This window comes from Lipophrys pholis, assembly GCF_963383615.2.
Source record: "Lipophrys pholis genome assembly, chromosome: 4".
Taxonomy (NCBI): Eukaryota; Metazoa; Chordata; class Actinopteri; order Blenniiformes; family Blenniidae; genus Lipophrys; species Lipophrys pholis.
This window is the reverse complement of record NC_137637.1, coordinates 3,061,619-3,205,797: the sequence shown is the minus strand read 5'-3', so window position 1 is coordinate 3,205,797 and position 144,179 is coordinate 3,061,619. Positions and strand designations below refer to the sequence as shown.

At 43.0% G+C, this 144,179-nt stretch overlaps 4 protein-coding genes across 7 annotated transcripts; 3 read left to right on the top strand and 1 right to left on the bottom strand.

Moving 5' to 3' along the window:
* The first annotated feature begins 38,772 nt into the window (after positions 1-38,772).
* On the top strand, positions 38,773-51,461 carry apobec2a (apolipoprotein B mRNA editing enzyme, catalytic polypeptide-like 2a). Its single transcript, XM_080461329.1, has 4 exons — positions 38,773-39,217; positions 42,602-42,826; positions 43,598-43,906; positions 49,244-51,461. Exons 1-3 carry the CDS (start codon positions 39,006-39,008, stop codon positions 43,899-43,901), a joined length of 741 nt encoding a protein of 246 aa, XP_080317455.1. The 5' UTR covers positions 38,773-39,005; the 3' UTR covers positions 43,902-43,906; positions 49,244-51,461.
* Positions 51,462-52,600: 1,139 nt separating this feature from the next.
* Positions 52,601-56,869, top strand: elf3 (E74-like factor 3 (ets domain transcription factor, epithelial-specific)). Of its 2 annotated transcripts, none has more exons than XM_080461327.1 (9): positions 52,601-52,836; positions 52,908-53,029; positions 54,170-54,403; positions 54,506-54,613; positions 54,697-54,819; positions 54,901-54,951; positions 55,024-55,140; positions 55,709-55,904; positions 56,057-56,869. In XM_080461327.1, the coding sequence occupies exons 2-9, from the start codon at positions 52,915-52,917 to the stop codon at positions 56,166-56,168; spliced, it is 1,056 nt and encodes a 351-aa protein (XP_080317453.1). In that variant the 5' UTR covers positions 52,601-52,836; positions 52,908-52,914; the 3' UTR covers positions 56,169-56,869. The 2 variants fall into 2 exon arrangements, with proteins under 2 accessions (XP_080317453.1, XP_080317454.1); XM_080461328.1 differs by having other exon boundaries at positions 52,691-52,836; positions 54,509-54,613.
* Positions 56,870-61,569: 4,700 nt separating this feature from the next.
* Positions 61,570-98,500, top strand: LOC308108422 (dihydropyridine-sensitive L-type skeletal muscle calcium channel subunit alpha-1-like). The gene is made up of 42 exons (XM_080461317.1): positions 61,570-61,876; positions 62,032-62,137; positions 63,831-63,970; positions 64,159-64,301; positions 64,581-64,733; positions 66,068-66,273; positions 68,309-68,412; positions 68,680-68,825; positions 70,795-70,876; positions 71,291-71,451; positions 72,426-72,651; positions 73,137-73,344; positions 74,136-74,256; positions 74,407-74,521; positions 77,374-77,476; positions 77,589-77,658; positions 77,741-77,873; positions 78,864-78,993; positions 79,117-79,176; positions 80,150-80,256; positions 80,347-80,434; positions 80,509-80,616; positions 80,962-81,014; positions 81,863-82,009; positions 82,854-83,055; positions 83,568-83,726; positions 85,639-85,749; positions 86,718-86,801; positions 87,517-87,564; positions 88,126-88,152; positions 88,242-88,367; positions 88,446-88,511; positions 88,755-88,846; positions 89,263-89,422; positions 90,196-90,323; positions 90,582-90,678; positions 92,796-92,898; positions 94,700-94,801; positions 95,650-95,780; positions 96,663-96,773; positions 96,920-97,059; positions 98,024-98,500. The coding sequence occupies exons 1-42, from the start codon at positions 61,689-61,691 to the stop codon at positions 98,031-98,033; spliced, it is 4,995 nt and encodes a 1,664-aa protein (XP_080317443.1). The 5' UTR covers positions 61,570-61,688; the 3' UTR covers positions 98,034-98,500.
* Positions 98,501-129,707: 31,207 nt separating this feature from the next.
* On the bottom strand, positions 129,708-139,810 carry LOC308108015 (membrane-spanning 4-domains subfamily A member 15-like). Of its 3 annotated transcripts, none has more exons than XM_080460663.1 (8): positions 139,523-139,790; positions 137,214-137,324; positions 134,566-134,622; positions 133,973-134,077; positions 133,659-133,763; positions 132,876-132,980; positions 130,595-130,699; positions 129,708-130,512 (listed from the first exon to the last, which is right to left on the bottom strand). In XM_080460663.1, exons 1-8 carry the CDS (start codon positions 139,676-139,678, stop codon positions 130,444-130,446), a joined length of 813 nt encoding a protein of 270 aa, XP_080316789.1. In that variant the 5' UTR covers positions 139,679-139,790; the 3' UTR covers positions 129,708-130,443. The 3 variants fall into 3 exon arrangements, with proteins under 3 accessions (XP_080316789.1, XP_080316790.1, XP_080316791.1); XM_080460664.1 differs by having other exon boundaries at positions 130,172-130,512; positions 133,659-133,721; positions 139,523-139,810; XM_080460665.1 differs by lacking the exon at positions 133,973-134,077 and having other exon boundaries at positions 130,172-130,512; positions 139,523-139,694.
* Positions 139,811-144,179: the final 4,369 nt, after the last annotated feature.

Here is a 144,179-nt window from a genome sequence, read left to right as displayed (position 1 = left end):
TACTCAAACAGGGAAAGAAACTGAATGGAGCAAACGTGCAAATAAATGAGCATTTAACAAAAAACAATGCTGACATCGCCAGGCAGGTCCGCTTCCTGAGGAAACACAACAAAATACAATCAACTTCATGAATTGTTTACCAATCAATGAATTGTTGGACACATTCAAAAATTTTAAAATTAAGTTGATCGCTCTATGTGAGACATTGATTGTTAAAGTGAAGGCTATTAACTTGCATATTAATGGTTATGATTTGTACGTCACCAACAGAGATAATAGGAGTGGAGGGGTGTGGCTCTTTATATTGACAATAACTTAAAATGTAGAACAGTGCAGGGTTTAACAGCTGCAATAGATGATCTAACGACGTCTGTCGCCACGGAAACTGAAGTAGAAAGGAGAAACATGGTTGTTGCTTGTGTTTACAGGAAACCAGGATCAAATGCAGAAACCTTCAGGATAGTTAAGATGAAATCAAAATTTGAATGTCCATAAATCACTTTCACGCTGTGGTGATTTTAATATAGATCTTGTAAAGATATGGACACATGAACAAACCTCTGACTTTCTGGACACATTAGACAGTAGGGTAACATTGTTTTGTGCAACATTAAATCAATAATAGCTTTACAACCGTAATGTTAGGTAATGTTTTATATACAACTTACAATTATCACACCGATCCAAACACTTGCCGACCGCTGTTAGAAGGAACCTGAGCAGCACTGTCTGGATATTAACATATTAGCAGATACATAAATCAGCATAGTCGCAACAATAAATACAGAAGTACATGAATATTGACAGTTGAACAAATAATGGCAGAAAACAAGCAACATCAGCAGCAGCACATCTCATTGATGAGGAATGGCAAGTGTGTGTGTGTGTGTGTGTGTGTGTGTGTGTGTGTGTGTGTGTGTGTGTGTGTGTGTGTGTGTGTGTGTGTGTGTGTGTGTGCGTGTGTGTGTGTGTGTGTGTGTCTGTGTGTGTGTGTGTGAGAGGTTTGTCCACTGAGTGTGGTCGGAACTGTTGAGGGGAGACCTGCAGCGACACCCCAGGACCCGAGGCCATCGGGCCCGGACATCACCACTCCGGCATCCAGCGGGCCCCCAGATTCAGGAAGGCTCCAGCGAACCACCTCAGAGAGAGGTACACCCCCAGGCCAGACAGAGCCACGCCCCCCCCCCCCCCCCCCCCTCCCCCCCCAGGCCAGGAAGAAAGAACGCCTGGCCGGGTCCGGTGAGAGGACAGTCAACCTCCCGCCCCCAGAAGCCCTGCATCCCGACCACCCGCGTTCTGGCCCCCTGCCCCCCCACCCACTCCCCCCTGACCCCTCCAAAGAACCCCCACCACTGACATCCCATGCACACATAGCAAACACACACATATCTGCACACCCCCTCTCACTTACTTATCCACACTCACACACAGAAATTATGTTAAAACAGGAGTGAGAAACACAGAACAAATAAATAATGCAAAAGTGTTATTTGGCTCGTTATGACAAACACTGTCCAGTAGTTTGAGGGTAAAACCCTGCATAACAAAGAGCTTACACAATGTATGTAAAGAGAAACACAACCTTTATCGAGACTTCTTAACATCTAGAACGGCGACTGCTGAAAAAACATATAACGTGTACCAAACAAAATTAACTAATATACTGAAAGGTCCAAAAGGAATATTGTAATACAATTCTAAAAGAAATAAAAAACACTTACAAGGGTATACGGAACATTCTCAACAACGCAACAGGCAATAATTCTAGAACAACAGACACACAATCATTTCGGTGAGGTGATTGAAAACATGAATGAAGTGGCAAATTAATTTAAGTATTTTTCTATGTCTATGATCACTAGAATGAAGTGTGCTTTCAAACATTTGTTGAACAGACAGCGCCATCTCGTGGCGAAGCCGCCTATTTCGGGCATGTTTCAGCTCATTGGACCTGAGTTCCAGAGCTTCCTATGAGGTTCATGGTGAGGACGAGGGCACCCTATCAGCTCCAGTTATTATAGGCCAACGTTTATCCTTCATCCGATCACCTGCCACTCGGGATGCACCAATACCGATGCTAGTATTAGTATTGGTTTATACCAGGCATGAGTACTCGTACTCATACTCATAAAACTGCCAACCATACCACGACACCCGATACTGCTTTACAGCAGTGTGCGCTTTACAGCGTTTCGCTGCAAGGCACGGTGCGGAGCGCGCATCGCTATTTTGTTGACTGTCTTTTTGGAAAATTGACAGTCAAAATGACGATTTGAGGCTCGCTGCCTGCAACAGTGGACTGGAATGGAGCCACTGCTACTTAAACTGGCTTTAGAGCCTGTGTTTGGCCTGTTCCACTGAGCACACACACACACGCACACACACACACACACACACACACACACACACACACACACACACACACACACACACACACACACACACACGAGCAGTATACTGTGGGCTGTGGGCCGACACTATGAATTGGCCCCCAAAATACAAAAAAACCACCAAAACCTTATTGTTTTGGTGAAGATTTATTCCAACACAACTTGTGATGACAACTGTGATGTGCGTGTCTGCCTGTCTGTGTGTGTGTGTGTGTGTGTGTGTGTGTGTGTGTGTGTCTGTGTGCTTGAAATAGTTACATTGAATTGAATATACTCACAGCACACACAATCATAAAAAACACACTCTGATAACTAAAGTTTTATTTAATGTTTTCTTGCAGTATATGTGGCAGTGCCATGAAAAAAACCTAATTTTGAATGTCAGAACATCACAACTTAGGAATGTTGTTCAAATAATGTGTGTACTCGGTACTCTGTATTGGTGAGTACTCAAATGCAAGTACTTATACACTACTCATTTTGGAAAAAAGTGGTATTGGTGCATCACTCCCTGCCACCCCTCCCATCACCCAGGCAAAACATTATAGGCAACTTTAAAGCCGCTTTATCAATTACAGTAAAACAATTGCTTAAAATATATTAATATAAATATAAAATTTGATATGATCATTTCCACTCTGGTTGTCATTGTCTCATTCATAGTTATTGTGTTATAATAGTTAATACCACTTTAAAAGCTGTTTAATCATTGTTCCCTAGAAAATGGACCTGTAATTCTTTCACCCTAACAGAAGTACGATACCTCTCATCTCTCATTCCACCACTGAGAAACACTAACAACATCTGACAGTAGATTAGTTTGAAACAAGTTTGGTCACAGTTTCAGCAGCTTTGCTTTATCATCAACAAATATGCATCAAAATAGTTTTGTTGAAGAAAGGTTGTAAGAAATGTGAAGGAGGAAAATAGCAAGGAGGATGAAAATCAGCTTAATCTCTTTTTAAAAATGTTTTTGTGTTGACTCTTTCATATCTTCCATTTTCATTTTGAAGGTTTCCCAAAGACAAAGATTTAGGGAATAAGAGGGGTGGGGCTTTGAGGAAGGAAGATTCACTGCCAGTGAGTCCTCTGGGGTTTGCAGTGAGCATTTTAAACAGGACGATTGTGACAGGACAGGACAAGTTGTCCAACTCAGAGAGAGTGTTATTCTCTCCAGAACCTCCAGAAAAGCTGAAGAGAGCCTGAGTGTCCCTCAGGAGGAGCCAGAAGCTTCAAACTCTCAGCCTCATGATGAGTGTTTCTCTTTCAAACATCATGATGGTCCAAGACGAGTCCTACCTCTCCTGCTTGCTGCCACTCATATTAAGCACACTCACAGAAGACATGTTACACACACACACACACGCACGCGCACGCGCACGCGCACGCGCACGCGCACGCGCACGCACACACACACACACACACACACACACACACACACACACACACACACACACACACACATTTCATGTGACAACACCTAATCCGTCACAAAAAGGAGTGCGTTTACACACTGACAACGATGTAGTTAGTCTGCTGGGCCCTGAGAGGGCGCTGTTGTTTGATTTTGTAATGAAACCACACAGACGTGAAGAGAACAATAAACTATAAACGTGAAGAAAATGGAGAGAACCCAACATCCATATGGACTGATGAGGACTCGGATGCTATCAGGGGTGAGTCTCAACTATAAAACTACTGATATGGACGATAAAACTAGAGTAAGGACCGCGAGTAATACCACTACGGGTCCGCCATGTTTGTTTACAAGTGGATGAGCAGAAGGAAGGGGAGGGAGGGGGAGAGGTATGCCCATGCGCAGTAACAGGCTCCGTCGCCTCCGCCAGTCTCTGCAGGAGGGAATAGCGACCATGAAAGAATCTTTCCACCTTGGGAGCCGGTATAAAAACTTTGTGGATACAGTGGATCTGCACACTGGTGTCGTGTAAACGGACCCCCCAAAAGTGAAGAAAGTTTTGCGGATACAATCGTATTTGCCGTCGCGTAAACGGGACCATAAGCTCTGCCGTTGAAAAGTTAAAATGCTGCTTCACAGATGTGTGCCTGCTGTGAGGGGGCGTGGCCTTTGTGAGGGGGCGTGGCATACGAGTTTGGCAGCTTCTTCACGGAGTATGAACTCTCTAGCTGGTTGATGTCACAGCCCAACTTTTCTTCTTGTTCTCATGGGTTCTTATGGGAGTATGCAGGGGCCTAAATAAGTTAAATTAGTCTCTCCGTTTTACTCTCCGGACCGTAAATGCCTCAAACGTTTGACTTCGCCTACATTCCTAAATGTTAGTGCAATAACCCCTGACTGTGGAGCGGAGTAACGTCGGAGAACCCCGGAGGACCCTGGAGTGCCGAACTTTCTTCTTGTTCTTACGGAGGATGAATCGGCCTTAACGCCACACTTTGCCTGAGCACGTCTCCCACAAACCCAACCCACTCAGTGTTGACTCTGCCGACATTGGGCCACGTTGAGCTCATCAATGGCGCAACCAGGGGCTTCTCGGTCCGTGTACCTTCCGGCCATTCGATTTTCGTTTTGATGTCCCAATATGCGTTTCTTAAACAAAAATCGGGAAATAAAATACGACCGTAATTCTTTATTTCAAGTTTGATTTGCCGGAAAACCCGGAAGTCGACCCTCTTCTTCGTCTGTTGCTACCGCTGCTTTACCATCCAGACTCGTCTGGCTTCCCCCTCGGTGATATTCTTGTATAAATTTAATGATTAAAAACTTAAAAAAATTTCTTTGGACGGTTGCGCCAACGTAATAGTGGACACAGACCCCAACGGCATGACTACGGGTGAAATGAGAGTTTCAGGGAGGAATATCTGAAGATGGAGCTCCACCAGAGCCAGGCTTCTCCACCTACATGATGGAGCATCACCTCCAAGCTGAAGCTGCTTCAGCTGCCGCTGAGGTAAGCAGCGTTGTACGAGATTAATTTATGATATACATTACATCATTAAAATCGCGTCTTTTCATTGATTTGACTGCAGTCTCACAGCGCCCCCTACTGTCAGAAGCAGCACACTTGCAGATTGTCCTCAGAGCTCAGCCATCACATTAAATGAAATATTTCTCAGGAGAGAAAAATCCAAATTGAAAACTAAATAATGATTATAAATGTGAGATTCAGTAGGGTTCATTTTTAGTTACACTATAATATTTACACATTCTAAAAAACAAACCGTTTTGTATTTTGGTTAAAATATAATAATAAAATATAAAAATGTATTATTAGTGTTGTTTTTCTTGATACTATTACTATTAACTACCTGATGCAGCTCTGTATGCAGTTATGTGTCATTTTCATCATCTTACTGATTTATGTGTTGCTTTAATTGATGGTTGAGATGATGACAGGATTGTGTCTTCTAAAGGAAGACGTGCCAGTGAGAGGACAGGATTGTGTCTTCTAAAGGAAGACGTGCCAGTGAAAGGACATGATTGTGTCTTCTAAAGGAAGACATGCCAGTGAAAGGACAGGAGCAGCTTTACAAGTGATTCAACACCACAAAACACATTTTCTGCAGACAGCATCAAAATCGGTAGGTTTTCTTTGTTGCTGTTCTTTTTCTGAGCGGTACTTTGTGAAATTGACGAGCTCTGATAATTAATATTCTGATGATTAAATCTCGATGTTGCTTTGCAGGAATGGTATTGTTAAAAAAATTATGTTTTACTTTATCATGCATTTAAATCTTTTGTTGTTGTTTACATGCACTCAGAGGTTATTTGTGATATGCAAATCCCTTTTCTTTACTTTCAGAACCATCACATTGAAAGGAGTTGGGGGAAGGATTGTATGTTTTTCTTACTGTGAGCCATTAAGTTCGTTGAACTAAAATTGGAATTATATTCAACTGAGCTCCAACAAAATGTAATTGTCATGTTTGCATGTCTTATTTGTTTATTGGAAAGGTTGTACTGTGACATTCTCTTCTTTCAAGAATAATGGAATAAAATGGTCTTAAACTTTGTGTATTCTGTCTCCCTGAGGTTTTCACTAGGAAATTCCCCTGACAACTTTGTAGATGAATATCAACTATAAAATAAAGGGCTGCCTGACTCATTTGCTGGATCAAGAGTTCCTCAGTCTACAAGATGGGGTTGCCAGGTTCTTTGTCTCAAGCCTTGCCTGCCAGGTCACCAGCTTTGGCATCAGCCAGTTTGAGTCCTTACTGCCACCGAGTGCCGACCCTACGTCCTTTCTGGAGGCTCTGCAGCTCCTCATCCGGCTCAGCAGTGAATGAAAAAGCAAAGGAAAAAAGTGCAACATGTGATTTTAACAAAATATTCATTCTTAATGAGAGAATTTGCTCTTTCAATAAAGTTAGTTGAAAAAAGGTGGGATTTCCATTTTGTATTAAAATCTTTTTTTATATTAAATATTAAGACAAGGTTTGTTCATGAATTAAATGAATAAAAAAAAAACATTTAACCAACACCTGGGATATGAAATGATGCTAAATTTATTCCATGCTATTTCAAATAACATAACAAAAGTAAGGTTTTATTTAGTCATTTTTTGTTTAATTTCAAACACAAAAGGGAAAAAACATAGATTGTAGTAGAAAAGCTAACGTGCATGAAAAGGAGTAGGGGTACGCTTAATAAATCCTAGCCCCTCTGTTGTCAATCCATTTGCACCGTGTATTTTTTAATTATTTTTTTATTTAAACTGCAGCAGCCAGATAAACATCTAAATCAACTGGTGGGCGAGTTCGAAGCTCACACAGACAGCCTGAAGAGGGCAGCAACGCGATGCGCCATTGCTTACTCTGATCAAGCGAAGAAGAGGGTCGACTTCCGGGTTTTCCGGCAAATCAAACTAGAAATAAAGAATTACGGTCGTATTTTATTTCCCGATTTTTGTTTGAGGCGGGGACAGTTCTGAGTTATTCCTCCTTCCAGTCAGTCTCTGATGATGTGAGACGACCTCGGATAAGTTCTGGTCAGAGATAGTTCCTAAGGGGGAATGGGTGTGAAGATAAGGGCAAGGTGGGGGCAGAGCCTTTGTTGCGTCTTTATCCTAGGAGAGAATGTAAACAACCTCTGGTTGTCATGGGAATCCAATGAAGATTAGAGATGTTTTGAGGTCAGGGTGTCTTGTTTTGTAGCACTCTGAGTACAAGTCTCTGGTCTCCAGCGAGTTTCAATCCAAATCTGTGGCCATTTCTTTATTTTAGCGTCCCCTCAGGGCGCCCAGCTTCTCCAAGTTGGAATCCATTTCATGCAAACGTCCAGAAGTGACATCCTGCCTGCTTCTGAGTTCATTTATCATATGAGTCTGAGTGTTCAGAGCCCTGTTCAGTCCTTCAGTGATCACTGACAACCTTCCCAATGCAGCTGCCAGCATTTTGTCAACTTTGCGATAGGTTAGGTAGTTGCTCGCTCCAATCAGCAGCAAACCTAATATCATAAATCCAAATATGTAGACGTCTTCCACGTCCTCCACGGAAAAAATCGACAGGCACACTAACCTCCACGTCGACCAGGAGTCGAGAGTGTACCCGGCAAAGTGAGTTCCGTCAGGACATGAGGGCTCTCCTGTGCCCGCTTTTCCAGTGAAGAAGATTTTGTCAATTGCATTCAGAGACCAGCTGATCAAATCCATGGTTGGTTTGGGTTCAGATAGAGATGAGAGAGAGGCTCTTATTAGAGTTGACGAGAGACACACGGGACAGAGAGCAGCAGCAAGCAGCAAGCGAGGAGAGATAAGGGAACGGAGAGGGAGGAAATGCGACCGCCTTCATTGAGAGCCAGAGAAGAATGCGTAAACAAAAAGTTGTGCAAAAATAGGTAAAGGATGGCCTATTCTGGCTCCTGTATAGTTCAGTGCAGCCTGTCTAAACCGGAGTCTAGATATTATTGTTTATTCTCTTCTGTTCCGTCCTGTGCTTCGCATTTCCCCCATCTTCCTTTGTATTGTGTCGTACCACCATCCCAACTTCTCATCCTCCCATTCCTTTCGCCACTTACTCCTCTTTCTTCGATTATACGCTTGATTTATGATTTACTAATGTCGGCTGCCATATCAATTGCCCCGTTGTCTGCTGCCTCCTTCCCTTCCACCTCAATGTGTGCTAGTACGCATAAAAACGCCACTGTGATCCCCATCATTTGAGTTCTGTATAATGGTTGTTGCACCTCTATCAAAATGTCTGGCCTGCTGTTTGAGTGGCCATACTGTAGACTTCTTATTGATGTACTTGAATCAGAACAAATCACCGCCCCTCATGGTCTTGTCTCTTCCACCCACTGTGCCGCCAATAAAACCGCCACCATTTCCCCAGTACACAGAGAGAGAGAGAGAGAGACTATGTGACGTCAGATAGGGCTTTCATGACATAGGGGACATCAGAGTCACAAAGGTCTTTATGAAATCACCAACATTGCCGCTATAAAAGGAAGCATTTCACGCATTCGTTATTCTCATTTGTGAACAGGACTTGCCAATCCTTCACGAGAAGCATTCAAGAAGCATTCACTCTAGTGGTGCCTATTGTTGCCTATTTTTGACCGTTCTTGGCCTATTCTTTGCACATTTGTTGGCTAGTTTTGGCTATTTTTGGCTAATTCTGCCTATTTTTGAGTTTCGTGAGACAACCAACAAACCATGACAACTTCTGCACCCTTCGCGTTCCCTTCCGCCTGGACTGGAAACAGCCACAACCATCAGGTCAGTAAAGTGGATTAAATTTGTCGGATCCGAAGAATTAGATGTGAATTATTGCCTGGAAATAGAACTTATTACGGGTTTATGAGGTCTCGGCAGAACGTACACCGATATTACCGTAATTCCCGGTGTAGCCATCGACTGTCAGCTTCGCCCCGTCACGTTCGACGTCCCCACGGGTGGATGTTGTTGCAGAGAAAAGACAGAAAAGTGTGAATATTGTGGTGATATCAGACATTATAAAGACTAGACGCCGCCGCCATCTTGGTCCGGTTGCCGCTCCGCTCAGTCTGGTGCACTGCACAGATATTTGATAGTTGAAAAGTAATATGAACACATTATAAACTCATGTGTAAGATTATATGTAATTTATTATTATATTTAATATAAATAATATATTTGGTCGGGAGAAATCACACTTCACAGTGGTGCTGCTGTGTTGTGGAGATCCTTTCCTTTCCACATTAAATATCTATTCTTGGTCTTGGATTTGGTGAAATGAGCTTCCAAGTAAATGCAAGTTATGTTGTTTTTCTTCTTCTTTATGACACATTTTTTGACTGATGTGAGGTAAAACTCCACACCAACTTATAGTCTGGAAAATTTTTTATAAATCCTCTAATACTTCAAGCTCCAACATTTAATATATCAAATGTTATAGTCCTTATAATTAGCAGTAAGGTCTGTTAATGCAGAAGAGTATTAGGGCCACTCAAGAAAACAAATACAGAAGGTAAAGAAAATGTCTTCTTGCTCAAAAAAACACATCTCAACATTGTATTTTGAATTTTCTTCTCTGAGCACACGATGCAAAAAACATCTACCGCCCATATTTTTTCCCCCTCATGAGATGTCCTAATACTCTTCTGTACACTTATGTGGAGGAGAGTTCATTATATTATGACTTGAGGAACAAACCAAACATTTACTTGAAATTTGTTTCATTTTCCTTTTTTGTTTTTGCGTACATTCAGTGTGTATTCTGTCTTTCTGTTGCCTCCACAGGGGATGAACAGTGGCAAATTGCGAACTCCTCCCAGGAGGATCATCCTGAACATGTCATCGCAGGATGTTCAGTTAAAGACATCAGCAAATGCGTGGAAGCCCGGTTTGAGGAGGCAGAGCCCTGTGGTCGATCCAAAAGTGCAGAACACAGAGGTATGGGCATAAGTTCACAAGAGAAACACACTACCTGCACCACACTAGTATTCCTGAATAAAATGTGTTTAATGAAAGAATTAATTGATTAATGATCTCAGCTTTTAACCATTTTTCCTAATTGATTTCCCCCCAGGAGCTCCTCAGGAAAGTCCGGAGCCTCCTGAATAAGATGACACCCGAAAAATTCGACCGTCTGATGACCCAGATCACTGATCTGGACATAAACAGCGAAGAGAGGCTGAAAGGTGTGGTCGACCTTGTGTTTGAAAAGGTGATCGCAGAGCCCGTCTTCGCTGTGACCTATGCCAAGATGTGCTGCAGCCTTGCCACCGTGAGCATGATTTATTAATTTTTGGCTGAAGAAATGTGCATGTTCCTGTTGGTCTGCTCGCTTTCTTTGTCCTGTATGAAAGACAAAATACCATTTTAGACCAAGCTCTCTGGAAATCGCCACCTTGGACAAGCTGGGGAAATTAGTGCTTTACGAAATGTGTTAAACTGTGAGGATGAAGCAAATTAATCCATAATGAAAGCCCCGATTGTGTGAATCCGATGTTTTAACCAACCAATGTGAATAATCCTCTCAGAAAAAACTTCTGTAAGAGTACTTTTAAACTGCATTAAGGTGAGAAAGTCTCCTTCTAAAAAAGAAGATGGATGACTGAAACAGTTCTATAAATGTAGAAATGCTTCGGGCCACACTGCAGAGAACGGCCCTCCAGACACCAGTGTGGTGGGGGATTCGATATTACGCCGCTTCTTCTCCTAACCTCAACCTCTGTCTGTGGTTCACAGATGAAAGTCCAAATGGAGGACGATCCGAACAGCACGGTCCCATTCCGCCGCCTGCTTTTGAGGCGCTGCAGAACTGAATTCCAGCGAGAAAAAGAGGGCGATGCTGAGCTGGCGAGGCAGCAGAAGGAGCGAGACTCTGCTGCATCGGTATGCATTAATTCAACTTCTGATTTTTAGTACAACTCTTGCAAAGACGGAATAACTTAACAAGGCTAATATTTAATTAATATTCATTGTTGCTCGTCTTGTTTTCTTTAGTCAACGGAGCGCAAGCGGGTCGAGGAGGAGCTGAAACAAGCTCAGGCCAAGGCCCGGAGGCGCTCTATCGGAAACGTCAACTTTATCGGCGAGCTGTTCCGGCTCAACATGCTGTCAGCGGCCATCATGTTGAGCTGTGTGGAGAGGCTCCTCAACAGCCACGATGAAGAGTCCCTGGAATGTCTCTGCAAGCTGCTGACAACTATAGGCAAGGACATCGACTCTCAGGAAACCAAGGTGAGACCGAAAAAGCTGATTTATGGATTCGGCACAGTTTGCAGAGACATTAGTGAGGGTTTCTGTTGGGAGTCGATCCGCTGTTTGTTGTTATGAAACAGAGAAACCAAACTAAAACTATGTCTGACCTTCTCTGTGTTTTTTTTCCATCAGCCTCAAATGGATAATTTTTACATTCAAATGAAAATGATCATTAAAGAGCGCCAGACATCTTCTCGAATTCGATTCCTTCTCCAGGACGTCTTGGACCTGAGATCGGTGAGTGTTTGGTTTAGATGTTTTCCAAGAGTCTGACGTCCTGCAAAGCTCATGCTTTAACCTACATTGATTCATTTTCTTGATTTCTTTAACTTCCTGAAACACAATATTTGTGAACTACTCACATTTTGACTGTCCATCTACTTGAAGTCTAAGTAATGTTTAATTCATTTTGAGGGAAAAAAAAGTGTGATTGGAGAAAATGCAATGTAAAACAAACAGAAACCCAAACAGTCTTTTTGGGATATTACAATTAGAAATATTGACGAATCTTGAAAAGTTGGGAACATTTTCAGTCATTAGAATACAAATGTATGATTTCAATAGAGCCATCTGTGCTGTGAAATACCTGAAAGCCCCCTTAAGTCCGACCCAACACAAGCTGAATGTGCTTTGGTATCTGAATTGAAACTGCAGAATGCGACACATTGATTCACGTTAATAAAAAAAACCATTTGTTTTTCTCAGCACAACTGGGTCTCTAGGAGAGCCAGCCAGGGTCCTAAAACCATCCAGGAGATCCACATGGCGGCTCGGATGGAAGAGCAAGAGAATGCGAAACAAGTGAACCAGAAGCTGCTCTCCACGGACAGAGAGAGAAAAAGGGAGCAGCAAGTGAGAGGGGAGAAACAGAGAGAGCTGCGAGAGAGAGAACAGCAAGAACGAGAGCAGAGAGAGAGAGAGGAGCAAGAGAGAGCGCAGAAACAGAGAGAGCTGCGAGAGAGAGCGCTGCAAGAGAGAGAGCAGCAAGAAAGAGAGCTAAGAGAGAGAGCGCTGCGAGAGAGAGAGCGGCAAGAACGAGAGCAGAGACAGAGAGAGCTGCAAGAGAGAGAGCAGCAAGAAAGAGAGCTAAGAGAGAGAGCGCTGTGAGAGAGAGAGCGGCAAGAACGAGAGCAGAGGCAGAGAGAAGAGCAAGAGAGAGAGCAAAGAGAGCAGCAAGCGATAGAGCAGAAACAGAGAGAGCTGCGAGAGAGAGAACAGCAAGAACGAGAGCAGAGAGAGAGAGAGAGGAGCAAGAGAGAGCGCAGAAACAGAGAGAGCTGCGAAAGAGTCCATCCAGCCATACATGTTGGAGCCAGAGTCGGACCCGGCGGAGCGAGATGAAAATGACGATGATGCACCTGCAGAACAGCGTCTTCATATGGATGTAACGCAATGGTGTGTTACTATATTTACACTAACTTCTCCATCCATGCCCACTACTACAATACTGCCTGTATTACAACGACTATTTAACACAGAAGTTACATTATAAACAATTAAAGAAAAGCACTAACGTAATAGTGACCTTTTTGTATTACTTTATCGTGTAAAGTTTATATTACTAGTCCAGGGATCAAATTTTAGATGGTTTTTTTTTCTGTTTGTTCTGAACATGCTGAAGACAATCTGTTAACAGTTCAATCAATATTGTAAAGTATAAGGACTATACTACTGTCTTGGCAACTGTTTATGGGTGAACTGCACCGAAGTAGTATACAGACATGTTTTTGAAGCATAAATTAGGTGTTGACGTTCTTGTGTAAAAGTAGCGTGCCGTGATAAAGGAATTATAAAATAAAATGTTGGAGACCCTTGTGCTAGACCAGAATTCTAGTTAGAAATACAGCCCTTTGCTATATCTATGTAATCTTCATTTTTCTATTGTGTATATGCTAAATTCACATCAACATGTGCTTTATTTACTTGTTCCACAAAACTAACGTTTTTGGTTTTGTTTTTATCTTTATTCCAATCATGTGTTCAGGTGTTCTTGTGGTAACTGTGCAACTATGCCAAGTGAAGTTGAAAATCGATGCTGTCGAGAAACTCCTAAGGTCAGTGTGCTTTGTTAGTACATATTACATATTCGTACATATTGAGTATACACAATCCTCAACAAAGTTGCATACTCACTGCAAACACACACAAATTTTTCTAAATACAAAGAAACAAAATATTAAAATGTTTTATTTGTAAACGTAGTAATTTCTCCTCTTTGTGTGTTAGTCGTTACAGATATTGTGCATACAGGTGCTTTGTTTCCTGGTGCTGGGATATCTGGGTCGGAAAGTGCGTGTTGTCCTGCCGTCTTGTGTTGTCTTGAGGATAAGGCGTGAGTTTCCAGACGATGAGGGACAGTATGCGGGCTTCAGACCGGCGGTCCTGGATTGAAGCGGGAGACGTAAGCGGAGACCACTGTTGCCTTGTCTGGTCCTGGATGCTGAGATGAGAGGGTTGGTGGGATGTGGATCTTTTCTACCTCATCTATATACGGAGTTGGGTTCGGGAAAACTTGTTCAAAGACCAGCTCCATAATGTCGTCAACATAATCTGTAATGACAGAAAAGAACTTCCATAACCTATTTTGCTTAAGTTTGTATTTATAGTGGCATTGAAGTTATTTATTTTTGTTGTGTGCCTTTGGTTCAATTGTTTTTTTATGTTATTAAAATGCTGCTACAATAATGATTTAGATTTATTGAAATCAGGTTACCACATTAACACACAGACACATTAATGGTCCCTAAAAGGACTTACTCAAGGTTGCTGGTGTTTTGATGGGCTTAGAGGTTCTTTCTCCCTTCTTGTACTTGGGGCAAGACATTCTGTACATGGGCTCTCCAGATGAGGTGGTAGCTTGCAGACGATGAGAATTTTCATTGTAATGCATTGCCGCCAGGTAAAGCCTAGTAGAATAGAACAGTATATATTTATATATATAGTTAAAAATAAATCTTTCAACACAATACATTTAAAAGTTATATGAAAATTCACACAGTGAATACAAACACTGAACAAACTAAACAAATACAGTGGCCCTCTGGTGTGGGTGTTGTTTAGGACAGTTAGTGCCGGTAGGATTAATTATTTCTTGAAGACCTTTTTCCTTGCATTTGAAACTAATCAGGGTGAAAGTAAGGGTGAAATGTAAGGGGTGGGTGGCATCCTCAGTGATAAGTGATGGTTCACTGAGGGGGTTCTGAGGTTTTAGGGTCATTTTGCTTGCCTAATTTAATATTCTTGAGAGTTTTGTGTTTTAGAGTGAGAAAAAAGTAATTTAAAAAGTGATAGAGCGATTATAACACCTTCGCAATATTTTTTACCTGCACAACATTCCCAGGAAAGGATAGTGATTGATTTTTGGGGCAAAGAGCAGGATGACACTGTGGAAAGCTTCAACGGCTGAAGTCTGCAAGTGGGGACTGAGTTTTTCGACATCCTTCAGAATCCTCTTGGATGTAAGCAAGTTCTCCAGCCGGCAGAATGCAGGTGTAGCTATAACAAATATAGATTAAACTGATTGCCTTCATACATGAAATAGTAGAACGTAATACAATCATCACCTGGTTTGAACCATTTCTTTTTATCCTGTGTAGTTTGCAGTGGATGTAAACACTGGGGGAATGCAGGATCATCATGTGTGTGAATGTCGGTAACATGGTTAAGAATGGAGGTCCACTTTGCTCCTCTTTCCTGTGCGGTCGTTGAGGAAGCAGCTGTCCAGTCGATATGATTCTTTATACTGCGAAGCCATTTGCTTAGTTCTGTGCAATCTTTGTTTTTAGCTACTTTTACCATCTTTTTGGAGAGCCCTAAAGAAAAAAAATTAAAGACAGACAACTAAATTATTTTCAGAGTATAGTTATACATGTTATACAGCTATAATTTCATCAACATTGATTAAATACCTTTTTCTATGTGCCACACATCGTAGTAGTGGGTGATCTTGGCTTCTTCTCTCAAGTATTTTTGCACCTGAGGATGACGGTCTGTGACAATACAGTCCAAAGGTAAATTGTGTGCATTCAAAACACCAAGGCTGCGTTTCAGTCCCTCAAGCTCCATATGATAACTTCCACCCACTTCATTGCTCTGAAAGTACAATAAAAACATGATTCAATGTGGTTTAATCTCAAAGAAAATGCACTGTTATTTTTAATTACTTGAACTAGTTGTAAGTCAATGACTTTCTTGCTCCTCAGATCCATCATTGTGTAACTTCCAAACTTTGCAGTGTGTCCTTTGAGATCCACAAAATGAATATTAGTAATTGCATCAATCCTGGCCTCCAAAGTTGTAACGAAAATGTAAGCATAATAATGAAAGAGGATCCGTACATACCTGGAGAGTCAGCCCTCATGTCACCACCAAGTATGGCATTTTGTGCTTTAAGCGTCTCCATTATACCATCCTGTGTTGACTTCCACTTGTGTATAATAGCTGGCTCTATGTAAAGTCTGGCATGCCGTCTATAGGTGTTGTACTGGAACATTTGCAGCCTCATTGCTCGGAATATCTAAGCAAACACAAACATGTTCTAATATGCAAATATTTACAAATTAACATTGCAACTTTGACGCATTGAGTGTAAAGTTAGAACCTTTTCCACTTTGAAAAATGAGCCACCATTGGAACACACAGCAACTGAAAGCTGTAGATTCCCTGCTGGGGAGCCTCCATGTAGTGGTTGACTCTTCCAATTTCCTACAAAATCACAGTGTGGACATCGCTGCTCTACACATAGAAAAGTCCCAACTGTTCTGGTCCGCACCCTTGTCCCTCGCTGACACACTGGGCACACCTCAAAAGGTTCCAAGAGGCATTTTTCATATACAATATAAGTACGCATTTTGTAGGTCGGTGTAGAAGGGTCCATGCTATAGAAAAAAACAACAACAAGCAAACATAAATATACAGTACAACTAGTTCATGAAATATTTAATGGTATTGTTATGCTTACATGTGTTCAGTATCCTCTGTCAAAGCACTTATTGAGTCTTCAGGGTTGTAGGTTGGATCATGTGGCCTCTGTATCATTGTTGAGCTGCCTTCTAAAGAGTCAACACCCACTTCGGTCTGCTCCAGACAGGGTCTCTTTATTGGTGTGATTTCTTCCTCAATATCAAGCAACGGGCGTCGCTTAACTGGTGTGGAGGACAGAAAAGCATGTGTTCGCACAAAGTTAGGTAGTAGTTGAAGTGCGGACTCCAACATCTGAGCACTTTGGTGTTGCCTGTGTGCCTTTTGAGTAAATAAAAGAAGAGTAGTATTAGCAACACTGTTATATTAGCTTGATTTTGTTTTTGTACTAAAATTTACAGCATGGCAGTTACACCGTTTTGCTAACCTGTGCTTTTGACATGGGGTAGGAGAGTTTTCATAGAAAGCTGTGTCCCAACTGAGCACATCCGGGGTTTTGTTTGACAGCCTTTATCAGCAAATGTTGGTTTATGCCTCGTTGGTTTAGCCATCTAAATGAAGTGAAAGTCGATTATTTCTTTTCTTAAAACAAGCATACTAACAAGACAAACGACTACTGTCTAATCTTACCACTAAAAATTGGAATTGAGAATATGCTACTGTATAAAAAGCATCAGCAACCACAGCAGCTAAATGACCACTGTCATGACACTCAACAACAGTAATACTGCGACAGACATGTACTGCTAAACCATGACCGTTTCTTTTGCTAACGCAAAATATAATTCATATAGTAGCCTACCGAACATCTTAGTTTACAGTGACAACAAATGCTGTGGTTAATCTTTTTGTTAACATTAATGACAATACTTAAACACAATCTACATGTCAGATACCATACATACTACAATAATAATAATGACTAATAATTGTAAACAAGGTTTTCAACCTCGTTAACAAGTGAGCTAACGCTAGCGCCAAGCTAACGTCACGAAATGCATTTTAATACAGTCTTTTCAGAGACAAAAACGGCAAAATGAAATGACTGAGTAAAACTTTAGACTTAAATTAAATCACGTAGGCCAGATCATAGGATCTAAAACGAGCACACAGCACTAACATATGAAGACGGTGCAACTGCTAATGCTAACAAAACAATGACAGGGACGTCTTATCATCACACTTTTTAGCGTTACATACAGCTTACCGAAGTGCTCTGTTCGTCGTCTCCATAGATAGAAGGAACTGACCGCTCAATCAGACGAAGTCTTTCGGCAAATCCTTCTTTGTACTGGCGGAGGTTGCTGAAGCAGTCGTCCTTGAAGTGCTTCGCGCACACAAAAATGACCTTACCCACAGATGTGGGTACATTTCTGTGAAAAATGAAACTCAACCAGGCACTTCGAAAAGGTTCTGATGCTGGGAGACGGTGTAACGAAGCTTGTGGGTTACTACATCCAACAACCGAACGACTTATCCTCTCGTAACTTCGGCATCCTTGAGGTTGGACTACAAAATCGCAGCGAGAAACAAAAATGGCGGATTGCAAGAAAGGGTTGGGCCTGGAGTCGATGTCCTAATTTGGCAGTTCCGCTGCGAATACTGTGACGTCATTGTTCAAAAAACGTAATAGAGAATAGAAAAATTGATCGCAAAATATGACCAAAACAGAATATAAAGATATCAACGGAGCACCTGAAGAGACTACTTTGAACTTTTCTGTACTTCTAAACACTCTAAATATACAACAAAATGCATTTAAAGGGGACATATCATGCTAAATCCACTTTTTTAGCCCTTAAATGCATGTTGTTGTATATTTAGAGTGTTTAGAAGTACAGAAAAGTTCAAAGTAGTCTCTTCAGGTGCTCCGTTGATATCTTTATATTCTGTTTTGGTCATATTTTGCGATCCGTTTCGATTTTTCTATTCTCTATTACGTTTTTTGAACTATTACGTCACAGTATTCCCGGCGGAACTGCCAAATTAGGACATCGGCACTTCGAGCAATCCGCCATTTTTGTTTCTCGCTGCGATTTTGTAGTCCAACCGAAGTTACGAGAGGATAAGTCGAAATGTTCGGTTGTTGGATGTAGTAACCCACAAGCTTCGTTACACCGTCTCCCAGCATCAGAACCTTTTCGAAGTGCCTGGTTGAGTTTTATTTTTCACAGAAATGTACCCACATCTGTGGGTAAGGTCATTTTTGTGTGCGCGAAGCACTTTAAGGACGACTGCTTCAGCAACCTCCGCCAGTATAAAGAAGGATTTGCCGAAAGACTTCGTCTGATTGAGCGGTCAGTTCCTTCTATCTATGGAGACGACGAACAGAGCACTTCAGTAAGCTGTATATAACGCTAAAAAGTGTGATGATAAGACGTCCCTGTCATTGTTTTGTTAGCATTAGCAGTTGCACCGTCTTCATATGTTAGCGCTGTGTGCTCATTTTAGATTATAATGTAACTTCTGTGTTAAATAGTCGTTGTAATACAGGCAGTATTGTAGTAGTGGGCATGGATGGAGAAGTTAGTGTAAATATAGTAACACATCATTGCGTTACATCCATATGAAGACGTTGTTCTTCAGGTGCATCATCGTCATTTTCATCTCGCTCCGCCGGGTCCCACTCTGGCTCGAACATGTATGGCTGGATGGACAAATCTTCCCTTGTTGACATTTTGTAAATAATGTGTGAATATAAAGTTTCTGCGCCGCTAGATAATTGTATCTGTTCTATCAAACTACAAAGATGGCCGAACAGGGTGGCGTTGAACCGAGTGTCACCTCTGCAACCTGGAGAGGAGGCGGGGTATGAAGTGTCTCATTTGCATTTGAAGAGACCGCCCCAAAACGAGTTGCTCTCAGAAGCACATCAGAAAAGGGGTAGAAAAGGGGCCTGTGGAGCTCTAATAATGAGGAATTCAGACCCAAGCATTGCAGTTCCGCTTTATATAGACCACAACTGTATGATTTATATGTAAAAAGGAAGGATTTAAAAGCATGATATGTCTCCTTTAAGAGCTAAAAAAGTGGATTTAGCATGATATGTCCCCTTTAAAGGATGTCTTTACTTACCACTGCTCTTCTTCCTCTCGGCTCTGTTTATCAGGCGAACCTGGACGAAGGTCAGAGGAGGTCGGCGTCCTTCCTGAGGGCTCTGATGACCGCTGTGTGCCGCTCAGCAGTTATAGGTAAGCTCGCTACCGCCTCTTGTGTTCTGCTCTAATAGCAACGCCGATTGAAGTATCTCCACTTTGGAGCCGCTCGGCATGCACTCACTCTTCCTCCTGCTTTGCTGCGCAGCCTTTCACGGCAAGTACTTCCTTGCCATGGAGAAGAGACGGACGGTCCTGCTCCAGTACCTTCACATGGGCAGTGAGCAAGAGCTGCAGGCTCTTTATGCTCTCCAAGCGCTGGACGTCACCCTCGGGCATCCTCCATGTAAGTGCTGCATCCCCGTGTGCTACTTCTAACGACGCGTAGAGAGATAGCTTTCATACACTTTCTTTTTATTTTCTTATTTTTTCCACAAAAATACAGACTAAACAGGAGTTAGAGAAGCAGGGTTTTATTTCCTGCAGTCAAAGCTGGGGGGCACCACATGGTGCTTTCATTTCTCTGGATCATTATATAGAGTTTCACGAGCACCATTGACACTTGCAGTGAATTCACTAAGCAGTTTCTAAATAGTTGTATGATTTAGCTTATACAATATCAAATGTGGGGAGAAATGATTTTCCTCCATTTGTTTACATTTTTTTTTATTTTATTGGAGAATAAGGCGTGATACTTGAGTGGTAAAACTTGGAGTAGAAGGAAGAAGAAAAGCATTTGATTCAGTTTAATCCTGAGTAGTTGCATTATTCTAGCAGTGTTTTGAAGCAGTCATGCTGAACGTGTCAGTGAAATCTTCACCTTGCATTAAAAGGCTCCTACTTTGACGTGAAACCGGCTCGTTAAACTCGATTCCACATAAACAAAAGCATTTTCAGAAGCAACAAACTGACATTGTTCTCCTCTCCAGATCTCCTGCAGTTCTTCTTCGACTGGCTGGCAGAGGAGGCCATGATCTCCGACAACGCCTTCTACAAGTGGCAGGCGGGCAAAGACCCCGCAGAGCAGCAGGGAAGAGATGAGGCCCTCGCGTCCCTCGAGGCCTTCTTCATCTGCCTATGGGAGGCCCGGGAGGAGCTAGAACTCAACTGAGGACGCTCGCCAGGCGACGCGGCGTAGACGGACAGCCTCCTGACATTTTGCAGCCTTTTCGTCCACGGTGTTACCAACACCTCTGTGCTCGTTGCGCTTAATAAAGCTGCGTTAAAAATGCAATCCTTTTTTATTTTAAATTATTTTTTTTAAACATGTTTAATAGCACCTATTTCTCAAGTGTGGATCTGGTATATATTAATATCTGACATGACTGAAATACCCCAAATACTGACTTTCCTTTTTTTAAAAAAACAAGTTTAAGCAACTGTGAGTTATGTTGATTTAAATGTCCACTAGGTGGGATTATTACTGTACCGTTTGGACGCGTTGGGCCTAAAATGAGACGCTCACCACGACGACGCGGCTGATCTGAAAGCTGCACGCTTCAGGCGGGAATGTCTCAATGAGCTGCTGGGAAACGCCGAGCGTTTCTCTTCGGCGGGGCTTTCTCGAACTCGGGCGGACGACGCCACGGCGACCCAGAACCAAAACCAGCCGGAGAAGAAGATCAGGATTTGAACACAAATATTCAACATTTAGTATATGCAAGGAAATGAATACAGGAAGCATTTGATAAATAACACACTTAAGAAGGGGGTTAGGGTTTTTAATTGTCTACTCTTAATTTGGGGTGTTATAAAGAATCTAGTGAGATTGTTCCAAGCCATCTCCATATTGGTGAGCTGGTGGTAGAACATTGAGTCATGCACATTTTGTCCCAATCGTCATCTGAAATGTCAATCTTTAGCTCTAATTCCCATTTATTTTTAAGGTAAAGTGTTGAGCTTTCTCTATTCTCTTCAAATACTTTATAAAAAGCCAAGATACTCCCAGATTTACCCTGATTATATGCATCTACTATAATTTGAATAATCCCATTAAGTTCTGTTTTAGAATCGATTGTTGTCTAATATAATCCCAAATTTGTAAATATCTGAAAAAATCTTGTTGTAATCCAAATTTCTGTTTTATTTCTTGAAAGCTCATACACTTCCCCTGTTTACAGATTGTGCAGAGAGCGGTAATGCCCTTTTCGGTCCATTGTTTAAACCTCGAGTCATCCAGACCTGGTAAAAACTTTGGATCATAGGCCACCCAACTCAATATTTGTCTCTCTCCCTGCAATCCATATTTCCTCATTACCTTTTCCCAAATTTCCAATGTAAAATTTGTTATTGGATCTACTGTCTTCTTTATGATTTCGGTTTGTACTTTCATACCCAACAACTTTGTATTTGTATGCCTGCGACTTCAATTTCGATATCTTTCCACCTTGCTTCATACTCGGACATGCACCAACATACCACAGGCCTCAGCTGTGCCGCATGAAAATATTCCTGCAAACCTGGCAAAGACATTCCACCCCTACTCCTTGCAAGTTGAAGAGTTTTGTATCTAGTTCTGGGTTTTTTGCCATTCCAAATAAACCATGATAAGCTCTTGTCCCAGGAAGTAAATATGTTTTGAGGTATTGATATTTGTAATGATTGAAAGAAGTACAGCAACCTTGGTATAATATTCATCTTGACCACCTTAATCCTGGAGCCAAGATCCAGGGGGATAAGTCGACCATCTCTGTAGGTCTTTTTCAATGTTTTGGTCAATAATGTTGTAATTGGCTTCGTATAATTTGTCTAGTGTGGTGTGCACCTTGAGGGAGGTTCTCCCAAGCAGAATGGAGTGGGTGTGTCGGTGACGTGCGGGGGTGTGTTGGTGATGGGGAGGTGTTAAAAGAGGAAGTGCTGTGACGCACAGGTAATGATGTTTGACAGGTGAACTGTCATGTGGCTGGAGGCAATAAAGAAAGCCGACTCGACTCCTTCGTCCGTCTCATCATTCTCAGCCTCCACATTGGTGACCCTGACATTTGAACATGTCTATTGAAACCAGCAGCGGTGCAATCGCCGGCAGCGCGGGAGCCGGAGCTCCCGCGGTGTACGCCGCTGCTGTCAAACTGCCGGAGTTTTGGCAGCACGATCCGGAGCCGTGGTTCCAGCATATCGAGGCTCAGTTCCATCTACGAGGGGTAACGGTAGACGACACGAAGTACTTCCACGTCGTCGCTGCGCTGGATTCTTCCACCACCCGCAGAGTTATGGGGCTGCTTCGGGACCCGCCGGCTCACGGAAAATACACCGCGCTCAAAATTCAACTCCTCCGGCTGTTCCAGCTGTCCGACGCCGAGCGAGCGGAGCGCCTTCTGTCTCTCAACGGCTTGGGAGACAGCAAACCCACGGAGCTGATGGAGAACATGTTGGCGCTGAGGGGATCAGGTGACGCTGAGTTCCTCTTCATCCAGCTGTTCCTGCGTCAACTACCTGCTCAGGTGCGCACCGCTCTGGCCAGCTCTCCGCTCGTGCGCACTAAAGACTATCGTGGGTTGGCGGAAGAGGCTGACAGGATCCTGCTCGCGTCGCGGTCGTACGGAGTGCAAACAGTTCTACCGGCGCAACTTGGAAACCAGCCGGAGGAGGAAGCGCAGGCTACGATCAGGGCAGTTACGGATCGACTCAAGAAAGACGTCCAGCTGTGTTTCTTCCACCGGCGTTTCGGGAGCAGAGCCCACCGCTGCACGCCACCCTGCTCCTTCTCTGTGCAGGGAAACGCCAGACCCGGAACACCGGGAAGCTGCTGTTTATTAAAGACACTGTATCCGGGAGGCGTTTTCTCGTGGATACCGGAGCGCAGCGGAGCATCATCCCCGCCTCCTTCACCGACGTCGCGAGCGGCGTGAAAGGGCCGCCTCTGGATGCCGCTAACGGGACTCCCATCCGCACCTTTGGCACCAGGTTCGTGACTGTGGGATTCAATGGCCGTCAGTTCGGATGGGATTTTGTCATGGCTGCTGTGTCTGTGCCCATCCTGGGAGCAGATTTCCTGTGCGATCACGGACTATTAGTGGACATGTCGAATCACCGCCTGGTGCACGCCGTCTCGTTCTCCTCTTACTCCTGCACTTTGGGGAAGGGGGAGGCGGTATCCCTCGCCAATATCTTAGCTTCAGGGGATGTGTACCAGCAGCTTCTGGCTGAGTTTCCCGAACTGACGGTCCCTACCTTCTCAGCCTCCATTGTCAAGCATGGAGTGGAACATTATATCCCCACGACTGGGCCGCCGGTGTTTGCTCGCCCTCGCCGGCTGGATGCGGCTAAGCTGGCAATCGCTAAAGAAGAGTTTGCCATTATGGAACGGCTTGGGATTGTGCGGCGCTCTGACAGCCCCTGGGCCTCACCTTTGCACATGGTTCCGAAATCAGATGGAAGATGGAGGCCTTGTGGGGATTTCCGGCGCCTCAACAATATTACCGCACATGATCGGTACCCCGTTCCACACATCCAAGACTTTTCCGTCCATCTGACAGGAAAAGTGGTTTTTTCCAAGGTGGATTTGGTAAGAGGCTACCACCAGGTACCAGTTCACCCGCAGCATGTGCCCAAGACTGCAGTGATCACGCCATTTGGACTTTTTGAGTTTTTGCGGATGCCGTTTGGACTAAAAGGTGCAGCACAAACATTCCAGCGCTTGATGGACTCCGTGTTAAGGGGACTGCCTTTCCTGTTCATATATCTGGATGACATCCTAGTGGCCAGCGCCTCACCTGCAGAGCACCTGTTACACCTGCGGCAGCTCTTTGAGAGACTTAATGAGCATGGGCTGATTGTGAACCCAGCGAAGTGTTGCTTTGGACTATCAGAAATTGAGTTTCTGGGCCACCATGTATCCTCACGGGGAGTGGTGCCCTTACCGGCTAAGGTGGAAGCGATCACTGCCTTTCCACGTCCGAGAACCATAAAGTCACTGCAGGAATTCCTGGGCATGGTGAACTTTTATAACCGCTTCATCGCACACGCAGCTCACCTAATGCGTCCCTTGTATGAAGTTCTGAGGGGCAAGAAGGCCAAGCAGGACGTGGACTGGTCCCCAGAAAGGATCCTGGCTTTCCAGAAGGCCAAGGTTGCGCTCTCCAACACTGCCATGCTCGCCCACCCATCTCCAACCGCACCGGTCGCACTCACCACCGATGCCTCGGACTACGCAGTGGGGGCAGTATGTGAACAGTGGGTGGCTGGAGCCTGGCAGCCTCTGGCATTCTTCAGCAAACAACTGCGTGACAATGAGAGGAAGTACAGCACGTTTGATAGAGAACTCTTGGCTCTTTTCCTCGCCATACGTCACTTTAGGTTTCTGTTGGAAGGCCGGCAGTTTACTGCTTTTGTGGACCATAAGCCCCTCACCTTCGCCATGTCCAAGACCTCGGAGCCCTGGTCTGGGCGGCAGCAGCGCCACCTGTCTGCCATTTCAGAGTTCACCACAGACATTCGGCATGTAGCTGGAAAAAACAATGCTGTGGCCGACTGCCTCTCCCGGGCACACGTGAACTCTGTGCACCTTGGAGTGGACTATGCTGCCATGGCCAGCGACCAGCTGACTGACTGTGACATCCAGGCCTACAGGACAGCCACCACAGGGTTACGGCTGCAGGATGTGGTCTTCCAGGACAGTGGGACCACACTCCTGTGTGACGTGTCTACGGGACAGCCCCGCCCCATGGTACCTGCTGGCTGGCGACGGCAGGTTTTTGATGCGGTTCATGCTCTATCGCATCCGGGTGTAAGAGCATCCGTGAAGCTGGTGGGGGCAAAGTTCGTCTGGCCGGGCCTCAAGAAGGATGTCAGGAGCTGGGCGGCCTCCTGTGTGGCGTGTCAGCGGTCCAAGGTACACCGTCACACCAAGGCTCCCCTGGAGCCATTCCTTATCCCTGAGAGGAGGTTCGATCATGTGCATCTGGACTTGGTGGGTCCACTTCCTCCCTCTCAAGGCTTCACTCACCTCCTCACTATGGTGGACAGGACCACTAGGTGGCCGGAGGTGATTCCTCTGGCATCGACGACGTCTGCGGAGGTGGCACGCGCCTTCATATCCACCTGGGTGGCCCGGTTCGGCACGCCGTTGGACGTCACTTCGGACAGAGGCTCCCAGTTCACCTCAGAGCTGTGGACAGAGGTGGCTAAAGGCCTGGGGGTGCAGCTACACCGGACGACGGCTTTCAACCCTCAAGCCAATGGACTGTGTGAGCGTTTCCATCGCACGATGAAGGCCGCTCTCCGAGCCACCCTCACTGACAGCAACTGGGTCGACCGACTGCCGTGGGTCATGTTGGGCCTGCGATCGGCCCCGAAGGAAGATCTCCACTCGTCATCTGCAGAGCTGGTGTTTGGTCAGCCTCTGCGGGTCCCCGGAGAGTTCCTGCCAGAACCATCAGAACCCTGGTTGGTTACAGCAAGGCGGCCAGTCTTCAAGGAGCCGGCCCGCATGTTCAACCCGGTTCCAGCTCATCACTGTCTGCCCCGGTCCTATTTCCCGAAGAACCTGATGGCAGCCGAATATGTGTTCATTCGACATGACGCTCATCGTTCCCCACTTCAGCCACCATATGACGGCCCGTTTCACGTCCTCGAGGCAGGGCCGAAGAACTTTGTGGTGGACATGGGGGGTAGGCATGTCCGGGTTTCAGTGGACCGTCTGAAACCTGCCCATGTCATGCCAGAGCAGCCAGTGGAGGTGGCGCAACCCCCGAGACGTGGGCGCCCCCCTAAGTCATCAGCTCCTGCAATGTCCCCTGCACCTGCCTTAACCCCGGTGCCGGTACTTGCACCTACTCCATTGGAGGTGCAACGCAGCCGTTTTGGTCGGGTGCTAAGACCTCCCAAAAGGGACTAAAAAAGAGAAAAAACAAGCAAACATTTTTTTTGGTGCGTATTTTTGTTTTTTTGATAGTAGTACCATTCTGATTGTTCGGGGGGGGCCTGTGTGGTGTGCACCTTGAGGGAGGTTCTCCCAAGCAGAATGGAGTGGGTGTGTCGGTGACGTGCGGGGGTGTGTTGGTGATGGGGAGGTGTTAAAAGAGGAAGTGCTGTGACGCACAGGTAATGATGTTTGACAGGTGAACTGTCATGTGGCTGGAGGCAATAAAGAAAGCCGACTCGACTCCTTCGTCCGTCTCATCATTCTCAGCCTCCACACTAGTGATTTTGTTATTGTGACTCCAAGATCTTTCATGGTTTTACAGTTCCAATTTAGGCTATATGTGTCCCCAATGTTTTGCGATGGAGAGTAGTTGAATGTGAGAACCTGAGTTTTTGCAATGTTAACTTTATATCCTGAATAGTGACCATAGGTATTGAGAAATTTCATCAGCAGGGGAAACCCTTTGTCTGGGTTTGGCAAGAACACCACCACATCGTCCGCGAAGAGGCCAATCACATGCTCTTTGTTTTTAATCTCTAGTCCTTCCAGGTTGGTGTTTTGACAAATTGCCTGTGCTGAAGGTTCAATATAAAGGGCAAAGAGTGTGGGACTCAAGCAACAGCCTTGTCTGGTGCCTCGTTCTAATGTTATCCTTTTTGATAGTTGTCCATTTACCTTAATCCTTGCTGTTGGTTCTTGACAGATAGTTTTAATATTCTGGATTAATTTTTAATTTAAGACAATTTTTTTTTAGTACCAAGCATAGAAATTCCCAACTGACACTGTCAAAAACTTTTTCTGCATCTAAACATATTATTGTGGCTTTCGTCCCGATTTTTTGTATTTGATCTATGATGTGTAGTGTTCTAATATTGTCTTGTGTTTGACGGCCTTTAATAAACCCAGTTTGGTCCTCATCGAGGATTTCTGACATGAAGGTCTCGAATCTTCTGCAGAGTATTGAGGTATAAATTTTACAGTCGACATTTAGGATTGAGATTGGTCTATAATTATTGCATTGTTCTATATCTTTGCCTCCCTTTGGAATCAATGATATAAATGCCTCTCGCCACAATGGGGGGGCCCCTTCCCTCTTTCAGAGTCCAATTAAAGGAAGACATGAGTAAAGGTGTTAATTCACTTTGAAATATTCTATACCGTTCCGAAGGAAACCCATCACTACCAGGTGATTTATTAGCCTTTAATCCAGAATATGGAAACATGATAATACAGCGGAATGTGAGAAATGTGGACAACCTGAAACAGTGGAACATGTCATGGTACATTGTGAGGGATACGATACAGCAAGACACAGGTGGTTTATTAAAGGGGACATATCATGCTAAATCCACTTTTTTAGCCCTTAAATGCATTTTGTTGTATATTTAGAGTGTTTAGAAGTACAGAAAAGTTCAAAGTAGTCTCTTCAGGTGCTCCGTTGATATCTTTATATTCTGTTTTGGTCATATTTTGCGATCGGTTTCGATTTTTCTATTCTCTATTACGTTTTGTGAACAATGACGTCACAGTATTCGCAGCGGAACTGCCAAATTAGGACATCGCCCAACCCTTTCTTGCAATCCGCCATTTTTGTTTCTCGCTGCGATTTTGTAGTCCAAACACAAGGATGCCGAAGTTACGAGAGGATAAGTCTAAATGTTCGGTTGTTGGATGTAGTTACCCACAAGCTTCGTTACACCGTCTCCCAGCAACAGAACCTTTTCGAAGTGCCTGGTTGAGTTTTATTTTTCAAAGAAATGTACCCACATCTGTGGGTAAGGTCATTTTTGTGTCCTCAAAGCACTTCAAGAATGACTGTTTCAGCAACCTCCGCCAGTATGAAGAAGGATTTGCCAAAAGACTTGGTCTGATTGAGCGGTCAGTTCCTTCTATCTATGGAGACGACGAACAGAGCACTTCGGTAAGCTGTATATAACGCTAAAAAGTGTGATGATAAGACATCCCTGTCATTGTTTTGTTAGCATTAGCAGTTGCACCGTCTTCATATGTTAGCGCTGTGTGCTCGTTTTGGATCCTATGATCCTATGATATGGCCTACGTGATTTAATTTAAGTCTAAAGTTTTACTCAGTCATTTCATTTTGCCGTTTTTGTCTCTGAAAAGACTGTATTAAAATGCATTTCGTGACGTTAGCTTGGCGCTAGCATTAGCTCACTTGTTAACGAGGTCGAAAACCTTGTTTACAATTATTAGTCATTATTATTATTGTAGTATGTATGGTATCTGACATGTAGATTGTGTTTAAGTTTTGTCATTAATGTTAACAAAAAGATTAACCACAGCATTTGTTGTCACTGTAAACTAAGATGTTCAGTAGGCTACTATATGAATTATATTTTGCGTTAGCAAAAGAAACGGTCATGGTTTAGCAGTACATGTCTGTCGCAGTATTACTGTTGTTGAGTGTCATGACAGTGGTCATTTAGCTGCTGTGGTTGCTGATGCTTTTTATAAAGTAGCATATTCTCAATTCCAATTTTTAGTGGTAAGATTAGACAGTAGTCGTTTGTCTTATTAGTGTGCTTGTTTTAAGAAAAGAAATAATTGACTTTCACTTCATTTAGATGGCTAAACCAACGAGGCATAAACCAACATTTGCTGATAAAGGCTGTCAAACAAAACCCCAGATGTGCTCAGTTGGGACACAGCTTTCTATGAAAACTCTCCTACCCCAAGTTAAAAGCACAGGTTAGCAAAACGGTGTAAATTTTAGTACAAAAACAAAATCAAGCTAATATAACAGTGTTGCTAATACTACTCTTCTTTTATTTACTCAAAAGGCACACAGGCAAGACCAAAGTGCTCAGATGTTGGAGTCCGCACTTCAACTACTACCTTTGTGCGAACACATGCTTTTCTGTCCTCCACACCAGTTAAGCGACGCCCGTTGCTTGATATTGAGGAAGAAATCACGCCAATAAAGAGACCCTGTCTGGAGCAGACCGAAGTGGGTGTTGACTCTTTAGAAGGCAGCTCAACAATGATACAGAGGCCACATGATCCAACCTACAACCCTGAAGACTCAATAAGTGCTTTGACAGAGGATACTGAACACATGTAAGCATAACAATACCATTAAATATTTCATGAACTAGTTGTATTGTATATTTATGTTTGCTTGTTGTTGTTTTTTTCTATAGCATGGACCCTTCTACCCCGACCTACAAAATGCGTACTTATATTGTATATGTAAAATGCCTCTTGGAACTTTTTGAGGTGTGCCCAGTGTGTCAGCGAGGGACAAGGGTGCGGACCAGAACAGTTGGGACTTTTCTATGTGTAGAGCAGCGATGTCCACACTGTGATTTTGTAGGAAATTGGAAGAGTCAACCACTACATGGAGGCTCCCCAGCAGGGAATCTACAGCTTTCAGTTGCTGTGTGTTCCAATGGTGGCTCATTTTTCAAAGTGGAAAAGGTTCTAACTTTACACTCAATGCGTCAAAGTTGCAATGTTAATTTGTAAATATTTGCATATTAGAACATGTTTGTTTTTTGTTGAATAATTATTCAGATATCTCTGTGTGAATTATGCATGCCAACTGAGTTAAAACAATGTATTAAACTCTTAAATGTTTTTTAAAATTGGAATGCAGCGTTGGGCTATCCTAACTGTGTCCACTGTAAATCACACAAGACCAAAAAAAGAAAAAGGGATGATGCCAATAGCTTCACGCCCTAAGAGGCCTCACATAAATCCCACAAGATCCAAAAGGAGATGCGACCTTCGTTGCCTAGAAACGAAGGCACTAGTAGGGTCTAAAAAAAATGACATGATCATATTTACTCAAACGATGATTTGACGAGCAAAAAAAGGGGTCGCACCTTATGCGGGAAGGTGGACCTTAGTCACTGCATATAAGGAGGGAGTCTGAATGACTCAGTGTGTTTTCCGATCGGACCTAGCAATGGTGTCTGTTCGTCGTGTCCGCTGGGATCTAATCGGTGCACCGGGTTTTGGAAATAAAACTTCAGCATTCAGCTCCACTCTCTCAGTCTTTTTTGCACCATTGGAATAACTGAGTACCAGGATAGCTACAACAAGTAGAGTTAAATGTTCGTATGGTCTTTGTCGACGCATCTGGCCCAGGACAACTTCCTACAACAAAGACCACAACAGTTTGCTTAGATATTCCCAGCAATGAGGCTGCAAATGTTCCAGTACAACACCTATAGACGGCATGCCAGACTTTACATAGAGCCAGCTATTATACACAAGTGGAAGTCAACACAGGATGGTATAATGGAGACGCTTAAAGCACAAAATGCCATACTTGGTGGTGACATGAGGGCTGACTCTCCAGGTATGTACGGATCCTCTTTCATTATTATGCTTACATTTTTGTTACAACTTTGGAGGCCAGGATTGATGCAATTACTAATATTCATTTTGTGGATCTCAAAGGACACACTGCAAAGTTTGGAAGTTACACAATGATGGATCTGAGGAGCAAGAAAGTCATTGACTTACAACTAGTTCAAGTAATTAAAAATAACAGTTCATTTTCTTTGAGATTAAACCACATTGAATCATGTTTTTATTGTACTTTCAGAGCAATAAAGTGGGTGGAAGTTATCATATGGAGCTTGAGGGACTGAAACGCAGCCTTGGTGTTTTGAATGCACACAATTTACCTTTGGACTGTATTGTCACAGACCGTCATCCTCAGGTGCAAAAATACTTGAGAGAAGAAGCCAAGATCACCCACTACTACGATGTGTGGCACATAGAAAAAGGTATTTAATCAATGTTGATGAAATTATAGCTGTATAACATGTATAACTATACTCTGAAAATAATTTAGTTGTCTGTCTTTAATTTTTTTTCTTTAGGGCTCTCCAAAAAGATGGTAAAAGTAGCTAAAAACAAAGATTGCACAGAACTAAGCAAATGGCTTCGCAGTATAAAGAATCATATCGACTGGACAGCTGCTTCCTCAACGACCGCCCAGGAAAGAGGAGCAAAGTGGACCTCCATTCTTAACCATGTTACCGACATTAACACACATGATGATCCTGCATTCCCCCAGTGTTTACATCCACTGCAAACTACACAGGATAAAAAGAAATGGTTCAAACCAGGTGATGATTGTATTACGTTCTACTATTTCATTTATGAAGGCAATCAGTTTAATCTATATTTGTTATAGCTACACCTGCATTCTGCCGGCTGGAGAACTTGCTTACATCCAAGAGGATTCTGAAGGATGTCGAAAAACTCAGTCCCCACTTGCAGACTTCAGCCGTTGAAGCTTTCCACAGTGTCATCCTGCTCTTTGCCCCAAAAATCAATCACTATCCTTTCCTGGGAATGTTGTGCAGGTAAAAAATATTGCGAAGGTGTTATAATCGCTCTATCACTTTTTAAATTACTTTTTTCTCACTCTAAAACACAAAACTCTCAAGAATATTAAATTAGGCAAGCAAAATGACCCTAAAACCTCAGAACCCCCTCAGTGAACCATCACTTATCACTGAGGATGCCACCCACCCCTTACATTTCACCCTTACTTTCACCCTGATTAGTTTCAAATGCAAGGAAAAAGGTCTTCAAGAAATAATTAATCCTACCGGCACTAACTGTCCTAAACAACACCCACACCAGAGGGCCACTGTATTTGTTTAGTTTGTTCAGTGTTTGTATTCACTGTGTGAATTTTCATATAACTTTTAAATGTATTGTGTTGAAAGATTTATTTTTAACTATATATATAAATATATACTGTTCTATTCTACTAGGCTTTACCTGGCGGCAATGCATTACAATGAAAATTCTCATCGTCTGCAAGCTACCACCTCATCTGGAGAGCCCATGTACAGAATGTCTTGCCCCAAGTACAAGAAGGGAGAAAGAACCTCTAAGCCCATCAAAACACCAGCAACCTTGAGTAAGTCCTTTTAGGGACCATTAATGTGTCTGTGTGTTAATGTGGTAACCTGATTTCAATAAATCTAAATCATTATTGTAGCAGCATTTTAATAACATAAAAAAACAATTGAACCAAAGGCACACAACAAAAATAAATAACTTCAATGCCACTATAAATACAAACTTAAGCAAAATAGGTTATGGAAGTTCTTTTCTGTCATTACAGATTATGTTGACGACATTATGGAGCTGGTCTTTGAACAAGTTTTCCCGAACCCAACTCCGTATATAGATGAGGTAGAAAAGATCCACATCCCACCAACCCTCTCATCTCAGCATCCAGGACCAGACAAGGCAACAGTGGTCTCCGCTTACGTCTCCCGCTTCAATCCAGGACCGCCGGTCTGAAGCCCGCATACTGTCCCTCATCGTCTGGAAACTCACGTCTTATCCTCAAGACAACACAAGACGGCAGGACAACACGCACTTTCCGACCCAGATATCCCAGCACCAGGAAACAAAGCACCTGTATGCACAATATCTGTAACGACTAACACACAAAGAGGAGAAATTACTACGTTTGCAAATAAAACATTTTAATATTTTGTTTCTTTGTATTTAGAAAAATTTGTGTGTGTTTGCAGTGAGTATGCAACTTTGTAAATTTGTATTTCAATAAATGGACAAAACAAAAATTAACTTACTGTACCATTCCTCTTAGATGTAATGGCCCATACTGTGCTTTGTAAACATTTATTGCATTTTGTAGAGAATATTCATTGAGACACACAGGCTCAAAACCAGGGTGATCCACCATGCATGTCAGCTGACTGGATACTTGCTCCATTCGAGCAGTAACCTGTAATAAATGTTTAATTTATAATGGAGGATTGTGTATACTCAATATGTACGAATATGTAATATGTACTAACAAAGCACACTGACCTTAGGAGTTTCTCGACAGCATCGATTTTCAACTTCACTTGGCATAGTTGCACAGTTACCACAAGAACGCCTGAACACATGATTGGAATAAAGATAAAAACAAAACCAAAAACGTTAGTTTTGTGGAACAAGTAAATAAAGCACATGTTGATGTGAAGTTAGCATATACACAATAGAAAAATGAAGATTACATAGATATATCAAACGGCTGTATTTCTAACTAGAATTCTGATTTGATGCAAAGCACTGGTCTAGCACAAGGGTCTCCAACATTTTATTTTATAATTCCTTTATCACGGCACGCTACTTTTACACAAGAACGTCAACACCTAATTTATGCTTCAAAAACATGTCTGTATACTACTTCGGTGCAGTTCACCCATAAACAGTTGCCAAGACAGCAGTATAGTCCTTATACTTTACAATATTGATTGAACTGTTAACAGATTGTCTTCAGCATGTTCAGAACAAACAGAAAAAAACAACATCTAAAATTTGATCCCTGGACTAGTAATATAAACTTTACACGATAAAGTAATACAAAAAGGTCACGATTACGTTAGTGCTTTTCTTTAATTGTTTATAATGTAACTTCTGTGTTAAATAGTCGTTGTAATACAGGCAGTATTGTAGTAGTGGGCATGGATGGAGAAGTTAGTGTAAATATAGTAACACACCATTGCGTTACATCCATATGAAGACGTTGTTCTTCAGGTGCATCATCGTCATTTTCATCTCGCTCCGCCGGGTCCGACTCTGGCTCCAACATGAATGGCTGGATGGACAAATCTTCCGTTGTTGACATTTTTTAAATAATGTCTGAATATAAATTTTCTGCGCCGCTAGATAATTGTATCTGTTCTACCAAACTACAAAGATGGCCGAACAGGGTGGAGTTGAACCGAGTGTCACCTCTGCAACCTGGAGAGGAGGCGGGGTATGAAGTGTCTCATTTGCATTTGAAGAGACCGCCCCAAAACGAGTTGCTGTCAGAAGCACATCAGAAAAGGGGTAGAAAAGGGGCCTGTGGAGCTCTAATAATGAGGAATTCAGACCCAAGCATTGCAGTTCCGCTTTATATAGACCACAACTGTATGATTTATATGTAAAAAGGAAGGATTTAAAAGCATGATATGTCTCCTTTAAGTTGAGAAATAAAAAGGAACCTTTTAATCTCTACAGCAGCACTCAGGGAGTAAGTGATATCAGTTTGTGTTTGCGTTTCTTCGGAACCACAGGTTAGTGGGGCGGATGTAATATTTAAAAAAAAATTTGAAAGGGAGGGATAAGTTGTTTTGATCCGCACTCCATACCAGTAATGCACCACGTTGTTTCCCAACCGAAGAAGAAGAAGAAGGAGCGAGCGAAGCCGGAAGTAGTAGTGACTGACTGGTTTCGGTTCTCGCGGCGTCCATGGCTCTTTGATGGAGGCAGTACCATTCCGGCCGCAGGGCGTCTCCTGCTCACGGGGAATCAGGAAACACATTCAGTGTGTGTGAGAAATCCCTCCTGTCGCTTCACTCTGGCCGCTGGTGACCAGACGTCCCGTCTGCCTGCCATCAGCCCGGCCGATGGCATGCAGGCCATCAGCCATCGGCCATCCTTTACCTATTTTTGCACAACGTTTTTTTTACGCATTGTACGCAGTTTTCACTTGCCTTGCACTCTTTTCTTTTACATGCTATTTTACTGCTGACATTGTCTCTGGACAGCAGTGACAGACTTTCATTGTACATGAGAAACATGTTTTTCTTGTGTGCATAATGACAATAAACTTGAAATGAATGCCAGTTTGTTTACGTAGTAATTCATGTTATCGTTTTGTTGTTTTTTTTACTCCCCTTGTGTTAACGGGGGAAAGAGTACTGCCTCTGTGTTTGGAAAAAGCCTGAACTATATATGATCACACAAGGGTTAGGCTAAAAGGACAAGGACTGAGAGGTTCGGTCCCCCGTGTAATTAGAAAATATAATAATCAGTAACATCATTGTGTGCGACAAGCTACCTGTGCTGCCGCTCTTATTGTTATTTAATTTTTATTGTTGTCATGATGGCAACTGTGGATTTTTGTTATGAAAGGTTCTGGACACCTTGAATTCTCTTGTGTTCTTTGGCATGTTCCGCCGCTCATTTTCCAGGCGTCCTCTCTTTTATCCATGCAGGTACACTGGACTTTTCTGATACCCACTCGGACATGTCCTATGTCTTCATCAACGACTCGTCGCAGACCAGCGTGCCTCTGCTGCAGTCCTGCATTGATGGAGACCTGCCGTTCGCCAAGAGGCTCCTGGAAACCGGCTGCGACCCCAACATCCCCGACAACCGAGGCCGCACGGGCCTCGACCTAGCCGCCGCACGGGGGAACGTGGAAATATGTCGCCTCCTGCACAAGTTCGGGCCGATCTGTTGGCTACAGATTACCAAGGCAACACGGCGCTGCACCTGTGCGGTCACGTGGATACTATACAGTTTCTGGTCTCCAACGGGCTGAAGATTGACAATTGAAAATCGAAAAACGGAAATCGGACGGTTTCCCGTTTCCCAATATGCGTTTCTTAAACAAAAATCGGGAAATAAAATACGACCGTAATTCTTTATTTCTAGCGGCGCATCGCGTTGCTGCCCTCTTCAGGCTGTCTGTGTGAGCTTCGAACTCGCCCACAAGTTGATTTAGATGTTTATCTGGCTGCTGCAGTTTAAATAAAAAAATAAATAAAAAATACACACGGTGCAAATGGATTGACAACAGAGGGGCTAGGATTTATTAAGCGTACCCCTACTCCTTTTCACGCACGTTAGCTTTTCTACTACAATCTATGTTTTTTCCCTTTTGTGTTTGAAATTAAACAAAAAATGACTAAATAAAACCTTACTTTTGTTATGTTCTTTGAAATAGCATGGAATAAATTTAGCATTATTTCATATCCCAGGTGTTGGTTAAATGTTTTTTTTTTATTCATTTAATTCATGAACAAACCTTGTCTTAATATGTAATATAAAAAAAGATTTAAATACAAAATGGAAATCCCACCTTTTTTCAACTAACTTTATTGAAAGAGCAAATTCTCTCATTAAGAATGAATATTTTGTTAAAATCACATGTTGCACTTTTTTCCTTTGCTTTTTCATTCACTGCTGAGCCGGATGAGGAGCTGCAGAGCCTCCAGAAAGGACGTAGGGTCGGCACTCGGTGGCAGTAAGGACTCAAACTGGCTGATGCCAAAGCTGGTGACCTGGCAGGCAAGGCTTGAGACAAAGAACCTGGCAACCCCATCTTGTAGACTGAGGAACTCTTGATCCAGCAAATGAGTCAGGCAGCCCTTTATTTTATAGTTGATATTCATCTACAAAGTTGTCAGGGGAATTTCCTAGTAAAAACCTCAGGGAGACAGAATACACAAAGTTTAACACCATTTTATTCCATTATTCTTGAAAGAAGAGAATGTCACAGTACAACCTTTCCAATAAACAAATAAGACATGCAAACATGACAATTACATTTTGTTGGAGCTCAGTTGAATATAATTCCAATTTTAGTTCAACGAACTTAATGGCTCACAGTAAGAAAAACATACAATCCTCCCCCCAACTCCTTTCAATGTAATGGTTCTGAAAGTAAAGAAAAGGGATTTGCATATCACAAATAACCTCTGAGTGCATGTAAACAACAACAAAAGATTTAAATACATGATAAAGTAAAACGTAATTTTTTTTAACAATACCATTCCTGCAAAGCAACATCGAGATTTAATCATCAGAATATTAATTATCAGAGCACGTCAATTTCACAAAGTACCGCTCAGAAAAAGAACAGCAACAAAGAAAACCTACCGATTTTGATGCTGTCTGCAGAAAATGTGTTTTGTGGTGTTGAATCACTTGTAAAGCTGCTCCTGTCCTTTCACTGGCATGTCTTCCTTTAGAAGACACAATCCTGTCCTCTCACTGGCACGTCTTCCTTTAGAAGACACAATCCTGTCCTTTCACTGGCACGTCTTCCTTTAGAAGACACAATCCTGTCATCATCTCAACCATCAATTAAAGCAACACATAAATCAGTAAGATGATGAAAATGACACAAAACTGCATACAGAGCTGCATCAGGTAGTTAATAGTAATAGTATCAAGAAAAACAACACTAATAATACATTTTTACATTTTATTATTATATTTTAACCAAAATACAAAACGGTTTGTTTTTTAGAATGTGTAAATATTATAGTGTAACTAAAAATGAACCCTACTGAATCTCACATTTATAATCATTATTTAGTTTTCAATTTGGATTTTTCTCTCCTGAGAAATATTTCATTTAATGTGATGGCTGAGCTCTGAGGACAATCTGCAAGTGTGCTGCTTCTGACAGTAGGGGGCGCTGTGAGACTGCAGTCAAATCAATGAAAAGACGCGATTTTAATGATGTAATGTATATCATAAATTAATCTCGTACAACGCTGCTCACCTCAGCGGCAGCTGAAGCAGCTTCAGCTTGGAGGTGATGCTCCATCATGTAGGTGGAGAAGCCTGGCTCTGCTGGAGATCCATCTTCAGATATTCCTCCCTGAAACTCTCATTTCACCCGTAGTCATGCCGTTGGGGTCCGTGTCCACTATTACGTTGGCGCAACCGTCCAAAGAAATTTTTTTAAGTTTTTAATCATTAAATTTATACAAGAATATCACCGAGGGGGAAGCCAGACGAGTCTGGATGGTAAAGCAGCGGTAGCAACAGACGAAGAAGAGGGTCGACTTCCGGGTTTTCCGGCAAATCAAACTTGAAATAAAGAATCACGGTCGTATTTTATTTCCCGATTTTTGTTTAAGAAACGCATATTGGGAAACGGGAAACCATATGATTTTCGTTTTTCGATTTTCAATTGTAAAACGAAAAACGGGAGATGAGCTGTCTCCCGTTTTTCGTTTCCCGATATCAAATCGAAAAACGAAAATCGGATGGTTTCCGGTTTTTCGTTCTCCGACATCAAAACGAAAATCGAATGGCCGGAAGGTACACGGACCCTTCTCCTTCAGCCTCTATCTCCAAACCAATAGCGCCATCTGGTGGAGTCAGAAAATAAAGACAGTGGTTGATGAAGCCTTATTTGGCTATCATTACCAAATATGAAACGATACGCCTCCAATTGACCATATATGGTTCCCGGGTTTTTTCCAGACTGTTTTCAGACCTTTCTGATCATGCATATGATCAATCAGCTTGAATCCCAGGAGTTGCCTGTCAGTAGTGACACACTCTGCTCCGAGCTGCAGTACATATACACATGCAAGTAAAAATAGACTCTCCGCTGACCGTACAGGTCCCTGTCCTCCTCCACCCGGGCTGGAAATAGCTCTGCTGGGGCTCTGTTCTGCAGCTGCTGCTGGTTGTCTGCCTGTTTCACCAAGACGGGCCCTGGAATGACAGAGCCCTGAAGATCGTTTTACACTTTTCATGATAGGAGTTTCAATTGGTCCCACATGATCCACTCACTGTTTTGTCTGTGGCTGTTAAATAATCGCTGACAAGCAAAAATATATCACACACATAAAAACAAGTGTGTCTGTAATAGTGAAAGTACTCTGGTAACCTGTTTTAACTTACTCTGGTTACTTTTACACACACACACACACACACACACACACACACACACACACACACACACACACACGGCTCCTCCTCTTACTGCTGCTTGGGTGTATCGCTGCTGTTTGAGCTCAGCTGTTGAACTTGAGGACGTTTCTTCAACATGGCTGACAGAAAGTCTGCGATGAGACGGAGAGAAAGGAAGGAGAGAGAAGTTGTTGAAATGAATAAGGATGTGAAAGAGTTGAAGAAGGAGGAGACGCCGGTGGACGATGGAGGAGCACCAGCTGAGCCTGGTGCTGCAGACGCTGACGAGCAGAACGGAGACCTGCAGGTTGAAGCCCTGGAACTGCCTCCTTTTGAAATAATCGCCGGGTAAGTTTGTTTCACTGCTTCATTCCTCATCCTCTTGCTGGCGCTCAGCGCACTGTTCATCTTGAAATGCTGCTCTCACTGTGCAGGAGATCTGCAGTGACAGGCCTCCCCGCTCTCACTGTACAGGAGATCTGCAGTAACAGGCACCCCCGCTCTCACTGTGCAGGAGATATGCAGTAACAGACCTCCCCTGCTCTCACTCTGCAGGAGAACTGCAGTAACAGGCCTCCCCCGCTCTCACTGTGCAGGATATCTGCAGTGACAGCCCCCCCCCCCCCCCCCTGCTCTCACTGTGCAGGCGATCTGCAGTAACAGGCCTCCCCCGCTCTCACTGTGCAGGATATCTGCAGTGACAGCCCCCCCCCCCCCCCCCCCCCCCCCTGCTCTCACTGTGCAGGCGATCTGCAGTAACAGGCGCCCCCGCTCTCACTGTACAGGAGATCTGCAGTGACAGGCCCCCCTGCTCTCACTGTGCAGGAGATCTGCAGTAACAGGCGCACCCGCTCTCACTGTGCAGGAGATATGCAGTAACAGACCTCCCCTGCTCTCAGTGTGCAGGAGAACTGCAGTAACAGGCCTCCCCCGCTCTCACTGTGCAGGATATCTGCAGTGACAGCCCCCCCCCTGCTCTCACTGTGCAGGAGATCTGCAGTAACAGACCCCCCCTACTTCTCTGCTGCCCCCCTGATTACAGTAGTATCTCTTTAGAATCTATAGAATCTCTTCTTGTTTACTTTCATAGTGTTGAACTAGTATTTATATACTCGAGTATTCGTATATTATATAGTATTTATATAATTTAGTATCTATTCTTTTATGAGTTAGAACTATTTGTTATAACTTCCATTCCTCATAAATATGAAGAAGGTTCTGGAGGCTCCTCTGTTGTTTTCCCTCTTCATTACTGAGTACTTTTGTTTTGATTTTCATTCATTCATTCATTCATTCATTCATTCATTCATTCATTCATTCATTCATTCATTCATTCATTCCACTGCAGCATTGAGAGGCTCGGCCAGGGTCCAGGTGCTCATGGTTTCTATAGCCCCGTTTCCACAGTGCCCCTTGGTGTCGGTACGGGTCAGGTCGGAACCGGTTGTTGTGCGTTTCCACTGACTCAGAACCGTTACCAACCGGTACCATTGGTAACCATTTCTCGCTACCCCTCCACTTGGGGTACTAGGCACAATGTGCCGGATCTGAGGGGGAGGAGCTTCAACACTGCCGTCTGCTCATTGGTCCGTGACAACCGCTGTTCTTCCAGCAAGCAGCCATTTCCAATCAGTTCTTCTGCAGCAATCAGGAAACTTTTTTGAAAATGTCCTCCCGTTATGGCGTCACATCCTGCATGATTACACAACCGTTCATAACCCCACCTACATTTCAAACCGTTCCCCGTGTAATGGAAACGCGGCACTGATACGGGTCTGGTTACGGATAGTCAACCCCCACCTGACCGGCACCGGTACCAAGGGGCACTGTGGAAACGGGGCTTTTGACAACAGTTTGTTTGGATTCCTCAGCTCACTGTGAAACATCCGTCTGGTGGCTTAAGAACAAGGTTCTCGAATGTCAGTGACCTGGATGACATGATGGAGCATTGACCTTCACCAGTATGTCTGTCAGCATTCACCAGTCGGTACCCCCCGTATGTCCACCAGTCGGAGGGTGAATCAGTAAGTGAGAGAAGTGTGTGTGGAGAGAAATACAGTCAAACAGTGAATGCATGTTGAAATCAGGAGATGAGTTAGTTGACCTCTGACCTCTGAGCAGCCGGCGGTACGGACCAGCTGACGGAGGTTACGTTGATACTTTGTGATGCGTTCAGGCTCCATTCGGTAAAACTGTGTACTGGGAGATGATAAGTTCTGACAGCGGTTCAGTGTCGTCTTGTGTCAATGTCAGTCATTTTCAACGCCACTGACTTAAACAATCCTCTTCGATGATGGCCCATGAATGTCACGCCATTAGGGGGCGGTGCCATGGATCTGACGGGGTTGGGCCGTACATTTGAGGGGTTGGGCCATGGTCTGAAGGGGCATGACTGTTGATCTAAGGGGGCGGGGCTGTCCATCTGAGGGGGTTGGGTTGTCGATGTGAGGGCCGGACCACCCCTCTGGTTTTCTCTTATCAAGGTAACTTCAGGATTAACTCTGGTTTTCCATACTGCGACACTGGTTCACTTCTTCCGTGATCAATCACCATGGTAACTGACTCTGAATGTCTAACCTGCGCCGGAGCAGGTTATGTTCTGGATAAGATCACAGTGAGTGTAAAGCGCCGCCTCCTGACCAATCAGATCTCTTGGAAAATGACCCGGCCATTCTTAAATGATGGTGATTGGTGCGCAGGTTCAGCGCTGAGCTGGAGAGGAGAGGAGAAAGTATTTAGAACAATCTTTTTGACATAATAAAATAAATCCTGGTCACTGAAGCTTTGAAGGATGTTTTTGTTCTTGACTTATTCCAAGTCTGTTTCGCTCCAGTAATAATGAGCTTCTTAATAATGCTCACGCTGACGGAACTGCAGAAAGAGGAATTTATGGAACGCAGAACTACTCCTGTCGTCACGGTGATGAATTAATATTCCAGCACGAAACACACTCACATGGATGTCAAATGTTAACTAAAGGAAGAGCAGTGAGGAAGCTCTGCCTGAAACGTTTCTACTGTAATAAAGTGAAACTGAGTGACCACAGTGCCGTACGTTTACATTGTCCCATGAATTAATATGGTAAAATCTCACTAAGTCAGCATTAACAAGTCAGGTATCTGATGCCAGGTTTGCACATACTACTACGTTTGCATCCAAAGACAGGAGGCGGAGATTTGAGTCACAGTTCTTGATGTGGGGTTTTTTTCTCATTGGCTATCATGGCTTCATGCTTCTCGTTACACTGCCCCCTACAGGTGTGGCTGCTCATAGCAGCCCTGAGTCAGGTGGATATGCGGGTCTGTGTAAAGGAAGTTTTTTTTTCGAAACGTGGAGGGGAAATAGCCGTTTTTGTAAAATCCTGGGTAGGCGTAAACATGTTCTGAGAAGGTAGGAAGAAACTCCAGCTCACAGGAAAGTGAGCCAACCTGACGTAATCTCTGCTCAGTGGAACAATTTCCAACGGCACAGTGACAACATGGCGGCAGCGGCCAGTCAGACTCCGCCTCATGGTTTTATATCAGGACCGATGACGACCAGTCACCAGTCAGCAGCAGAATGTCTTCCTCTTTGTTAGAAGTCCTTCATCTGCCTGGTAGTAAAACATTCCTGCTGTGTGTGTGTGTGTGTGTGTGTGTGTGTGTGTGTGTGTGTGTGTGTGTGTGTGTGTGTGTGTGTGTGTGTGTGTGTGTGTGTGTGTGTGTGTGTGTGTGTGTGTGTGTGTGCATTCAGAGACCGAATCGATCCTTTCGCCTTCAAGTTCCAGTTCAAGAATGTGGAGTACTCCTCTGGCCGCAACAAGACCTTCCTGTGTTACCTGGTGGACGACGGCGACGCGGCAGCGGGGCTGCAGCGCGGCTACCTGGAGGACGAGCACGCCGGATCGCATGCTGAAGAGGCCTTCTTCACTCAGTGCCTGTCTCACTGCGACCCCGCCCACAAGTACACCGTCACATGGTACGATCCCGCTCGCAAATACACTGTAACATGGTACGATCCCGCTCGCAAGCACACCCTCACATGGTACGATCCCGCTCGCAAGCACACCCTCACATGGTATGATCCCACTCGCAAATACACCATCACATGGTACGATCCCGCTCGCAAATACACTATCACATGGTACGATCCCGCTCACAAGCACACCCTCACATGGTACGATCCCGCTCGCAAATACACTATCACATGGTACGATCCCGCTCACAAGCACACCCTCACATGGTACGATCCCGCTCGCAAATACACTATCACATGGTACGATCCCGCTCACAAGTACATTCCATCTGGTACGAGCCCACTCGCCTGGTAGACCCCGCCCACGAGAACATGTTACCTGGTACGCAAATGCACCATCACTTGTTATGAACCCGCTTGCAAATACACCGTCACCCGGTACGCACCCCGCCCACCTGGCTCGCTTTTTTAAAACAATTGTGCAACAGAGTTTGATCGGCTTGAACCGGCTAAATAAAAAAGCTTGATGGTTGTAATCATGTGTGAAAAACATTTTGACAATGTTTTCCTCATGAACATTTAAATGGAATAAAATGATGATTGAATTGAAAACGTCTCCAATATACAACCAAAGGACGAGAACAGTCCCGTCTTCATCTTCTAACCAAACCATGTCGTCCCTCCATGACGACTGACGCTGCTCCACTTCAACCATCACTGACATGCTTCTTCCACATTGATCTGATCCGATCTGTCTATTGACGACCCGACCAGGTACGTGTCCAGCAGTCCCTGCACAGCCTGCGCTGCCAAGATGGTTGAATTTCTGAGGTCCTGGAAGAACGTCCGGCTGAGCGTCTTCGCGGCTCGGCTGTTTGAGTGGGAGGAGCCAGAGATCCAGGAGGGGCTGAAGGCTCTGCACGCCGCCGGCTGTAAGCTCCGGGTCATGAAGCCTCTGGACTTCTCCTACACCTGGGAGACCTTCGTGGAGAACCAGGAGGAAGCCCTGCAGCTGTGGGAGGACTGCAAGGAAAACTACGAATATTACCACGACAAGCTGTCTGACATCCTGCAATGACCACAGTAAGTACACACTACGAATACTACCACAACAAGAACACACACTATACCTCTTTTAATTGATGGTGTCTCAGCAACAAAGCAGTTTATTCCTCTTTACTGAGCGTGGCAGCTGACATCAGCAGGACGGCTCCGATAAGCCAGCCAGTGCTGGACAGTAATCAGGAGTACACAGGAGTACACAGGGGAGGATTCTTCTTCTAGAGGACCGTTTGCCAGGTTTGCAGTACTTTTAAGATGAGGATAAAGGATGAATCCTCTTCATGGTAATTCTACTACTATATTTGTTTCTTGTTCTTCAGGAGCCTAAAGCAGGACAAGAAGGTTCAGGTCCGACTGGACAAAGTTACAGTGATGAACATTTTACTTTGGATCGAAAATAGATGAAAGATTATGTTTGTCTGATATCAACCGTCAAACTATCAGAAGGAATTCGGTGCGGAGTGACAAGAGCAGGAAGTGACTTGGCCGGTGCAGAGACTTCCTGTGGGCGGAGTTAATGACTGTTGTCTTCCTGTGGGTGGAGGTCAGGACCAGAACCAGAACCAGAAACCAGTGAAGCTGAGTTTGAGGACCCGAACCAGAACAAGAAACCAGTGAAGCATAGTCTGAGGACCAGAACCAAAACCAAAACCAGAACCAGAACCAGAACCAGAACCAGAACCAGTAAGTTCAGTTTGAGGACTAGGACCAGAACCAGAACCAGAACCAGTGAAGCTAAGTTTGAAGACCCGAACCAGAACCAGCTCCAGAAACCAGTGAAGCACAGTCTGATGACCAAAACCAAAACCAAAACCAGAACCAGAACCAGAACCAGTAAAGCTCAGTTTAAGGACCAGAACCAAAACCAGCTCAGCTTTGTCTGAGGACCAGAACCAGAACCGGTGAAGCTCAGTCTGACGAGCAGAACTAGAACCAGTGGAGCGCTACCACAAGACACAATATTATTTTTTAGTGATGATGAGTTAAAGTTGACTTAATTTTATCAAAACCTTGTCAAAAGTCCCAGAGGAGCAGAATTCAGGTAAAAGTTCTGTGTGATTATTTTCTATCAAATGTTCTATCAACACCCTGCTGGCAGTGCAACATCTCACCAGCAGAGGGAGCCACCAGCCGGCACACGTTCTCCTGGAATTAGGTGTTACTAAATTCAGTGCCGACTGATACCATGTGCTATTACAGTCAGTACTTACTGATACCAGGTGCAACTACAGTCAGTACTTACTGATACCAGGTACTACTTCTACCAGTACTTATTGATACCAGGTGCAACTACAGTCAGTACTTACTGATACCAGGTTCAACTACACTCAGTACTTACTCATGCCAGGTTCTACTGCAGTCATTACTTACAGATACCAGGTGCTACTACAGTCAGTACTTACTGATACCAGGTGCTACTACAGCCAGTCAGTACTTACAGATACCAGGTGTTACTACAGTCAGTACCTACTGATACCAGGTGCGACTACAGTCAGTCCTTACTCATGCCAGGTACTACTACAGTCATTACTTACTGATACCAGGTGCTACTACAATCAGTACATACTGATACCAGGTGCTAATACAATCAGTACTGATAGCAGGTTTATTTGTTTTTTATTTATTTAAAAGGATCCCCATGAGCTGACGCCAAAACGAGAGCTAGTCTTCCTGGGGTCCAGACAGTACATGCAAAACAATCATCACATCTCAATTACTCACAATCTCAAATAACAGAAGAAAAAAACAAAACAAAAACAACAACACTAAAAGCTCTTATTAAAATATAGACAATAAAAAATTGAGAAAAGCAACATACCCTTCTTGTATCACATGACAAAACCTCACTCAATCAAATAATCAAGATTGTATAATGAGAACAAAATACATTCTTCGTCTCTTTTTAAAACCAGTTTTTCCTTTAATATCCCGAACTACAACTGGAAGATTGTTCCAAAGCACAGTTGCCCTATAGAATACTGTCCTCTTCACAGAGTTAGACTCAGGTACAGGTAAAGTGATCTGTCGGCTATTCGCCCCTCTAGTGTAATGTGAATGTGCATTTAAGCAGTAAATTATATTATCATAAAGACATTTAGTCTCTGTGTTAATAATTCTGTGAAAGTATATTAATATCTTATCAGATAGTCTATGCTTGACAATCAGCCAAGCAAGACGTTCATGTGTCTCTACAACACTAGTTCTTGCAGAACAACTAAGAACCAGTCTTGCAGCCTTGTTTTGAGCCACTTGTAATTCTCTCAGAAGACGAGCGATGCAGCAGCCCATACAACTGAACAGTAATCTAAATTACATAAAACCAATGTACAAACAACACGAATAAGTAACTGTGAATTAAGAAACGGTGCACATTTATGCATTAAGGCAACAGCTCTACCCATTTTGGCAACAACTTTGTTGATGTGATCAGACCCAGAAGTCCCAGAAACTGTTTTTACTGGCTGTATAGTTTGACCATTTACTTGTATATTCAATTTCGCATTATGTGATAATCTATACTTGGAACCAAATATTATACTCATTGTTTTTGATATATTTAGAATAAGTTTATTTGTTTTGATCCAGTTAAATAATTTGAGTTGAATTATAGGCAAACATAGTCAATGTAGCCTTACTGAGTACGTACGGGATGTCATTAGTGAAAATTGAAATAACAGAAGTCCGAGGCAGCTTCCTTGAGGGACTCCACAGTCCAGGGACTTACTACAAGATAATGCACCATTAAAATAAACTCTTTGCGACCTCTCAGACAGATAGCTCCTAAACCACTTGATAGCAGAAGAAGCAAAACCATGACTAATAAGTTTGGAATTCAAAACGTCATGGTCGATCACATTGAATGCAGCACTGAAGTCAAGTAATATTGTACCCTCGAGTATTGAGTCATCAATTGATGTTAACCAGCTATCTGACATTTGTGTCATTGCAGTGCAGGTGGAATGACCAGACCTATAAGCATGTTGGAACATTGCAGTTAAATCATTGTGAGAAAAGTAATCTTGCACTTGATCATATACAATATTTTCTAATCCTTTACTCAGAATAGGCAGAATGCTAATAGGCCTCCTATTCCAACCACAGAAAGTTGATTTTGTGTCTTTGGGTAAAGGAATGATCTTTACCCTCCTTCCAAAGCGTTGGACACACTCCACTAATCAGACATCTGTTGACTATGTGCCAGATTGGTTTAGAAATATGTACAGCCAATAATTTCAACAGCCTGCTATCCAAGTTGTCTGTACCAGCAGCCCCACCAATAGTCAAAGGTCACAGTATCATTTCCACCTGCACAACATCAACTTGATGAAATTCAGAATTACACAGTTTATCCTTCATAATACATTTTTTTAATCAGCTCATCGGAGTTGGAATCGGCAGTACAATCCATTTTCTCTGTTTTTCAAGTTTGGAAACATTAACGAAATAATCATTGAAATCATTTGCAGTCTGGGATGGCTTAGTCAAATAAACTCCATTCAATTCAACAAAAGAAGTTCAGGTAGATTGTTTCCCCATGATATCATTGAGTACATTCCACATTCTCTTACTATCTGTACCACTATCAGAGATTCTCTTTTGAAAATATTATTTTCTTTTCCACTCTGTTCACCTTGGTCACATGATTCCTTAAAGTACAACAAAGTTTTCTGTCTTCAAGAGAGCCAGAAGGAACAGCAGCCTTTGTTTGGCCTCGTCCCTTTGAGCCATCAAGCTCTTTGATTCAGTATCAACCCACGGAGCACTTTAGGCTTTAACAGTAAATTTCTTTAACGGGGCATGCTTGTTAACAACTCTCATGAAAAGAACCATGAATAAATTAAGGGAGGTATCCACATCACCAATGGCACATGCCAAATCCCATTTAATGTTATCAGGTTCATTTAGAAAATCTTTAAATGCCCTATAAGTTCTTTTGGTCACCCAGCCAGTCTGGCTCTCTGTTTTCCTCAGTCACTTTGTCTAATATATTACATAAACCATTAAATACTCTATCCTGGCACTATGCGGACAATAACAACAGCCAAGAACTATTGGTTTTCAATATGGAAGTTGTACCTGCAACCATAACACTTCAACGTCATCAACCATTAAGTCGTGTCTCATTTTCACAGGATAATAATTACGTATGCAAACGGCCACGCCACCTCCAAACCTGTTTCGAGCACACAGACACACATCCATATACACAGATACTACACTCGCAAAAAAATTCAAAAAGAACTTTGAAGCTAATGATCAGTTTATCATACTTCAAGCTCGCTTTATCACCTCTCTCTCTGGCAGCGTTCAACTTTCCTCCTCAGTTACACAGCATCAGAGAAATCTTCGTTAATGTTGATCTTAGTGCTCTTTAATTTCTTGGCAGAAGAAAGAATCAGCTCTCTGTCCTTCATGCGAGGAAGTTTGACAACAATTTTTCTGTTGCTACTACAATCAGTACTTACTGATACCATGTACTACTACAGCCAGTAGGTACTTTCAGGGACCAGTCGGCTCAGCATTCTCCACACTGTCACCAGTACCGTGGCACCCGAGTAAAACAGTCAGATCCAGGAAATAAAGTTGTTCTCAAAGCAAAAGAAATTAGTGTTTTAAATCAATAGTTATAGTGTACATAGTGTGTATATAGTAATAGTGTACACAGAGTATGTGGATAGTTATAGTGTATACAGAGTATGTAGATAGTTATTGTGTACACAGAGTACGTAGATAGTAATAGTGTACACAGAGTATGTAGATAGTTATGGTGTACACAGAATATGTTGATAGTTATGGTGTACACAGTCACAGTGTGTAAATAGTTATAGTGTACACAGAGTATGTGGATAGTTATAGTGTACACAGAGTATGTAGATAGTTATGGTGTACACAGTCACAGCATGTAGATAGTTATAGTGTACACAGAGTATGTGGATAGTTATAGTGTACACAGAGTATGTAGATAGTTATGGTGTACACATAATATGTTGATAGTTATGGTGTACACAGTCACAGCATGTAGATAGTTATAGTGTACACAGAGTATGTAGATAGTTATAGTGTACACAGAGTATGTAGATAGTTATAGTGTACACAGAGTAAGTGGATAGTTATAGTGTACACAGAGTATGTAGATGGTTATGGTGTACACAGTCACAGCATGTAGATAGTTATAGTGTACACAGAGTATGTAGATAGTTATAGTGTACACAGTCACAGTGTGTAGTTATTTGTATGTGTGTGTAGTTATTTTATGGTAAACTAGTGTTTTTAAATCCTATATTGGTCTGGAACTGTTTTCTCTAACTGTGATGTTTCTGTGTCCTTCTCTTCCTCTTTCTTTCTCTGTCAACACAGGAACCAAATGGAATCCCAGTAGTCGCCCCACCAGTTGCCCAGCAGTCGCCCCAGCAGTCAGAAGTTGCTGCAGCAGTTAGAAGTCTCCCCAGCAGTCTCCCCAGAAGTCTCCCCAGAAGTCTCCCCAGTAGTCTCCCGAGCAGTCAGAAGTCGTCCCAGCAGTGGCTCCAGCATTTAGAAGTTACCCCAGTAGTCAGAAGTCACGCCAGCATTTAGACGTTTCTCCAGCAGTCAGAATTTTCCCCAGTAGTCAGAAGTTGTCCCAGTAGTCAGAAGTCGTGCCATCTTTTCAAAGTTTTTCCAGCAGTCAGAAGCTTCCCCAGCAGTCAGAAGTTGCCCCAGCAGTCAGAAGTCGCCCCCACAGTCAGAAGTTTGGTCAGCAGTTTGGTCCTCTGCCAACATGAATTTGCTGTCAGATGTTTGATTATCATCTGGTCCTTCTGTGTGGATCAATGAGGTGGAATCTCTTGGTGCTCTGCAGCGCCACATGTGGCTGCAGTAAAGATTCCTGTTCAAAGTCTTGCACACAGAACCATTGATGGTACTGATCAATACATTCACAAATTAAAATGATTGGTTTCGTGTAAAAAGGCTTGATTGTCACGGAGGACTCCTAACCAGCGATTGAAAAACCAAACCAGAGTTGTTCAACAGGCTGGAGGTAAACTGTGGAACAGAGACTTGGTGGAGCGGAGCTGCTGGTTGATCTTCTGAGCCGTTGTGAAGGTTTCCATGGTGACAAGCTCCTCGACCAATCAGCAACAGACGCATGAAGAGCCAGTGATGAAGAGGAAGGAGGAGAAGAGGAAGGTCTTCTGGACTGAGCTGGTTCTCTTTGCGTCATGATGAAGCTCAATGTTGTATAGTATTTATACTCTCAATTGTAAATTCTTCATTACAACTCAGCAGTTACTCAGGTACTCAGTTACTCAGATAGTAACTCACTGATAGTCAGATAGTAACTCAGTTACTCAGATAGTAACTCACTTACTCTGATAGTAGCTCACTGATACTCCGGTAGTAACTCAGAAAGTAACCGATACTCACAGTGCAGGTGACATCACGTCTCTCAGGAAGACCCTCCAGCAGAACGTTTCCATCCTGATTCTTCAGCTGCAAGATACTGAAAAACAAACAAGCAGAGGAAGACGACCTCTGACCTTCTGTACCGCAAATCAAAAATTAATAAATGTTCTGCTGCATCAGTCGAGTCGCCGTCCAGGATGATCGATTTCCTGATCAAAGATTCACCGTCACAAGTTACAATGTTTCTTTATTAACACGGCTGCTTCAGGACAACCGATCAATGTGATTGATTACCCTGCTGGGCGTCAGCTGAGGAGAACCATGGTGAGACCAGCAGCAGCCTGCCAGGACAACCGAACAATCATTGGTTCTACTGCAGTAGAGTGTCATTCTACTGCAGTAGAGTGTCATTCTACTGCTGTAGAGTTTCATTGTCCTGCGGTAGAGTTTAGAGCTGCTGTTTGTTCTACTGCAGTAGAACGGAACTCTACATCAGTTTAGTTTCATTCTATTGCAGTAGAGTTTAGAGCTCCAGTAACGAGCGTGGACGTTCACATCGTCTGGTTTTGTTCAGTCAGTTGAAACGTTCAGATTTCCTGGGAGCAGGGTTACCACAGGTACCTTGAAAAAGAAATGTCATTACTGATTACTAGTAACTACATTAAAAAGGTAACTTAGTTACTTTACTGATTGCTTGCTTTTAAAAGTAACTGTTAGATTACAAGTCACTTTTTAGTTACTTTCAGCAGCTGCCGACAACATCCCCCACATCTCAACAATGTCAATATATCTTTTTACAAAATAAAATTACAAAAATAGTGTTTCATCTCTGCAGTGGTTATTGCCGCAATGATTCAGTGATGATGTTTGTTGGTTCCTATGATTTTATGGTACTTGAACGCACCGTCAGAGCGAGGTGGCCTGTCATTGGCTGGTCAAAGTGCCTGTCTAGTAATCAGGAGGTTCTGCGTTCAAATTCCAGCAGTGCCTCATATCATATCATTTGTAAAAGTGACTGTAGGTCTTTATGTGAACACAAGAGATTCAAGTTTAGTATTCTTACCATAGACGCAAATATGTTTTTTGATTTTATATTAGAATGTTTCAGACTTTTCTGAAATGGGAAGAGTTTTTTGTCGTACATTTATTACCCAGGTAATCTGGTATTAAAGACGTAATCAATGAAGCAGTGTGTCGCTGGTCAAAGCTATTTATTTTCATAGAATCCATTTGGTTTATGGATACGATCTGTGCTTTGTTTTGTTTTGACGTCCATCTACATCTTCTCTCTATATTCTCATCCCTTTTTCATCAGCTGACAGGTGCAGACATCAGAAGAAGTGATGGTGGTATAGTGGAGAGCAGAGCTGCCACCCAAGCAGGGGACCCGTGTTTGATTCAGCTGGTTTCTATTTTCTTTCAGGATTCAACAACCTGCTCTAACATCACTTCTTTCTCAATATGTGATCAGCTCTGACTCTTCCTCATAGGGTGAACTGAACAAGTGCAACTCAGGCCTCTTTCTCATGAGCTTACACACACACACACACACACACACACACACACACACACACACACACACACACACACACACACACACACACACACACACACACACACACACACACACACACACACACACACACACACACACACACACACACACAGGGGCCAAAGGCAGGGTCTCTGATCCTGGGTCATGATCATGTTCTCTAGTCCAAATTAATGTTCACATTATGTGTCCATGGCTCTGTTGTTCTTCACATCATGTGTTCTATTGTTCTTTATATCTTGTGTTCTATTGTCTTGTTGTTGTTCACATCGTGTTCGATTGTTCTCATGAAAATTCACAAACAGAACGTTGTTTTCTCAGGATCAGTCACAATCAGAAAGTTGTTTTCTTATGAACAGTCACAAAAAGAAAGTTGTTTTCTTATGAAAATTCACAAACAGAACGTTATTTTCTCATGATCAGTCACAAAAAGAACGTTGTTTTCTCATGATCAGTCACAAACAGAACATTGTTTTCTTATGAACAGTCACAAAAAGAAAGTTGTTTTCTTATGAACAGTCACAAACAGAAAGTTGTTTTCTCATGAACAGTCACAAACAGAATGATGTTTTATCATGAACAGTCACAAGCAGAACGTTTTCTTTCTCATGAACAGTCACAAACAGAATGATGTTTTCTCATGATCAGTCACAAACGAGATGAAAGGTGAACATGAAATGTGTGTTGAACGGAGATGATGAGAAACCCGACCCGGCTGCAGCGTTGGGGAGGCGGGGATAAAACCAAGCAGGACAGGTTTGTTGGGTTGGTTGAGTTCTGTGGAAAGTGGAGGCGGAGGAGAGAGAGAGGTGTGACCAGCTTCACCTGGAATTCCCCTGACTTCACCGATGTCTGGCCCCGCCTCCTCCACAGCATAAAGCCTGCTGCTGCTGGGAGAATGTAACAGGTGCTTATTTACCTGCGAGGAGGAAGGTACAGAGACTGCCAGGATCAAAGTCTGGATCTACTGGATTCTCCCTGTCCTGCAACACACCGTGGCTCCACCTGTAACCAGGTAAAGGACGAACCAGTCACCCGGCGTAGCTCTGGTAGATGTTTGTGTAACGTCTGGAACTGTCCCACCAGCATCTCCATGTCGTCGCCGTGCCTTAGCAGCGTCCTGACGCACGCCAACCTCACTGTGTACCAGACGGGTTTGATGGACATGCCCCAGCCCAGCACCCCTCCAGGCTGCTCCAGGACCAGCGGTAAGGTTTGCAGCCTGTCTGTCGCCGTAGTAACGGCTTCGAGCATAACTACATGTGGTTAACCATTACAGCCGGGCGAGGCAAGGTTTCAGGTGAAGACTAATCGCAGTCAGTGTTGATCTTTCGCTGTCAGAAGCTTCGCTCTGACCTGTTTCTCACCATCAATGATTAACCAGGCAGTCAATGATTGACCAGCAGGAATGTGATGTCATCACACTCTTTTCTGCTGGTCGACCTTTGAGACAGAATGGAAAAAGGGTCAGGATGGGATCAGTCAGGCTGGTCACTGGAGTGCTTTACAGGAAATTACACGCCCATGATATAAAAGAGGTCAGAGTGACATCAGTCAGGCAAGTCTGAGTTCAACTCACTAAAGTATCACTTGTTGAAACAAACATGTTTAAGTGCAAGTCACTGGGCAGGGTTCCCCAAATCTGGGCCTCAAGGGCCGGTGTCCTGCATGTTTTAGGTTTCTCCCAGTTGCAACACACCTGAATCCAATAAGGGCCTCGTTACTTGACTTTTTTACAAGCTTGACGATGACATCATGATCAGACTGAGGTGTGTTGAAGCTGGAAGGAGCTAAAACGTGCAGGACAGTGGCCCGCAAGGCCTAGAATTGGGGAACCCTGCTGTAGGGTCTGCTCCTTTAGCACCTTTAGGGGCAGGACCCTTAGGGTCACATTGGCAAACAAAGTAAGCATCTGTGATACAGGATCATCATCGCACCCTATTTATACTGATGTAATTTATGAACCAGAGGGTTCTAGTCTAGTGTAACCTAGTCTAGTCATCTAGTTTAGTGTATCTATTCTCATCTAATCTAGTTTAGTTCAGTCTAATCTAAAGTTATCTAATGTAGTCGAGTGTATACTAGTCTTGTGTATTCTAGTAAATAGTAATCTAGTCTAGTGTGAAGCAGAGGGAAACCTGCTGAGGTTTGAGTGAATCAAATCACCTTGCTAAACAAAGACCACTGAGTCAGAGTGAATCTCCAGTCAGGACTGAGCAGATCAGACTGACCCAGTCAGAGCTTGTACTTAAAGAAACAGAGACCTGTGAGCAGGTGGCTGAGCATGTTTCATTAATGTAACAAATGAAGTGAAGAATCATTATGTATGTGTGTGTGTGTGCGTGCAGCTGCATCCTACAGGCTCAGCAGTCCCCCCTGCTGGTCGGAGGACCAGGTTCTGGAGTGGCTCAGCGACCATGTGGAGAGCAGCCGGCTGGACGCCAGCACACTGAGTCTGTCCCTCTGCGCTGTGGACGGACCCACGCTGTGCCAGATGAAGGCGGAGGAGATGGTGGCAGGGTTTGGGCCACAGCTCGGTCCACAGCTCCACCAGAGTCTCCAGGACCTCCGGTCCAGACACGGTGACTTCCCTCAGCCCCTCTCTGGTCACTGTGTCTTCACACTAGGACAAGAAAGGAGTGTGACTAAACAGGTTCCTGTCGTTGTCTCTCCTTTCTGTCCAGAAGTGCAGAGCCTGTCTGGACCAGAGCTGAACGAGACCTGCCAGCTGCTGGACACCTTCCTGGACAACCTGAGCTTCCCTCTGCTGAGCACCATCAGGATTGGCGCTGGTACGTTGACCCTGTCAGACGGCACACCAGCGGGACCTGGTTACCTGGTTACCTGGCTCACACTCCTGCTCTTTGATTGGCAGTTGAAGAATCCGTCAGCAGGCGAGATTTTGACCTCCAGGACGACTACGACCTGCCCAGTATGACCCTGGAGCCCCTGGCGCCCGAGTACCTCTCTGACGGGGACGACAGGTCTTCTTTCAATGGTGAGTGCTCCGGCTCACACAATTCTGTTGGTTTTGCTTGAAGACATGAAGGTTACAAGCTGGTTGACCTTCACCCCTCAGATTCTGGCAGCAACGAGTCGGACCCGGAGCTGTCCTGTCAATTCATTTCAAGTGAGTCGCTGCTGAAAACAGGTTCTCCTCAGCCCCTGCACAGCATGTCTCACACCCTGTGTCTGTTGATAGAGCTGCAAATCAAGGTAGAGCAGGAACAGACTCCAGTGAAGCGACCTCGGGGGCGACCTCCTAAGGTCATCCAGCAGCGCGGCAGCATCTTCAGCAGTCCGAAGAAGACCAAGCACGGTGAGGCTGAGGAGGAACTCTTCCACACGTGTCTGTCCTGCAGGACCAGCTCACACACCTTCGTGTCAGCAAACATATGAATAAGTCAAAGTGCATTTCCACCGCAGTAGCGTTCCAGAGGAACTAGTGACAAAGTGCCTGGCTGTGCCTGAGCCAGGCTCTGGAACGAGCTGCTCTGACATTGAAAACACATGAGATTCGTTCAGGAGCTGCAGTGAATCTGTGCTTTTCAGGAAGGACTCCATTATGGCGTATTTCAAACTCAGTTTATTAAAGGTATCTCAGCACCAATCTGGACCTCATGTTCATATTATTCCAACACTAATTCACAGTAAAATTTGTACATTTAATATTATATTTGGATCACTAGAGGGAAAGACAAAGTTCTTTTCTTTGAAGTTTCAGGATCTCAAAAAAGCCTCCAGTATCACCGGCAGTATTTGTTAAAACTCAGTTTCCTCTGGAGGTACTAGACGTGCTACCTTTAGTATGTGCTAGTCTTGATGAGCTGGTTCTGGGTCTTCAGCCTATGATGGGAGTTTAATAAATAAATATCCTGGACCCACAGCACCTCGTGGCACTCACCTGTGGGAGTTCATCCGGGACATCCTGATCCACCCAGAGAAGAACCAGGGCTTGATGAAGTGGGAGGATCGTCATGAGGGGGTCTTCAAGTTCCTCAAGTCTGAGGCGGTGGCTCAGATGTGGGGCCAGAAGAAGAGAAACAGCAGCATGACGTATGAGAAACTCAGCCGAGCCATGAGGTACGTTTGGTTCTGATCGGATGCACTTCCTGTTCAGCCCACCAGGAGGAACCACCTGGTGGGCTGGATGCCAGGACCTGCTGTCCGCTGGTGGACAGCAGGCTCCGTTAGTGGAGGCCACCGGTTCATCCTGGACTGCCTTGTCCTTGCAGGTACTACTACAAGAGGGACATTCTGGAGCGAGTCGACGGCCGCAGGCTGGTTTACAAGTTTGGAAAAAACTCCAGCGGTTGGAAAATTGAGGAGATCGGCCTGCATCTCTAGAGCCAGCAAGCAGGAGGGAGCCACTGAGCTGGCACCCGGGACAGCTGGATCTGGAATTTGACCCGGATCTGGGCCTAGACCTGGATCTGGCTTGTATGTCTGCCAGAAACCTTTAGGACCAACTTCCTTTTACAGAAGGAAGATATTGCAGAAAATGTAAGCCACTGTTTTTGGCTTTTGTAGGTTTTGTAAACCAACATCATATATATAAATTTTTTTCATTGTTGTGTAACTAAAACAAACAATAAGTGAAAGGTACATCGTTTGGATGCTTGTTATCGGCTGTAGAACACGGCTGGTTTTAGTTTGATCTGCTACACGTCATTAAAACTAATCGAATTCCTCATAATCAATGTTTATCTTTTAGTTTCAAATAATACTTACTCTGGTGCATACAATTTATCTGCCTGTGAGCTTGATGACGTTTTTCTCTTTTCATATTTGTAAATTGTATCTTTTTCTAGTCTCAGTACTTCCTTTGAATGTATTTCTACTTGTCATATTTTTACTGGAGTTGAATGGTATAATTGTAATGTTTACAGACGGTCCCGACTGTTCCTCTGCTGAATCACTTGTATTTTAAACAATAACTTTCTGTAGAGAATAAAACGATGACAGATATGTTTAAGGGGCTGTAACTATCAGATCATCATCATACAGATTTCTGTTCACCTAATAAAGACAAAGATTTTCATCACCCAAAGCGGAAGTCTCAATAATTACATGTAGAATTCAACTCTGAAATGAGTCACTGTTTTTATTTTAAATAATTTCAATCAGAAACTACAGCAGAGGGAGGAGAGGAAGTTCACAGACCAACCCCTGAAGAACTAATTAAATCATCTTTCAATGGGTTTGAAAATAATCAGGCAGTGACGAGGAAACAGGAGGATGATCAGGATATTGTTTTCCCGTGAAGAGACCAGCAGCTGAACGCTAGACCTGACGCCTGACTCATGTCCCACTACGACTGTCAGTCGTCCCACGACTATTACTATTGTCAGTCTGGATTGATGAAGTGAGTTTCCATTAGTTACTTTCTCCACTGAGTAGAACTCCACAAGAACCTTGTGACATACTTGGTGAAATCATGTGGATGGAGTCATGATTGTGCTGACATACTAGGTGCAGTAGATTGTGTTCCTTGGTTCTCAGCTCATGAGGCTGGACCAGTCCCGGGACGAGTCCTGAGGTTTCACGGAGCCAGAGTGTGGAGAACAGACTGACGGCTGGAGTGGAACCAACAACTCAGCTCATCTGTTTACTCACACCGGCTGTTCCCGTTTCAGAGTTCCACACAGTGTGAGATGAACCATGTCACTGTAGCGGTCCTGACAGTGTAGAAGGACTGGTGTACTCAGTTGAACTCATGTATTCAGCAGGTCTCATGTACTCGGTAGGACTCATGTACTCAGTAGGACTTGTGTACTCTCACGGACTCATGTACTCAGCAGGACTCCAGTTCCATTACTTTATTATCACAGGAGAAGGATATATTCCCCGCCCCCACCACCACCACCACCACCACCACCACCAGTCCATCAGGTGTATTTCCTGTCCAACAGGTATATTTGGCAACCAGCCAAAATGTGTGTGCAGCACGTAGCTTACTGGAAACTGGCCGCGCTCTGCCAGGAAGACAAATACCTGAGGAGAGGGGAGGGGCCAAGTTTTACTGCAGTAATCTCACCTGAGCGGGGGGGTGGTGTTACTGCAATAAACTCTTTGCACCATCACTGAGCAAACAATCCATAAACCATTGTTCTTCATGTTACCTCTCACTTTGTGATCCGGAGTTCACTGTAGAACAAAATGTCTATTGTACACTGAGCAGAACCAAACTTCTACTGTACACTGAGCAGAACCAAACTTCTACTGTACACTGAGCAGAACCAAACTTGTAGATGCTTTTGTCCTCTGATAAATCATCTTAGTATCAATCTCACCAAGTACTGATTAACACCAGAGTGATTCACATGAAATTAAACTAATCAGCGTCATTTCATGTCTGAGACTTGGGGCGACTTTTAAATTGCCCCTAGTTCAGTGATTGACTTAAAGTCAGTTCTGGTTTGTTCTCGCGTGTTTCTACCAGATGTTGAGATGAAGACCACATGCGGCGAGTCTCTGATTATTAACTCTGTCACATCTCTTCTAATTTACTCGTTTGAAAGGAGAGATTTGCCTGAAAAACTGCAACTTTCTCTATTATAATTATTTTTAAATGCACAAAAACTTGAAATTTGTTAAGTTTTTGTAAATGTGTCCATGTTTGTTAATGTTTAGAAATGTTTAGATTTGATCATGTCTATTAATGACTAAAAATTATTTCTTTTTTTTAGGTTTCCTTCAAAGCATTCTAAAATGCTTCAAAAGATGAATTGATGTGTTGTTTGAAAATATACCGGGTATACCTTTTGTTTTCCTTAAACTCAGACTAACTCTCATTCAAGTAAACAAACTCCAAAACACGTTAATTTTCTAAAAAGGACTTAATGAAGCATCTGCTTGTATTTGTTTATAAATCTTTTAATAAAATAATCTTAATTAGTGCTCTCTAATCACTAGCTGTTTAAAAGCTCTATAATGTTCCATCACTGGGGGCCTCTCTCAGTCTAAAACAGGCAATATTGTTGTAATGTGGTTTATAAACACACTGTATTTAAATGAAGTTAACATTGGCTGAAATCAAATAATAATGAAGAGCCCCACCTCAGAAATCTTTATCACCAACCACTACTGCTTATGACCTTTTGATCTTATGACCTTCCACTCCCTCCTTCAGGCAGAAGTTCTGTTTATTGCTTTATAACCAGCAAGAGTTGGAGTCCCAGAGTGCAGACTGAGTGAGACGTCGTCTTCTCCACTATCAGCTGATATCAGTTCAGCAAACACTGACAGGAAACAATCACAGGAACTCCACAACATCGTGTGAAACTTTGGAGAGTTCAAGAACTGACGCAGCATCGTAAACGATTCACACAAAGTTATGTATGTGAGGGAGGGAAGTTGTGGTTCCTACCGTCAATGGCCGCCAGAAGGCGCCAGCTGTAAACGTCCTGACTCAGCACTTTCTGCTGGACGTCCTGCTTTACGAAGGGAAGAGTGTGAGGGCCACTTAAGAAAAAAACTAATTCCGAGGTGAAAAGAAAATATCCTCAGGCACTTCAAGAAAAAAGTTGTCTTCAAGAGCTTTTTTTTTTTTTTTAAATAGCACAAACTGGAGTCGTCCGTCTCTTCTGGTCCATGCCTTATCATTTGCCCGTGGATGTTGAAATATCCACATTGGATCACATATTTCGGAATATATAGGGTTGCGTTTACTGCTTCTGGACTTCTGATTTCACAAAGAATTTCCTTGTTTAATAACAATAATACAGTTTATAAGCTCCCCAGGGTCAGTGCCTGTCCCTCGTAGAGCTCCCGGCGGCCTCTTTTCAAAATCTAATACAGATGATAACTGTGTTTATGAGCTCAAACCTGTTCTGAAGCCTCGTTTCACCACCTTATCAAACTGCCGGCAGTGCATTCTGTGGAAGCAGTGACATGCGCTGGCATGTGGATGGATCAGAGGAGACCGACATTTCCAGTTTGTATAAAAAAAAAAAAACCCACAAAAGAAATCTTATGTGATCAATAATAATCAAAGATAGTTATTAATTCATTCAGAAATGGGATCTGATATGTATCAAGCCATGTTTATACGTACCCAAATTTGTTGAAAATCTCCACGTTTAGAAAAAAAACCTTCCTTTACACAGATCCGCATATTCCTGGTTCAGAGCTGCTATGAACCTGTAGGGGGCAGTGTAACAAGAAGCATGAATCCATGAGAGCCAATCAGAGTCCTGGAAAAAACACAACATCACCAATTGTGACGTAAATCTCAGCCTGCCGTCTTTAGATGTAAACGGAGACACAGAGTTTTTGTAAATCGCCACTGTGGCTGGAGTTTTCAGGAATCATCGTGAGCGGAGACTTGTAGCTGGTTTATGTGTAAATATAAGAAACGCAGAGATATATCACTGTTTTGTAAATGCGTAGGAGTACGTGGAAACCTGACATCAGATACCTCGGGGCACCTCCTGTTTAACAGGAAATGAGAGCCAGTGTGTTTATATCAGTCTACGGAAGAGTTTTAGGACCACTGAAGAAAAAAAAAAAATTCGGAGGCTACAAAAAAAACAACCCTTCGTGGCCCCAGAAAAAGTCCAAAATCAAAGACGAGATTTTTTGGGAAAAAAAAGTCCATCCATCCACTTGCCAGCGCGTGTGACTGCTTCCTCAAAATGCATATCAGGCGGTTTAATGAAGTGATGAAAAGATGCTTCAGGACAGAATGGAGCTCATAAACACGGTGCAGTTATCATCAGTATCAGGACCAGAAGAGACAGAGCAGCCTGCTGCCTGGTTCTGTAGAGGAACACAGTTATCATCAGTATCAGGACCAGAAGAGACAGAGCAGCCTGCTGCCTGGTTCTGTAGAGGAACACAGTTATCATCAGTATCAGGACCAGAAGAGACGGAGCAGCCTGCTGCCTGGTTCTGTAGAGGAAGTTCGTCGAGTACGAAGGACAAAGGCTCGGATCCTGGGCTGCTTATTTAAATGTTCTTATTAATCAAGGAAATCCTGTGTAAAATCACACGTCCATAAGCAGTAAGCAACCTGATATAGTCAGAATTAAGTGATTTAATATGAATTCACATCTACCGGCAAATGATGAGGGAGAGATAGACGTCTCTCCGTGAAAAAAATAAATCTCGACTTTGATTTTCGACTTTTTCTGGGGCCACAAGGGTTTTTTGTTTTTTTTAGCCTCCGAATTTTTTTTTTTTCTTCGGTGGCCCTAAAACTCTTCCGTATCAGTCTCATAAACATTAAACAAATAATTTGGAATTTTGATTAATACTTAAATTAATAACAGTTAACAAGGATTTTGGTATTCTTGACACAAGAGTCAACATTTCATTCACCTTTGTGCACATTAATAAAACAGCAAGGATGATTCCAAAAACTACATTTATTTACAATGAAAACAAGTAAAAGACACAGATTGTAACTAACTTTATACGGCACGGCACGGCACGGCACGGCACGGCACGGCGCGGCACGGCGCGGCACGGCACGGCACGGCGCGGCACGGCACTGGTGACATCTGGAATCCTTCCACTGCAAGAGAAGTGCCATTTCATGGATTTCTTTTTCTGGATGATCAAGTTATTCTTTGGTTTGTGTTTCTCGTTGTAGGACTGTGAGACAAAGTTGTTTCTAAAAAAGAAACAGAAGTGTGTGTGAGTGTCGTCCTGTGACGTGCTGGACACATTGTCATGGTCTATATTTGCTCCACACAGCTGTTGAGGACGGTGGAGGCTGAAGGAGCAGCTGTCACTGCTCAGACAGAGCGGCCGGTCGGACACCAGCCTGATCCACTGGCGAGCTGCTCCACTACCAGGAAGTACTCTCCGGACCTGAGTGGGACTTCAGCAGGACCAAGACAGACTGCTCCTCTCCTCACCACCATGGCTGACAGCGGCAGCCCCCAGCTGTCGTCCTTCATCATGGACGAGGAAACGCTGAAGAGGAAGCAGAAGGAGAAGCTGAAGAAGCTGATGGCCACCGGAGGGAACCCCCGGCCGGCCCGCTCGCTGCTCGTCCTTAATCTGAAGAACCCCTTCCGCAAGGCCTGCATCACCATCGTGGAGTGGAAGTATCCTGAGAGAGAGAGAGAGAGAGAGAGTGTGTGTGTGTGTGTGTGTGTGTGTGTGTGTGTGTGTGTGTGTGTGTGTGTGTGTGTGTGTGTGTGTGTGTGTGTGTGCGTGCGTGCGTGCGTTGGTTTGTAAACTTCCTATGAGAGGCTCCCAGGCCGTTTGAGATCATCATCCTGCTGGCCATCTTTGCAAACTGCGTGGCGCTGGCAGTGTACCTGCCAATGCCAGAGGAGGACAGCAACAACACCAACAGCAACCTGGTACGGCCTGGTCACGCTCACTTCCATTGGCTGTTGGGGCATGGCAGAAGCGTGTGTGTGTGTGTGTGTGTGTGTGTGTGTGTGTGTGTGTGTGTGTGTGTGTGTGTGTGTGTGTGTGTGTGTGTGTGTGTGTGTGTGTGTGTGTGTGTGTGTGTGTCTCATCATGCATGGAGATTCCTGAAGCACCATTAAATATAATGTGGTAGAAATGTAAAGTTACAACAAAAACACACATTGCAAACCGGTCGTACTTGAATTTCCTGGATTCTGGAGCCTCTTGTGTGGAATCGCTGGACCTGTATTGTACATCTTTATTGTCAATTTTTCAAAGTGTATCCTCAGTGAAATTGCAATCCCTCTCATTATTTGTAATGTCACATACAAAAAGAAACATATTTCAAAGCTCTGATTGTGAGAATCGTGAGTATTTCACACACATTGGAATTCCGTGCAGTGCAGTGCGGTGCAGTGCAGTGCAGTGTAGTGTGGTGCGCTGTAGCATAGTGTAGTATAGTGTAGTGCAATGTAGTGGGGTGTAGTGTAGTGTAGTGCAGTTCAGTGTAGTGCAGTGCAGTGCAGTGCTGTATAGTGCTTTGTAGTGCTGTATAGTGCAGTGTTGTGTAGTGTAATGTAATGTAATGTAGTGTAGTGTAATGTAGTGTAGTGTTGTGTAGTGTCGTGTACTGTCGTGTAGTGTAGTTTAGTGTAGTGCAGTGTTGTATAGTATGGTTTAGTGCAATGCAGTGTAATGCAGTGTGTTGCAGTGCTGTGTAGTGTAGTGCAGTGTAGTGTATTGCAGTATAGTGTAGTGAAGTGCAGTGTAGTGCAGTGCTTTGTAGTGCTATGTAGTGCTGTGTAGTGCAGTGCAGTGCAGTGTTGTGTAGTGTAGTGTAGTGTAGTGTAGTGTAGTTTAGTGCAGTGTAATGTAGTGTAATGTTATGTAGTGTGGTGTGGTGTAGTGTGGTGTGGTGTGGTGTAGTACAGTGTATTGCAGTACACTGTAGTGTAGTGCAGTGTAGTGCAGTGCAGTGCAGTGTTGTGTAGTGTAGTGTAGTGTATTGCAGCACAGTGTAGTGTAGTGCAGTGTAGTGTAATGTAGTGTAGTGTTATGTAGTGTGGTGTGGTGTAGTTTAGTGTAGTGTTGTGCATTGCAGTATTGTGTAGTGCAGTGAAGTGTCGGGTACTAGTGTAGTGCAGTGTAGTGTAATGTAGTGTAGTGTAGTGCAGTGTAGTGTGGTGCAGTGTAGTGTAGTGTAGTGTAGTGTAGTGCGGTGCAGTGTAGTGCAGTTATTTCTGGACAATATGAGGCTCATGTCAGGTGTGACACCACTGAAGGGCAGAGCGGCTCCAGAAGAGGCTCCACTGCCCGCCTGCTGAAATAAGAGAAGCTGTTAAACATTGTTGAGGTCTGTGAGCTGCTCAGCTCAGTGATATGAATAGACAGGGATTATTGTCCAGGACCAAGTTATTAGAAGTAACAGACCCCCAAACAACCACGTCATGTCTCTACTCGACTCTACATCATCATGTCTCCACTCGACTCTACATCATCATGTCTCCACTCGACTCTACATCATCATGTCTTGACTCTGTTTCAGTGTTTCTGGAAGTAGTTTTCACAGTTGAGCCCTGGTTGCGCTCAGTAATCATCAGTAAAACCACATGAGCTCAGTGTACTGCTGCTGTGTTGCAGGAGAGTCTGGAGTACATCTTCCTCATCATCTTCTCCATAGAGTGCTTCCTGAAGATTGTTGCCTATGGATTCCTGTTCCATGCAGATGCATACCTAAGAAACTGCTGGAACATTTTGGATTTTGTCTGTGTATCTGTTGGGTGAGTACAACTCTGTACTGTTCTTTTCTAGTGAAGCTCAATCAAAAGTCATTGCTCAAGCAGTGGTACCATCTTTAGCTCCTGAATTACCCTGAATGCTGATGTTTAATATTCCAAGTACCAACGCGTTGTATGACTCAGTGCTGAGAGGCAGAGACTTCAGCTCCCTGTCTGGTTTGTGTTTGCAGACTGTTCACAGTGGTCGTGGACGCCATCAACCACCTGAGTGGGGTGGAGGCACCGGTGGGTGAGAAGGGTGGGGGCTTTGACATGAAAGCTCTGCGGGCTTTTCGAGTCCTGCGACCACTCAGGCTGGTATCTGGAGTCCCCAGTAAGTACCATCCTCAAGGAAAGTATCAGCATCACAACATCCTCAGGCTTGACGTCTTGTTCCTGACTGTAATGTGTCCAGTCAGATTAGATCATCAATCAGATTAGATCTTCAGTCAGATTAGATCTTATCAACATACTCAATACTAATCAAATACTAATCAATAGCAGGAAGCACCCTGGTCATTTCCAGCTGTACTGCCAGGAAAAGGAAGCATGTGAACATAACCACATGTTTGTTGATAGTACTGGAAGCTGAGAAGAGCTGTGGTGTTTGTAGGCCTGCAGGTGGTGATGAACTCCATCCTGAAGTCCATGCTGCCCCTGTTCCACATCACGCTGCTGGTCCTCTTCATGGTCACCATCTACTCCATCATGGGCCTGGAGCTCTTCAAGTGCAAGATGCACAAGACCTGTTACTACATCGGCACAGGTAATGTAGAGACTGCACCTAGACTGAGACCCTGCTGGAACGCATTATTCTTATTCTTATTCTTATTCTTATTCTTATTCTTATTCTTATTCTTATTCTTATTCTTATTCTTATTCTTATTCTTATTCTTATTCTTATTCTTATTCTTATTCTTATTCTTATTCTTATTCTTATTCTTATTCTTAGTAGTAATAGTAGTAGTAGTAGTAGTAGTAGTAGTAGTAGTAATATCATTGGCACTGAGTGCATCTCTAAAGTGTTTCTTCTGCTGAGGGTGGGAACGCCAGAATCTGCTGGTAGAGATCCAGAATCTGCTGATGGAGGTCCAGAATCTGCTGATAGAGATCCAGAATCTGCTGGTAGAGATCCAGAATCTGCTGATGGAGGTCTAGCTTCTGCTGATGGAGATCCAGAACCTGCTGATAGAGGTCCAGAATCTGGTGATGGAGGGAACGCCAGAATCTGCTAATGGAGGGAACTCTAGAACATGCTGATGGAGGTCCAGAATCTGCTGGTAGAGATCCAGAAAATGCTGATGGAGGGAACTCCAGAATATCCAGAATCTATTGATGGAGACCCAGAATCTGCTGATAGAGGTCCAGAATCTTCTGATGGAGGTCCAGAATCTGTTGATGGAGGTCTCGAATCTGTTGATAGAGATCCAGAATCTGCTGATGGAGGTCAAGAACGTGCTGATGGAGGTCCAGCTTCTGCTGATGGAGATCTAGAACCTGTTGATAGAGGTCCAGAATCTGCTGATGGAGGGAACGCCAGAATCTGCTAATGGAGGGAACTCTAGAACATGCTGATGGAGATCTAGAACCTGCTGATGGAGATCCAGAACCTGCTGATGGAGAACCAGAATCTGTTGATGCAGATCCAGAATCTGCTGTCAGATAAAACTCCAGAATTTGGCTGCATGAATCTAGAGAGATGGTCTGAATGGACTGTAACCATTGATGCAGGGTTAGGTAAATTGATGCACCTCCATAGAATCCCTCTATAGGTTCTCATAGAATTCTCCATCTCCCCATAGCAACCCTTATAGCCTCTCATAATATACCCTCATAACATCTCTCCAGAGGATCCCTCCATAGCATCCCCACACAGCAGATCTATAGGCCAAAATATAGTCAAGCATGCGCCACCTGCAGGACATGCTTCCAATTGCTGACCCGTAAGGACTTGAGGAACCGTTTGGCGCTGCTCGCAGCTTTAACTGAGTTTGGTTCACATTGTGAGAAGTGGTCTGTTTTTGCAAATGTTCATGAAAAATCAAAACCAGCGTCTGCACTTTGGCTCTGTACTGAGTGTGACTGTCTTCTCATCATCAGATATCGTTGCTACGGTGGTGAATGAAAAGCCAGCTCCGTGTGCACAAGCAGGGAACGGTCGTCGCTGTGCCATCAACGGCACGGAGTGCCGCAGCGGGTGGCCCGGCCCCAACAACGGAATCACCCACTTTGATAACCTGGGCTTCTCCATGCTGACCGTCTACCAGTGCATCACCACACAGGGATGGACCGACGTCCTCTACTGGGTAGGAGCTCTCCACCTCCACCCTCAGTCTGCTCTCCACCTCCACCCTCAGTCTGCGTTCTGTCAGTGTTTTTCCAAAAACGGCTTTTTCCTCTCCTTATTTATTTGGCATAGGCTGAGGCCCGTGTTTCATTCATCCACTTCCATAGAGAGAGAATTATTTGTGTTTGTAGTGACGGTGGGCACAACTCCTCTACGCCACCCACTGCTCCCGCTAACTGGGGCATGTGACCCTCGAGGGTGGCCTGTTTTTTCGTCGGCTCCTACGATGAGCGTTGTGCCGTATGCTGCAGTATTTGCTTGCGCACTGACAACAACGATCCACTGCGCTGTCCAGCCGCAGCTTCTTTGTAACCCTGGCAAGCTAATGTGGGTAAAATGCCTTGCCCAAGGCTCACAGTCACTGTGATCTTATCCAGAACATAACCTGCTCCGGATTAACCCTGGGTTAATCCTGAAGTTACCTCGATAAGAGAAAACTAGGGGCCTCATTTATAAAGGTTGCTGAAGCACAAAATAGGTCCTGAAAGATGCGAACGCCACTTCCCACGGAAACTTTGTCATCTAACAAAATAAACTTTGTGGGAGAATGTGCTTAAAGGCACGCAAACTTTGAACCTTGCGCACCCACATCATGGAGACGGGGAACCTGCAGCGCTGATGGTGAGGTGGAGAAATTAAGCCAGTTTCATCTCATACATTTAATATCTTCACATATCAGACTTATTGATCCACGTAATCATAAACAGCCACGCTGCAGTGGTATAGATGTTTCTTTAGTGGAACGTTACTACTGAATCAGCAGGACTATGTTCATTTGTCAGATTTTAATCTTCAAATGATACAGAGCGCTGGATAGAACCGATTGATTATCAATTGTGACAAAGTGTGTAACAACCAGTGTCATTGCTAAGAAAGCACTTAAATAGCGCAGTGACAGCCGTGCGTACGGCTGCACTGTGGCTGCTCTGGTACGGTCATGCGTTCGGGATGCACTGGGTCTGCAGACGACCTCCTCCACCCTCCGCCTCCAACACTCGAGTGACTGAGGATAAAACACACAGACCACTAAGCGTTTTCAAAAGTCCCTCTTCAAATATTTTATTTATACATTAAATAAACAGATGAAACTGAACTTTATCGGTCTGCTGTGTCTCCACCAAAATGTCTCCTTCCTTCTCCGACCCTCTGACACATGGTGGCGTCACAACAATGAGGCTGTTTTGGTGTCCAGCAGTGAGCTCTGGTGCTGCCCCCATGATGTCACTCTCCTTTGGCCTCCACCTTCAGATCAGATTCTTCTTCTCCACCTCTACAGTCACTCACGCTATTTACAGCGATGACGACGAGCTGGTGATCTCTTCTTTTTTCTTTTATTAGTGGTTCCACTACTGTGTGAGTAGCCACTACCAAAAAAGATCATTCTCCTGACCTCCACCTCCTCCATCACTATTTCTCTCTCTGTAAAATTCCTTTTCTTTGTCTTTTCTGTCAGAATTTAGCGTCAAATGCCAGAGATCAACAGGCTGATTGAGATGCAAAAATATTGACCAGGCACTTTGCATTGACCATTTATGGTAGAAAGTGGGCGTGTTGAGGGCGGGAGATGAGCTGTTAAACATTTTTTGTAGGAATCCTTCGCAAAGATTTATAGATGATGCCCCTGAGTTGTAGTACAGCCTCTTGTTGTTGTGGAACCACAACGACCAGAGTTTCTCATCTCAGAGTGAGTCAACTCAGAGTTCAGGGAAAGATTTGTTGAACCTCCTTTCTGCAATACGCGTTTTGTTGTTGTCATTGTTTACCTCATGGTTCTGTCATCTAGTTATGAAATGTGTTGTTGTCATTGTTTACCTCATGGTTCAATCATTCAGTTACACACCAACCCTCCTTCAAACTCTCACTGTCTGGTCCAACCCTCGAGGTTTCTGTAAGCCGTATTTACTTTTGTATACTTGTATAAAGCAAATGTGTAACTAGTATTGATCGTCTCACTTAACTGAAAGGAAGTAAATGTGATGTGATTGATCCAACAGGTGAATGACGCCATTGGAATGGAATGGCCCTGGATCTACTTCACCACCCTCATCCTGGTCGGCTCTTTCTTTGTGCTCAATCTGGTTCTGGGCGTGCTCAGTGGGTACGTACCTTCCCTGTACTGCAGTCAGTTTCACTCTTCTATCTACAGTCTCACTCTACCGTCTGCCTCAGAACCACCCTCCCCCCCAACACACACACACACACACACACACACACACACACACACACACACACACACACACACACACACACACACACACACACACACACACACACACACACACACACACACACACACACACACACAGGTGTGTTGGGTCCAGTCTGATCAGGGGTTGCATGATGCCGCCTTGTGTTTCTCCCTCAGTGAGTTCACCAAGGAGCGAGAGAAGGCCAAGTCTCGTGGAGAATTCCAGAAGCTACGGGAAACCCAACAGCTGGATGAGGACCTGAAGGGCTACATGGACTGGATCACTCAGGCTGAGGTCATCTACCAGGACCTGGACCGACAAGGTGAGAACACCTGAAGTCATCTTCTAGGACCTGGACAGAATATTACATTACATTACATCACACCAGGTCATCATTACATCACATTACATTACACTACATTACATTACACAAGGCCATCACTACATCACATCACTACATTATATCACATCATTACATTACATCACATCAATCCATCCATCCATCCATCCATTTTCTTCCGCTTATCCGGGGCCGGGTCGCGGGGGCAGCAGTCTAAGCAAGGAAGCCCAGACTTCCCTCGCCCCAGACACGTCCTCCAGCTCTTCCGGTGGGACCCCGAGGCGTTCCCAGGCCAGCCGAAAGACATAGTCTCTCCAGCGTGTCCTAGGTCTGCCCCGAGGCCTCCTACCGGAGGGACATGCCCGGAACACCTCCCGAGGGAGGCGTCCATGGGGCATCCGAAACAGATGCCCGAGCCACCTCAGCTGGCTCCTCTCGATGCGGAGGAGCAGCGGCTCTACTCCGAGCTCCTCCCTGGTGACTGAGCTCCTCACCCTATTTCTAAGGGTGCGCCCAGCCACCCTACGGAGGAAACTCATTTCAGCCGCTTGTATCCGGGATCTCGTTCTTTCGGTCATGACCCAAAGCTCATGACCATAGGTGAGGGTAGGAACGAAGATCGACTGGTAAATCACATCAATATGTAGGGATTTCTTACCTCATAAAGATCGAGTGGTACCATTTATGTGCGGTTTGCAGACGGGGGTACCAATTTTCTTGGGTTTTGGCAGTTTGGTTATTTATAGTGATGAATAATTATCACAGATAGCTATTCATTGTGTTATTGAAAATTTAATCTGATCTGTATCAGATACCTCGGGAGCACCACCTGTTACACAGGAAATGACAGCCTATTCAGTTATATCAATCTCATAAGATATACGAAACAATTAATTAGGAATTTGAATTAACAGTTAAATTAATTACAATGACCAGAATTAACAGAAAAGCTTGAAGGATTTTGGAGTTCTTGACACAGAAGAGTCGACATTTCATTCACTTGTGTGCACATTAATAAGACAGCAATTATGATTCCAAAAATGATATTTATAAACAATGAAGACAAATAAAACACAGATTCGAACTACCTATATACAGCTTGGTGTGTGTGTGTGTGTGTGTGTGTGTGTGTGTGTGTGTGTGTGTGTGTGTGTGTGTGTGTGTGTGTGTGTGTGTTTGGAGAGAGAGAGAGAGAGAGAGAGAGAGAGAGAGGTGCAAGGAGTGTGTGTGTGTGTGATGTGTGATGGAACTACAAAACAAGGTGGCCGATCACAAGAAACTACATTCAGAATGGAGGTTATCAGAGAGCAGGAAGTCTGTCCTGGATCTGCACCATGTGGTGGAGGACAATGGCAGAAGAGGAGTTGAGAAGTTGAGGCTTTTGGTTGCAGGCCTCTTGGAGTTAGCTGTTAGCAGGCTGCGCTACAGCTGAGCTGCTGGGATGCAGCTCCTTTCTGCCCGGTGTTCACAGGGCAAGAAGCCAAAAGGAGCCAGAGAAAGTCTCTCCCAAGGCTTTTGATCAGGTGAGAGGATTCAGAGGTGTCAAATCCTGGGAGCCTCACTAATCCGTGACTAGCTGAGCATGGAGGCAGGACCCCCTGCTGGGTGTGATGCTCAGGCAGATTCCTGAGTCAGACTCCACATCTCATGACTTAATATCATGACAAATGAAGATTATATTTTCCTAGTAATAAACCAACCTTTCATTGGTCTTGTGAGATCCTAACAAATACATCGCATCATTACATTACATCACATTACACCAGCCCATCATTACATTGCATCATTACATCACATCGTATCACATGACACCAATTCATCATTACATTACATTACATTATATTACATTATGCTACACTGCCTCAGAACACCAAGCGTCCATCAAAGTACAGAAGCAATGACTGTACTCTGTGTGTGTGTGTGTGTGTGTGTGTGTGTGTGTGTGTGTCAGGCCTACTCCCGCTGGAGAGTGAGGGCTCGGAGGCTGGCAGCGCGGGGACCATGGACACGGTGCAGCGGATGGTCTACTACTAGTCAGTGTCCTGGTTGTGTTGCTTGTTCTGGAGGGGTTGAGTAACGTCTTCAATCTGTTCTCCTGGACTGTGTTCACTCATTGAAATGCTTTGACATTGGAAGTAAAAGCAGTCTTTGTTGAATGATGTTTTTTTGTTTAGGAAAAACGACAAAATTAAATGTTCTATCAAAACTAAGCTGAATGTGAACCTTTTACTAAAAAAAGATGGCGATGTGGTTTAGCTGCTCTCTCCATGAGAACCAGTCACTGAACATCTGTGCTCATATTGAACAAAGTCCTCACTCAGGAAACACGACACGCTGTTTAATGCTTTCACTGGAGTGCTCACGACTGACATGGCTGTAAGTCGTTCAGAAAAGACTCGACTGACAGAAAGCCTCCAGCTCATTGGTCCCTGTCTCTTCTTCTGCAGCAAATTGGCCCGCAAGTGGAACCGCTGGTTACGGTGTCGCTGCAGAGTTTACGTCAAGTCCAGACTCTTCTACTGGTGGGTGATCCTGCTGGTGTTCCTCAACACGCTGGCCATCGCAACGGAGCACCACAACCAGTCTGAGAGGCTGACCAGCTGGCAAGGTCAGAGGTCATCCTGATCTCCCCCCGCCTCGTTGTCAGCTTCTGTTGTGCTGCAGGAGGAGATGTCCGTCTAGTGAGAGCCTGCTGCAGTGGTTCAGTGATCATGACCTCTGACCCCTGAGAGAAGCTCTGATACAGCCTTCAGGCTTTTCCACCAAAAAGAAACAGGAGCAAGTTCAGGGCCGGTTCTTAAATGAGCACCGCCAAAGAACCGGTTGTTTGTCCCTCATCAACAGAGCCAAGTGAGAGCCACGTCATTGCGTCACTCCAAAACGTGATACGTCACTGATTTCACCGATTTAGCGCTGACAGCTCATACAAGAACCAGGAGGCGGACTGCATTCATCGGTTTAGTCCGGGTCGCTCCATCTAGTCTGACTTGAACCTGAGATGCACCAAAGAGCCAGAAAACATTAAGTCTCTTCGTATCTCTTTTGTTGTTTTTTCATGTCCATCTTGTTTTAGTTCGGAGCCCCGGAGTGGACATAGAGAGAAATAAAAATAACGCGCGAATGATTATATAATTTATATAATAATTATTATTATTATTATATCGTTCCCACGCGTTATCTTTATTTTTTTTCTCTAAAACCACTTTGGGGCTCCGTGTTCGCTGTAGTTGTCAGAAAGCTCCTCTCTGGCCCAGCAATGAAGTGGGGCCAGCTTAGCACCCGTTTAGCCCATGATTGGCCAGGACTTTGGCAGTGGAAAGACAAAGAACTGGCGCTCAGTCTGGCCCTGGAACAGAACTAGAACCTGGTTCTTTCTGGTGGAAAAGCCCCCCCTGTGGTCAATTCACTGTGATGACTGTGATATTTTCCGTCCTCTTACATTAAAAATGGAGCTGAACCCTTTTCCTCACTTCGTAATGAGTTGGTAATTGTAATGAATCCACTGACCAAGGACAAATAAGCAGCTCTCTTGGTTTTGTGTCTTTATCTCTCCTTCCTATTTGGCCATGATGACGTCATCAGATAGCGCCAACAAGCTGCTGCTGTCCATGTTTGCCTTGGAGATGTTCATGAAGATGTATGCGCTTGGCTTGCCGTCCTACTTCATGTCTCTCTTCAACCGCTTTGACTGCTTTGTTGTTTCCACTGGCATCATGGAGCTTGTCCTTGTGCACATGGGTTTCATGTCGGTCATGGGAATCTCTGTGCTGCGCTGCATTCGCCTGCTCCGCCTGCTAAAGGTCACCAGGTGAGTCCGCCATTACATGACGGGGCTGCACACTTCTTGCCAGCATGTTGTCACCTCACTTCCTGTGAGCCTGTTGTCATCTTCATTTCCTGTCAGCCTGTTGTCACCTTCTCTCCCTGTCAAGATTTTGCCACCTTCATTTCCCGTGAGCCTGTTGTCATCTTCACTTCCTGTCAGGATGTTGTCACCTCACTTCCTGTCAGGAGATGACTGGAGATGTTGTCTCATACCAAGTTTGCATCTTGTCAGGATTTTTGAAGTTTATTTGGTAACTTAAATGAAATCATCAGTTAAAACGAGCAATGTGATCTCCATAGACTAACTTTATCGTTTGTATTCAAGTTATGCGCTGCACGTGTTTTGTACAGATGGACGTAAATCTCATGTTGATGGTCTGATCATTGGTGGTTTATGTTTCTACTGCCAGGAAGATGTTTGTTTATTAGGAACACGAGTGATTTGAATGTATCTGATGTGTTTTCCAGGTACTGGACGTCACTCAGTAACTTAGTGGCCTCCCTGCTGAACTCAGTTCGCTCCATCGCCTGCCTGCTGCTCCTCCTCTTCCTCTTCATCGTCATCTTCTCCCTGCTGGGGATGCAGGTCTTCGGAGGGAAGTTTAACTTTCCCAACAGACCCAAACCCCGTAGCACATTCGACAGCTTCCCTCAGGCACTCATCACTGTGTTTCAGGTATGTGCTTTTGATTTCTGTAATCAGAAGAAAGTAAGAGGTCAGACTTCATGGCGCTCTGCTTCTATCAACTATTAAATTCTTCACTGATATCAACATTTCATCATCATCCTCATCTTTGATCACTTTGGAAACGGAACAGAAGCTGTTAAAAAATACTGCTAAATATATGGTCTGTATTCAAGTTTGCACTCCATACAGCATAGGGGAATACATAAACAGAGTTACTCTGCGAAAAGCTCAGCTTAGGCTATACAGTGTCGAAAAATAGAAAAACAGAAGTATAAAAACACAGAGAAAAGTACAAAACCTCAGTAAAGTGTATGAAAACATAGTGAAAAGTGTAAAACAAAAACAGTAAAAAGTATAAAAACATAATGAAAGGTAAAAAGATACAGTAAAATGTATAAAAACACAGTAAAAAGTACAAAAAAATTTAAGCACAGTGAAAAATGTAAAACCACAGTACAATGTATAAAAACACAGTAAAAAGTATTAAAAAAAAACCCTGAAAGAAATATATAAACATCAAAAAGTATAAAACCACAGTGAAAAGTATAAAAAATTGTAAAAATACAAATACATTAAAAAGTACAAAAACACAGCAAAAGATATAAAAACTCAGTAAACGGTAGTAAAGTACCAAAATGCATCATAATATGATACTGGATGTTTCACTGAAAAATTATTAAACTGGATGTAATATTTATTTTAATGGATTGATTCTAATCTGTGAATTTATTGGATAAATGGTCAGTCTGAGACGATGACAATGTGTGGATGTTCTTCAGATCCTGACAGGTGAGGACTGGAACGCTGTGATGTATGACGGCATCATGGCTCATGAAGGACCCAGTATGCCTGGAATACTGGTCAGCCTCTACTTCATCATCCTGTTCGTCTGTGGGAACTGTATCCACACCGTGTGAGTGTGTGTGTGTGTGTGTGTGTGTGTGTGTGCGTGTGTGCGTGCGTGCGTGCGTGCGTGCGTGCGTGCGTGCGTGCGTGTGTGTGTGCATGTGTGTGTGTGTGTTGCTCCCTCCTTGACTGGGCTGCTTCCAGTCATCCTCCTGAACGTCTTCCTGGCCATTGCGGTGGACAACCTGGCGGAGGCAGAGTCTTTGACTTTAGCTCAGAAAGAGAAGGCTGAGGAGAAGAAACGTAAGAAAGCACTCAGGTCAGTGTGTGAAGGTTTGTCAATGTGTTTGTTCTCCACCTAGTTGGAGTCCTTCTGCACAGGACCGAACACTGACGGTAAACACAGGATGTACTCAGACCTTCATGAGAGTGTGTCTCCTTTGGGTTCTTCCTCATGGCTGACTTCACCTGCAGAAGCTCCCATGTCTCACACACTCAGAGTACTTGCAAGCCGCTGTGCTTGATTTTCAGCACGTGGTGTGGTGGTATGGGTGGTAATGTGGAAGCTTCCATATTCACTGAGCCTCTCTCTAGCAGGATGTGATGATTCTCTAACGGTAGACAAACACTGGCACAGAACCGCTGTGAAAATGTAACATGGAACGTTTCTTCTGCTTCTTACGTTCTGTGGACAGACCAGCTCACATGGCTTCAGCTCTACCGAGTTCCTCCCGAGAGGAAGACATAACATGGTGGACGTCACTTGTATCGTTTGTGGAAAATATTGTATTCTAAGATATACTGTAGCTTTAGCTTCATTTTGAGAGCTATTCTAGCAACAAATGTAAACTTTATTTTCATAGTGCTATGGACACTATTAACAACAAACTAAGGTTATTCTCAGGTTGCTATGGTGTTGCTATGGACACTATTAACATTGAACCAAAGTTTTTCTCTGGTTGCCATGGCGTTGTTCTGGACACTTTTAACAACAAACCAAGGTTTTTCTCTGGTTGCTATGGCGTTGCTATGGACACTATAAAAAACCAACCAAAGTTTTTTCCCTGGTTGCTATGATGTTGCTGAGGGAGGGGGCCGGTGAGTGAGGTATAATTTCTGAATGGGACAAATGCGCATGTCTCAGACATTTGGGGGAGCATGCCGCCCCCCACTTGTCCCCCTCGGTTCCTCCGCCTTTAACTGTTCGTAACAATCATCGACTTCTTTTCGAGTAACGTGTACAGTTGGGTATGATTTTGGTTACATTTGTGTGATTTCCTGTCAAGTAGTGTCGATGTTACAATATTGAAATAAACCCGGTGAAACCCGACCACTCGGTGTAAATAGATTGAAATGATCAACCGGTGTGGACTGATGACACCTGGATGTCTTCTGTAACTCTATGTTTTCATAAAATGTACTTTAATAGATTGGATTGTCTTAAAATAAATGTTTTATTGTTCGTGTTAAGCTTTGAATATTTCCCAATTTAAGAAAATGAGAGAAAATTCTGACCTGTGCTGCAGATTTGCATTTAGATTATTCACAGCCAGCGCAGACTTGGACACTGTTGTTCTGTCTTTGAACTTTGCACTTCAAATAATTATAAATGGCCTGCTGGCACATGAACCATGGTGCCTGGGCTCAGTGGGCCGCCCTGCCATGTCGTGGTTTGACTATCTTGTAGAAAAGCAAAACAAAAGAGTCATTCTGAACAGAAGGGAAGCTGCATCTCTTTGGGAAAGCTTTGCTGTAGCTTGTGTTCAGAGAGGACGAGACTCTGCATGGATCAGGTTTCACTACAGTTACTGTACCCGTCCAGAGCTGCAGGCTGGAATAGGCCTGTTTTCTCTGCTGTTCGCTTTCCATACATTTACTAGTGTAATAATTGTTGAAATCAAGGCCTGGTCGTCACTGAACTTTTTACATTTAAACAATGATAAGACCGAGGTCATGTTGTTTGGGCCCAGTGATTCCACCAAGGTACATGTTGATCTGGGTCCTCTAAGGCAACACTTAACGCACTCGGCCAAAAATCTCAGTGTCAGACTGGACTCTGATCGCAAATTCGATCTACAAATTAAATCAGTGGTCAAGTCCAGCTTTTTTCAGTTAATAAAAAAAGCTGCTCGCAGTGTAGTTGTCGGCAGAGCAATCATTCCCGCTGAGATCAATAAAGTTTGGAATTACAATCAATTGTTATTGTGTATAAAATGTCTAAAACTCTAATTCAACTGAAACTTCCTTTTCTAAACTGCATCTTTGATTTCTCAGGTTTCAAGTTTTTTTCAAGAGTGTACGAGCCAAAGTGAAACCTTTCCTGTCCTTGGATCATTTCGAGATTTTAATCCATGCTTTTATCACCACTCGTTTAGACTATTGCAATGCACTTAACCTTGGACTCAGCCAGTCCTCCGTCTCATGTCTTCAGCTGATCCAAAATGTCGCTGCTCCACTTTTAAAACATGAGCACATCACACCAGTTTTAGCCTCGGTTTACCGGCTCCCTGTTCGTTTTAGGATTGATTTTAAAATTCTTTTATTTGTTTTTAAATGTCTTCATGGCCTCGCCCCACAGTATTTGTCCGACCTGCTCCGGCCATACACTCCCTCGCTCTCTCAGGTCGGCAGATCAGTCATTGTTGTTTGTCCCTAGGACCAAGAGGAAGCACAGAGGTGATCATGCCTTTTCAGTTATAGCCCCAATATTGTGGAATGACTTGCCTCTGCACATCAAATAGTCCGACTCACTTCCTGTTTTTTAAACCTCTCTAAAAACACACTTTTTATCTTTGGCTTTTAACAGGCTGACTTTTATTGTTTTTAACATTTTTTCTTGTTTTTTTATTGTTTTGTTTTGTTTTTATTGTTCTGTCTGTGTACAGCACTTTGGCACACTGTGTTGTTTTTAAAGTGCTCTATAAATAAAATTAGTAGTAGTAGTAGTAGTAATAGCAGTAAATGACTCCAGTGCTGATTCTGAGCCTGTTTGTTCTGTGGTGGAATGCTGAAGTCAATTACTGTAATATTCGGGGAGTTGATTGAAGAACTGTACTATTTTCTCATGCCACAATCTGCAGGTGATAACAGTAAGTTAAGTTGTGCTGTTTGACCAATGTAGCCTGATGAAATGTTCAGTTCTGTAAAAGCCACCCTGGTGTTGATTAACAGAGCCAACATGCCTGACAAAGCCAGTGAGGACAAAGCCAATCTGGCCAAGAAGCTGGCTGAGCAGAGAGCCAAGGGTGTGGAGGGCGTCTCCACAACCGCAAAGGTGAATTGTCCAATGACATATAGTGACAATACCAGTGAAGTCAGCAAAACATAACTGTCCCTGTCCTCTATAGTCCTCTCCAAATTCTCTGTTTCTGTCTTTGCATCTGCAGCTGAAAATCGACGAGTTTGAGTCCAATGTCAATGAGGTGAAAGACCCCTTCCCTCCTGCAGACTTTCCTGGTAAGCCAACTTCCCTCATGGCTGCATCACTGTGCGTTTGACAGAATGTGGTTTTTGTAGTGATTACCTGATGGTTGGCCAGGTGATGACGAGGAGGAGGACCCTGAGATTCCAGAGAGCCCCCGACCTCGTCCAATGGCAGACCTTCAGCTGAAGGAGGAAACCGTCCCTATGCCAGATGCAAACTCCTTTTTTATCTTTGGACCGCAGAACAAGTATGATGCAAGTCATTAGGACAGTGGCTGCATAGTGTTTAGAACATGCAGAGTCATTGCACTTGTTTTTAGTGAATGTGGGACTCATGGTCACTGCTTCATTGATTCTTTGCTGTAACATTGTTTTTGGCGATGAGTCTTGAAAGACTGAACAATTTTCTTTTCAATGGTACTAACCATAGTTGCAAACTGAAGGCCAAGTTTCATATTCAGAGGCTGTAAGGGACAGATCCAAAGAGAAAATCTCAGGATAACAATAACAGAAGAAGAAGAAGGTCTCCTGGTCCAGTCAGAATGTGGAACAACAAGTTCCCTCTGCAGGTCACCAGTCAACGAGCATTGGACGAAATATCTGACGCCTCTGTGAAGTCACGACCCTGAACAGATTCTTTACACTGACTGGTCGTCACTGTTACAACCATCCACACTGACTGGTCATCACTGTTACAACCATCCACACTGACTGGTCGTCACTGTTACAACCATCCACACTGACCGGTCGTCACCGTTACAACCATCCACACTGACCCGTCGTCACTGTTACAACCATCCACAGTGGTAAACTGCTGGACAACAAACACAACCAGTGCACAAATGTCACACCAACAATGGTGGTCCAGATTCGTCCTGCAGCACAGAACACAAAGTCCAATATAGCAGTGAAGAAGATGCTGAAAACCCTTTATAACTGATGAATGAATGAATGAATCAAATCAAATCAAACTTTATTTATATAGCACTTTTCATACAATTAATTGTAGCAAAATGTGCTTCACATACTTTAAAAACAGAAATAAAACAAGCACACGAGCACACATATATACATGGAGAGGAGCCACAGCCTACAGCTATGAATGACTGACTGAATGAATGGATGAATGAATGAATGGATGAACTCATAGTTTACACTCAGTCTTAGTGTTTCAGAGGATAAACTCTGTGACTCGGCATTGTAGTGTTAAATAATTGCATGTTCTTCAACTATTTCAGATTCCGGAAGCTTTGCCATCGCATCATCAATGCGACCACTTTCACAAACATCATCCTGCTCTTCATCCTGCTGTCATCCGTCTCACTGGCTGCTGAGGATCCCATCGACCCCATGTCCTTCAGGAACCAGGTGACTTCAGATGCAATCTCCACAGAGGAAGAGACTGTTGCAATGTGTTTTTGTGTAATTTATGATTTTGTCGCACTTGTTGTGATATGATGTTAAAGTCCCGGGTGTATCGGGGTGTTTCAGGTGTTGGCCTACGCCGATATCGTCTTCACGTCAGTGTTTACAGCAGAAATTGTTCTCAAGGTAAGACAGAATGTGGTCGCATCCTCTGCATCAGGAAACACGTTTTGAAGGGACATTCTGTGGAGGAATCACTTCCTGAGGGAATTATGATTAGTTTTCATTTTTTTATTTGCCTGTGTGATACGTTTTGAACGTTATGTTGAGGACGTCTCCTGCTGACCATGGATTCATTCCAGATATTTGACACCGTTCATGCTGGTGTTGACTTCCACACATGTCGGGCGTGTCCCAGCTGGAGGGGGGAGGGCCAGGGGGGTATTCTGGTCCATGTTCAAACAGACCACCATGGACCAGTGTTGGGTGTGTCCCATTTAGGTAATGGGCGTGTCATGGACCAGTGAACGTTAGCTAACGAGTATTATGATTGTGGGAGGAAGCTGAGTCGGCCCAGACAAGGCGAGGCAAGAAGTGTCAGCACAGCAGCCAGGAGACATGACTCTAGAGGAAACCCAGCAGGTCCTATCAACAGGTCCAGCCAGCAGGTTCTACCAGCAGGTCCTACCAGCAGGTTCTACCAGCAGGTTCTACCAGCAGGTTACAGTCAGCAGGTTCTACCAGCAGGTTCTCCCAGCAGTTCACAGTCGGCAGATTCTACCAGCAGGTTACAGTCATCAGGTTCTACCAGCAGGTTACAGTCGGCAGGTTCTACCAGCAGGTTACAGTCGGCAGGTTCTACCAGCAGGTTCTACCAGCAAGATACAGTCAGCAGGTTCTAGTCATCAGTTTCTACCAGAAGGTTCCACCAGCAGGTTCCCTGCTGCTCGCAGTGTAGTTGTCGGCAGAGCAATCATTCCCGCTGAGATCAATAAAGTTTGTAATAGCAATCAATTATTATTGTGTATAAAATGTCTAAAACTATAATTCAACTGAAACTTCCTTTTCTAAACTGCATCTTTGATTTCTCAGGTTTCAAGTTTTTTTCAAGAGTGTACGAGACGATACGATCTAGAGCTTGAGATCGTTTGTGTTTCAGATGACAACGTACGGTGCAATTCTTCACAAAGGCTCGTTCTGCCGGAACTCCTTCAACATCCTGGACCTGCTGGTGGTCAGCGTGTCTCTGCTCTCCATGGGCATGGAGTCAGTCCTCTTCTCTCTTCGTTCTTCTCTTCAGCTCCAGAACTCCATCTGGTCTCTCAACAAGACGTGTGTGTGTGTGTGTGTGTGTAGGTCCAGTGCCATCTCCGTGGTGAAGATCCTGCGTGTGTTGAGGGTCCTGCGGCCCCTGAGGGCCATCAACAGAGCCAAAGGACTGAAGGTGTGTCCGTCTGGGAGCAAGTGTCCAATCACTGAGCTCCTTTCATCACTGCTTCTCCTCTGATCCCTCCTCAGCACGTAGTTCAGTGCGTGTTTGTCGCCGTCAAGACCATTGGAAATATTGTTCTGGTCACCATGCTGCTGGACTTCATGTTTGCCTGCATTGGAGTTCAACTTTTCAAAGTAAGAGAATATCTAATTTATTCTTTCTACTGACATGAGCAGAGAGTTGGTGAGTCCTTCCCTTCGGTGTAGTTTGAAAATGTCGTATTGACGAGCGATAGAAACCACGTCTGAGTTGAGCTCAGCTGTCAGGAGAGACTGACAGCTACAGCGTGATGTTCTCCGTGTTACAGACACACGGCAGGGAAACGCAGCACCACAACAACACCACAACACAACACAACAACGCAATGCATCCAATGATCAGGATTTGGTCGAATTTCAAACTGATAAAAAGATGTAAAGTAATTCAGTTGTGAGATGAAATGTGCCTTGTGGTGATTCTGATATTTTCTGGGTTTCTAGGGGAAGTTCTACGCCTGCACTGATTCCGACCAGATGACTGAGGAAACGTGCCGGTAAGAAGTTCTACAGTCGCACTCTGCACAACAAACTACATAACAAACTCTACACAACAAACTACACATCAAACACTACACAACAGGGGTTAAGAGTTATAAGGTTTCGGTTCAGGGTTAGTGGTTATGTTTATGTTTAGGGTCACGGTTAGGGGTTAAAGGTTAGGCTTAGGGTTGGGTTTAGGCTTAGGGTCAGGGTTAAGGTAATGGTTAGGGGTCAAGGATTAGGTTTAGGGTCAGCTTCAGTGTCAGGGTTAGAGGTTTAGGGTCACGGTCAGGGTTCATTATATTTGATTTATTAATTTATTTGAATAGGAAGGTACATATTAGTGAACAGACATCCAGTGCAGATTTAGCTCAGAGCTAATTTCCATCTGTGGCGGTCCATGGGGTTAAATCATACCAATAAACACAAACATAGATACTTACAATAATACATGTAAAACATAGTACACACTGAAAAACATGTCACATTAAAATACATATATGACATAACGCATTGGGAAACATACCACGTTACCAAACAGACAGTTCAGAATTTAAAAAAGCATTACTACATCTATCCCTAAAGTGCTAAAGTTAGCTGCCTTATCACATATTCCAATATTACCCACATTCCTCCCTCCCCCCCACACTCATTCACACTGACCTACTGACTGACTGAAGTGTTAAGGGTTAGGTTCAAGGTTATGGTGAGTGCTGCACAGGTAAACATGGAGAGAAAATATCTGAATGAGCAATATCGATAAAAAAAGGCAGATACAGAGATTTCTCTGGATAGCTTCAGTTTTTATTGGGAATTCAAGTGAAATTGATGTGTTTTCTTGCTCCTCCCACTGTGGGGTCAGAGGTCAGTATATCAAGTATCAGGAAGGAGAACTTCATGAGATGGAAGTCCACCAGAGGAAATGGATCAATTCAGAACTGAACTTCGACAACATCCTGAACGGCATGCTGACACTCTTCACCATCTCCACCTTCGAAGGATGGCCCAAGTAAGTCCCTGCTGATCAATCACTTCTGATCGATCATAGTGACAGTGGGATACACTGTGTATTCAGAAATATCGAGGGAAAGTTCATCTCTAATGGAATAACACCGGGAGACTTTAGTTACAGTAAAGTAATCTGATTACAGATCTGTCAATGAATTCCTCAAAGACAAACTTTCAGCACAAACCAGAACCAAAGAATCTACGATGACACTGTCTCTCTCTCATGTCTCATGTCTCTTTCTCTCACCTATCTTTCTCTACCTCCCTCTCTTCTTGTCTTTCTCTACCTGTCTTTCCAACCTCTCTTGACCTGTCACTCTCTCTCTCTCTCTCTCTCTCTCTCTCTCTCTCTCTCTCTCTCTCTCTCTCTCTCTCTCTCTCTCTCTCTCTCTCTCTACCTGTCACTTGCTCTACCTGTCTCTCTCTACCTCTCTCTCTCTCTACCGCTCTCTTTACCTGTCTCTCTCTCCCTGTATTTCTCTCTACCTGTCTTTCTCTATTTATCTCTTTCTCTCTAACTGACTCCATACCTGTCTCTCTCTACCTGTCTCTCACTACATGTCTCGCTCTCTCTACCTATCTTTCTCTACCTGTCCCTCTCTCTCGCTCTACCTGTCTCTCTCTATTTGTCTCTTCATCTCTAACTGACTTCATACCTGCCTTTTTCTACCTGTTTCTCTCTCTCGCTACCTGTCTTTCTCTACTTATCTCTCTCTCTCTACCTGACTCTATACCGGTCACTCTACCTGTCTCTCTCTCTACCTGCCTCTCTCTCACTACCGCTCTCTCCACATGTCTTTCTCTACCTGCTATTTCTACCTGTCGCTCTCAACCTGTCTGTCCAGGATATTGTATAAGGCCATTGACTCTAACCTGGAGGACACAGGTCCGCTGTATAACAACCGTGTGGCGATCTCCATCTTCTTCATCGTTTACCTCATCCTCATCGCCTTCTTCATGATGAACATATTCGTGGGCTTCGTCATCGTCACATTCCAGGAACAAGGAGAGCAAGAGTTCCAAAACTGTGAGCTGGACAAGAACCAGGTCAGTGAAGAAACACTCAGCCTGGTTCAGTCAGTCAGTCTGGTTCAGTCAGTCTGGTTCAGTCAGTCTGAATCTTCCCCTTCCAAACGATCCACTCAGTCACTTTGCTTCCAAGTTAAAGCAACTGAGCTTCCCCAGAGCTTCCCACCTAACCTCTGTCCCCACAGGAAGTGAATGCATTTCCAATTCACAGTCCCACTAAAACAAACACTACATTATTGTCCAAGAGCTCTGCTTTCTGCTTGATGAGCTGGTTCAGAAGAATGAAGGAACAAAAGCATATATTCAATGCAACAACATTTAAGTTGAGAGATCTGATAACACACCATCACAACCCGAATGCCCCCTCCCCCCCATTTTCATGTATTGTTTTTAATCTATTTTATCGATGCACCATTCAGTGGCAGCTGTTCATATCTGTGTCATATCTGATGACAATAAAGCCATCTAATTCAGTTCAATTCAACTCAATTCAATTCAATGAACAGATAAATTGTTTTTCACCTTTCCAGCGGCAGTGTGTCCAGTACGCACTGAAGGCCCGCCCACTGCGGTGTTACATCCCCAAGAACCCGTACCAGTATCAGGTGTGGTACATCGTCACCTCCTGCTACTTTGAGTACCTCATGTTCCTCCTCATCATGCTCAACACCATGTGTCTGGGAATGCAGGTATGTGTACTCACCTCACATACACATACACAGCATGCACGCATGCAAGCAGAATTATTATATATTTTTTAATCTTACAACAAGTAATTTAAAAGAGATTGACTTGTTCTGACACACAGAGGTTTCGAGGACCCCAGGTTAGGGATTGGGTCAGAGGATAGGGTCAGAAGTTAGGGTCACAGTCAGAGGTTAGGGTCAGGGTTAGAGGTTAGTGGTTTAGGATCAGAGGTTAAGGTTAGGGTCATCGGTTAAGGCTTAGGGTCAGAGGTTATTGTGAAGTTTAGAGGTGAGGATCAGAGATTAGGGTTAGGTTCGGAGGTTCAGGTTAAGGTCAGAAGTTAGGGTTAGGTTCAGAGCTTAGGGTTAGTTTCAGAGTTTAGGGTTAGGGTCAAAGGTTGGGGTTAGTGTATCGTTCTCTCTACTTGTTATACTGCTGCAGTGTTGACATAGATGAAACAGTCATCCAAACTCTTTTGAGAGCCAAGGAAGTGAGCAGTCTTGATCCTTTAATGGTTCTTCCTGCAAAGTCACTGACGATCAAATAGAGTGAAATTGAAAAAACGAAAAGACAAAATCCTTGTTCCACAGATACTAAACTGTTACACATGTAGACATGCAGATGAGCATGACTAAAGCTAGCATATAGCAACAACTGCCACATGTAATTATCACAACATAAACTCTCCACATTAGCACATATGCTAATGGAAACGAATGCTAATTAGCGTGTATGTTAATGCATTCACTCATAAGTTATTGCCATAGCTGGCCAACACACAACTTACAGTTATTGCCTCCTGATGGATTCGATATATAAAAAATGTGGACCAACAGGGTGTGGGATATCATACATCTGTTGTACATTAACTGCCACTGAATGTTGTTACTTCCGGTGTGTCACTTCCTGTGTCAAAATAAAGGTACAATGGCACAGATGAACAATCAATGACATAAAATACGTTCTGAACAACCGGAAGTCTGAAGCTATTAATTTACAATAGAATAATTGAACAACATTTATTATTGAAGGCAGAACACTTTCGTCTTGACTGATGCCACTTAACGACCGTCCACTTACTGTTACTGTTGTTTTATTGATTTTATTATCTTATGTTGGTGACATCAACCTGCCGAAAGGACTAAAGATGAAAATTAGCCGTTGGTTATGATCTTGCATATTTACATATATATGTTCATTAATATGTGTTGTTCCTGTTTTAAATAAATAAACTCAAACTCAAAGTCAGACAGAACTTAAGAAGGTGACTGGGTGTTGGCAAGTGAGCGGGTGTTGGGGAGTGACCAGGTGTTGACAAGTGAGCGAATGTTGGCAAGTGACTGGGCGTTTACGAGTGACTGGGTGTTGGCGAGTGATTGGGTGTTGAGGACTGAAGGTGTTGACGAGTGGCCAGGTGTTGATTAGTGAGCGGGTGTTGGCAAGTAACTGGGTGTTGGCAAGTCCGGCTGTTGGTGAGTAAGCAGGAGTTGATGAGTGAGAGAGTTGGCAAGTCTGAGTGTTGGCGAGTGAGGGTGTTGACGAGTGACCATGTGTTGACAAGTAAGTGGGTGTTGATGAGTGACTGGGTGTTGGCCGTCAGGGTGTTGGCTAGTGAGGGTGTTGACGAGTGACCAGGTGTTGATGAGTGAGCGGGTGTTGGCCAGTGACCAGGTGTTGAGTGACCAGGTGTTGACAAGTGACCGGGTGTTGGCCAGTCTGGGTGTTGGCTCTTGAGGGTGTTGATAAGTAAGCAGGTGTTGGCAAGTGAGCTGGCGTTGGCGAGTGACTAGGCGTTGGCGAGTGAGTAGGCGTTAGTGAGTGATGGTGTTGGTGAGTGACCGGGTGTTTGCAGGTGAGGGTGTTGGTGTGTTATTTATGTTCGGGGCGTGCTGACCTCCACCTGTTGATCCGCAGCACTGCAACCAGTCGGACCACGTTACCCACCTGTCGGACATGTTGAACGTCATCTTCACGGTGCTCTTCACTGTGGAGATGATCCTCAAGCTGATGGCCTTCAAAGCCAAGGTGAGTCTATTCAGTCTTTCTAATTTCATTGTTTGTATAACACAGCTTCCGACTTTTCTCTTTAATTTGTGTTATTCCTTTGTTTGATTATTTACTATTGATGTGATTAGAAAGATATTTCCCTGTCCTATTGGCCTGTTCATATACTTTAGGTTTTTGCTTAAATATAGTTCTTTCTGCATTTTGAGTCAAGAGGACCTTGAGTGCCGTTCTTGTACTTAAGACATGGGCCCAGTTTGCTTCATTACATTTTGTTTATGTTCTAATTCGGCTTCTTACAGCCCAACTTCGAGACGTTTCTGCTCAATCTTCTTTTTCTTCTTAGCAGAGCAATAAGCATTAGTTAAGTTGTTTCCCATAGAATTGAAGGTTTGTATATTCATTGTCACTTTCTGTTATAAAAAGCAGAAGTTCTTTATGCATCAATGAACTAAATTCTGGGTCTGATAATGTGGACCCATTGCAATTCCATGTGTGTCTATGTGAGAAATTGTTTGATATCATCATATGCAAGAAAACTGGAGCATGATCTGAAATATGAATCGACCTAATGGCACCTTATTCAATCAGTTCAACAGAATTTTGTGGAACTAAAAAAAAAATCAATTCATGAATGGGACTTATGAGGGTTGAATAAAATGTGAAGTTTTTATCGTCTGGGTTTAATCTACGCCATTTATCAACCATCCCAGTTTCCTCAAGTAATTGATGTAACCCGTTCTGTCTGGGTGGTAAAGAAGTTCTTTCAGAACAAGGATGCTTATCTAATTTTCTATCAAAAAAGCAGTTCCAGCTGTCACATATAATTGTGTTTTGTTGTCTTTATATTCATGTGTGAGCTGTGCTCTGCTCAGGAACTTTGGTTTTAACTCAGTGTCTGTTCTTCGCAGGGTTTTTCAGGTTTTAACTCAGTGTTTGTTCTTCTCAGGGTTACTTCAGGTTTTTAACTCAGTGTTTGTTCTTCTCAGGGTTACTTCGGAGACCCCTGGAACGTGTTTGACTTTGTCATCGTTATCGGAAGTGTTGTGGATGTAATGCTGAGTGAAATCGATGTGAGACACACACACACACACACACACACACACACACACACACACACACACACACACACACACACACACACACACACACACACACACACACACACACACACACACACACACACACACACACACACACACACACACACACACACACACACGCACACATCATCTCAGCTGTGGTCCTGTAGAGGGCCGGTGTTCGCCCAGGGCAGGAAACAGGCCGGGTCGGTGACCGGGTGGGACTGACTCTCCATCACTAAACATCGCTCTCCATCACTAAACATCTCTCCACGTTGCTCTACATCACTAAACATCACTCTACATAGCTAAACATCGCTCCATGTCGCTCTACGTTATGTCACATTAAGATTGATACGAATGATGGGGAAAGGATATTTGTCGCACATGGTGTCTATGTGTTAAAGCACCTGTAGCTCCACAACACTTCATCTTAAATAATCTGCTTCACAATGATAATAATGCGTCACACAGAGGATTTAATATTCCAACACAAAACCTGCTCACACGGGGGGGTTCACAGTGGTTGGGGCTTCACATGGGAGAGGAGCGCTGGGTGGGGCCCTTGCATGGGGGTGGAGCCTGAAAAGCCTCAAAAGAAGTGAATGTAAAATGTAAAGTACAGGAAGAGCAGTGAGGAAGCTCTGCTTAAACCTTAGAGCTGTAATGAAGTGAACTAAAGATGAAACTGTTGTTCCTCTGACAGGCGGCGCTGGCCTCTTCTGGAGGATTGTACTGTCTACATGGCTGTGCTGTAAGTACACTACTTTATTTCTTCTGCTTCAGTGTTCAGCTTCAAAAAGGCTTTGAGATTCAGCATTAATAAACTACCTCTACTGGTCTGTTGCCTCAGACTACAGGTTTGGTTTTGGTTCTCAGGCCACTCACTTTTTCAAGGATCAAATGCAAAGAAACTCTTGATAAATGTTTCAGTTCAGGAACAAACAGTTATTCCCAGTGTTGGACTGAGTGGAGCTGGACTGCACCAGGTTCTGGTCCTGGTTCTGACTCTGATCGCCCAGACCGACACAGAGACCGAGGACGTCCAGAAGAAAGATTTCATGAAACTTTGATATTAGGAAATAAACAGATGGTTAAACTGATGAAACCTGCAGATGTGTACTGAACCAGCTTTTATTGGAATGATGTGAGAATGAATATTGGATTGAGATATTAGAGCTTAGTGATTTTCAGCATCAGTTTGTCAATGGGCGAATCCTGTTTGACTCTGAATCAGTGATCAGTGATCAATTCCTTGTTGACTAAAGCGTTTGCAGTCTGGTTCTTTAAAAGAGCTGAATGTTTGTGTGTGCAGGACGTGGACCCCATGCAGGCCATCGCGGTGAGTCCCTCGTTCACTTCTCACGTGGACTCAGCAGACGCTGGGTTGAAGAACCGTCGCCATGTTGACTGTGTGTTCTGCTCCTCCAGTCCTCAGAGAACATGAGTGTGTCCATCACTTTCTTCAGACTGTTCCGTGTCATGCGCTTGGTAAAACTTCTCAATCGTTCTGAGGGGATACGGAACCTTCTGTGGACCTTCATCAAAGCCCTTCAGGTCAGAGGTCAGGTCAGAGGTCACGCCACTCAGCGCCAGCAGGTCAGGAGTGTTTCTAACGGTCTCTTTGTGTTGCAGGCTCTTCCTTACGTAGCCTTGCTCATTCTCATGCTGTTCTTTATATATGCTGTAGTGGGAATGCAGGTACACACACACACACACACACACACACACACACACACACACACACACACACACACACACACACACACACACACACACACACACACACACACACACACACACACACACACACACACACACACACACACACACACACACACACACACACACACAAACTTACAATCACAATCAATATCACACAATCATGAACTGGTCAAAATGGCAACTTGGACAATTTATTGCTAAACTAAATGTTTCTTTCAGATATTTGGTAAAATTGCGCTTGTTGACGGCACCTACATCAACAGAAATAACAACTTTCAAACGTTTCCTCAAGCGGTGCTGCTGTTGTTCAGGTTAGTGACCGATTACTAACATGCACAGTGTTCAGGCCATGGTGGCAGGACGGGGACCACTTTCCTTTCACACCTTAGACAGAAACGACTGAATAATCCTGTTGGTCATGAACACTGTGAGTGATCTGTTGGACAGATGTGTGACCTGTTAGACAGATGTGTGACCTGTTGAACAGATATGTGACATGCTGGACAGATGTGTGACATGCTGGACAGATGTGTGACCTGTTGGACAGATGTGTGATGTATTAGACAGATGTGTGACCTGTTGGACAGATGTGTGACCTGTTGGACAGATATGTGACATGCTGGACAGATGTGTGACATGCTGGACAGATGTGTGACCTGTTGGACAGATGTGTGATGTATTAGACAGATGTGTGACATGCTGGACAGATGTGTGACCTGTTGGACAGATGTGCTACAGGGGAGGCCTGGCATGAAGTCATGTTGGGATCCATGTATGGAAAGAAGTGCGACCCCAAGTCGGACTACCTGCCGGGGGAGGAGTACACCTGTGGATCAAACTTCGCCATCATCTACTTCATGAGTTTCTACATGCTCTGTGCTTTTCTGGTACAGTGACGGTGTCTGCTTTCAATTCACGAGAAAAATAACAGAAAACTGAAACTCTAACATGTTAGGAAATACTTGTGACATATCAGGTATTAGAGTACAACCTGAAGAGATTGACAGATATTTCCCAGCCCAAACTGGGAAACATCCATCCATCATCCATCCATCCATCCATTATCTACCATCCATCATCCATCGTCCATCGTCCACCATCATTTACATTGCTTATACTGCTCTGGGTCACTGGAGCTGATCCCAGTGGACTGTGGGCAAGGGCATGATACACCTAGACAGGTGAGGACAGGATGTACCTGGACAGGTGAGGACAGGATGTACCTGGACAGGTGAGGACAGGATGCACCTGGACAAGTATGCTCACCTGTCCTCACCTGTGCAGGTGTACCTTCCCTCCCCCACTACTGAGATTTGCCCCAGCATCCTGTGACCCTGAACAGGATATAAGCAGTATAGAAGATGGACTGATGGAATATAAATGTTCACATTCTTTGCAAAGTGTGCAAAAGAGCACCGTATGAAAATGTCCATAGGTAGAATGAGTAAACTGCTGTCATGAAATGTTTAGTGAATTCAAACTACTGAGTGCCTGTAGTGCAGTGAGGGACTTCTACAACAATGTTTATTCTCACTGTCTTGGTGGATTGACAGAGCTTCTTCAGTAAAAAGTCCCCTGACAGTTTATCCTGTTAAATAACTTCTAGAACAACTTACATGTTGATATATATGTGTCAAACATGATGTCTTGTGCTTTACAGATTATAAATCTATTTGTCGCAGTCATCATGGATAACTTTGACTACCTGACACGTGATTGGTCGATTCTCGGACCCCAGCACCTCGATGAGTTCAAGAAAATTTGGGCAGAATATGATCCTGAGGCCACGTAGGTGTTTCTGTTGGGAGTTGTATTTGTTTATCCTGAAGAACTGGAACAGTTTGTCGTGACGTTCTCATCTATTGTACATATAAATCCCTGTGGCATCATGTTGAAATGTATAGCAGACTATGTTTTTGATAAATGTCCAAACTGCTTCAGTGTTAAGATCTGATGGAATTATTGACATCACGTGCCTTTTGTTTCCTTATTGCCTGTTTCTGGTTCTGTGAATACATGATGTGGAACTCTGTCTGTGTCTTATAGAGGTCGTATAAAACATCTTGATGTGGTGACGCTGCTGCGTCGAATCCCTCCGCCACTGGGTTTTGGTGAATTCTGCCCTCATCGTATTGCCTGCAAGGTGAGAAACGTTCAGCCTGACGAATACTTGTGAAATGACTTCTCTGAGTTCCTGCTGGGTTCAGGCCTGAAGACCACCATGTTCTACTCTGGGGGGGATTGTACTGTTCTTATCAGATGGTGGAGGACTTTTTAAATCTCACCGTGAACTGAATGACACATGAACCTGCACACACATCCCCTTGTTTTCTCATGTGGTCAGACGAGAGACCTAGAGATCTGTGGCGCAGTGTTCTCTGGTCATAAACTGTGTTGAGGTAGATCTGGGGCCTTTGCGGGGCCTTTTACTTTGCGGGAGAATATGCATACCAGTACGCAAACGTTGAACCTTGTGCACACACATTTTGGAGACGGGGGAAACTGGCGGTGCAGATGGTGAGGTGGAGAATAGAAACCAGATTCATCTCATACATTTAATGTCTTCTCATATCAGACTTATTGATCCAAGTAATCATTAAAAGTCAAGCTTTTAATGTAGATGCATTTCTTTAGGGAGACAATACAATTGAATTATCATCACATAATATAGTCATATGTCAAACTTTCATCTTCAAATGATACACAGCGATGGATAGAACTGATTGATTATTAATTGTGACATGGTGTGAAACAATCAGTCTAATTTCAGAGTAAGCACATAAATAGTGCAGTGACAGCCGTGTGTAAAGCTGCAGTGTGGAGGCTCTGGTACGGTCATGCATTCGGGATGCACTGACGCAGACGACCTCCTCCACACTGAAAAAAATTATTCTGTCATTTCCACAAACACAAAAATAATTTGTTGAGTTAATGTAGTTTAATCATGTCACACATTTCCATCTATTCATATTTATATATATATATATGTATATATATATATATATATATTCATATTAAGTAGATTGAATCCCATTTATTCATATTATCTGAACAACATGTATTAGAATGAACCATTTAACAACAAGAAAGTCAATATGCTCATGTTAATCAAACACATTTCTGATATGAACTGATGTAAACTGAAAAACTGCATAGAGTGCACCCTCCGCCTCCAACTCTCCAGAGACTGAGGATAAAACACAAAGTCCACTGAGCCTTTTCAAAAGTCCCTGTTCAAATATTTAATTTATAGATTAAATAAACAGATAAAACTGAACTTTATCGGTCCGCTTTGTCTCCACCAAAATGTGTCCTTCCTTCGCCGACACTCTGACACACGCTGGCCGTCACCACCATGGAGGCCATTTATGTGTCTCGGGTGCTGGATCCCATGATGTCCCTTTCCTCTGACCTCCACCTTCAGATCAAACTCTTCTTCTCCACCTCTGCAGTCTCAGATCTCTGTGGCTCTCACACTATTTACAGCGATGACAACGTGCTGCTGATCGCTTATTTTTTCTTTTATGAGTGAAGTAACCACTGTAACCACCAAATAATATCATTTTCCTGACCTCCACCTCCTCCATGACTATTCGGGTCTCTGTAAAATTCCTTTTCTTTGTCTTTTCTGTCAGGATTTAGCGTCAAATGCCGGCAATCAACAGGCTGATTGAGACACATAAATATTGACGAGACACTTTGCATTGACCATTGATGGTAGAAAGTGGGCGTGTTGAGGGCGGGGTCTGAACTGTCAACCTTCCAGGTGGACTGGGATCTAGAAAAGGAAAGTGTGTGCAGGTGTGCTTACGCACAGTTTTACCGATCCAAATTCTTTTTGGCGCACGCCATTTTCAGCTTTTGGGCGCACGAACATTTTTAGTAGGAATCCTGCGCAATGATTTATAAACGAGGCCCCTGCACTGTAACAGTTAAACATCCTGCCGCTCAGTATTATACACTCTTCCACTGTTAATTGGTTCTCTGCAGCATTCAGCCAATATAGAGAACTTCCTGGGTTCTAAACTTAATCATATAATTGTTATGTCAAGGTTCAAGTAAGTTACTTAAAGAGCTCATGACACCATGTTCCATATTATTTCTTTTCACTGTCCAAAATAACAGTAAAGTGATATTATTATTGTGTGTGTGTGTGTGTGTGTGTGTGTGTGTGTGTGTGTGTGTGTGTGTGTGTGTGTGTGTGTGTGTGTGTGTGTGTGTGTGTGTGTGTGTGTGTGTGTGTGTGTGTGTGTGTTCCAGAGGCTGGTCTCCATGAACATGCCTCTGAACAGTGATGGGACCGTCACCTTCAACGCGACGCTGTTTGCTCTGGTCAGAACGGCTCTGAAGATCAAGACTGAAGGTTTGTGTTCGACTCCTCGTCGAGTTTTATTTAGATGAAGTGATGAGTTCATTCACACGTTCACACGCTTCATTCATCAATTCCTTCATTGACATTTTAAGACAAACTGTGACGAGGCTGTCAATATCGAGTCACTGGGTTGGTAGTGAACGGCTGAACCAGTCACTAGGAGAGTCCAGTAACTTGACATAAACAGATCAGTGGAGCACCGTTCTGGTGAACGTTTCGGATGACAACAAAGAGTCGGGCAAAGCATGCAGAATAAATGTGACAAACACTGAACCTACGCACACAGAGTGTTGTCTGGAGTCGCTCTGACAAAGTAGTGCCCCCAGTGGCAGTAAGCAAAAACACAAGCTGTCATCTGCGGCGTTCCCCAAGGGTCTGTCCTCGGCCCAACCCACACTGTACATGCTTCCTCTTGGCCAAATTACCTCTCACTACAAAATATCCTTCCACTGCCACGCCAACGACACCCAACTGTACATAAAAATAGACCCTCGCCCCTCATCTGCTTCAACCTCCACCTAACACTCAGCATCACCTCTACCATCAACCTCCACCTCATCCCACCATCACCTCCACCTGCCCTCCACCATCGACCTCCAACTCCGCAAAACATCATTCTACCACCTCAAAAATATCCCAATCCTCCTCTCATCACTGACCCTGCCTGATGCTGAGAAGCTCATCCAGGCCTTCGTCACCTCCAGGTTGGACTCCTGTAATCTTCCTCAATGGCATCACTAACAAAAACCTTCAGACACTCCAATACATCCTGAACGGCGCCACCAGGCTCCTCACCAAAACCGAAAAACAAGATCACTCCAGTCCTGAAATCCCTCCATTGGCTCCCCGTCTCCGCCAGAATACCTTTAAGATCTGCCTCCTCATCTACCAATGTATTCATGGCACCTCATGGAATTGCTCCCACACCCACCATAACACCCGCTACCTCAACTGTTCCCCCACCCACCACAACACCCCCCGCCTCAAGAAACTGCTTCTCCACCCACCATAACACCTCCTACCTCAACTGCTCCCCCACCACAACACCCCCCCACCTCAAGGAACCGGTCCTCCCCCACCATAACACCCCCCACCTCCAAGAACTGCACCCCCATAAACTACAACTCGCTCCACCCGCTCCAATAATTCATCACACCCCCGCCTGTGGATTTTTGCTGCAGTTTTTCTGCTTATACTGTTGTTTTAGCACTTTGAGATTGACAAATGTAAAGTACAATGCAAACACAATTTATTATTATTACTATTGTTGTTCTGACAGTAGACACTGGAGCGACCTGGGATGAAAGCAGCTCTTCTGTTCTAGGGTTGTTCCGCACCGAGGAAACTGCTTTCAGCTCCAATGTCACATTAAAGTAGTTTTTCTTTCCGACCGGAGACAAGCCTTTAGCGCCATGATAAGCAGCACTGGCTAACACCACTGGGGGAACTAGATGGTGTCAGGGTTATGCAGGGTGGACCCAAACGCAGACTCAGGAAGTTCCGTAAAAACCAGGTTTATTGAAACAAAGTCCAGGAAACACGAGGAAAACAGGAGTGACACGACGAGAGGAGTGACATGTTGCCGCGAGGCGAGACATGTTGACGAGACGATCCAACAAGGACAACAGAGGGAGAGGGGTTTAAATACACAAGGAAGGGGGGAGAACAAAGGTGGAACACAAGGATGGGTGCACACAGAGGGAGAAGGCCATTGGTTAATTGGAAACACGAGGTGAGACACACAGAGGCCTGACAGATGGTTAATGGCTCTTGTTTTTCTGGTGTGACCCAGGAAACTTTGAACAGGCGAATGAGGAGCTGAGAGGAATCATCAAGAAGATCTGGAAACGCACCAGCATGAAGCTGCTGGATCAGGTCATCCCACCAATCGGAGGTAACTGCTAAGCAGCTAATGCTGTGTGGCACTGAAATGAACACACACACATTTCCATTGTTTCTGTGAAACGTCCAAATTCATTTGAGGGCCGAGGAGCCTGAACCTGACTGCTGTCATCAAGTATGATGAGCTTGGCATTGCATCCAAACCAAATGTTCCACTGTCGCCCCAACAACAGCAAATAAAGAACTACCAACGGATCGGTTGACTGGCTGACCGCGAACAACTTCGACCAATGAGAATGTCCGATTCTTCTCACTCTATCAGACGGATCGTGTGCAGCTTGTTAGACTCCACTGATGTTGGAATATAAAAATATTAAAAATATCATTTGGAGCTGATGAATCAAAGCTTTATGCCACAAGCATTTCTGATCAATTGTTCATTACGTACTTTATTAACCCTCCAGTCCAGTTCAGGAACTTAAATCACAAATAGGTGTTACAATATACATTTGAGATTAATCAATGATATTCATATTTTGACTACCAGTGTGATTTTCATTGCATGAATGGAATTATTTATGAATATTTTGTAAATGTAAAATGGAGTGTCAAACTCTCCTTGTTCTTATGGGGGATGAATCGGCCTTGACAGTCTTAAACAGACGATGGAGCTGCTTGTTAAGAAGGATTTTAAATTCTATTGTAGATTGAACAGGAAGCTCATATTGGAGGGATGTGGCCTCTCCTGCTGCTTCCTGTCAGGACTTCCTGTCAGTGCTTCTTGTCAGTCCTGGTCCATCCCTGGTCCAAATCCAGGGTGCCGAACGCCACCCAAAGACGAATTGACAGGTTTTTTTTTTTAATGATTATTTTGATTTGACATGTGTTTGCTTTTCACAGACGATGAGGTGACTGTTGGGAAGTTCTATGCCACCTTCCTCATCCAGGATTATTTCAGAAAGTTGAAGAAGAGACAGGAAGAGTACTACGGGTTTCGTCCCACCAAGAAATCTGATACCCACGAAATACAGGTAACACCAAGGTTTTCCTGAAAACACTCAATTTTACTCACAATTCTATTTACTCAGTGCAGAGTCCAATCACTGCTTGTAAGTTTAGATTTAAAAGAATCAGACAAACCAGGAAGAATAACAAAGAATTGGGAAAAACAAACAGCTCGCTGACAAAATGAAGCACAATGAAAATCTGTACACCAAGAATGTGGAAATGAAGATGACAGAAGAAGATTGGGAATTCTCAAACCAGCGATGTCACACAAAGCAAAAGTCTTGATAAATAACTGAAGTAGTTTGTGATTCTGAAGGAACATCCTCGGGCTGACTTTAACGCTGACTCAGCACTCGCAGTATAACGTTGTGCTTGTGCTCAGTCGGCACAACAGCTGGAATTTAAAAATGACAGCTGAAAAAATAGCTCCAGAAATGCAGCAAAGGAAAGCTGAAATTGTGATTCAGGTCCATGCTTCACATCAGGAGTGGAAAAGAGACTTTCATTCAGGTGGATGGCCTGCGGGTCTGTAACGCGGTCTGTTGGCCTTCATCCTCCTCTCAGATCTACTGACTGACATCATTGAGTTCAGATCTTCCTTTCTCATTTCATTTGCACGTTCTTTTCTCTCACAGTAGAGAATCACTGGAGCAGACTGGTGCATGAAGACACTGTAAAACTCTGCTTCAGTTGCTGACGTCACATGACAGATGAAGAAACAGAGACCGACATGACACACACCTCCGATCGCTGCTTTTCAACCCCAAACTGTTTAGTTTCACTCAGAACTAACAGACGATGTCCTGGAGAGAGAAATACGAGTGCTATTGCAGTTGTTTAGTCTCAGCTATGAACTTGACGAGACTGGAATGGACCAGTTTTAATTCCTTCTTCGTGTTGTTGAGGCCGGACTGAGGAACATCGAGGAGGAGGCGGCGCCGGAGCTGCACCGGGCCATTTCTGGAGACCTGATCACCGAGGAGGAGCTGGAGCGGGGAGAGGAGGTCATCCTGAGGGTATAGATCCATTGCTACTGTACAGTAGTTTGCAGTACTTTCCATGGTTCTGCTGGTTCTACTGGAGTCAGCCGGACTTGACATTGCAGTAGCACGTGACACACTCTGCTCTGTAAACTGTAAAGAGGCTCTCTCATGTTCCACAGAGACACGGCAGTCTCTTTGGAAACCCCTTTGCTGAAGAGAGTGAGATGGTGCCTGCCAGCCAGGTTACAAGCCAGCGTCCTCTGCAGATGGCAGAAGGAGTCACTGATGACACCATGAATATTTCCAATGGCACTCACAGGTTTGTATGCCCTCTCTTTATTTTGTTTTCTGGTTGAAAAGGAATTAACTCTGGCTTCTTCTTCTTCTTCTGTTCATCAACTCAAATTTGATGATATCACAACCATCGACGGAGCTGCAGGGTCTCTCATTATGTCGCCTAAATCTTAATATTTAGGGGAAATCTATTACGAGAAAAATGGAAAAAGCATTTGAGGATTTCAGAAGAATCATCAAAGTCTACATCATTCTTTTTATACTGCAGTTGAACCTAGTTTTTGATCAGCATGATGCTGCCTCCACCGTGCTCCACAGCATGATGCTGCCTTCACCAAATGTCACAGCATGATGCTCCCTCCACCATGTTCCACAGTGAGATAGTGTGTTCAGGGTGATGTGGAGTCTCCACGATGCTCCAGAAATAGTGTTGTTGTTCTGTTTTCGAGCTTGTTGGTTTCAGCCATGTATGTGCATTTTTTATTTTTTGTTGCAGTATACACATCTTGTAGTATTGTCTGAAGATACTTCCCGACAATTCAGCTTTGGTATTTGTTGGAAGCTCCAGGTTGGTCCTTCTCAGTTGTCTTTCTGAGGTCAGCTGTTTTTATTTGAGACTTTTCAGATCTACTTGGGCCAGAAAACAAGGAGGCTACCTCCACACAATCTGTCAGCTTCATGAAGCCTCATGAACCATGTTCTCTATTTTCGGACTCCACCAGATAGCGCTCTTGGTTTTACAATAGAGGCTGAAAGACTAGCATTGATATGTGCTTTCAAACATGATGAATCCGCCATCTGGTGACTTCAGCAAATAAAGACAGTGGTCCATGAAGCTTCATTTGGCCATCAATACTGTCAGCTCTATTTGCTTATTCAATTCCTGTAACAGTTGACAGAATACTTAAGTACAGATTCTGAATTAAACTTCAGTGTTGATGATTACCTTGTTACATGACTGATTAATATTTCTAAGTTTTGTTTTTCAGCTTTTATTAATGGCCATTTGGAAGTGCTGACCATCAACACCAACCGTGTGTTCATCGTCTCACTCAGGAAAGACTGGACCTTTATCCAAACCTCCTGTGTCCCACTGACCATCGCTTCTGGAAAAACCATCTGTGATGAGGAAACCAAATAGAGTTATTTCAAGTGTGTCTGTCCTCTGGATTTGTTTGCCAGGAGTGCATTTTACATTTTCATATAATAAGAGAACCACAGTTAAATCTTGAGATGCACTCCAGACATGTTACGAGAAAGATGAACACATATTTTCATTTACTTCATCTAGTCACAAACAGTGATCCTCACTGATCTTGTTTTCATCCTCAGGTTTCAATAAACAGTCACATTTGGGCATCCTAATAATAAAACTGTTTAATAAATTAGTTGCAGTGGTACTTTAAGAGATGTAAAGTCACTAAAGACCAACAGGAACTCCAATAAATTACTGTCACTCTCTTGTTTTCTTGACTGTTTTTCTTTAACAGTTTTAACGTGCAGTTACATTGTAGTTTCTCGTTACATTCTAGTTTCTCCTTCCAGTTGTTTCCTTAGTTGTGCAGAGATGGTAAATAGATTTCACTCATTGAATTCCACTTCCAGCTTCACTACTGTGCAGACGTGTCCTCTTCACTCTCCTCTTTGTTCCAAATCTTTTCCTTCCCTTCTTTTTACATACAAGAGCGCTTTCCAAAGAAATAGTTTTGTGTTTCTGTCAACATAATACTTTTTCAGACAGAAATATTATTTTTCAAGCTGATAAGAGGTACAAAACGGGACTCTGGACTTTTTCTCCCAACCAGCTGCTCGAGTAGTTCAACAAACAGATCGGCGGAAACATGTCATCCAGCTGCAAGGACGGTGAGAAACTGGCTGAAAGGTGAAGCAGCTTGAACAGAAGATTGAATCGCTGCGTAAAATATGTGAAAGTGAGGACTTCATGGACTCTGTGGTTGCTAGTGTACGTGGAGGAAATGTCACTGAACAGTCACAGATTGCACCGCGTGGGAATACCTCTGATGCTGAGCACCGCACCATGGACCTGCTATGACAATTCCTTAGATTTGCCCCAATGTGACCGAAATAGCTGCTGAGGCTCCAAAGTCCAACAATTCCAATGTTCCTTACTGGAACAGCATCGGAGTCAGACCTAAGGCATCGAGTCCAGCCCGGACCTGGTCTGATGTGCGTAACAGAAGACGGTCCAAATAGAAAACTACCAAGAGGCCTCCTACCCTCGCTCCTCCAGCTGAAATTCCTCTGTAGAACAGGGATGATCCCCAGTGAAATGAAACATGGACCAGCCAGGACTCGGAGACGCTCATCACTTAACAAGCATGGAAGAGGAGCAGGTTTGCAGAAATGACCCCAAAATCACCACTAAACCAGGGGTGAGGAGAAACTTAAGAAACTCATCAATCACCAGGCAAGTCAGAATGGGAAAGACTGAAACTCTAACTGTGGCCGACACAACAGTGCAGGAGCTGGCAGCGATGTTACCCACTTCTAACAAGAGGTTACCCACTTCTGATAAGATGTTACCCACTCCTGACCAGATGTTACCCACTTCTAACAAGATGTTACCCACTTCTAACAAGCTGTTATCCACTTCTGATAAGATGTTACCCACTTCTGATAAGATGTTACCCACTCCTGACCAGATGTTACCCACTTCTGATAAGATGTTACCCACTTCTGACCAGATGTTACCCACTTCTGACCAGATGTTACCCACTTCTGATAAGATGTTACCCACTTCTGATAAGATGTTACCCACTTCTAACAAGCTGTTACCCACTTCTGATAAGATTCTGAGAGAGTAGTTCATGCATTTATTTTCAGTAGGTTGGATAATTGTAGCGGTGTGTTCACAGGCCTCAGTAAAAAAATCTTTCAGAGAGCTGCAGGTCATCTAGAACAGTGGTCCCCAACCCCCGGGCCGCGGACCGGTACCGGTCCGTGGATCAATTGGTACCGGGCCGCACAAGAAATGAATAAGTACTTCCGTTTTACGTATCATCTGTGTCTAAACGATCTTTTATTTTGAAAAATGACCGGATTCTCTCGGTTACGTCTCAGTCACTTGAGCGCCAAAGTTTAACCTTACTTTGAACGGCCGGTTCACACCGATGTCCAGCGGAAATGTTCAATTTTCATTTCTTCTGCTAGCGTTACTGCTTTTAGTCGAATGGTGACCGTCGAAACGCTTCTCCCACTCGTTCTTTGTGCGATGATCCACTGCTCGAGATTTGGCGTTATGGTGAGTTAAAATTTTCTTTCACTCTATGTTCGTTTTTGTGGTGTATCTGTATCAGATTTGGAAACGTTAACATAGCGACCAGAGTCAGCGAGTGTTCGGCTGACGGTTCAAACTGGCAACCTGGCAAAACTGGCTGTAGGAAACACAAAGATCTGGAGATTAAGATTGGGATTCTCCATTACTTGTTTTAATGTATTTCTTTCATTTCTTTGAAAGCTTTAATGACTGTATGTAGTTTAATGTTGCATTAGCCATTTCTACATTATTCGACATCAGTATATATATTGTTTTAGGTTTGAAATGTTTATTTCGAATATCAAGGTACGAAACAAAAAAAATAAGGAAAAAAAAGAAAAACAACAACAAAGTTTTCCTCTCTAATAAATAAATAAAAGAATAACAGTAATAATAATATAAAATAAATCAAGAAAAACATTGTCAGATGAGTATTTGAAAAGGAGTGAGAAGAAGTAAAACTTATTTACTCCCACACCTTGTCCTAAAGCAAATAGCATAATTAACTTCCTTCCATCTCTCACATACATACATGCCTGCACACACACAGGCACACACATTTTAGCCCATCAGATGTATTCTATATAATTATTATGATAATGTATTATATCAGATCTATTAGATTTCTAACAGTTAAAGGAAGATTCCACATTCGAGCTGAACATGTTGTACCTGTGACCTCCAGAAGGTGGCGCCACAGTTTAAATTAAAATACAAAGAAGAAGGAGAAGACGCTTTGAGACAATGTGGGACCCTGACAAGACTCTTTAGGGCCCCAACTAACAGACATGTCAAAACACCAATACAAAATACAGATATACACAAAAAAGAAAAACAAAATGTATATTTTGAATCTTTCTCTCTCTCTCTCTCTCTCTCTCTCTCTCTCTCTCTCTCTCTGTATATACATACATACATACATGCATACATATATGTACTATATTTCATGAAAATACATACTAAATAATTAATCTATATCCGAGTATACGTTAGCAGTTATAGGAATATAAGTCCGATTTAAAGTGAAAATTACAGGATGAAACATTGTGAAAATTACAATGAACATTAAATACCAGAGGCAAGACCTTCTGCTGTGAGGTGGCAGGGCTAAACACTTCTCCACTGTGCCATGATTTGATTAAATTGTTTTTAATTGTCACAAAAAAAAACCACAACCTCTCCTATATTCTCAAAATATGTTGGCTTGAAGAATTGCCCGGACCACCAATCAGGCCTCTTGATGTTTATGGACCATCTTATCTTTGTTTCTGTTTTGTATCTTTGGTCTGGATTTCTCTGGAACATTTCACTGTGATTCAGACGCGGATCCACTGCCTGTTAAATGAACCACCTGCTCTTTTCAAGCCTGTTTATCCGCGCGCCGCAGTATAATTAATGCATCAGGCGTCAGGGACGGATACATTTGGCTGTCAGAAAGCCTCTCTGTGATTTACACATCCGACATGGCCCGAGCGACTCACACACACACACACACACACACACACACACACACACACACACACACACACACACACACACACACACACACACACACACACACACACACACACACACACACACACACACATACACATACACGCACAATCATCTCCGTGCAACTGGATGAACAAATGCCCTCGAATCTGCATAGCCTGTAATCTCCATGACAGCTCACACATCTGTAATTACACTGCATGTATCAGTGGAGGAGGCCGTTCAAACAACTGAAGACAGTTAGTTTGACTGGCAGCTCAGAACATCAATGTGTGGATTATCATGTTTTGCATAAAAAAAAAAGAGAGAAAAGAAAACTCTTTTCCTGTTGTAATAAATGAGATCGCTGCACTCTGACAGGGACATGTAAGTAACATGAAGACTTCAGTGTACCGACGTCAACCTCTTCTCTTCTTTCACTGAATTATTGTGTTAAACAAAACAAATTCATCATTCAAAGCGGTTCATTTTAAACGTATCACAATCTAACTTTTTTAAGCATTTTCATGACGCCACTTTAAAGCTCTTGTTTGGGACCTCGGCCCCGTTCACATGACCTGGCTTTCAAGTGAAACGTTTTGAGTTTCTTTATTACAAACATTTCAACATTTCTGCCATTGCTGGGAAAACTGACATCGTTTTCAGAATGTTGCCATGTAAAGGTAAAACTTTTGTGAAACAAAGATGCATAAATGATTCATTTTCACTTGAAATGGTGCCTGGAGCCAACGTCCACGTCAGGTAGATGAAAAACCTGGACATGCACAGAGGTTGACAAGCAAACTCCTTCGCATGATAGATAATTCAGAGCGTGGATATTCATTTATAACTGAAGCCATGTCTACACGTACCTGGGTTTTTAAAAAAACTGATATTTCTCCCTCTACATTTACAAAACAAAAATCTGCATTTATACTGACCCACGTATACACCCGGTTCATAGCTGCTATGAGCAGTCAAACCTGTAGGGGGCAGTGTAACAACAAGCATGAAGCCATGATAGCCAATCAGAATCCTGGAGACAAAAAAAAACACCACGTTACGAATTGTGATGTAAATCTCCGACAACCTCCCTTTCGATGCAAAAAGAGGGACCGAGTTTTTCGAACTCTGCTCTGTTTTCAGGAATCAACGTTTGTGGAAACTCGTAGTTGCGTTTATGTGTAAATGCAAAAAACGCAGAGAAATATCACAGTATTGTAAATACCTTGGTATATGTAGCCTTAACGTACTTGAAACTTCCCCACAACTTCCTCCTGGACCTTCCTGGCGTCTTCTCTATCAGATTCTGTTTGTTCGCAAACCGCTGGATTTATTCTGAGATTATAATGCACACGGCGGAACTCTGTTCCAGGCGACTTCTGCAGGTTATTGGTTCACGTGGATTTTATTTAGCGGGATACGAATACCTTTGCACACCACACTTGGTCTGGTAGATAAAATCCCAAATAAAATCTATTTACGTTTGTTTTTGCAATGTGACAAAATGTGGACAAGTTCAAGGTTCATGAACACTTTTCCAAGAAACTGTAAAATATAACTTCCGCTGTTTGCCACTGGAGCAAACGTGGTCACGGTTGTATTTTGGGATATTTCTGCCGGAGTTTAATGTGACAGGTTTTGAATATTCAGCGTGCATTGAGGCCGCAGTGATTGTCATGTATCTGAAGACGGAGAAGGACATGATCCTGTCAAGCAAACATGACGGGCCGCGACAGCGACTGCTGATCCTGATGAATAGTTTATTACCTACCTGCTGTTGAACAGCAAACATCCATCAGCCTCACAAACACGCTGGGTGCTTATCCGAATGTTAATATTTTAGATTTGCAGGTAGAGTTTTATATTTCCTCTAGATTTTGTTCAATGTAAACTTAATTCCATGAAAATGTTTGGGGTATTGGTATTTTTTGCCTCATTTACAATAATCCATGTTGAGCACGGTGCATATATTCTGGACTATAAGTCACTGTTTTAGTTGTGTTGCTGCTCATGCAACTTATATCAAAAAGCAACTTGTATTAAAATGTACTCTTAAATACCACCTGTGATTACTAGAGTATCACAGAAAACCCTCTATTAAAACTGTGTTTGTGGAAGATGCTCTATAATCTTGGCTTTTATATTTTCTATCTCCTGTCTTTAGCCCATTATATTTTGGGATTTGGGTTGCAAAGCCACGTTGTGGTTAGCACTTTCATTTTTGAAAGAAAATGTGTTCGGTTTGAGTTCGAGTTGGACTTCAGGCTCCATTTTCACAAAAACGTTTCAGAAAAGTTGAGCATTTACACGGCACTGTTTTGAAAACGACGTCCTTTTACACAGCAGAAATGTTGAAAACGATGTGGTTTTCACGTTGGGCCATGATTTGGCGCTGTTGTTTGCCTTTGTACTGAAACCACACACATGCAGAACCATACGCTCTGAACATTAACAATGGAAGAACCAGGAGAACATGGACTGGGAGTCATGACTCTCTGGAGACAAACACAGTTGTTTTTATCCATTTACATGCACATGTGCAGAACAACTATTTACTACGGCCGTGGCACACATGTGCAATAGCAGCATTCTGGAAAACGTGTGTTTTCCCCCGTCGCCGTGGAAACAGAGTCAGAGTGGTTTCAAACAGTTGTGTTTCCAGTGGCTCCGAGCACCGTTGTCGTGGAAACGGGGCCTCAGTTTGCATGTTCTCCCTTTGACGCTTTGCTCTAATTTTATCACACAATCAAAAATACGTGTTGGTGAGTTTAACTTGTGAGTGTACATGTGTGTGACTGTCTCCCCATGTCTGAGTGTGTTTTCTCTCTAAGTATTCTGGATTTCTGTCACAGTATAAAACAACAGTTTAGGTCAGGGGTGACCAAACTCGGTCCTGAGAGTTTTCGCTATCTCCCTGCTTCAGCATACCTGAATCTAATGATGATGTCATCACCAAGGTTGTGAAAAAACCCAATAACGAGCCTCTCATTGCAATCAGGTGTGTTGCACCTGGGAGGAGCTAAACCCTGCAGGAGGCCGGCCCTCCAGGACCGAGCTTGGACACCCCTGGTTTAGGTTGTTTGCTGTCTATAGAGTGTGTGATTGTGTGTACAATGTAAATGATTGCATGAATTTCACTAACCTTATTTCCCACCAGCTTTCTATGAAAGTAGTAGATGTCAAAATGAGTTACAATATGCACAGAAACGTGTCGTGGCTACCGGTGTACAAACATAAAAGGAACGTGGAACAACAGCTTCAGAAAACACACGTAGTGCTCACTTTGCTTACGGAGTCCTCCGAGGCCTGATAAGTCGCTGCCTCTGAAAGCTGAGTGCTGCCCTTTGTTTGAAGTCGCTCAGCCCCTGTGATTTGGATCAAAGAAAAATATCACCGAGCAGCGTTCGCTCATCACTGCAGTGATGCATTATGTGTTATATTCTTTGTCCACGTTGGTGCATTTGTTTTTTTCCTTGGTGATCGTCCGCCCGGCTCAGCGGGGCTCTTCTCCAGTCTCACATTATCTTCATTTTCAGCTGATCTTTACCCTCTCTGCCTTTCAAAGCTGGAAAGATATTTCCTTAATGAACTTCACAAAGAAATGCTACGATGAATTCCTCTCTGCCACACATGAGCACAGACTGTTCTCCGAAAACAATTTTTTTTGCAATTTTCTTTGTTAGGGCTTTACACTGCAGGCCAATGTCTTCCTTTCCACCAACTGGACGTCACAAGGTCTACCTAAGTGAAGCTGCCCCGGAATTACGGTATTTACTACATCCTATATGCGCGTTGGAGGAGATCGTTTGACTTATGTTCCCGACAGAACAAACCAGGCTGAACTGAAGTCACATTAACGTAGTTTATTTTTCAGGCAGTGAATTCTTCTCAGAGAACTTGTGGAATTGATCGAGTCCAGTGGATTCAGGAGAATGAAGTCAATTGATTTGTGTATAATATTGTAAATTGTTGCAACGCATCAAATATAAGCAACAGATTGTTTTAATTTAACATATTGCACTTTTAAAGAGGATTCCAGAGAGAGATTTTGAATCTGGGATATTTTTACTTTTGAAATAATAGAGAAGTATTATTGTCTGAGTATCACTGAACTCTGGATGGTGTCACGTTAACTTTTTAACCCTTCACTTCTTCTAAACTCACCTAAAAGCCTCCCGGCCCTCAATCAACACGCACACAAGTCTCATTGACCACAAAGCTCGATACGCACACACACACACACACACACACACACACACACACACACACACACACACACACACACACACACACACACACACACACACACACACACACACACACACACACACACACACACACACACACGGTTCCATCCACACAACACTTCCTCACGCTCGCGACCTTGCTGGACTCGCTGCAGAGTTGAAAAGACCTCCGCGATGCTCCCTGCACACCGGATCAATACATTTATTAATGAGCACCGACGACTTGCTCTCCAACACGCATCCCTGAAGCTCATAAGCGGGCCACGCGTATTCATGACCTCCATGGATTCTTAATTCCGACGAGCAGAGTGAACGTCAAAGCGTCTTTTCCGCCTCCTGCGTCGCTGAATAATTAAACCCGGCTTTTGGAGAGGAGCTGCATGTGGAGCACAAATACAGTGTGAGAAGATGGAGCTGAAGGTTTCCTCATCTCAGGGCGGAGGTGATGTAAGAAGAGAGATCCTGTTTTCTTTGACTCGGGAGTGTTCAGATTGGGTCATTTCTGTTTCATTTCCACCGGCAGCAGGTTTTATTCTGGCAGAATGATGTATGAAATGAAAAAAATAAAAACCCTCAATTTGAAGAGCAAACACACAGAAGAGGCTAAGACTTTAAAGTGAGAGTGTAACTTCTGTTAGTTTCCTATTTCTACTATTGATGTTATTTTCATGACTATGAAGGTCCTCACCTACTTGAAAGGTAGGGTGTTTATTACAGTTAGTATTATATATGATATATGTATGTTTTCAGGAGATTTGTTGTGGTGTAAAAGGTGTTAATTCAATTCAATTTTATTTATATCCTGCTAATAACACCAGAACAACCAAACTGGTCATGTTATCGTTGACTCATATCTCCCAAAACCCTGGATGAAGTGGTTTTAGAAGTGGGATGGATTTATTCCAGCCATCTGTCTTCATGTTGCTTCCTAAAACCCTCCAACGATGGGAAGTTTATAAGACCTGGTTTTAGGTTGTTGCTTAGTTTCAAAACATATTTACTCAGAGGTGTGAGAGTCAAAATCAAACCCAACACTTGAGAGCTAAAGGCTTTAAATATAATCACGGTATCAGAAAGATCACACACACACACACACACACACACACACACACACACACACACACACACACACACACACACACACACACACACACACACACACACACACACACACACACACACACACACACACACACACACACACACACATAATGAAGCGTTACCGCTGCACATACTGTATGTTTCATCCCACTCCACCTCTCTGTTGGCAACTTGCATATACGCTTATTTATCAGTGCTACTGCCTAAGGGTGTGTGTGTGTGTGTGTGTGTGTGTGTGTGTGTGTGTGTGTGTGTGTGTGTGTGTGTGTGTGTGTGTGTGTGTGTGTGTGTGTGTGTGTGTGTGTGAACAGGTGAGATAAACAGAACCTGACAGAAGTAACAGGAGGTGTAATGGGAAGAACCAGGACGTCGGTGGCTGAGAGTGGAAAAACGATTTCACTCAGCCTCAGTTTACCACATGAATGTTAGGTTCAGGACTTGGTCCTATCAGAGTGGACTCATGCGTCGGTCTGATGGGAGAGTTAAGACGGCAGATGAACAGGAAGTGGACCAGTGGGCTCAGATCAGAGCCTCTTCATCAGCAGACCAAACAAAACAAACGTTCTTTAAAGTGCTGCAGGTTGACAACAGTCTGTAGAACCAGTGAAGCTCATGTGCTGCTTCTGCTTCCGCTGTCCTGAAGTTACGCAAAAATGTCAAACATAGAGTCCTCATGACGCTATAACTCCTCTAACCCCTGCTCACTTTAACCCAGAGCTGTGCTGTGAAGCAGATGAGCCACAGTCTTGTGTCCTCTGTTACTGAATAAATTATATTTTTCACACTGAATACACCCAAAATACATCAAAGTGTAAATCCTCCATCCTCAGCATCGCCCACCGCGAGACAGAGGCACTGATTTAACAGCTTTTTTTTTTTATTGAGGTTTAAAGTTAAACAAGCATAACAAAATTTCCTATCGTCATAAATGATTTCTATGACAGAATCTTTGTGAAGGCAGAACTCTGGATACTGCTCGGAGTCGTGGTACTCGTATAAGCGCTACAATACAACCAGAGGAGTATTACTTGACGTCATCTGTCAGCAGCGTTGTCTCAGTTACGTGAGGGAGGACAAGCGAAGCCCATGCTTTGGAGATTCTTTAATATTAATGACAGAAGTAAGACAGACTGTAAATTATGTTCTTTCAAATATATCAAGAGGAGGAAGATGGTTCCTACAACAGCAGCAACTTCATCACCAGCAGAGTTTGCCCAATGTTGCTCAGTAGTTCAACTGCTTAGTGGATTTGGAGGATTTTATGCCGAGCCATGCTACATGCTACATGCTAAAGAGGTAGACAACTAATTTTCCAATAAGGCCACATAAATAAACAAGAGCAATCAGAGATTTCTGACGTCTGCCAAAGGTTGACCTGGACTCAGAAAAAATTAAAGTTTCCGGATCACCTCCAAAATGTTATGGAATCTTCCATGACCTAATATCTATCTGTAGTGGAACTTTCGACAAAATCTGTGCAGTGGTTCTGATGTAATCTTGCTTACAGATATACAAACAAACAAATATACGCTGATGATTTTCTTACGTCCTTGGCAGAGGTAATTAGTGCAACGATTGAGGGCCCAGACATACGATGACTTGAGTTTTGCTCAATAACATTCATCTCTTGCACAACTATTATGAGCTACTGTTGCTCATTGCTAATGTCACTTTTTCTTTCTACTTTGTCCAGAAAGATTCCATTTTCTAAATGTGTTATTTCAGTAAATGAGTAAATAAGAACTATATTTTTTCCACTGTGAAACACTAATTTGTGAGGTAAAAATTGCCAGCTCTGCTTGCCAAGGTGCTAAACACAACCGGTAATGCAATAATTGCCAATAATGTGGAACCACGTGACCAGTTTAGATTTAATGAAGCCAATAATAACAGAAAGTTTCATTTGATTGAGTATTTTCCAATGACACCCTGAGGGCCGGTCGAGCAGACCTTTAAAGCCAAATATAGCCGTAGCCGCGACCCACAAACGGATAAGCGGGAGAAAATGGATGGATGTGCATTTTCACCTGAAACGTTGTGTAAACAGGGTCTTAATGTCTCACATTTATTTACACTGACTTTGAAGGAGTCATATTATCCAAAATTCACTTTCTACTGGTTTTCCAACAGTACTAATCGTCCCCATACCTGGAATGATGCTGTAGAAGTGAAGAAAGTCTGTCCTCTCTCTCCCTGGCTTGTTTCAGTTTTTAAAAAGTGTGTTGCTCCAACCATCCTTTTTTCCTGCTTATCCGTTTCATGGGGGTGGCAGTCTGAGCACTGTCACCCAGATCACATTGCACCAATTAAGAACCTTTCCTGCAGGCGGTGAGCCCACGGGAAGGTGGCGCCCAGCGTGGGACACGAACCCTCTACCTTGACATTGTAAGTCTCATGCTCTACCATACTGAGCTAGCCGGGGGCCTTGCTCTGACCAGCCAATCAAGGTAGGCCCTCCCTTTGACTCCTCCCACAATTAGGCAGCTCTGCTCTGGCACATGGCACCACGAGAGGAAGTACTTCCTCCTCTTCCCAAGATGGGCATGTGTGGGCGGAGCCAGTCCAGCTCAATGCAGCTCCTATGATACAATATTCAAATGGAGGAAAATCAAGGAAAAGCTAGAAACTTTGAATACAAGGTTTCTGGACTAACAAGACCCACATGAGAATGTTGAAAAACTGGATAATATGACCCCTTTTGAAGTACTGATATATCACCTAAATAACACTGAGCGATTTAAGTAACAATTACTGTCTTAAAGTAACAGAACAGTGTTCATGGCCTTTTCTGTATCTGCACTTCAGGAGGAGATCTTTAAATTATGGTTAATTGTTGGGGTTAATTTTAATCAAAACAGTGACACGATTGCACAAAAAGCTGCAGTTTAAAGAAGAAATGGATTGATAGTATTTGACGGAGTGAACGTGGAGCCTTTCACTTCTTATTGTGTCGCCGGCGGAGGGTAATGAGCACCAGCGAGCGAACACCGGGGGGAGTGCTGAACAGCTCCGCCTGCCTCTCCTCGGCTGCTCGTCCCTGTCAGCTTGCATTACAGGCAGCAGGTCAGTGCAGGAGATTTAACCTGCAGCTGTAATCATTATCGACATCACCAGAAGCTTCCTCCTTCCTGTCGTCTGCTCTGTGTGTGAATGGGACACTTCCCACCAATTACTGGACAAACCCTCCCTGAGGACACAGGAAGACAAATACGAGAGCCTCGGGGTCACAGACCAGGCTTGGGAAACCTTTTTTTATCATTTTCTTTGCTGTAAAAATCAGCTTAAATATCAAGAGGAGGTTAAAGATAGCTCAGCTCAGTGTGTTTATGTGTTTATAAGATGTTAAAAAGGAGAAGATTTGATCAAATACAAATAATCTGTTACATCTAAGTACCAATAAAACAGGTGATAAAAAAAATCTGAGACAGATGAAAATCAAATAACTTATTCTGGCTGAGTTTGGGCGTGTTCACGTGTTTCTAGAGTCCTCCAGATGACTGAAACAAATTTGATGAAGATCCAAAAATCGAAAACAAAAAGCAAACATGGTCCCTTCAAAGTTTAATGCAATGCTAATTCTGCCAGCAAATAGAAGAGTAGAGATGGTTTGTTGCGACTGAGAGCCCACACAAATGTTGGCGAAGATAACAATGGGAGAACGCGGACATTCTAGTGGACAGACCACCAAGTTGGACGGTACGGTGACTGTCAAAATAAAAGTACCAAGTCCCAGGAGAAGATGGACTTGGAGTCATGACACCACAGAGGAAACATTGTTCTGATTGTCCACCTCCTGAGCATGTGCAGAACAATTTACTGCGCCATGTGCAGTAGCAGCGTTTCTGCTGTCTCCGTGGAAATTGAGCCTGAGCGTTTTCAAAATGTTCCACCTTTAGCGCCGGCTTCAAAACGCTACAAAAGTTTAGTGGTGTCATGTCACCGTAATAACTTTCCGACTTGCTCGTCTGTCCACACGGATGTCCATGTTCTCCCACTGTTGATGTTTAAAGCGTATTGTTCTCTGTATGCATGAGTGTGTGGTTTCATTACAAAACTACACCATTTAGTGCCATTTCCATGTAAACGGACATTGTTTTCAAAACGCTGCTGCGTGAACCTGAAACTTTCCTGAAATGACATGTTGTCAGTTGAAGCCTTGTCCTGTAAACAGATTTTAATCCACCACAGGGGCAAACAGAGATAAACAGTCACATCAAAATACTAACGGGAGTTAAATAACTTCTAACTCCAAATGCATATTTTTGGGATCCTGGGAGGAGAAGCCATGCACATAGAGGCAGAGCTTCAGAAGTGAAGCCTGAAGTGAAGCCTGTGTTCTCACCACTCAGCAGCATTCTGAGAAAACCTGAGAGGAACCAAACCTTCATCTCCAGCTGGTCACATCTTCAGAAAAGACGCCTTCTTGGTTTGAAACGTAGGAGACCATCTTTCTTTGTCTGTCTGTCTGTCTGTCTGTCTGTCTGTCTGTCTGTCTGTCTGTCTGTCTGTCTCTCTCTCTCTCTCTCTCTCTCTCTCTCTCTCTCTCTCTCTCTCTCTCTCTTCAAACTCCACCCAAGTGCTGAAGCTCAGGCGGCCCATGTGGTTGGTAACATCCATCAGAGCTGGTGATGCGTCAGCAGGAGGAGCCAGTGAGGCCTGGTAGTTGTTAGAGACTCCTTCATCTCTCAGCTGCTCCCTTGTGGTTTCTGACAGAGCTGCTCAAAGCCTCAGTCTTCTCCTCTTCCTCTTGTAGAAACGGGTGAAGCCTCTTAAACTGCTCAGTGATCCAACGCTCTGTGTTTCAGGCCTGGATCTCGGCTCGTTCAGCTCTCTGATCACAGTTTCCTTTAACTTGATCAAAGAGCTGCATCTTCTTTTCGGGGATTTCTGGAACTCCTCTCTGATCGTCTGCGGCTGTTGTGAGTTCTTGAATCTCGACACGCTGGAGGTCCAGACAGCAGACGTGGACTTTCTCATGGAACCGACAGCAAACCTCTCAGATCTCTTTTGGCCTCCAGAAGGCCTCACTCAGCTAAAGCTCTCTCCTACAAACCCTCGGACCACCAGGTCTGCTGTCAGTCCATTGGCCACATGACAGGACAGCAGCTTCTCTGAAGATGTTCTGGTGGACGGGGCGGGCCAGCTCCTCCTCTGAGTCAGTCTGTCTCTAAGAGAAGATGTGAACAGAGCAGTTACAGAGGTAAAACTTCAGTCACTTTCCTCCCTTCATTTTTGCTTTCAGACTCCTTTGGTTTCTTTTTTCCCCACTGTATTCCCTCTGTTCTGTTCTGTTCTGCAGTTTTTGGCCCCAGCAGACTTTCTGCTCACAGTGTAACGGCTCCTCTGGATCTGCTCTCTATGGGTTGTTTCAGCTCCACCGAGTGAGGGAAGAGGTGGAGCGTCATTCACCAAGGCCTCCATTCATTTGTTAAAGTACACCGGGTATTACAGTAAATCCGTTGTGCAACTCTGAAATGTGGAGGTCCCACTGTAGATGAGTGTATTTGCTCTAATTCAGGGTTTTCAGAGTGTGAGCGATGACATTCCTTTCAGGAATGAGTCACACCACTTCAAGTGGACCAGACTTCACTTCCATTCGTTTGTACTGGAGGGAAAACTCGTCTGCACTCCGGTACGAGCAAAACAAGCAAACTCTGGTCTGCTTGATGGTCTCAGTTCACTTGCAAAGGAACTCTGGTGCAGTTTGTTTACTTTGGAAAACATCTGCAGGAGCAAACACAGGAACTGAACCAAAGAGACTGACGTGAAGCATTTTCAGTAGAAAGAACGAAGCCAATCGCACATTTGCCCGAAGAAGCAGAAGGAAGCAAGTAAAAAGTTTGAAACGTGTTGATACGAGGTCGCAGGATTGGAAGTTACAGTTTTCTCCCGGTACAAAACTGTGTCTGTCTGAGGTTGTCTGTTGACTGGAACATCTTTTCCCCAAACCTGAAAAAGCACATTATGGAAAACCAGCTGTGTCACATTAGTCTATTGCATTGTTGTATAATGTATTTTAATATTCTGTATGAATCCTGGTCATGCATTCTAATGGTTATTTCTCATGTTAATACTAATAATGTTACTAATTTTACTGAAGGTTATATTTATAATGTGTTTTGTAATGTTATGTTCCTGCTTGTTACGTTGTTTGCATATTGTATTGCAAAAAAGACTGTTTTTATTCGGTATGAATTTTATGAAACCAGGTGATACATTTTGATGGTTATTGCTAATGTTATCTGGTACGAAGCATCTTTTCTTTAAGATTAATGTTTTCTGTACATGGTTCGTAGTGTTTAGTGTTTTGTATCTGTTTAGACGACAAGGTGCTCCGAGCCACTGAAAACTGCTCCCAAGAGGAATCTTTTGAAAATGTTCCGACTATTTGGAAACGGAGAAAAAAACGTAACTTTTCTGAAACGCTGCTACTGCGCACCACGGCCATAGTAAACAGTTCTTCTTTCCATGCAAGTAGATATACAATAACAACAATGGCGGCCTCCAGAGTGTCATGACTCCCACTCCATATTTATTTGTATATAATTGTGTTATTTTGTGACTTGCAAAGCCCACTATGACTGTAATGCTGCTACATCCAGAGATTCTCAACACAATTTCATCATATTTGATGTACATTGGCAATAAATGTATTTAAACTAAATATTCTCCGGGGACTTGGTAGTTTCATTTTGACAGTCACTGTAATAACAATCCAACTTAGTCGTCTGTCTACTTGAATGTCTGTGTACTCACAATATTTCATTATTTTTTTCACTTTATGACAAATATGAAAACAAAACAAACATGACAGCAAATACAAACATGACAAGTCCGAAGAGTAAAAATTGAAAAAAGAGGGATGTCAGAATTTGGGCGTTACAAGACAAAATACAGGAGGGGAAAAACACGGTTAGATCTTGCAGGAAAGCAGAGATGCCACCTTATATCATGTTTTGATTCATAATGTTAGTATCTGTTATTTTCAATTAGTTAAGAGTGAACATGTGTGATCCAGAAAACAACCGCATAGTTAATGATTTTTTTTAAATTTAATTCATTATTTAGTAAATTTTTGTCCCTTTTTTCTCTTTTGTTCTTTCTTTTTTTCATTTGCTTGCACTCATGTAGTTATTATTCCAGACCTGTAAGACATTTGAACAACACAGGACAACGAGTGCATTATGAACCTTTTGGTTTTGTGCAAAACTGAAAGGCTTCTTTAGTCACCTGGTTTGTTTATGTCGTTTTTGCTGTTTGCAACTGATTTTCTTTCCTCATATATTTATGACCTCAAGGAATTTTATTTATAGCCTTGCACTGTAATGAATTATACTTCACAATTACAAACTTGACATTAAGATCTGGAGAAACGTTAAGATAAATAAAAAATATCAAACTTTTCTATTTTTGACATTTTCGACTAAGAAAACAGTTAAAAGTCTCATTTTTCAGTCTGACTGATAAAATTTGTTGATGAATTAATAAAACCCACACAGTTTGGGTTGAAATGTTGATTTTCCAGGTTTTTTTCTCTTTTTTTTAAGTCTCTCTGCTGTTCTGAGCATCGCCAGCGAAGCGACATTATCATGAGATCAACGTATTGATTGCTGCGTGTTACCATTCGTCAGGACATTGATAAGGCTTCAGGTTTGGCTGTGGTGGCTGCTGGCTATCGATCCATCTTTCTTTCTAATTGAATGTGCACACCCTCGCATATTGATGCCAAAGAGGAATAATTTGATACGGTGGTGGCATGTATTGCTCAGGGAATCTGATGATGATATCAAGCAGCATTGACTATTGATAAATGTGATTGGAAAGGGGCGACTGTGTGTCGGCGTAAACACAAATCCCTCTGGCTCTTTGTACGTCTGCGTTATCTTTGTTGTGACGCATCATGTCATAATTAAACTCCTACACACAGAACTCACACAGTGAAGCAGTATAGATGAAGGATGGAGGGACAGATGAAGTTCTGACAACAAAATGTATAATTTCACTGCTGATTGCAAACAGACAAATGTATTCAGTGTTTCACGGGTCCTCTTGTTGTGCACAGGGGAAAACCGCTCTCCAGGATGGTAATATCCCACATGGTGAAAACCAGGAATAAAGCAGGAAGCTGGTAATTTCTCCCTTGAGTCTCATTCATGAGAGACTGTGTAAGTGAGAACACTGAGAAAGTCAGACGAGGGGAAATCTTAGTTAATTACCCTGAGATAAATGCTGAGAGAAGCAATTCTGCTGAGCGCATCAGAAATGTGTGTGTGTGTGTGTGTGTGTGTGTGTGTGTGTGTGTGTGTGTGTGCGTGCGTGTGTGTGTGTTTCATCATAACAGTGTGGGGGTGTCAGTGATCTCTATATTTCATCTCTGTACTGCAGAGAATTAGTTGCCACATGATTGAAAACTTGTTTTCAAAACTTCTCTGAAGCATTTAGAAAATATGCAAAACAGTTGCCGTCCAGTCTGACATCAGGACGGAGAGAAAGTGATCAAGTGACTGCTCACACTGTGCTGGTCCTCGTGCCTCGCCTGACCGGGACGTCCAGGGGGAGATGTGTCTCCAGGATTGCCCGGTCTGTGGTTTTCCTGCAGATTTGTGTTACTGCAGATTGATTTTTTTTATTTTTGGTTGGACTTGGACGGAGTTATAGTGTATGTAGTTTACAAAATGATATATATGAAGAATGAACCGTATTTTGAGTCAAACTATTGGTCTGATGTAGTAAAGTGTGCACATATTAAAACAGATGCAAATGTGATGGATGTGCAAAGTAACACACACTATTTATTTAGCGTACTTTCCCTTCAGAAGTGTTTCAGATCATTTCATCCTTCCTGATGTGTCTTCTCTCCATGGTTCCACGTGTTTCTGGGAAGTGATGATAGATACATTGTAGGTTCTGGTTCTGTTTTTCATGTTCTTGTTGGGTCTAGACTATTTGGTTTTGTCCTGCATGCATTTTTATATTGATGTATCACCATCGCCTGTTGCCGGGTAAAGAAATCTGCCTGAGGCCTTCACTTTCAATTCTGCAGGCGTCTGCAGTGTAAAACAAGTGTCAGTCACGCTGCTGCTTCAACCAATCAGATTTTGATATTGGCGACTCAGGGCCTTCGAGAAGGCCGAGGGTGACGTCAGCGTATTCAAGCCCTCTGATTGGATCACCAGAGAGTTCACTCTCCAGCTAGCTGACTGCATCTGTAGCAGCTGCATGAACAAAAATATAGTTGTGTTGATTTATTAGCGATTTTATCAACCTACAATGACTGAAGGAGAAGATAAAGACATTTGGTTGCAGATTTATTGTCAAAACCATTTTCAACGGGGACTTTTCCAAGAGGTCATTGAACGCACCGCAGTACTCCAAGTGCACGGAAGTCCGGTGCAATTTACCTGCGCTCACTACAACTTCCTTGGCAGGATTCAGGATTACGTTATTTGCCATTATAATATTTCCAATACCACGAAATGCTGACGTTTGTCACCGTCCTCGACCCCCAGAAGTTCTGAGAATAGCAGCCGCTTTTCTATGCAGCTGCAGCAGAAGGAGAGACGTGAACTCCGATTTTTTATAAACAGTCTTCCTCATAAACAGTCTTCGCGAGAATCAGATATATGTCACTTGATGAAATAAAATTTTATCAAGCAACATATATCTGACTCTCACAATTACACTTGCTGACAGAAACATCTCACATGTTTCTGTAGCGTTTACAAACTTCCAGCTAGTTCTGAACCAAGTAACTGCGAAGATCAGTAAAAAGGATGGTGAGTTTCACGCTAATGTTGTGGTGCTTGAGAAGTTCGCCAAACATTACCAGGATTTTTAGGGAGAGAAGAAGGAAAACGGCCATAATTTCAATTATGTGCTGCAGTGTTTCCTCCAGTCATGTGACCTCCACAGTTTTTTTTGTTTTTTTTTCTCTTTTTTTTTCCCTTGTCCTATTCGGCAGCTTGGGCCAACAATATGATGTGATTGAGAGCCTTCGGAGTCAGAACAGTTTTTTCTCTTGCAACAGGGAGAGACCTGGAGTCTCCTCCTGTTGCTGCCTTTATTAGAAGTTGGCATGGCTGCTGTACACGGCCGGGGGGGGGGGGGGGGGGGGGGGGGGGGGACGCTCAAAGAGAGAGAGAAGAGAAGAGAGAGAAGAGAAGATAAGTTGAGGGGGAGGGGGAAGGGGGGACGGGATAACATACAATACCCTTGTTGTGCTACATATATTATTTACAGTTATCACACTGATCCAAATACTTTACAACTGTTATTAGATTAACCAGCCTGAGCAGCTCTATCTAGACAGTAACATGAAGCAGGAACATGAATTAACAAAGAGGCAACAACAAAAGAGGATCATGATTTTTAAAGTTTGAGCAAATGATGACAGAGAACAAGCAACTTCAGAAGCACCTTTCGTGAGGAGTGGAAGTGTGTGTGTGTGTTTGTGTGGGGGTGGTTTGTCCACTGGGTGTGGCCGGAACTGTTGTGGGGGGACCCGTAGCGACACCCCGGCGGACAGCAGCCCCCCAGGTCCGGGAAAGCCCCAGCGAACCACCCCAGAGAGCCACGCCCCCGCCCAGAAAGCACCAGATGGAGAATGCAGAGAGGAATCCCCCCCAGGCAAGAGGAGCCCACGGGAGAAGGATTAAGGGCACAGGGCCCCACGCCCCGACCCAAGCCACCAAGCCAAGAAAAGCTCGGGAAGAGAAGAGAAGAGCACGCCCCCCGCATTCCAGCCGCACTCAACCCGGGCCGGGGTGAGACCCCAGCGGGAGGTGCTGGGGGGAGCCACATCTCCCGCCCTCCCCACACCCTGTGGAGTGTTGGATGCATGTAGGGGTGTGTCTTTGTGTTTTGAAGAAGTGGGTGCAATGTGTGTGTCTATGGTGCGGTTTAAAATTGGGGGGTAGCGGAGCCCGGGTGTTCTACCGCTGACAAGCGGCAGAACACCGAAAGTGGCTTACCCCCTCAAGACCCTGCGTGACTAGGTGTGGCCTCCACAGGAAGTTGATCGCTTCCATGCTTCTCATTTATTAACAGCGCGTTCACTATGAGACAAAATGAGCTTGATGCTCGATCAGCCCGGTGGTTCAGATGCCCAAATGCGATCAGATATCATATGGATGAGGCCTGTATTCCATCTCAAAATATCACGTTACACTGACAGTGTGAATTCTATGTTTTTTGGCTCGGCTCCTCTCTGATTATCTTCTGAGTGTTTCCACCTGCGTCCGATTCCCAGCGTGTGCAGTTGCACCTTCAATCAATGTTCCTGTAAGTTTGCAACTGATTGTATATTTACTGCAACACAACATTCCATGTTGTTTATGTTGATGACTCTGAATAAAGCTGCTGCTGATTCTTCTTTGATACATTTTTTACCCTGACCAGTGATAGAAAAATAAAACTTTATCGGTTTTAAGTGGAAAACTGACCCAAATCAAAGTGTAATTCAAAGTTATTGTTATTATTAGACTAAGTGGACGTCTTTTACCTTCCTCTTGTTTCACTCTAATCACCACACAGTATAAATACGCTGCGGAAAATTAGCTTTTGTCAGAAAAGTGACTCTAACGTATAACAGTTAGTTTTAAAGAAACAAGTAGAAGCTGGAAGTGACCATATCGCAACCTTTTCTGCGAAGAATGTTTCTATTGAAAGAAATACATTGAAAAGAAGATTTGATTTCCTATAAAACACACAGTAATGTTTCTAAGGACTGGTTTTAAAAAAGGAACAAGTTTAAAATACAATGAAAAAAATCCCACTGTTGTCAATATTTCTATGCATAAATTAACCTATCATCACAGTTCTTTTTGTGCGGCATCGTCTCCGGCGTTTCATCTCTCTACTCAGTCTTTTCAGGAGTAAATCCCACATGTAGATAAATGCAGTCGTTCTCCTGTCTGACTGCTCGGCTGAATCTTTTCACTCCCTCCGTCCTTTATGTTGAGTGGAGGCTGTTCAGACCAAATGACGGCTCATCGTGCCGAAGAAATGAGCAGCGTTCTGCTCTGTGTGAAACAAGATTGATCGAGTGCTCCATCTGAGTGTGTGTGTGTGTGTGTGTGTGTGTGTGTGTGTGTGTGTGTGTGTGTGTGTGTGTGTGTGTGTGTGTGTGTGTGTGTGTGTGTGTGTGTGTGTGTGTGTGTGTGTGTGCGTGTGTGTTTCAGTGAACTATAGCCGTTTAGGAAAATATGACACTCAGTTTAAGTTTAATTTGCCTTCAGATGAAATGTGCAATGATTTTGTGTGGAGCAAATACAAAAACTGTGTGTGTGTGTGTGTGTGTGTGTGTGTGTGTGTGTGTGTGTGTGTGTGTGTGTGTGCGTGTGCGTGTGCGTGTGCGTGTGCGTGTGCGTGTGCGTGTGCGTGCGTGCGTGCGTGCGTGCGTGCGTGTGTGGCAGACTACCTGGGAGCTCTTAGGCAGAGGTGAAATAGAGGGCAAAGCACCTCTCTGGAACAACTAAAGAAAAGATGTAAAATGAGAAAGGATTTGACAGACAGACAAAGAGAGAGAGGGAGAGAGAGAAAGAGAGAATAGAGAGTGAAGGGTGGGTGGGTGAGATGAAAGTACGAGGAGGAAGAAGGTGAAGAAAAGAGAGCAGACAAGCTGCCACCAACGTTCACATCCGACACAAACGCTTGGCCTTTCCATCAAAGGCACACACACACACACACACACACACACACACACACACACACACACACACACACACACACACACACACACACACACACACACACACACACACACACACACACACACACACACACAGATGAAGGTTGACAATGTGCCATCCACCACATCTAAAACAGTGAAGTGTTGCTTTACACTTCATATCAGAAGTTGACAATCATAGTTGTTTGGACTAATTTATGGAACTAATTTTATTTTTATCAGTTGTTGGTGTACAAATCTGGAACTCCCAAATACAGGATTTGAAAGCTTGTAATAATATTCCATCCATCCATCCATCCATCCATCCATCCATCCATCCATCCATCCATCCATCCATCCATCCTCTATCCCGGGTGCTGGAGCCAATCCCAGCCTACTGTGGGCGAAGGCAGGATACACGCTGGACAGGTTACCAACCTTTGTTATGAACTGGATCACTGTTCATACTGCATGGGCTTTGGTTTGTTTTTGTTTACATGATCTATAATCTCTGTGTGTAAGATGTAGACTTCTGAAAAAAAAAGTGTAAATATTTATGTATGTATGTATGTATGTATGTATGTATGTATGTATGTATTTATTTATTTATTTATTTATTTATTTACACTTTTTAATTATCATTGTTATTATTATTATTATTATTAACATAGCTAAATAGCAGCTAAATAGAAGGCTTTTTTTCTTCTGACTGTTCTCCTCCAATCGTGGAGATGTTCCTTATCATTTAATCTACTGTTGTATATGTTGGAAACATCTTGTTTTGTCTCATGAAGAATGATGTGTAATTAGTTAGACAAACTCCAGGACAATCATGCAAACATTGGACTGGGACTTTGTCTCTTCTTGCAAGAAAAATGTAATAAAATTGTCTTTAACTTTCCCAAATCGCTCTCAGTCTGATTCCTGTGTATTCTGTCTCCCTGAGGTTTCCTTAGTAGGAAAATTCTCCTCACAGTATACATTTCTTTGGTTTCATGAAAGGAACAAAATGAATGAACAAATGAACATGTGGAAAAGGTTTGAAACCTGTGCTCCTGCTCCTGCGTGCGATTAATTGCCATGAATTTAGTCAGTATTTGAATTTAGGCAGTCAAAGAAAACCTCACTCAGGTCAATTTTAAGATCTCAAACCGACCTTCGCTATGCATTCATGTTCATGACTTTCACATCGAGGGATATCTTTGAATAAGTCGGAGATCAGACCTGATGTCTCCGAACGCTGAAGAAAAGAGCTGGAAGCTGTCGGTGTGCGTGATGAAGAGAACGGTCCATGAGTGTGTTCTGGTCAGTCATGTGATCAACGTGTTTGGTTTGAGCACAAGTTTCACAGCGGAAGCTCTTCCTCTTACAGTCGGAGCAGTTCTGGTTTGAGAGAGACACACAGTGGGAATCGAACCAGGTACCTTCCAATCATGAGCTTGCTTCTGTCATTATTGTGTCGTAAGATGAAGGCCGAGTGATTAATGGTGGCTAGTAAATGGGGACGTTCTAACGTATGTTTGACAGATGTCTGCTGTGTTCATTAATAACATGTTGGTGACTGAGGAGACGGCGGTTTAACCTGCAGGGACGGCGACAGTGTCGGACTACTTCACACTTTCTTACCTCAAAACGCAGAGGAAGCAAAGTGGATGAGAACCAAACAGAGAAAAACAAATGGGAGCATAAAAACTGAAGAGGTGGCAACTCTCCAACTTAAATTTTTTTAGGTCAGAGACAATAAACAGCTTTGTTGTCTCTTTGTTTAATTAGACAATAAGATAATCAATTCTCAGTCAGCTCCCCTCCTTTATTTCTTTTTTTTAAATATTAAAATGCCAAAACTCCTGCCAAGATGCAAAAAAAAAAGCCTTTGATATATTGTTGATGGTTTTTCATATTTTAAAATCGCTGTTTATTGTTGGGGCGGATCAACTGACTCCTTTCATGAAGTGACTTTAACCCGTCAGGGTGGCTCGTCTGCAAGGAACAAAGCAAAAATTAAGAAAATGGTCTTAAATAAGCAAAACAAACTGCAGAAAATAGGTCAGCGTGTGTGTGTGTGTGTGTGTGTGTGTGTGTGTGTGTGTGTGTGTGTGTGTGTGATATTGCTCTCTTTCGTCTCTCAGCAACCGGAATCATCACTTCATGTTTTTACAGGTACAATATGTGGAATATGGTTTGAATGGGAACCAATTTCAGACCAACGAATATATAAAGAATTAATTTAATTTAAATATAAATGTATTGATTGATTGATTGATTGATTGATTGATTTGTATGTATGTATTTTACCCACTTTTCACAAAAAATACTCACCCAAATTGCTTGAAATTTTCAGGGATAATTTGTCATCATCCAAAGACAAATCTCATGCAAATGAGGAGCACCTCATGGAGGAGAGCAAAGGAGATCAGCGTCTGTTGCCGTGGAGACGCTCTCTGTTCAGTGTTTCACACAATGATGTTGCTACCTGACAGGCATCGATATGAGCTAACGGCTATTCTCGCGATGCAAACTCGGTTCTACAAGCAAATGTGGCATTGGTGAAAGTCTGTGCTCTACCGAGTGTAGCTCTAGTTGAAGATGCAACACAGAAAAATACCACAAATAGAAGAACAACCAGAAAAAGACAGTCGCATGGCCGAGCATCCATATTTAAAATGTGGGTGAAAAGTAAATAGCGTCCTAAAAGAGATAATTTGCTGAAGGTCTTCAGATGCCTTCATGAATAACTTAGTGTTTTTGTTGATGTTATAGTAGAATTTATAATCTGGGCAATGTGGGCCAAATGTAAATTTACAGGCAGAGATGAAAATCCTTGTTTTTCTGTCAGTTTCATCATAATACATTTTATTAAAAATAAGAATGAGCCAGGGTACATGACCAGCTTGATGATAGTTTAGGGAAATGTGTGCAGAAAAGCCTCAGTTATTACAAGGTGAAGCAGGTATAAACAGACCAATCAGAGGAGGTACACTTTATACACATCAAGATACACTGGCTGATAAATACTACCAAAAGAAAGCTTACGTCTGCAGTAACGTGCCTTTAAGCCAGTCTGGGTGCTGCTTGAATATTTAAAAGGGTCAGAGAACATTACAGTCATCATGTTTTTTTGTCTCTTTCTGCTTTGGGCTCGTTCAGTCACATGCGTTCACCAAGGCGACGTTCAGCAACAGCTTGAGATTAAACTCATTATTTACTCCGCGCTCATGTCGAAAGAGGCAGACGAGAAGCAGAGGAGTCACAACAAAATGAACATTTCTGCAGGAAAAATACAATGATCGTGTATTTTGTCTTTTTACGTATTGGTGCTTTGACTGTTTGACTAAAGATGTTTCTGTTTTTTTCATAAGATTTTAGGTTTGTTCATTTCGGACACTTTCAAAGTGTCAGTGGGATTTAAACGTGTCGCGTGTTATGATGCGTTATAGCTCACACACACACACACACACACACACACACACACACACACACACACACACACACACACACACACACACACACACACACACACACACACACACACACACACACACACACACACACACACACTCACAAAAGCAAAAACACAACTGCAGAGATGTCTCACTATTTTTGTAATTTTCCAGAGTAAAAAGATATATTGGCCGGAAGCCCTTTTTTCAGAGTTTTTAGCAAAACCATGTTTCCTTTTTCATGTTGAGACAGTGGGGGGTGTTACTTTTAAAAACAAGTGATCAGTCAAGTAAATAAGTTCCTTTTTAAAAGAGTAACAAGTAATCAGTAATACTTTCTCAAGGTCGCTGTGGCAACACTGTATATATATATATATATATATATATATATAGGGATGTCCTGATCACACTTTTTTGCCCCCGATACGATCCGATTTTTCAGAATTGAGTATCAGCCGATACCGATACTTTCCCGATCCGATACTCACATTGCTATTGCAAATATACTCAATAGTCTATTTTTGGAGCAACTAAGATGTCTGAAGCTAAAAGCACAATTTTGTTTTAGGTGTGTATGACACGACACACACACACACACAAACACACACACACACACACACACACACACACACACACACACACACACACACACACACACACACACACACACACACACACACACACACACACACACACACACACACACATTTACACCTCATATGTATGTATTTATGTAGTGTGGGGCTGTGTGTGTGCGTGTCCTCTCATATATATTCATATGTGACAGGACAGACACACATAAACAAATAAGTAGAAATATAAACAAAACCATGAATAAGTAGACACTTAGACATAGAAATGTGGAGATGTTGCAGTGTAAATAGTCATCGTTTTCAGGATGTTGCCATGTAAACGTGACACATTTCTGAAATGAAATCTCAAAACAAAGCGTTTTAACTTGAAACGTTGTTGTGTAAACGGTGTGAACGAGTCAGTCGTTCTTATTTGTCCCAACACAACCAGAACTGTCAGAGAAACCTTTGATCACAGTTCATTCAGATGCATGAAAGTATTTGAAGTAGTATCGTCTGCCAAGTCAATAAAGTTAGTGTGTGTGTGTGTGTGTGTGTGTGTGTGTGTGTGTGTGTGTGTGTGTGTGTGTGTGTGTGTGTGTGTGTGTGGGTGTGTGTGTGTGTGTGTGTGTGTGTGTGTGTGTGTGTGTGTGTGTGTGTGTGTGTGTGTGTGTGTGTGTGTTAGAGTGAGAGAGGAGGTGATTGATGTTGAGCTGACAGTGCAGGCAGACCAGAGGAACTAAATACATTTACTCACCATTCATTTTCTGTCTGGAGGCCTCTGCTGAGGGAAAACACACACACACGCGCACACACACTTGCACACACACTGCTTGTGTGTGTAAGTTGTGCGTGTTAAGCGTATTGAAGTCTGAAGATGTTGGATGGTCCTGAGGGGACCTCCAGTTTGCTGTCTGCTAGGAATTAGCACCAGTGTTAATGACAAGTGACTGATGGTGCAAGCTATAGTCGCGGTTCCACTGTAGTACGTGCTGGAGCGGGGGGAGTGGGAGAGTACAGTACGATACAGCAAAGCGCACCCAGGCCCAACTCTGTTGCCCCGTCTAGAAAGTACGGTTAAAATGTAGGCATTGTTGTGAATGATGCTGTCGGGCAAAGAACACGGAACCTAACCATCAGGAAGGAACCTAACCTTAACCCGGTAGCGGCCGACGGTGGCCGGTTTCACACTTCCGCGGCCATCCGAGTCGTTCTCTGTGACACACCACAAACTTTCTCATTGTGCACAGCAGCGGCGTCCAGCTCCTGCCAAATCTCCTCCTCTCCTCTTACTGAGAGGAGCGTCTGCACTTCGTTGAAACACCACGATGTTGTGGAGCGCCGACTTTTCAATAAACCCAGTTAACAGTGAGCGTAACGCGGCGTATGTTAACAACAACGGAAGGGTTTACCGCAAATGAAATATTGAAATATTGCTGGCAAGTTGAGAGTGACGATCGTCACTGACCAATTAGCAAACGGCTGCATTGTCGCTCCTCCTCCCAGACCCGTTCTTTAGTGCGAGGTACCTCAACGGAGGGGTGAGGGAAAATCGGAGCAGGCTTCGTGGTTTTTTTCGTACCATCCACAATTTATCAATGGGACCACACAAAAACCTGCCGCGGCCCTGCAGATTTACTCTAAACTCAGCCTAACTACTTACCAACTACTAATCTCACTTAGTATAATCTTAAAACATGAATTCATCTAAACTGCTTTTCTCAATTTGTGTCTCCACGGTGACTTTTTTTCCCTGCATATTATTTATCCCAAACACAACACCACACACACACCATAACTGCTGTTTGCCTTAACTTAACTTTTAGTCTTCTTTTAATTCAACCCAAAATAAAACCTTTGTAAATGTTGTTTATGTGCCTTCTGACTCTTTCTAACTTTGTTTGGATACCATCTTTTCAACACCAGCTCTGCATTAACTCTGTTGTACCTTTAAATATGTATTCTTACAGACATTTTTCATCAAGTTTGATTTTATTAAAGTTTAATGATCGTTATTTATTCACCTTTTGAATTATATTCCTGTCTTGGTTTGTGGTATTTTCACTTTCTCAATTGACATCTTTGTCAAAACTGCTCTTTAATTACAGATTGATTGATTAATGTCCATTAGAATGACGACACTCGGTTTTAACTCTGACCTGTTTACAGCCTTACACACGAACCCGAACATGCATCCATCGTCAAAAATGATAGATTTACCTTGCACACACACACACACACGCACGCACGCTTACAACAGTTTTTCTTATTTTTCCAGCTTTAAATCTCGAATCAACGTATTTATCCTCTCAACTTTGTGCAGAGCTCTTTACAAATGAGCAGATCCAACATCTCCCTCCTAACAAGAGTGCAGGGATTTAGATTTGCTGTCAGAGAGAGAAGGGGTGGAACAATTTGGATCAATTTAACGTCTTGAGCATGCGAGGCGGCGGGGGCCATGTCAACCTGACCGCGTGCTCAGCGCCGAGGTGCGAGCGGTGCATGTACTTTGCTGGTATCAGTCAGAATGTCAGCTGTCAGATCAGTGAAGACAAAGGTTAATTTAAACCATTTTTATCACGGCTCATTTGATCGGATTGGACGATCAAGTCATTTTTACGGTCTGACTTCTGTGAATGTCAGTCTGATGTGTGACATAAGGACTCGCTGCTCTCAGAGCACAAATCTGTTGATTTCCGGTTGGAGGCTTCCACTTCTTGCATGGAACAGTGATTTGTGATCAGCGTGTTGCAGTGAAGTGAAGAGAAAAAGAAAGCTTTGTAAAACACGGTCTGAAAGAGGCCATATTATCCATCTTTTCAACACTTTCACATGGTCTGGTTGGTCCAGGAACTTTGTATTCAAAGTTTCTCGCTCCTCGTTGATTTTCCTCATTCGAATATTGGATCATAGGAGCTACATTCAGAATCTGCTGTGTCTGTGTGAGCTGGACTGGCTCCGCCCAAACATGCCCATATTGGGAAGAGGAGGAAGGACTTCTTCTCGTGGTGCCATGTGCCAGAGCAGAGCTGCCTAATTGTGGGAGGAGTCAAAGGGAGGGCCTACCTTGATTGGGATTGGCTAAACCCCCGATGACACTATATAGGTAGGTATGTGAAGACCGCGGCCGGTCGCGGCCACTATTTTCTTTCCGATTCGTGATCCACATTTTGGTCAGCGATGCGCTGCGTCTTACCCAGAAAATATGCATTTTGATTTGATAGCGTCACATAATTCCTCGGGATTCCCTCGAATTACGTCGTCGGGAAACCCCTCGTTGTCCGCCATTTTGAATTTTTCACTTTACGTATTAAAAACTCACTTGACTTCAACACATAAAAACAACTTCAATGGATTAAGTGGTGCTTTTGAAAGATAAAACAACGTATTTTGGATTATTTTGACTTTCTAATCCCGAAGTTTCATAACTTTTTATGGTTCAGAAAAAAAGTTCCCTGAGCAGGAAGAGGAACAGGAGGAGGAACAGGGACAGGATTTGATTTGTTATTGACCAATATGATAAAAAATACATGACACACAGTTATTTAAAAAAAACATGTACATATGGATAAAAAGTGACAAATACAATAAATATGGTGTGGTAGTTTGTAGTATGTAGTATGCAGTAGTATGGTGGTAGGGTGTGGCAGCTCCAATCTTAATACTATCAAATTTATTTCAGACCAAGAATAAACTTAAAATATAGATTATTGTTCCTTTATATTGAAGAGTATAAAGAGATACACCTTTCCTGAAAGTTTCAGTGATTATTAAAGAAACTACAAGTGTTTTTATGTAAAAAGTTTTCGGTCACAGATTTGTGCACTAATTACCGTTAAAGGAAGTTGGAGTGCCTGGACGAAGCATATCTCGTGTGGAGTGCCTTAAGGCTCCATCCTGGGCCCTTTTCTGTTCTACCACTGGCTCAGAGTTTATATAACAACACAATGTGCTATAGAAACTATGTGGATGACACAGGTTTATATCACTCTCTCGTGAGGAGACTACACTTAAAAAAATAATACTGATGGAGCGTTTTAAGCAGGTCAGCCTTTAGGAGATAAAACTGAAGTAGTCGTTTTTAGAGCTAGAGAGAAAAGAATAACTCTTTGACGTATGATGTCTGTGATGTATAAAAGCAGTGACAAAAGCCTGAAATCTTAGCTTGGTCATGGACTCTGACCTGAATCTGATCAGTCATATCAAAACAAAGTTAATGTCAAGGTTCACATTGTGTAATTTTTTCTGCTTCTCACTCTGGTTTCAGGCCGCGTTTACATGTACGTGGGTATTTGAAAAAACTGTGATATTTCTCTGCATTTGGGCCGCACATTCACACATAAACGCAGCTACAACTCACTACAAACGATGATTCCTGAAAACTGGACACAGTGGAGATCTGGATAAACTCTGCATCTCCGGTTGCATCTAAAGGGGGGTAGGCGGATATTTACCTCACAATTCGTGATGTGGTGTTTTTTTCCAGGATTCTGATTGGCTATTATGGCTTCATGCTTCTCGCTACACTGCCCCCTACAAGTTTGGCTGCTGTGATGCTATGCAGGTCAGTGTAAATGAAGATATTTTTTTTTAAAGGTAGAGGGGGAAATACCAGTTTTTACAAAAGCCCAGCTACATATAAACGTGACCTCAGGCTCTCCTTGATTCCCCCTCCTCTGATTGGTGCTGCCAGCTCTGATGTGTTTCACCTATGTCTGAGTGTGTGATTGTCTGCACCTGGTGGCAGTGGTTTATATTGCGGACAGACAAATGATGTTATACCAGAAGAGATCAAGATGTAGAAGCATCTTCTGATATGTTGGAATTAGTTTGCATTTCTAAAGAGGAAACAGTTTTTAAAATAATGTACACATGAACTCAACATCAGAAATAGATAGCTGGTGTCTCACACATTAACATTTGTTTCCAATTGGAGAATCCACGAAGTGAAAATGCATCGTTTTTGCATTTCTGCTTCAGAAAAGTTTCACATTTACACTGTAATAGAAGCAAACGATGAACATGATGTAGTTAGCATGCCAGGCCACCAGTTAGTGCTGTGGGGTTGTTTTTGTAATGAGACCACACACACACATGCAGCAGAGAACAATATACTATTACAGTGACTGTCAGTTATAAAACTATCAACTCTCAGGAGAATATGGACTGGGAGTTATGACACTCTACTACACACACTAGCAAACATTGTACTTATTGTCCCTCTACTGAGCATGTGCAGAACAACTATTTTCTATAACCGTGGTGCTGCGAAGAAATCAGAGGGTTCTGAAAAGGAACACACACACACACACACACACACACACACACACACACACACACACACACACACACACACACACACACACACACACACACACACACACACAGAGAGAGAGAGAGAGAGAGAGAGAGAGAGAGAGAGACAGAGACGTGATTCACCTGCTTGTGTTGTGTGTTGTGTGTGTTAAGCGTATTGAAGTCTGAAGATGTTGGATGGTCCTGAGGGGCCACTCCATTACGCTGTCTGCTAGCAATTAGCACCAGTGCTAATGACAAGACAGTGACTGATGGTGCACGCCATATGGACACACACACACACACACACACACACACACACACACACACACACACACACACACACACACACACACACACACACACACACACACTTCATCATTCACTATATCAGCACCGGTGCTAGCAATTAGCTTCAGTGCTAACTACAGCAGAATGAATGAGCACACTCACGCAAACTACTGCATTATTCTTCCTGATGGCAATTAGCATTAGTAGTAATGACAGGAGACACACACATATACACACCACTTAGAGGCTGAATACTGAAAATACATTCAGGGTGTTGACTGCAACGGGAGGCAAAGAGGCTGAAACACCAAGAAAACTCATTTATTTACGTTTTGGCATGAAATACGATCCAGAAACATCAGTTTTAGGCTGATTGGCCTGTGATTGTGTGTCTGTGTTTGCTTCTACCTCCCCACAACTCTGAATTGGATAAAGCGGTGTAGCAGGTAGATGGATATGTTTCATTCTCTTATAGTCTCCCCAATCACGACCCATCTTTTTTCCGAATAAAACTGACCTGCTCTGTGTCGACTGCTTTTATGGCACAGTAACAGTGTAAGTCATGATAGACCTTGTATTAATACAATTATAAGTAATTTTGGAAAGAATTTTTTGTGCCTGTTTAATCCACTTCAGATTTATATTTTTTTGGATTGGAGAAAATACTGACAATGTAAATTATAATAATACACATCTCATTTATCAGATATCGTCATAACATGCAGCCATCCATGTGTTCATCCGGTAATTATGAGGCAAGTCCAGACAAGAGGAGGGATAAATGAACGATCCATTTTAATCGCATGTAATATTTTCAAAATATATTCACTTTGTACATGGGGTTTCACAGTATTATACAACACACACAATATTTCAGCAAATATATATCACTTAGCAGCTTACATTATGAAGGTTTGGTTGCGTTTTCATTGTTGCCGTTTGTAGTTCATCTGTTTCATCTCTCGTTAACATATATTGAGGATTATATAAAAAGAAAGTCAACTAAAGCAACCCCTTTTCAGTGATCGGAGTCAGATGCTCATTTAGGCAGTAGATGGGTAAGCTGGAGGCAAAGTGGAATCCATATCTGGACTTTCACTGTAAGGTGGCACCTACAACACAACAAAGCACCGTCAGAATGATTTAACTCAGAATTAAAAGCTTCACATTGAAAACACACTATATTTTATTTACCTGAGGTTGTGGCTGAGCGAGGGGGATAGATATTGTCTGGAAATGGGGCAGAGCCTGAGTGGCGAACGCACCGTCTACAGTTTGAACCATGACTTGCAGCTGCCCCTAGAGGACGAAAAAGTCAAAAGGATCTTTCTGAAAATTTTCTCATTTATACGTTTTGAACACAAAGTCAATTTACATGGAAACATCAGAAATGCTGAAGTGTCAAAGTTTTCTGGGTTTTTAGGTTGTTTTCTTCAGAAACTGAAGGATGAGGTGACACATTATCACCATGGCTTTAATGTTTAATGTGAAAGGTTGAAGAAGTAAATATAACTGTTTTGTTTTTTTACTAGTTCTACCATCATTTCAAAGTGTTGACCACCAACAGTATTATATGTAAAGAGACTGCCCTGAAGTTCACTTGATCTAAAGTTTCTGTTTGCGTTTGTGTTAAGACACAAATCCCATCACCCTCTGGTTTCTTGCTCTTACTAGTGAGAATGTCAGATCAGAAGGTGCTTCTATATCTTGACCTGGAGGGACAGGTACAGCTGACACATTCTGGTTCAATATGTCACGATTCTTCAAGAGAAACTTGAAATATTGTTTTTCACATTGAGGTGAGCAACACAACAGGTAAACTGGAGCAAATAATCTTGGCTTTTATGCAAATTATAGGCTGCATAGGCTTTTGTTTTAACACTCAGTCCTACTGGTTGACCAAGTCAGCAGCAGACTACACACAAACCTTCTTCACTAATGGTTGCCCACTTACAACTAATAAACTAAACTAGATAAACTACTAACTGCATGAACTAAGCAACAAAATCACAACACAACACAACCATTACCAACACTACAAACCTAATATATCTTCCAATAATTACATCTAAATCATGACGAACAGAAACTCCCATAAGGCATTGCAGCGATCAGCTCAGTGATCGCTACATCGAAATAGACCGGCATTGACATTGGTCACCCGGTAACCATGGCTACTGGTCAGCCAGGCATCTGATTGGTTAATCATTCATGTTTGCATGCGCTTGTGCTGAAAGTGCTTCCTGTCCCTGCATCTTCAGCACCGGTTGAATGAGTGTTCCGTGCTGGAGGACTTCTTATGAGGCCTCATAGAGGAAGCCTCGGGCCCACAATGCTCTCCTCTCTCATATTCCTCAAGTGCAACCATGGACTTGTGTCACAGAAAAGAACACTGCTGTCATGTAAAGTATAACGTTTAGAGAACTATTTGAAACCAGTTTTGCATTTCAAAATTGTTAATGTTATTGTTTTCATTTTGAGTGTAAAAGTTGAGTCTTAATTTAGACAGACACTTTTGTTCAGCTTACTTTGTTGTAATATATTTTTGCAGAAAAATGTATTTATATTTGAGAAATATAAGGGGATTACCTCGGTCAAGAAGGTTATGTTTTCACCTGTGTCTCTTTGTTGATTTGTTTAACGTGATTACACAAATTTCTGAACCGAATTTCACCAAAGTTAGTTGAGGGCTGGGGATGACTTTATTTTCACTTTCTTGCAAACATTGCAAGATTTTTGTTTTCAACATTAACTTATCAGTAAACACTGCTTGGATCTTGATAAAAAAAACAACCAAAAAACTAAGTCCTTACATAGCAGATATGAATTTGGTTTAAAAACAATGTCTAGGTGAATAGCTTAATTAAGCAACATTGTTTTTGAAAATGTTTTAGTTGTTTATCTGCACACACAAGCTCGTTACATTTTCAACACTCTACTCACAGTGAGGATTACATGCCATCTAAGAAGAGTTGAGTATAATGACATTTCTCTAATTTTGTGGTCGTGAAAATATTTTGTTTCTGTCATAAGGTTTACTCTTGATCTCATCTGGACTTGGACTTGGGACTCGGACCTTGTGAACTCGGACTTGACTTGGACTTGTCTTGGACTCGATAAAGATGGACTTGACTACAGCCCTGACATATTAACTTATTAACATCAGAAATAGACGGTATCTCACGCATTAACATTTGTTATCAATTGGGGAATCCACGGAGTAAAAAGGCATAGTTTTTGCATTTCTATTTCAGAAAAGTTTCACGTTCACACTGTAATAGCAGAAACTCTGTTTCCACGTCTCTCGTTAACATATATTGAAGATTATATAAAAAGAAAGTCAAGCTAAAGCAACAAACGATCAGTGATCAAACTTAGATGCTCATTTAGGCAGCAGGTTGGGAAACTGGAGGCAACCGAACACCTTCAGAGTGATTCATCTCGTAATTAAGCAAACACACTATATTTTATTTACCTGAGGTTGTGGCTGAGAGAGGGGGACAGATTCTGTCTGGAAATGGGGCGGAGCCGGAGTGGCGAACGCACCATCTATAGTTTGAACCATGACTTGCTGCTGCCCCTAGAGGACGAGAAACAGAAAATGTCACAAAGAACTTTCTGAGAATTTTTTCATTTACATGGAAGCATCAGGAATGCTGAAAAAACAATGTAGGACCACTAGTGGGTGCTGTTGGTTGTTTTGTAACAACAACAATAGCGTATTGTTCTTTGCAAGCACAATACGCTATAAACATTATCAATGGCAGTAAATGAACAGACGACCAATTTGGATTGTTATTGCGGTGACTGTCAAAATAAAACTACCAAGTCCCAGGAGAATATGGACTGGGATTCATGACACCAAGGAAGAAACATTGTTCTCACTGTGCATGTGCAGAAGATCTGATTACTACAGCTATGATGTGCATGCACAGTAGCAGCGTTTCCGCCGGATTTGTGGCCCAAGTGTTTTTATATATTTATGGTTTCAACCCGTTTACACGGCGGCGGAGTTGGAGCATTTTCCAAAAGTTCCACCTTGGGAGCTGTTCTCTTGCATTTTTGCATTTTCTGTGGCTCCAGCCACCATTGTCATGTAAACGGGCCCCCAAAATGCAATGAAAGTTTTGTGTTGTCACTTGAAAATGTTATCGTGTAGGCTGGCCCTGAGTCTCCTCAGCCACATAATAATTAATTTGAAGGTGTCTAATCTGGTAAAATGACACAAACTCAAGTCAACAGTGTGGAGCTGACTCACCCCCTTGCAGGTTGCATTACAGGTATATCCAGCCGAGGTGATTGCAACAATGAACTCAAGGGACTGGAAAAAAGTCAACACAATCGAATAGCCTGGATAATAATGCTGAAGAGAGTTTTAGTTAGTATCGGCACACAAGGAGTTGTCGCAGCATCAAAACAACACACACCAAAAAGCTAAAGGAGTGAAAAAATGAGCAGAAAAACTACACAGTTGTCCAAATGTTAAACGGAGGAACACTATCCTATCAAGGCGACTCAGTACTACAAAATCTATACCCCGGAGATGTTGCAAATAACCATTAGAATTCTTACGTTAGGGTGGGAGTAGTTCCATAGTACTGAATCTACTGAGTAGAGTATGGTACCAGTTCCAGCAACAATTGCTGCCATAATGTTGAGCGCAAGAGAGGCATTAATCTGGACAACGAAGAGAGTTGGGATATTAGACTGAAACATTTGACAAAAAACCACCATATTTTTTACAATGTCTGATCGTGAAGCACAACAATATTGGAATTTTAAATTAAATTTAGACTAATCAAATCTGAACTCAGTGTCACCGATACCAGGATACACAGACTCAATCCACATTACATCCACACAAATTGTCCCACACAAGCTATGTCTCACAACAAATAGTAAATTCCAAATGATTGGCTGAACATACACAAGTACAGTACATCGGATTAATCATAGGTTTACAGTGAATCATTTGAATTATCAGCTGTGGAACATATGAAGTGCACTTAATCCAAGTTCAGAAATGAAAAAAGTAAAATTACCATTGAATACTTTTTAAAAAAATTAAAAAAAATGTTTTGCTAACGAGTCTAAATATTTCTTAAAAGCTAGGAAAATAAAAGTACAATGTTTCCCCTCAAAATGCAAGAATCTGACTCGCTCACCAGACAAAGGCTCAAAGAATTCTCAGCAGCCACCGACAGGGATCCAGCTGCGATGTACTGCAACAACATTTATCATATGAAGTTTTATTACAATCACATTTACAACAATCAAATACAACCAAACCACAGGTATTTCTTATACAGTATATAAAGAGGGTTTTGTCAGCACTGGTGTTCATTAAACCAATAATATACTGTGTGATGTTCCACAGGGTTGTATGTTCGGCCCATTAGTGTTCTCACACTAAACACATTGCTATCAATAGAAAGAAGCAATACAGGTATGTTAAATAAACCTACAGCATGACAACTGAGACCCTACTTTCTAGTGAAAGTCTGTAATATAAATACTGTCAGTGTAACACTGTTTTGAGAGCAAATCTGAGCTACAGGAGCTCACCTGAGCCTTCTTGGCTGCTAAAACACTCTTCAAAATCAAATCAAACATGATTCATAGGGTCTCAGCGAAAGGAGATGACAACTACCAACCAGCTCGCTTTGCTGTGCCAGGCAGAGGAAAGTAACGTATGTAGGACCACAACCCCCACAAGGGTCATGATTTAAAAATAAATCTGACACATAACAAGACCATTAAGAAATCAAGGGCGGGGTCATATTCCCTCGTTTGGTTGGGATCAGAGTCTCTTCATGGAAAAAACGTTTTGTTTGAGAACACACCCACGAACTCTGAACCAGAGCGAACAAGTGATCTCCGGTCCCCTTGAAAACCTCGGTCTGGGTTCGTTTCCAAACGATATGTCTAGCGGACAGGGTGAGAGGATGTGACATAGTGCGCAATGCATTCTGGGTAGTAAACAAACGAAGCTAACCACGTGAATCAGAAGAATTAGACGCAGAAAGAAAAAGTTGGAAAATATCTTGTGGGCAGACGTGAAGTAGTGACGAAGAATTCGTGAGGAAGACTCATTGATATCTGGACTGAAGACTATATATCACACCCATTAGCCACGTGCTAATTAGCCTAGCCACCACGGTCTAAAGTGGTTGGACTTCCTCTTTCAGTCCAGACCAATCAGGGAGTTGTGTTTCTTCTTCAATTCCTCTCAGGTCAGTGTTTGTTTTGGGCAACAGCGCCCCCAAACCAGCAGCTGGTGTAATTACGTGTCCAAGGATACATCCAAATTGTCCCTCCTTTCTCCTTTCCTATCTACTTTACCTTAACCTCATGAATGACGTCAAGGGGTTAAGCAAAGCTGTTAGGAGGCTTCCTAAAGGAGTAAGGGAAAGGCGATCACGTTGTTTTGACAATCCGACCGCACTTCCACTAGATGGCGTAATAATAATGCCAGGTTAGTGACGTCAGCTGTGGTGAAAAAACTACAAATTTCGCATTTCTACCACTCTCCCCTGTGCCTCAAACCACTGATATAATCTCAAATATCACAGTTTGAATTGAAATCAAGGGAAAAGAGGAACTATAGGTAAACGGCTGCCAGGTGAATAAATAACCAACAAAACTGAGAACAAGTTGCACAAAAACTTTACTGTGTTGGTTTTACAACATCCACATAACATTCCTAGTTGGGATCTGGGTTTTAGATTATTTAAAGTTGTTCAAGGTATATTATTCTATTAGTAACTTAACATGATCTGCTTTTCAGTCATCCTGAGTTTCCCTGAACGCTCCAAGGTGCAGGTCCCTTTAAATGTTGTTGCCGCAAGAAATTGTGCGGCAGCATGAGCTGGTCTCCTTTGGTAAAGGGAGCATCAGTGTTTCCTAGGCTAAAGGAGGTTCTAAAGGAAGTATTGAGCCTCTTTTCCTTAGCTTAGTGAGAATTCCAACGCTCCTTATCATGGCCACCACTTAAACACTTCTGGGGTTCAGGAAAAGTGGATAGGAAACCACATAGGAGGGACTGTTAGGCTGTACCCCCAGAGGTTTGATCCGGTCTCTAAAGTGAATGTGAATGCCACCTGAACCAGGTGAAGGTATGAAAATTCTTCGCTCCCCTCCCTCCCAGGTGAACCGAGTCCCGACTATCCCAATGTGAACGGCTCCTAAATGGAGTCAATGCAGTGATTTCAAAAACAGCATATCAAGAAGTAAGCTTATTTCAGAATTATGAGAATGAAAAACATCAAATGCCAACTATTTAATGACTCAGTTTTGTAGAAGATCAGAAAGCAGCGGATTGCTTTAACCGATTATTGACTTTCTTGTCCCAAACAAAAGCTTGACTTGTCGGAGAGAAAGTAATGAAAACACATGATGTATTTCATGAAATCTCTGGAATAACACTGATTTCATGTCGTGACAGGCAGTATATCAGCTGGACTTTGTTTTATTAAGACAGGCAGAGGAAAGGTGATTCCTGAGGAGCAGCTCCTCTAACTTCTCTTTAGAGTCATAAAAGAGGAAGATTTGATAGAAGTATTTATTTTTGTATTGAGCTGCTTCTCCACATTGTTATGTAAGTGTTAGTCAGCCACTCCATTCCCAGACCGAACTGGCGTTGGACTCAAGACTCAACCCAGTGATGTTCTGAAGGTAATCTGAGTTCAACAAACGACCAAAAGCAAATTCTGTCTTTTAAATCTTCCACATTGTCTCCTTCTGTTGATAAAACATATAGATGAAGACAGAGGGAGACGACTTGGAGGCAGAGGAACACAAAAACCTGACTTACGAACAAAGTTCCCCAAACAAAAATCCCGCTGACAACTCCAATTGAATCGTAGTAGAAAATCATTGCGATCCCGAACGTCAGGATCACAATTCCGATCATGATCTGAACGACCTGCAGAGACAAACACAAGAAACACGACTGATGACAAACACAATGTTTGAAAAGAACGACAGATAATCTGATTAAGTAAAAACTCTTTATTGCACTTGACTTGTTGTTGTTGAATTGGATTCCGACTTCTGATAGACAGACGGACAGGTAGTAATCCAATGTGCCACTAAAATGAACCATTTACTCAATGAAATACCTGCAAAGTTCAACCCCTTGGTGTCTCGACTCTAAACCCTGATCCCCCAAAATCCTGAAAAGTACTCAAAAAGTTCTGTAAACCGGAAAAAAAACATTATCAGTTCATTCCTCTCGAAGATCTCTTACAGACTTTTAAAGACCTCTGCTTATCAATCGATCGATCGATCGGTCCGTCGGTCCGTCGGTCCGTCCATCTATCTATCTATCTGTCTATCGATCAATCGTCTTTTTTGCATAGAAATAGCTGAGAATATGAACTGGGACCTAGTTTTTATCCTGACTATTTAATCTATGAGTTTATTAGTATCTCAACAGAAAACAAAATTCTAATACATAGACTGTCTGTGACGTAGCGCTCTTGAATGCACCGTCATGCCCGGAGCGGTGCGCCTTTCCTCTCTCTGCTGGCCGGAGAGTGCCGGTGCTGGGAGCGCGCGCACAGCGCTGTCAATGTTATTGTGGAGATCAACTCCAGAAACTGTTTACCGGTTCCATGGACATTTGTCCCTGCTGTAGGCAGACGAGGGTGCACACACACACACACACACACACACACACACACACACACACACACACACACACACACACACACACACACACACACACACACACACACACACACACACACACACACACACACACACACACACACACCTGCTGCTGGTACTGTCAAACCGAGATACTTCCTGGTTCTCAGTTAAGAGCGCATAGTGGCGCGCAAAAGACATTGGGTTATACCATTATAATGATTAGAATTTGTATACCCTATGGTATCGGTTTTAAACCGCCCTGGATAAAACCTGTATCAAAGGGCTTTCCCCTATTTATGATGATGTGGAAGTTTATCATTGCTTGGAGAATGTTTTTTTCCATTTACTTAAGTTTTGTGTAAAAACCCTGTAATGTCCAGTTGGTTTGCCCAGGGGAGGGGCCTCAGGTATAAAAGGAGAGCTCTGCTCACTTAAAGGTCTCTGAGCCTAGAAGCATTGTGGGTCGTCTAGCTGCCAATGAGAAGTGAACGTTTCCTCTACATAATTTTTTTGTTTGGTTTTTTTTGTTTTGTTTTTGTTTTAGTTTATTCCTGCACTGTAAATATGGGCACTTTGGGTGCTGCTTTGGACTTTGGTGTAAATAAAAAAACCATTGATTACGTCTTGGCTATTATATATGGTCTTAAAAGTGCTGTATATATGAGAAATCACCTCTTTTTTGTATTAGTCGTGTACTTTATTACTGTTAACACTTGACAATATAACTTTATAAGAAGCAGGAAGATATGTGGAGAGAAAGAACAAATATGGTCATTTGGTGTATAAAGGGTTAAATACACAAGAAATATTATTATATGACAGAATTGACAATATTAAGATTGTACGGGAAAATAAGAATAACATGATCAATAAAGTTAATTAAGCAATCCATCCCTCTTCAATGTGATCAATATTATTTCACCAACATTATTGATTACTTCATATTTCACACTTTATTTAGATATTTATAACACATTCAACTCTCAGATGCTAAGAAAGGATCATAAAAGGACATCTGAAATTATGTTTTTGGTCAATAATATTTCATAGATTTAGTTGTAAAATGTAAAACTATCAAGAAGTAAGCTTATTTCAGAATTATGAGAATGAACAACATCAAATGCCAAGTATTTAATGACTTCTCTTTTTCATGTAATTTAATGCTGAATCACACAAATTCTGTTGTGTTTTGTCCTTTGCTTGGATTATTAGATTTTGATTTATTAGATTAATTCAGTTTAGAGTTTAGCTCTTTCGTTTGTTATATATTCAGCGATTGTTACTTTACAACTATACAGAAATTAGGAAGTTACCAATACACATGTGATCATATGGTTGGACAATAAAACTCTTATATTAGGATAAATACCTCCATCATCTCCTGTTGTGACAAAAAACACAAGCTATGGTATTTCCATCGATTTCTGCCCGTTTTAGTCCAGGTAACACTGCCTGTTATCAGAAACTTACCCCGAGAGCCTTGGGCTGCCCTCTCTTGAACTGCTGGCTTCGTTGCGACAAAGGCTGCTGCTGACCGTTGGGCGCCGTCGGGACCACATGGGTGACCATCACTATATTTCCCATGTTGGGCGGCACAGAAGAAGAAGAAGAAGCCATGTTCCACATCAAGACGTTCCTCTGATCTCCTGAGCTGATCCCCTTCGCTGTTGCATATCAAGCCACAGGTCAATCATTAATCACTCCTTAATAGATGGCGGCAGCACAAAACCTCTGCAAACACTCACTGGAAAATATTCTGATTATCTGCATGATGTCTGCATGGGAGTGGCCGGAGTCATAAGGAAGTATAACGTGACATAAAACGAAAAAAAGAACTTCACCTTTGACTCCTGTTTTCCACCACAAACATGTTGCACCTTCTTTCTCACACTAAGTTCCTCTCACACTGCGGCTCTTCTCTCCTTTTTAAAAGATTTAAATGAAGCATGATGCGACATTTCTGTATTTTCTGTATTTTATTTTTTTCAGTATCACAGCTTGGAAGCGCCTGTCGGTCAGCTGTTTCTGAATTCCTACCTAAGTTCCTCAGAAAATCAAGTTGGAGCGTTCCAGTTTATCACAACATTGGGAATCTGAACCCAGTATGGAGACCTCTGTTCTTTCATCACTTCTAAGTGAATATGACTAAAAACTGCCTGGTTAATTAACACAGCACACTTAAAGGGTCTTTAGATTATTTTCCAAAAAATTGGTCTCACCTCGTTTTATACTTTAAAGAGAAATGGAAAAAAGGAATTTGTAATGGGCTTTCAGATGAAACTGAATAATAGATTGTAGGAATTTACAATTTTTTACTGAATACATTTGAATTGATTAGTAACATAAACACCACAACCAGCATTTACCACCAATGTAAATGAAAAGGCTTGACACTTGTGTGATGGCATTTTATTGACTGATTTTTTTTGTCTTTGTTTGTTTCATTTGTTTTTTTTTCTCTTTTCTTTTTATTGTTCTGTTCTGTTTTGTTATGTTCTCTGTGAGTTCACTTTGTGGTGTCTATTATGAAATAATTAAAAATTATACATCTAAAAAAACAAATAACACTCACGCCACACCCACGTGTAACACTGGGGCAAAGCTGTTTGTAAGACTCTTTGAAATGGTAAAGCAAATGTTAAAATGCTGTAAAAATACCATTTCAAACTTCTTTATGTAAACAAGTTGTATTGAAACTTGAACTCAAAATCCAACTTCAAACTTAGAATTATAACCTTTTTAATATACTTCAGATTTGCCCGAGTGTTTCCAGGAAGTTGCATTTCTCTGTTTCCACGTAGATGGAGGCAAAGCATTTTCAAAAAGTTCTGTTATCAGCGGCTTCCAGCAACATTCTTGTGTAAATCATCTGGAATTGGCCGCTGCACACAACTTAAAGTGAAATAAAAGATGGATAATGTGAAATTTGAACTGTCTCCTGCTGGATTTGAAGTAGTTGCGGCTGTCAGTGTGCACACAGAGTCACATTCCACAAACATACAGGCTCATTGAGATGTAATGCAGAGAAATGCAGGAACAGAACCGACACGTCGACACAGTGGAGCAGATCGATACACGATGATGGAGAATAGAACGTAAAGAGTTCTTCTCAGCAAAGTAAATGAGGTTAACTAACTCTGTGTGTGTGTGTGTGTGTGTGTGTGTGTGTGTGTGTGTGTGTGTGTGTGTGTGTGTGTGTGTGTGTGTGTGTGTGTGTGTGTGTGTGTGTGTGTGTGTGTGTGTGTGTGTGTGTGTGTGTGTGTGTGTGTGTGTGTGTGTGTGTGTGTGTGTGTGTGTGTGTGTGACAGCTGAACTACTCCAGTTGTTGAAGTTAGACTCCACATCGACCACACTGGTGTGAAAAATGTCGATATAAATATTTATCTCATGTGCAATTTGAGCAATTTGTCACTTGTGGGACTAATGAAGATTTACGTAATCGAATGTATTCTAATCTAATCTAATCTAATCTAATCTAATCTAATCTAATCTAATCTAATCTAATCTAATCAAATTTAATATAATCTAATATATTATAATATATGGATTAGGGATGTCCCGATCAGATCGGTAGATCTCGGATCGGGGCCGATATTGGTGATTTGTGACTGATCGGGAATCGGCAAATCCAGCCGATCACCCCGCAGATAAAAAAAAAAAAAAACTTTTTCACGTCAGCTGCCGTAAACTGCCGTTAGCAGCCTGAAGCCATTGAGTGGATAAAATGTTAGCAGTCTGGATGTATTTGGGTTCTTCTGATTGGTTTTACTGAATACTGTTTATGCTGTAGTTTTTTATAGTTTATATGTTAGTCAAACTGATTCACTGGGTTTAATATGAAAACATTTTTTATTTGCCACAAAATCGAGATGAAGTTGTTTAAGTTAGCATAAATAAGAGATACAAGACTGCAGAGTGTAATAGATTTTTTTGTTGTTATGACTGAATAAAGTTGAAATAAGTTCTTAAGTCATTCTGAGAAGAATTTTGATCCAATAAGTGAGTTTTACGATAATTTCTAGGTAAACAAAGCTTCTGTCAATAGTGCTTTTAGCTTCAGACATCTTAGTTGCTCCAACAATAGACTATTGAGTATCTTTGCAATAGCAATGTAAGTATCGGATCGGGAAAATATCGGGATCGACCGATACTCATCGGGACATCCCTAATATGGATGGATAATATAATCTAATCTAATCTGATTTTGTGGAGGCAGAGAAGGATGAGATGGACGAAGGAGTCGAGTGAATCACCGCACTTCCTCTTTTAACACATCCTCGTCACCAACACACCCACTCCATTCTGGTTGCAAGAACCTCCCTCCAGGTGAACTTGCAACCTTCTGATTGGGAGATGACCGCTTTACCAACCGAGCTATGCTATAACCCATTGTGTGATGGAAATGCTCGCACAATCCATTGGCTTGAGGGTTGAAAGCCGTCGTCCAGTGTCGCTGCACTCCCAGGCCTTTAGCCACCTCTGTCTACAGCTCAGAAGGGAACTGGGAGCCTCTGTCTGACGTGATGTCCAACAGCGTACTGAACCAGGCCACCCAGGTGGATATGAAGGCGCGTGCCACCTCAGCAGACGTCGTCGATGCAAGAGGAACCACCTCCGGTCACCTCGTGGTCCTGTCCACCATAGTAAGGAGGTGAGTAAAGCCTTAGGAGGGAGTGAGCGGACCCACCAAGTCCAGATGCGCATGATCAAACCTCCTCCCAGGAATTAGGAACGGCTCCAGGGGGGGCCTTGGTGTCACGGTGTACCTTGGACCGCTGACACGCCACACAGGAGGCCGCCCAGCTCCTGACGTCTTTTCTAAGGCCCGGCCAGAAGAACTTTGGCCAGTGGGATGTCATCCAAATATACAAACAGAAACGGCAAGCCCCGTAAAAAAGCACAGGTGGAAAAAACACAGCTGGCCGTCATTCTTGCACCAATCCGTAAGTGCCCCGTAGCCTGCGCTTCCTCCCTGCGCTGTCTCCCAACAAGTTCTCCATCAGCTCCGTGGGTTAAACTGTCTCCCAAGCCGTTGAGAGACAGAAGGCACTCCGCTCGTTCGGCGTCGGACAGCTGGAAGAGCCGGAGGAGTTGAGTTTTGAACGCAGTGTATGTTCCATGTGCTGGTGGGTCCTGAAGCAGCGCCATCACTCGGCAGGTGGTGGAAGAATCCAGCGCTGCGACAACGTGGAAGTATTTTGCGTCGTCTGCCGTAACCCCTTGGAGATGGAACTGAACCTCAATATTCTGGAACCAGGATCGTGCTGCCAAAACTATAATATAATATAATATAATATAATATAATATAATATAATATAATATAATATAATATAATATAATATAATCCATTTAATGGAATTTCAGTATTTTTTTACTACCATTTTCTTTATTTCCTGGTGTTTATTCAATTGCTGACATTAAATCCATTGTTATAAATAGAATGAACTGAGTAAAGTTGTATCACCTGCTGTGGTTGTTGTTACAGTCGGTCTGTTTAGCATCTCCAGACAGGAAGGATTATAATAAAATATATAAGCTAAGAAATGAAACAACAAAACATTTTTTAATGTTGAATAGCATTTATGAGAAGACGCTCTGCGCTCTGCGTACTCTGTTGGAACTGTGTTGGGGTTTATGGTTGGTTATTAGCATATAATTACTGTAAGTAATAGATTACTAAAAGTAAAAAATCACTGGAAGTTATTTATGAAAAATTGAGATTATTAATGGAAGTAAACGGTCATTTACTCATTAACAACTCCTAAAGTAATTGAATAATTACTTTAAAAACAAAAAAATGAAAAATTATCGAAAATAAGTATTAATTTGCATAAATTTCTTATTTATGTATTAATAATAAATCGGGGCACCACCAGATAAACTGGAAATAGCTAATACCAAAATATCAGTCTCGTTTGTAAAAAGTTTATTTAATTTTGTTAATATTTCTGCATAAAATATAACAATCTTAAATAAAAGGGAAGGTGTGAGATCCGAGCACAGACTGTTACAAACCAGTGAACACATTCAAATAGCAAACGACATCTAACACGGAGATCTAATCTATTAAACAGCAAACACTATGTACAAAGAGTGCGTGTGTGTGTGTGTGTGTGTGTGTGTTTGT

Excerpts from the sequence above, each read along its gene's own strand:
- elf3 (XM_080461327.1), top strand. The coding sequence starts at position 52,915 with ATGTCGTCGCCGTGCCTTAGCAGCGTCCTGACGCACGCCAACCTCACT. Across the intron at positions 53,030-54,169 it reads AGGCTGCTCCAGGACCAGCG|CTGCATCCTACAGGCTCAGC; the intron begins GTAAGGTTTGCA and ends GTGTGCGTGCAG. Across the intron at positions 54,404-54,505 it reads GGACCTCCGGTCCAGACACG|AAGTGCAGAGCCTGTCTGGA; the intron begins GTGACTTCCCTC and ends CTTTCTGTCCAG.
- apobec2a (XM_080461329.1), top strand. The coding sequence starts at position 39,006 with ATGGCTGACAGAAAGTCTGCGATGAGACGGAGAGAAAGGAAGGAGAGA. Across the intron at positions 39,218-42,601 it reads CCTTTTGAAATAATCGCCGG|AGACCGAATCGATCCTTTCG; the intron begins GTAAGTTTGTTT and ends GTGTGCATTCAG. Across the intron at positions 42,827-43,597 it reads CACAAGTACACCGTCACATG|GTACGTGTCCAGCAGTCCCT; the intron begins GTACGATCCCGC and ends CGACCCGACCAG.
- LOC308108015 (XM_080460663.1), bottom strand. The coding sequence starts at position 139,678 with ATGTGGAACATGGCTTCTTCTTCTTCTTCTGTGCCGCCCAACATGGGA. Across the intron at positions 134,078-134,565 it reads ATTCTTTGAGCCTTTGTCTG|ATTAATGCCTCTCTTGCGCT; the intron begins GTGAGCGAGTCA and ends TTCGTTGTCCAG. Across the intron at positions 132,981-133,658 it reads GTAATGCAACCTGCAAGGGG|GGGCAGCAGCAAGTCATGGT; the intron begins GTGAGTCAGCTC and ends CTCGTCCTCTAG.
- LOC308108422 (XM_080461317.1), top strand. The coding sequence starts at position 61,689 with ATGGCTGACAGCGGCAGCCCCCAGCTGTCGTCCTTCATCATGGACGAG. Across the intron at positions 74,522-77,373 it reads AAACGTAAGAAAGCACTCAG|AGCCAACATGCCTGACAAAG; the intron begins GTCAGTGTGTGA and ends GTTGATTAACAG. Across the intron at positions 78,994-79,116 it reads CCATGTCCTTCAGGAACCAG|GTGTTGGCCTACGCCGATAT; the intron begins GTGACTTCAGAT and ends GGGGTGTTTCAG.